The sequence below is a fragment of the Lepisma saccharinum genome, chromosome 8 (genome assembly GCF_977018435.1).
Source record: "Lepisma saccharinum chromosome 8, izLepSacc3.1, whole genome shotgun sequence".
Taxonomy (NCBI): Eukaryota; Metazoa; Arthropoda; class Insecta; order Zygentoma; family Lepismatidae; genus Lepisma; species Lepisma saccharinum.
The window spans coordinates 17,569,106-17,707,536 of NC_139236.1; the positions used below are offsets into that span (position 1 = coordinate 17,569,106).

At 37.8% G+C, this 138,431-nt stretch overlaps 5 protein-coding genes across 6 annotated transcripts; 1 reads left to right on the top strand and 4 right to left on the bottom strand.

Moving 5' to 3' along the window:
* The first annotated feature begins 67,152 nt into the window (after positions 1-67,152).
* LOC145991382 (uncharacterized) lies at positions 67,153-80,514 on the top strand. Its single transcript, XM_083127374.1, has 2 exons — positions 67,153-67,454; positions 80,003-80,514. Exons 1-2 carry the CDS (start codon positions 67,197-67,199, stop codon positions 80,336-80,338), a joined length of 594 nt encoding a protein of 197 aa, XP_082983500.1. The 5' UTR covers positions 67,153-67,196; the 3' UTR covers positions 80,339-80,514.
* A 10,947-nt stretch (positions 80,515-91,461) lies between these two features.
* Positions 91,462-92,127, bottom strand: LOC145991683 (uncharacterized). Its single transcript, XM_083127745.1, has one exon. The coding sequence runs from the start codon at positions 92,125-92,127 to the stop codon at positions 91,462-91,464; it is 666 nt and encodes a 221-aa protein (XP_082983871.1).
* Positions 92,128-92,135: 8 nt separating this feature from the next.
* On the bottom strand, positions 92,136-93,137 carry LOC145991685 (uncharacterized). The gene has a single exon (XM_083127746.1). It carries the CDS (start codon positions 93,135-93,137, stop codon positions 92,136-92,138), a length of 1,002 nt encoding a protein of 333 aa, XP_082983872.1.
* Positions 93,138-93,314: 177 nt separating this feature from the next.
* On the bottom strand, positions 93,315-96,511 carry LOC145991686 (uncharacterized). Its single transcript, XM_083127747.1, has 3 exons — positions 96,407-96,511; positions 95,993-96,251; positions 93,315-95,266 (listed from the first exon to the last, which is right to left on the bottom strand). Exons 1-3 carry the CDS (start codon positions 96,509-96,511, stop codon positions 93,315-93,317), a joined length of 2,316 nt encoding a protein of 771 aa, XP_082983873.1.
* Positions 96,512-107,045: 10,534 nt separating this feature from the next.
* On the bottom strand, positions 107,046-119,863 carry LOC145990867 (uncharacterized). Of its 2 annotated transcripts, none has more exons than XM_083126314.1 (2): positions 119,608-119,863; positions 107,046-108,816 (listed from the first exon to the last, which is right to left on the bottom strand). In XM_083126314.1, exons 1-2 carry the CDS (start codon positions 119,752-119,754, stop codon positions 107,566-107,568), a joined length of 1,398 nt encoding a protein of 465 aa, XP_082982440.1. In that variant the 5' UTR covers positions 119,755-119,863; the 3' UTR covers positions 107,046-107,565. The 2 variants fall into 2 exon arrangements, with proteins under 2 accessions (XP_082982440.1, XP_082982439.1); XM_083126313.1 differs by having other exon boundaries at positions 107,046-108,819.
* Positions 119,864-138,431: the final 18,568 nt, after the last annotated feature.

The window sequence follows — 138,431 nt, forward strand, 5'->3', positions numbered from 1 at the left end:
ATAACATTCCATTCCATGTTTGTACTCACAGGCTTGTCTACTATCTTGTTTTAATAATTCGTGTTTCCTGCAATGTTAGTACTCCATGCAGTAATAGCAGGCAGTCTACTATGACTTAAGTCTTATATATACTTCTGGCTGTGTTCTGTTATTCTGAAAATTGAAAAGTCCTTGTTTGACTTAAATGTCCATTGTATATAGATTATAGAATATAGCATTGTATAATTAAAATGTGTGGACTTTTGGAAGAGGGGATGAGCAACCAGGTTAGTGTGGAGTAATGTGCCTCAGTCCCTGGAAGACAACTCAAGATTTAGTATTTAAAACTGAACTGATATTTGTTCAGATTGGGACACATAGAATGGTGTGGTTTGGTTTCCAAAGCTTGGGTGAAATTGAGAGATAAGAACAGGGAGTGGATCACACATTGAAATTTTGAATCTTGAAGGTGGGTATCATTTTCTATGGAGATATTTGGTGATGAATTGTCTCAGTTTCATAAAGCAATTTCTATCTGGTTATTGTAAAATTTTGGAGCATTAGAATGGTTTAGGTATGACCTCTTTGGTGTGATGCAATGGTAGCTGTTAAAGTATAGATACTGAACATGATTGGCAGGCTTAATGTGAATGAATGTCTTTGAGGACACCATTCTCCTTTATGTTAATGTTTGATGAAGGTGAACTCTCCTGAAAATGCTTTCAAGTTAAATTGACTATGCAAAACCTGTTAAGTTCATTAAGGTGGAAACAGTGACAGCGATGGGGGGGGGGGCTGTTGCCTCCCATTTTATGCTACTTTTGATTCCGCACTATGCTAAACCTTATCTACAAAGATAAATATACTGTCTTTGCCCCCCAGTTTTGGCACCTTACCCCCCCCCCCCCCAGTTTTGGCACCCAATCGCTGCCACTGGGTGGAAATGTTCTCTCCATGTGACCAGGGGAAATGTTATGTTATTTATAAGGCAGAGATAGATATAATGGTTGAGTGGAAGAGTTGCTGTTCTGTCTCCCATTACTATATAACAATAAATAAAACTACTGACTGCCGGCCTCACTCCTACCTGCAAAGGTCCCGGGTTCGCATCCTGCTCGGGGTTGGTTGTTTGTGAATGTCAATTCATCAATTTCATCATTTCATCACTCATCTACATCTTCGCAAATTAGCCAAGAGGCACAAAATACAAAGTAAAATAAACTCAATCAATCAATCAATCAATTCCACCTGACCCTACTTACCCGAGATTGGAGATCATCCAATTAGTTACAGGGTGATGTGATAACCCTCAGTAGTTGTTGCGTGTTTCCAGGACCTGGCCTGGCCCATTACTATCTTGTGGATGGTATGGAAGTGTTATTCTGGAAACCTCAAATTGTTAGATGTGAAAACTATGTAACTCAGATGGATGTTGAAAGAAGTTATTGGTTTTTGGGGTTAGGGGTGTTGATCCAGAAAATAGTTCTAAAGCTATATCTGCTCTCAATGAAAATTAATAGCCAATGCATGTTAAAGAGAAATGACAAGCTGAAAGCGATTACTCAAAATGTATGCATTTCACCAATTAGAAAACAACCACAGATTTGTTATTTGTCATCATACGGATAAGGAAACTTACTATGAACATGAACTGGCCATTCATATTTATTAACTATAAACAGGCATTTGAAATTCAAGACAGGAAAGAGTTAAATATAACTATTCAAAATACAGACAACAAGCAGGAACTAGTGAGATTATTAATGATGACAAGAAATGCCAAAAAAGCAAAAGGGAACTTGATAATGATGGGACATAAGAATTTGTATTCAACAGAGAAGTGGAACAAGATGGTGGATTATCACTTGTAATATCTTAGCTTCATACATTGTACTAAAGGTTCTCCATCAATGCTTCAAGGAAGCAGAATTTTCAATGAAACATGTCACATAAGTGTATGTACTGATAACAAGATACATGAAAAGAGCAAAAGAAATACTTGAGCAAATTGTAGGATTAACTGTAAATGAACAGAAATCTAAACATATGTCAAAGTCAGTACCAGAAACCAGCCACAGGATTTCAAGAAGATGTGAAAACCTTTAAAGGGTAAACAGTTTTAAAATATGCGATATTTGAATAGATATATGTGTGTGTGTGTTTTGTGTGTGTGTGTTTTTGTGTGTGTGTGTGGAAAGAGGGGTTCAATACTAAAATAAAATTCAATTAAATATTTTTTCCTTTCAATTTTCCAATTTTACACATTTATTCATATCATGGAAAAATTATTTCATTATCTGCCAGCACCATAATTAACTACATATCTGCAATAGAATATATCTCCACACATTTATCCTATTATCTGCTTTTCTAAAAAAATGTCCTCACTATAATTCCTAATGCATCGTCTGACCTAGGAACAGAATTCAATAGGTCAATGGTATTACTACGTATGTGTGAAAATCATATAACACATGGGTATTAAAAGAGCAAGATTATATTTATGGAACATTAAATTGATTAAATTAATTTGCTATCGATAGAGTTCTAACAATGGTAACAATGAATGAAACAATGAGTCACAATTTTGTAACTATGAAACATGACGCTTGCACTAAGAAAACTGCTAAAGGCAAGTAGAAAAGAACAAAACAAATATTGATAAAAAATGCCAATGGCTGTGAGAAAACATTTCCATGCACATCGATGATGGAGAAAATTCATCTATGCCAAGGTATGTAATAAGTTTTAGGCAAATACAAATCATGTAAAATTTAGTTTTAATCTGGGAAAATACCAAAATTACATACTTTGTAGTTCTGAAAGCAAAAAAGTCTGTCTCTGTAACCTTCCCAAACATATTTACACACCTTATGCTGTTTCCCTCAGATTTTCTGGTGTTATTGTTAAAATGAAAACTTTACAACACCATAACTATGAAGTAAAGTTGAAATGTATGTATGGACTAGCAATAATCATTGTCTACATCAATGAAAGATTCTGCCTACTTGCACAGTCATACATGCACACCCAAATAAAGCTATGAACCAATTAACTTTTAATGTTCTTATTCATTGAGAGCCATCTCCTTCAAAATATCAAATATTACCATGCCACTTCACATTCCATTCGCTTCCTTACTTCACAGTGTCTGCTGTTGGTCTCTTGCAGAGACTGAGACTCAACTCCCTTCAGTGTGTTTTCCAAGGGCTCTCTCAGCACACAAAATTTGTGAGCAACTACCCCCAATCATGCACTGACACCCGTCTCTTCATCATAGTGTTGCAACTTACATATAGATATTTCCTCCAGTGGCGATGCTAGATAAAGGGCAACTAGGGCACTGCCCCACAACAATTTTAACATAAAAAGTTCATCTGAAGAGACGATCGGTATATAACTATTTTTTTCCCTCCACTCCTACGTTGCTGCAACCAGACGTACAGGGTGTACACCCTGTGTGAGGCTAATATATTTCTGCGTCCTGTTGGAGAGAGTCAGATCTCAGCTCTGCCCTGAGACGTGACGTTACTGACTGATCCAAAGCTTTACAGCATAGGCAAGGGACGGTACCCCCTCACAATGGAAAAGCACAAAATTCGTAGCCGTCTCTGGGCAGTGAACAAGGTGCCCTGCCCATTCATGTTTGCCTCGTTCAGCGTTCAGTGTTTCCAACTCATGGCAGGCACTTCATTCATTCTTCCAGCCTTCGTACTTTCACCTTCCTCAGTAAGATGCAGCAATAAGCTAGAAAAAAATTCCTCGAATGCTTTTCTTCGCGCTTGTTCCGGCGAACCTGAAAAGTTGACAACACTTTTTATTGCACAAACTAGTCCCTCGGTGTTTTCAAAAAGATCCTCCTTCCTTTCCATTGTATACGGATTTATTTGGATTTGAGTTAGTGTGTGAGTTTGCATTGCGTTCCATCTGTGTGCGTGTTGATCGCTTATGAAATAATTAGTTTTTTTTTCGCGAGTGAAAGAGTTTATAGTTACTGTACGTGTGTATTTATTTGTGTGGTTGTGTCTGTGTTCCAGACAACTTGACATGCAGATTATCTTCGTAAGTATAAACTAACTTTTTTGGGGGTACATGGACAATGAAAAGTGTTCTAACTGAACTTAACGGTGCATTATCTTCCTAGTTAGTTATTGATATTAGATCAGAATTTGTTACATTTCATTCCAAATAGTGACCCATTGTTCGAACAATTTACTTACTCTATATCAAGGAACTCTTCTGAAATACCTTAAAGAAAAATTTAGAGATTATCTGCCTCCCCCCCCCAAATAAAAATGTGCCCTGCCTACCTGGAAAGGCACGCGCCGCCCCTGATTTCCTCCTCTCAGAAAAGGGAAATTAGATGGTACAAATCTCTATAACAAAGAGGAAAAACTGTTAGTGTTTTGTTTGAATGTAAAATATAAAGACATTGCCAGTAGAGAGCAACTGACAGTCAAACCAGGGTTCAAAATTTACTATCTGCCTTGGTAAAAGTCAAGGGAGGGAAGAAACAAACTGTACATGATGAAAAAGTTCCATAAAATGAGAAATACGATGGCCATTGTGAAAACTTTGTCAGATGTGAAACCTTCATTTCATGTACCTATAAATCTGAAAAAAACAAGGGAAAATTTGATTTTTAAATTTCAGACAGAATAAAGTTCAATGAGTTAAGATGAACAAACAATATGATATATTATGGAATTATAAATTTGTTTCTGTACCATGCTTTATTGAACAAAAATTTACTTGTGTAGTGAACTTACAGCATTGAACCTCTTATGAATAACCATAAATATTTCAAAACTCATTTTTATTTTTAATACTAGATCAGCCAAAGAAGAGAATTGTGTAGTTTACCTGCATGGAATTTTAATAACAGGCACCCATGCTAAATCAATAATTCATATGATATGATATGATATGATTTATTTCATTCCTTTGACCATTGTACAGTGGTTGTTTTCCACACATGGTATGGAACATGTCAGCACATTACAGTTAATAATTATTTTCAAATAGGTACAAGTATGAAGATATTATACATAACATTTAAAAAACATTGATTACATTATAATTGATTCTCCTTCTTCGTGCTGTTAGTTGCAAGGTTTACATTAATTTACATACATATAATAGATAAAATCAATACATACATATACATGTCCTAGGAGTTCATTTAGGATGTGACAATTTGCAATTTATTGTCAGGTACTCTTTAACAGAATAAAAACAATGATCTAATAGGTATTTTTTTTACATGCTTTTTATATGAGGTAGCTGATTGTATTATTTTTATGTCACTTGGAAGGTTATTGAAACAGTGAACAGCCATGTATTTAGGTCCATGTTGTGTGATGGTATTGTGAGGTTGCTGCCATTCCTTGTATAATATTTATGTGAGGAGTTGTTACATTTGAAGGAATCTAAGTCAGTTTTTACATACATCAGCAGATGAAGTATATACAAGCATGGTGAGGGTAATATACCTAAATTTTTAAACAGTCTTCTGCAGGGTGTATTTCTCTTAGCTCCTGCTATTATTCTGACAATTTTCTTTTTATTAGTGGAATTTCCCCAGAAGATTATACCGTATGTTAATAAAGATTGAAACATGGTGTAATATAGTATTTTCAATGTTTCTAAGTTTGATATTGTTTTCAGTGTATTAATGGTAAATATAATTTTACCTAGTTTTGCGGAAAGGTGATCTATGTGTGGGTCCCATTTTAAGCTTTCATGAATCCATACTCCCAGGAATTTGACTGTTTTAACGTGATTTACTGTCATATTACCTAATGTAACATTTGGTTCATTTATCATTTTATTCCTTGTGTGATGGAAATTGACAGCCACAGTTTTGCTGCTGTTTAATACTAAATTATTGTCAGAAAACCATTTGCTGAGTTTGATTGTTACATGTTTGATATTAGAGTTAGGGGTTTGTTGCTTACCACCGGTGATGGCTACACTTGTATCATCTGCATAAAGAGTCGTTTTTGCTGAATTTAAATTTATTGGCAAATCATTAATATATATTAGGAAGAGTAATGGTCCAATAATAGAACCTTGTGGAACTCCACTTGATATTGTGCAGGGTTTTGAGACAAAGCTAGATTGCACACCGTCATCCTTTCTGTGGATAATCTCGACTATTTGCATACGACTGCTAAGATAGGATGTGAGCCAATCATGTGCGATGCCTCTTATGCCATAATGTTTTATTTTTTGTAATAGTTTTTCATGGGGTACTAGGTCGAAGGCTTTGGTTAAATCTAGAAAGAGTCCCGTGCATTGTCCCGTTTTGTCTAATGTTTCTCTTATATATTCCAAATATTGAAACACAGCAGATTCAGTTGATTTCCCTTTGCGGAAGCCATGCTGAGTATTTGAAATAAGTTGTTGTTTTTCTAAAAGTGATACAATTCGATTGTTCATGGTAGCTTCTAAAATTTTCGAGAAGGGGGAGAGGAGAGATATTGGTCTGTAGTTGGTTAAGTTGTTTCTATCTCCTTTCTTGTATATTGGAATTACTTTTGCTTCCTTCAGCTTTTGTGGAAAAACTCCTGCGGTGAAGGACAAATTGATTATGTGGCACAGAGGGATTGCAATATATTCTTTGCATTGTTTGACAACATAAGTGGGGATTTCATCTACACTACACGACCAAGTAGGTCTGAGTTTCTGTACGATTTTTTCAACCTCCATAGTAGTTGCTGGATGCAAGTACATTGTTTTGGTGCACGTTCCTAATTTCTTTAAGTTGTTTGTGTTGTGACTGGTACTAGTGTTGGGGGTGGAGTACATTTTCGCAACATTTGCATAGTATTCATTTAATAATGTTGCAACTTCGAGAGGTTCCTTTACAGTCTCAGAATTATGTTGTAGTGCAATATTTTTTCTTTTGCTGCCTCCATGTAGCTCTGTGTTTACAATTTGCCACATTGTTTTAGATTTATTTTCGGAATTTATGATGGTATTCTCATTGTGCATTTGCTTAGCCTTTTTTATTATTTTCCTATAGATTGACTTGTACTTGTGGAAATATGTTTCAAACTCAGCTGTGGCATCTTCATCTTTTCTGATTCTGCTTAGATATCTCATTCTTTCACTAGATTTAATAATTCCAGGTGTTATCCAGTGGTTCTTTTGGGTTGCTGAAGTTCTAACTTGTTTCTTGGGAAAAGCTATTTTGAAATAATAAGTGAACGTTTTTAGAAATGATTTATATGCTTCATCTGTATCATTGGACTCATGAATATCACTCCACGTTTCGTTGCTTAATAAATAATGAAAATAATTAATATTTTGTTTGCTGAATGACCTTTTGCTTACAACTTGTGTTTCATTTTTGGTACTGTGTTTTGGATTAGTCACTGTGGTTGGTGATAAAGAAAACATTTGAGCTTGATGGTCAGAGAAACCTGTGTCAAATACAGATGTCTCACAGTTACATAGGTGTTGGTTTATGAGTATTTGGTCAAGTGCACTTTCTGTGTATTTGGTGATTCTTGTGGGTTGCTTGACCATGTGTTGTAAATTATACATGTTAAGGAGCGTGTTTAAATTATTGTTTAGATTTCCTTTTAGAAAGTCTATATTTAGATCGCCAATAACTGCTGCAAGTTTGTTACTCTGTTGGTAGTAATTTAAGATGATATCCAAGTGTTTTATGAATATTTTTAAGTCGCTGTCTGGGGTTCTATATACACATACAATAACCAGTTTATGTTTTGGTAATTCCATTACGCATGCTTCAAAATGTTTTTCTAAATTTAGATGCAAAAAGTTTGTGTACTCATTTGCCTCTATGTCATTCTTTACATATATAAATGACCCTCCCCTACTTATGGTTGGCCTAGCATAACTACATATGAGATTATAACATGGGATATTTATATATTTGAGTTGTTCTTGCTTTAGCCAATGTTCTGTGAGGCATAGTGCATCTATTTTTTCTGAGAAATTTGATAGGTGGATTTCTAACATCATTTTCTTATCCGTATTTAAGCCTTGAACATTTTGATGAAATATGTTCAAGGTTTCTGACTTTTTAGAGCTTACCATACCATCCAGTGTTCCAGTTACTTTACCCATAAAAAAGTATTATCATGTGTTATTGGTACTTTTTTCTCCCTCGTAGATTTTCGAACGGTACCTTTATTGTTTTCAATTGTTTCTTCATTTTCACCATTACCTTTTATTGTGGTTACATTGCCCTTATGCACAGTTTTGCTAATATCACTCACACCATAATTAGTATCACTGAAAACACATTCCTCTGTTGCACTAGTCCTATTTACAGACAACTTCACTTCACTATGGGGAGAGAAGGTTTCATTAATGGTGTTTATGTCACTCGCAGGTACAGTGTCTTCCTTTTTCCAACACAGAGCAATGGCTTTCTGTTCATTTTTTTTCTTCATATGGATGATGTTTACAATCTTCTTTGATATAAAATCTTTACCGGTTTTGTTCAGATGCAAGCCATGCTTGGTGTGTAGCTTTCTCTCTAATGTGTCTAACTGCAAAACACTGACATTGTCGAAGCGATTGCACACAGATTCTACTTTTTCATTCACTTTTTTCATTTCCTTATTTACACAGCTAGCATTTATGAGATCATGGCGATGGGGGAGTTTTCCTATGATTACGTTGGTGTGAGTGAGGTTAGGTAGGTTGTGTTTAAGTGTACGGGTTACGTTGCACCCTTGGTTTTTCGCAACATCATTTGTTCCACTGATGATTATAACATAATCATCTGAGCCCAGAGTTTTGGAATCTTTCAGTAATGTTTCTGTGCCTTGTTGCGAGGTCGCACCTGGTTTTACTACAGCACTGCAGAGTCTTTTTTGAGATTCGTCATGGATACGTTTTGCAAGTTCTCGTCCGTGACTGTCTGCGAAAATGAGAATTTTGGTAGTGTCGTTTTGTACAGTTTTTACACTGGCTGTAGGTACAGTTTTTTCTTTCACACGGCACAGGATTGGAGGCCTGCGCTTATTTGCACTGATCGAGTTATACCCTACCTGAGCATTGTGTATTCTGTTTCTGCTGCAGTTTATTTCCTTTACAATGCATTCTTCATCTTCTATTTTTTCCAAGGCTGAATATCTGTTAGAGCTTGCGATTGGCACTGGATTGAAGCGAATTCTTGGTATTGCATTTGCTTCACTAGTTGAACATACACTTCGTTTACTTTTGTGATTCTGCCTAACTACATCACTCCAAGTATTACCTGGTTCATTTGTATTTTTCTTCTTTTCCATTGTTTCATGTAGATCACTCTCTAAAAGTTTTATAATTTGGTCCTTGGATGAAATTTCAAGTCGTAATTTCTCATTTTCGACTTTCAATTGTTTACACTTAAAGCAGGTTGACATTTTGCTATTTCTTACCTATATATTGTTGCTAGTGTTGTGATATCTGCTAGATTTGTGATTTGTATACTTTACGATAAGTATTACAATTGTAACTCAATAACACTTAACAAATTACAAACATCACTGTCACAATCATAGCCAGATTCATGAATCGTAATACTACGGTGGATGCCACTAGAAATTTTGACCTTAAAGGTTATATCAAGGTCATATTGTCACCCAAAAACATCAAATCTCAAGGTCATCCAAATGTAATCATGGAATATATCAAATTAAAGATATTTTTAAGTCAGAATATTCATCTCAGAAGTAGCAGATCTAGCTCAAAGTTAATTAGGGTAAATTTATAGGTATACACTCTAGTCCTAAGTAGTAGACCAGTCGTGAAGCAAAAAGGCATTTAAAAAAATGAACTGCATGGAATGTTAATAATGGGCACCATGCTAAATGAATCAATCATAGGTCTGACAGAAATGTTAGGAAGGGTGCCTCTAAAAATTTGACCTTGAACGTCATTTCATAGTCATATAGTGGCCCAAAAATATCAAATCTCAAGGTCATCCAAATATAGTAGTGGAATATATCAAACGGAAGGTATGGATGAGACACACTGTTTGGTGCTATTTTTAAGTCAGAATATTGATCTCAAAAGTGGCTCATATAGGGCAAAGCTTGCCCTGTCAGACCTATTACACATTGACTAATATTCCATTCACGTATTTTTTTTACAGTCTAGTCAGAGAAAAATACCTCTATTTTAATGTAGTGTTTGTTTATAATCCCAAGAATTAATAATCAATTAATCAAGCTCACCATCATGACAAATCCTTCTACCAGGTGTTTTTTTTGGTTTAAATTTTCCAGCAGTTTTTTTTTTTTTTTTTTAATATCCTGAATGAATAGGTTGCCAGAAACCATCCACACTTCTCTTGCTTTGGGGGACGTGAAGTGTAAAAGACTCAACATAACATTAGTGTCTCTGCACATCACAAGAATTTGTTGAATGCCCATATATAATGCTTCAGAGACATGAAGAATCAACACTGTGTCAGCTTCTTCATGATTCCCATTACGTTTGAGGTCATCTTTGTCTCTCCTGATTGATTTTGCCCCACTGTGATCCATGAATCTGCCTCTGTCACTACTTCGAATTCTTCTGGAAGATCTTTGGTTTTCTCAATGATCATTTCAGAGGAAATGTGCTAGATCTGCCTTGTTTTTAACCATAACAACAAATTGGCTCCAAATCTGAGGCAGTGAAATGTGTGGTCCATCTATCAGCTTTCGAATAGGCTTCTTCTTGTTCACTACTTTTGATCTGACACCAATTTGATTGAGTTTAGTCAGATAGAGATTAAATACAATGTCAACTCATGTAGTTTTATCTCCAAAGTAATATGTCATTGAACAAATAAAAGCAGCAGCATTATCTCCAAATGTCTTACATCCAAGAGGCTTGCCCATGGCTTGGATGACTGCAGGACCATCAATGAGAAAACAAGTCTTCATGTCAGAAAGATTATGTAGGTACTGAAATAGTTTGAAATTTGTTAATCAAAACAGCATCAGTACTGCTTTGATGAATTTATCTCTCCTCCAGAGTTTGCCAAGGAGAGTGTGATTGGTGATATTTCATGTTTATCACTTACACTGTTCTAATCCCCCCCATCACTGTATTCAAATACATTGAGAAAAATTTCCATCTGCTTAATTACGTTTCTCGCTATGTAGATATTTGCAAAAGCTTTGGAACAAATTTTGGGAAGTGTGTTATGAAATTCTACTTTTTTATCCACTAATCATTCTGTCACTATATACAAATTTAACCTGATTAATTTTGAGGTAGATGAGCTACTTCTGAGATCAATATTCTGACTTAAAAATAGCACCAAACAGTTTGCTTCGTTCATACCTTCCGTTTGATATATTACGTGACTATATTTGGATGACCTTGAGATTTGATCTTGTTAGGCTACTATATGACCTTGAAATAACCTTCAAAGTCAACAGTTTTAGTGGCACCCATTCTAATATTTCTGTCAGACCTATGATTAATTGATTTAGCATGGATGCCTATTAACATTGCATGCAGTTATTATTCTTTAAATGCCTTTTTGCTTCATGACTGGTATACTATATAAATTTTACCTGATTAAATTTCAGATAGATCTGCTACCTCTGAGATCAATATTCAGACTGAAATAAAGCACCAAACAGTTTGTCTCATCCACATCTTTCAATTGATGTACTACACGACTATATTTGGATGACATTGAGATTTGATCTCTTTGGGTCCCAATATGTCCTTGAAATAACCTTTAAGGTCAAAATTTTTAGTGGCATCCATCCTTGTATTTCTTTCAGACCTATGATTTATTGATTTAGCATGGATGCCTATTATTAACATTCCATGCAGGCAGGGACGTAGCTAGGTTGATCAGTTCGGGGGGCCAAATCTAAAATTTGTTCCTATGCAAATATTACCAGACAGTAAAGTTAAACAACTTTGTGTGATGCGCACGCGCGCACACACACACACACACACACACACACACACCCACACACACACACACATACACATGTTTTATATGTACATTATATTACATTATAATATTGCTACATATATAGTGCATTGGTATATAAAACTACTACGAAGTGTATATAATATATATGTGAATACTGGAGGTCAAATAAACATTAGAGTTCAAGAATTTTCAGGAAGCAAATCAATTTATGAAAGTACTACTATTAAACTATTACTTTACAGTTTTCTTAATGTATTTTACTTTCTGCCTGTCTCAATGACAACTTCTTTTTTTATCGAAACTACTGTGGAAGTGCTAATCTGATTTCTTGACATCTGATAAATTATTCTGTGCAGGATTTTTCCTATTTAGCTATTCTGGAGAATCCTCCTGTGGATTGCATTATTGTCTGTCAAGATATTTGATATTTAGTTTCCGGAAAGACAAAACTACTACATTTATTTTCAACACAGCTACAAATGCAACCATCATGAGGATTCTTCCAAACCTACAGGTGAAAGGGCCTCGCCGATGGTGTAGTGGTAAGGTCGTCGCCTTGTAATCAAGGGGTCCCGGGTAGTGTTGCCCACGGGACGAGACGGGACAGGCTCTTAAAAATTCGAGACGAGATTGATTATGTGTCCCTTTGACAAACGAATATTTTCGAGACGAGACAGCATTTCGCAGCATTTCCACGAGACGAGACAGGACAAAGTCTCGTCTCGTGGGCAACACTAGTCCCGGGTTCGATATCCGGTGGAGATAATGGCACAGTGGTTCGGATCCCACTTTAAACTGTAGGTCCAGTCCTGATTAGCCTTTCTGTGCATAAAGTGAAGACAACAAATCAAACAAACAAACCTACAGATGAAATCTTACACATATTCATTTTTCACAATTTACGAAATCTGCTTAGCACTTTCAGAGGAGAGATGTTTTTGAAAATTCCTCTCTGCTGAGACATGCAAAAATCAGTACAACGAAGCTTGTAAACACAGTTTTAAACTATATACAGGAGTCGCAGCTGTGGACTGTTGACACATTTGTGTTCGTGCTTACTTACGTAGCAATTGCTAATCTTGAGACCGAGGCCATTACCGGAAGTTACATTCTTGGAACTATCAAAGAATGACGTCGTTTCGTTTGTAATGCAAACGAGTCTATGACACGATCAACATTTAATGACGTTGAAATTTCTTGTTCTATGTTTATGGTTGCCAAAGCAGATGTTCTCTCTTGGTTTGATTTGTTTCTGAGGTAAAATTTTAATCTCTTGTGCACGCTAAAAGATCGTTCACACGCACAAGATGATACTGGTAACGTTAATGCTACTTGTAACAGCTCTGCTGTAATTGGAAAAATTGTTTCCGGCAAAGCTGAATGCAGGTCAGAAATGCTGTTTAGTGTGGTTGTTTGTTTTATATTACGAACATAGTTTTGTAGTACCTCAATCTCATGTTGGTTATATTTGATATCAAACTTCTGTGCGAAGGCTTGCGGTTTTCAGTGAATTCACACAAAGCTGCGCTGAATAGCATACTGTTTTTACTATAAAATCACTGAAAAACTGTTATACCTGTTCTTTAATTGTAATACAATTCCACAACGAAATATTTTCATAATTACCATTATTAATTACAACTGAGAATAATTTCTATGTATCAATAAGCACAACACATTTTCAGATTTTAACTATTTAGTATTTTCAGAGCACTCCCGCATATAGTTTTAGTCATTATTTGGTGCCCAGAGAACTCAATCGTTAGGGCGTCTGACTACCATGAGAAAGACCCGGGTTCGATCCCCAGCGGAGGTGAACCGGGATTTTTTCCCATCTGTTCAAGCTGCACGGGCGCCCACCCAGCGTCGTATAAAGTGGGTACATGGAGGGAACTCTGGCGGGTAAAGGCGGCCACCTTCGGCCGTGATCAAGGAAGTATGGAGCCCAAACTCCACACTCTCTATACGCCTACATGACGTGGTGAAAAGCACAGGGGAGCACTTTACTTTTTACATTATTTGGTATCCAGTATGTCGTCATTAACAAAACATATTACATACACGCACACACACATACACATTTTTTTGGGATAACAATTATAATTTGTTACTTATTAGAAACGCTTATATTGAGAGCGAAGCAAACTAGAAAAATATTACTAATTTCATATCTTTCATTCTTTCAAGCAAGCAATAACAATTTTACTTTCACGAGTCATCATGTAAGTAAACTGCTACATTTTCTTCGTCCTCTTGCATCTGCCCCGCCTCCCTCCCCCAAAGCCCTCCTGCCTCCTCACTCAAGTTATTCCTTGCTCGAGGGCACCGAGGACATTGGACCGTTCTGGTACTTGGCACCCTGGATAGAAGCAAAATCTAGCAGAATGAACAAAATGAATCGGAAACAAAGATTTACTGGGGAAGGGAAAATTTAACCATATTTGCGTATTGCCTTTCAGAAACTGTGCTCTCAAACAGCAGGGGTACAACCCAGGGATAAGTCTTCTCTACCATTTGATTGTCATTTCCTTCACTTTATCTTCTCCATCTTTCCCTTGTTCCCTTAAAGCAAGAAAGACCGCTCCTTGCAATTTGTCAGGTTCGACAGGTGACGACTGTCCTCTCGTAGGAATATTTTATGACAGGCAGTTCAGAGAGTATTTGGGACGCATTGCCGCCTTTGGTTGTCCGCAACCTTCGCGCCAACATTTGTTGAACAAGCTTGTTGTATTGTCTCCATTCAAGCTTTGTGCTCGTCTTAGGACCGCCTTGTGCCTTGTCAAGACGTTGCTTTCCTGAAGATAGAAGATCGCGTTTTATTCGTATTTCTGGGCCTCCTCGATGGCGCAGTGGTAGCGTCGTTGCCTTGTAATTAAGGGGTCCCGGGTTCGATACCCGGTGGAGGCACATAGTGGTTCGGACCCCACTTTAAACTGTAGGTCCAGTCCCCATTAGCCTTACTGTGCATAAAGTGGACTTAAAACAATAACTCAATCAATCAATCGTATTTCTGGCTGCGAATTTAGGCAGGGACGTAATGATAACAATAATAGGACGTTACAAAATCATATTAATAATAGTAATAATGATGACGCCTTTAACATTGAAATTATTTTCAAATTTAAATTCTAGCAGTATTCCATCGCAAGCAGCACTTTACATTACCCGAGTGATTTGTAACTCTCCTCCAGACACAAACGTACGCAGGATTTTCTTTCGGAGGGGAGGTGGAGAGAGACAATATAAAATATTTGGTAATTACCACTTTTGGGATTCCTTTTTAAAGTTGTTCAAAGAGAGAAATGGTATCTAGGGTCATTTTAGGGGGTGTGGGGGTTGCACTTACCAATTTGTTTTTTTTTTTGTTTTTTTTTTTCACGAGTTCTTTACAGATTTCATTTCAAAATTTTGTTTTTCTCAAAGTTTCGGGAGAGTTGTAGCCTCATCAGCTCCCCCATGTGTACACCAATGCATCGAGATGTAATAGGAAAAATAGGACGCGTGCCACTTTTCTTTCGAAAATTGTGCACCTCTAAACTTGCACCCTGCATTATCGCAAAACGACGTTGGTGGTTTGTACAAGTGTCATGAAGACACTGACTTAGGTATTTTCACACTTTGTTTATTTGTCTCAGTTCGTGTTATCAGTAGGGAGCGCGTTTTTAATAGCCACAAACCATGCTAAATAGACAGGTAAATTGGCGCCAAAAATGACAACTTCAAAAAGCCCAAAAGTAGGTAGTAAATATCAACTTGTTATTACCTTTCTTTTCAGTTCATTTGTAAGTTTTCCTTCATTAATTGCCATTTACTTTTATTCTATGTATATTTTATTTTTCAAATTTTGTACCGCTTTTTTGTTACTTTTAGTTAATCGCAATGTTGACGATTATGAATGGCAATTAATGAAGAAAAACTCGCAAACGGCCATCACAATTATATGTAATATGCAGAATATTATTAGCGACTCAAATATTCTGGTTTTTCTTGTTGTTTTTTAACATTCTCAAGAATAAATTTACATTTTTGCTTTATATTGCATATTTCTTATAACGACACGTTCACCACGGCGGGCCTCCCAGGTGTGGTTTACCACGTTCCCTTATAACCAAAGAGTGCCAGGTTCAAGTCCCGGTGGAGGCACATTACACAATGGGTCGGAGTCCAATTGACATTATAAATCCAGTTCCAATTAATATATTTGAGCATAAAATGGACTTTAAACTATTTTTGATTACGATGACAAGTTATTGTAATAATGAAAGAAAATAATATCTCCTTCAGGATTCAAACCTAGGACTCAGTTTTACAGAAATTGTAATCTCTAGACCAGTGGTTCCCAAAGTGTGCGCCGCGGTGTACTGGTAGGCTTACGGTGCGTGATGTTCCAATATTTTCAATGAAATTCAGTCATCGATATGATTGTTCCAAATACATGTTCTTATTTTGTACTTGTTACATAAAAAATGTTTCTGAATTTTAAATATGTTTATTTTTTAACTTAAGGCAAGCAACGTAAGCACACTAACAGAGCGTTACAAGTGTTAGATAGGGCCTCCCCGGTGGCGTAGTGTTAGAGTTCGCCACCTTGTAATTAAGGGGTCCCGGGTATCGTTACCCGGTGGAGTCACATAGTGGTTCGGATCCCACTTTAAACTGTAGGTCCAGTCCCAATTAGCCTTACTATGCATGGACTTAAAACATCAATTCAGTCAATCAAAGCAAGTACTAGATAGGCCTACATTCATGACGTAAGCGCTGTGGAAAAATCTTGAAACACGAAGGGCGCCGTGAAACGAAAATGTTTGGGAACCCCTGCTCTAGACAGTGGAGATTAGCTTTGTTCCTTCGTTCGTCAGTGCTGTATATATTTTTTAAAACAATGCAAATATAGGTAAAAATTATTTCGCCGTTCTGCGAGGTATCGGTAGACCGTTAACATCTGCTAGCAATGCCAACAATGCATTAGTGTACATGTTATTATCTCGGCTTCCACTCTCTCCGACATTCATTCTAAACCATGGCATTACTTATTTAATTTATTCCAGTGTTCGTGGCGGAGTGGTAAGCGTAAAGGGCTACGGAATCAGAGATCCCATGTTCAAACCTCCACCAGCCATTGGTGACTCATTCTGTTTGTCTATGCTCCCATCACCTTTCCATCCGTCAATCATTCATCCATCCACATCGACTTGTCGTAAAAATTAACCTACGAGGTAGGAAAAAAGGTAAAATAGCCAAAATGGAAACCTATTGAATTTTAGCCGCCTCAGTGGCTGATCACGTTAGCACCCGAATTACGATTTTGTCCCCAAATGTTCTATGTCCTCTTCATGCACAAATAGGAGGCCAATCGGGACTGGACGTACAGTTTAAAGTTTGATCAGAACCACTATGTGCGTCCACTAGATATCGAACCAAGGATATATATGGAATTACCACTACGCGATGTCCTCCCCTGGACAGGCAGGCGTGTCTTTTGTTACTGTCCATTCATTAATTTCTTGTATCACCGTTGCATATCTTTGACGAAAATCAAAGTACATCCAGTGTTCGAATTAAAATGGGGGGGGGGGGGAGTTTTTAATTTAACTCCTGACCATGTAAAGAATTTACCCTCATAAGTATATTCTAGATCATATTTTGCCATTGCTCAGAATTTGACGCAATCATTTCTTTCAATTTCAAGTAAATGTTACATTAATATCAACATATATATTGTCAGTTTCTGAACTAAATTTTACATTAAAATTAATACTGTTGTTGGTTTGCAAATTACAATATATATTTAATGAGAAAATATTTCCTGATTAATTTGCCTTCCTCTAAGAAAAATAATTCTGATATTAAATAAAAGTCCACTGAGATGAGATCAGTGATTACTGAAACCTTGTACACTAATTGGAAACTTTGTGTTATTTACTTTGAACCCAAGAAATTTATATAAATCAGTCCGTATGTTTTAGATACGGGATTCTTGAAACCCCTCCCCTAGAGAAATTTCTGCCCAACGCAGTTGGCTTTCTGTCAGGTACAATTCTCAAAATTAGAATAGGGAAGCTGTGAAATTTTTCCCTCAGCATTTTTTCAATTTGAACACTGGATACAGACATACACATATTTCATTTTTTAAATTTAATCTACGAACATACACACACACACACACACACACACACACACACATATAATTGTTTTACAAAAGTAATTGGTACTCACTTTGTAATTCGCCCACAGTTCCATGCATTTTAGATAGTATGACGTTCCTTTGTGTTCCTTGATTTTTTCACATGCTTTCTTCCAGTTGCGCATCCCTATTTTCCTGAAATTTGGTTCTGCATATCCTGAATCTGTGCCAAATTTACGGCATGGAAAACAAAAGCATGCGTCAAGTGCCACACTATATTCTAGCCACGGCGCAGATGCAAACCAGTGTTTTTGAAATGACCGCTTTCGCTTTCCGAACGTAGTATTTGGATAGTTTTGCAAAAGTGGTTGCCTAGGATTATCTACCCAAGATCAGTAATTGTTTTCACATTAGTACATTCACTTGTTTTGTCTAACTTTGGAACGTCAGAACTTGGACCAACACCCTCTTCATTGCCGTCATCTTCCACATGTTTTGAGATAGTTTTAAAATATCCGGTTTTGATAAATTTATCCATTCAAGATGGAAATGCACAACAACGCTAGAACTCTTCCCACACACGAACAAATACACAGTGACCGTAGGAAACCAATAGCAGACCTTCCTCGCAAGCAAGAACACAAAGCTAATCTGTGGCTCTGAAGCTGAAGCATAGAGCAATTTTAAATCTCAGAACAATGTCAGTACTGGAGAACTCTCTCCATAGCCTATGTCGCTCGACCACCTACTGTTGACCGCTCGGCCACGGCGGAGTCTTTGATTCCATCTGTATTGGAAGGGTCATTTGCAAAAAAAGGGTCGGATCTCTGGTTTCCAGGAACTTAGCGCAAGGGTAATAACCTCTAAGCAGGCAGATTTTATGACCTTGGTTATAATCTGGTAAGCAACGAAAGGGTGGAATTTTGCTGTCCTACATTTGCTTCCGAAGATTTTCTTCGGAACAGTGTTTCCAACTCTGCTACAAATTTACCAGAAAATAATATGTAGTATTAATTTAGGATAATTTTTAATCGATCAAAATTTTGTTTGCGGGGGCCAGAGTTACAACTGCCGGGGCCAAAGCCCCCCCAGGCCCCCCCCTAACGACGTCCCTGCATGCAGGTGAAAGTTTGTTTAAAGATTTTTTGCTTCTTGGCTGGTCTACTATAAAGCATTTTTGGAGATTAGATTTTATGTAAAATAGATAGATTTATTTCATCCATGAATCATTCTTTGCTCTTACATACTCTGTGATGTCAGACATGTTAATTTGTGTTTTCAATACCTTGACATTACAATTCAATAATACAATGCATGTTACAGTGGATATTAATTAAATATCATGAAATTAAACATACATAATGTAATGAAACACTGCAATGAGAAATGTCACCTTATACTAGTTATAGCACCATAGTTGGAGAAACTGCTTCCACTGGAAGCTTTTACCATATGGTTCAGCCTTCAATGGGAACCCATATGCAAACCAGCAGCAGCAAGTGCAAAATGTTCTGCCCTAGATTTACCCTGCAATGGTGAACCGATAGAAAGTCCTCATGCAGTGTGACAATGTCCCATGCTAAAGGGCATGCTTGGTCTGAAAGAAAATTCAGGACTTCGATAGCCTGGAAATACTACCACACCCAGCCCATAGCCTTGACCTTGTGCCATACTATTATCACTGTTTTGTTCCATTGCATGTTTCTTAAGGGGCATCCCTGATCACATTGTGGTACTGTCATTATCTTGTAATCAAGGGGTCATAGGTTCGATACACAGTGAAGATACACAGTGATTTATATCCCATTTTAAATTATTGGTCCAGTCATAATTAGCATATCTGTGCATAAAAATGGACTTAAAAAAACTCAATCGATCAATTGAGGGGCAGATATTTAAATTCCTTAGATGATGTGAAGAGAGGCATCAACCACCGAGTTCATTTTGCATTGATACCTGCTGCATGGTATTCTCAAAAAAATCATTGGAGGCTGAACATTGGAGAAGTATTGCAGGCTCGAGTGCACTGTATTTTCCAGAAGAGTCAACTGTATTCTTTATGTGGTGCATGAATGAACATGATTTATAATTCGCCCTAGAAATTCTGCCAAGCCAGAACTTATCATCCATTTTGGTAGATGGTGTGGTGACAGTGCATTAACAAATGTTTTTAGCTTTATGAGAAGAACAGGCCTTTTCCAATGTCTCTGAGGAAGTATCTAGTGTGTTCTTTCTTTTTTAATTTGTTTGTATGTTCTCTGGAGGTCCCTTTACAACCAAGGCAACCTTCCTGAAGGTGCTTTTTACACCCCTATTTTAACTCTCATGTAAATATTTTGGATAAGGAGATTTTCCCCCTTATTCATTGAAGGGTGCAAAATAGCCATATACGTGGGTCGTTCAATATATAAGTTTCCGTATGCTGTAAAAAAAATTATTTTCAAGATACATTAGAAAACTATACATACATGTGTAGGAGGATCCTTCCTCACTTCTCCACATAATCCCCATACAGATTCAGGCATTTGTCCCACCGATGCACCAATTTGTCCATACCCTTTGCAAGAAAATCAGGGCTCTGGCTATTGAGCACTATTCTCACATTCCGCTTCACTTCTTCATCTGTTTCGAAACGGTAACCTTGCAATTCAGACTTTAACACTGGAAAAAGATGTAAATCACTCGGTGCTAAATCGAGGCTGTATGGAGGGTGGGGCAGCCATTCCCAGCCCAATTCTTCAATTTTGTGTTGTGTTTGCACTGCTGAGTGGGGGCGAGCGTTATCGTCAAGAAGAATGACACCAGCTGACAGAGACCTGGTCGCTTATGTCGAATTGCATTTTTCAGTTTATCCAACGTTTGACAATAACGGTCAGCATTAATTGTTCTTCCTCGTTCCAAAAAGTCCATAAGCAGAACGCCCTTAGCATCCATGCTTCTGAACTCCTTATGACGCGAGCCCACGTTTTCCGAACAAGCATTTACTTTTCGCCCTTGAGCGCATGTTCCTTCACGTCTGATAACGAATCTATTGTTGTTCCTTGTAGATGGAGGATGGCGCTTGTCAACCATGTGCTTCTTTCTAATGTCATTGCTCTATACAATATTTTATAGCACAGGGAAACTTATATATATCCCTAGTATGCCGATACATCCAAAAAAATGTCTTCTTCATTCATTCCTTTTCTGAGGAACTTGTCTATCTTAAATTAACCCTTAACTGGTGACGACCCATTTTGTGTCGTAGACAGTGATGTGGAGTCTCACAGACTCCTGTATAATAGTTTGACACCTGTCAAGCCTGGTTCTTTTCTGATATAAACAGTAATTCCTAAGGTTCTTTTTACTTATTCATGAATACGTTCTGTGCTAACTTGATAAAAAATAGTAACAGATGCGTTTGTGACATAGCATATTGTAAGGAGAGGTCATTGAAAAAGAAACAAAATTTAGGTTTTTTTTTATATATATATATCAAATAATCAAGAAGGATAAGAAAAGTAAACATTGAGATCCTGTTAGACTAATCAAACAACAACTTATTTTCAGAAAAAAAAAACAACTATAATGTCAAGCATGACAAAAACCACAATACATAAAAATTAACAAGAAAAGTTAGTCATTTTTTCTTTTTTGCATCACAATCTTTGCTTTGATTGACTGACTGATTTGGTGTTTTAAGCCCACTTTATGCACAGTAAGGCTAATTCGGACTGCACCTACAGTTTAAAGTGGGATCCGAACCACTTGTGCCTCCACCGGGTACAAATCCGGGATGCATTGATTACAAGGTGACGACGCAACCATTCCGCCATTGGGGAGGCCACACTCTTTGCAAATTTTATAACTGCAAGTCATACAAATTGGATTTTTGCACTCACAATTAAGAAGGATAAGAAAAGTAAACATTGAGATCCTATTAGACTAATCAAAGAACAACTTATTTTTAGAAAAAAGAAAACTATAATGTCAAGCATGACAAAAACTTTCTATTTCACAACCTGCATCGGAATCACAACCTGCATCGGAATCACAACCTGCATCTCTGTCTTCAGATTCTAGGCTGTTATACCAAGCCAGAGTTACTTCCTCAAAGCCAGGATCCGTTACATGAACACTACATGACATACTTGCTCTAGAAGCCATTCTAAATTTACCAAAACAAAATGCAACCGATTCGCAACGTTAACGGTGACGTAGAGTCTCATAGACTCCGACATGCTGTTTTCGTCAAAACGGCTGAACGAACACTGCGCTAATAACATGTAGACCCACTATCCCCACTCCTAGGAAGGTACTAGGTCACGTGTTGCCGCCAGTGAAACCGTTTAAGAGTTATTGAAACAATTTCTTCTTGAGGAGTCTCCCAGACTCCACATCACCGGTTACGGGTTAAGGTGCAGTAGTGAGTACATTCTCATATCTTGAAAATATGGGCTTCACACAGATATTACATGGAAGATTCTGTTCATTTTAAATTCTGTTCATTTTAAATTCTGTTCATTTCCAACTGTATTGCAGTGCACAAAATAACATTCCAAACATACCACATACAGAACAAATATTTTCACATTTTGAGAAAGAGAAATTTAGAAATGGACACAATATCAATTAATCTTTAATGGAAAATAAACATATATTACAAGCCTATGCCTTCAAAGCAGCTTGTGTGAAGAAGATCAACATGTAGGAGCATATTCTAACCCTTTTGATGTACTTTAATGTGACTCATTGATCAATTAGGTGATTTTCACTGAGATTTCCCTGTGAATTTTACTTTTTTCAAATTCCCTAAGATTTCCAGGTTTTCCAGGTTTTTCTAGGCATGTGGGAACCCTGATTTATTATTTAAACATGTGTGTTCTAAATGAAATGAGTGGTTATTTAATACAGCTGATTAATAAAACTTGTTCTTTAACTAGAATATATTTAAGCTGTGTAAGTGTTTCCACACTTAACATCTCTATGAGTTCTGTCTTCATGAATTAAGTTTTTACTTTATGAAAATAGAACCAATTTCAGTTATTATTATTGGATGAGTTAATTGTTACTTAAATAATGAGTTTGATTGTTACAGATAATGGTACTATAGATACAACAGACAAACACAAATACTGTCCCTAAGGTTGAAAAATGATTTCAACAAAATTATCCGTTTCCTTGGCTTTCAGTGTACAATGAGGATAAGAAGGATGGTTCTAATGAAGAGAATCGATAATGTAATTTTTTGTAATTTAAACATATCTACTTCAGAAGCACTCTTCCTATGTTCAGGAGAATACATACAAGGGCTGTTCAAAAAGAAACCGTGTGTGTATAAATTCGTTGAAGAAAACAGACAGTGTCCTTAGTTATTAATTTCTGTCCAGTTTCAAAGCCATTCCTAAAGTGGAGTACTGCAGTAGATAGCTTTGAGTGCAGATGTATTTAGTGCTCACCTCGATTTTCAGTTACCCTACTATGAAGTAACTGGAAGGGAAGAGCAGCAAGTATGTGTGAAATTGCAGAAAACTTTCAAAGAGACGTACGGACGGGATGTTACATGAAGCCTATGGCGAGGAATATTTCAGTTTAAACACAGTGTTATGAATGGTACAGACTTTTCTGATCAGGTTGAATCTTCATCAAGAACGACGAATGAGAAGATCCCATGTTAAAGTGATGTTGATCATATTCTTCGACTGGTAGGGGATCAGAGTTTGTGCTGGATGGTTTCACATTCTTCTTTAACGTCATGCAATGATTTCAAGAAAAGGTGCAGCATAGATGCGGTAGATCAAGTCCTGAATAGTCACGATAATGCATGTGCTCATTCCTCACTCATTGTCCGGGAGTTTTTGGCAAGGTATCAGACACCAGTTGTCCCTCAATTGGCCTACTTTACTGATTTGGCACCAGCCTATTCCCAAAGTTGAAATCAACCCTCTAAAGTCACAGATTCCAGACAATGGAAGAGATCAAGGGGAATTCACTATAGGGCCAACAGGCCATTCCAAAACTTGAGTTCCAGCAGGCATTCCACGATTGGAAGAAATGCTGGGAGCAGTGTGTGCACAGTGGAGAGGAGTACTTTGAAGGAGACTGATCAAAATGCTTGTGAATATTACCATTTTCTCAATTTTGTCAAAGTTCGGTTTCTTCTTGAACAGCCCTTGTATAAGAACAGATAAAAGTAAAGACAAAAGAAATTAAAAACAAGACAGTAAACACTTAATGACTGATTTGATTGATTGATTGAATATTTGTTTTAAGTCCACTTTATGCACAGAAAGGCTAATTGGGACTTGGCCTACAGTTTAAAGTGGGATTCGAACCACTATGTGCTTCCACTGGGTATCGAACACTTAGTGACTGAGTATGTTGTTGTGGTCAGTCCGGGATATTGCTACCTGTCAGTAGAAACAATGCTAACAGGTTCCAGGTTTGAGTCTCAGTCGGGGCATGCATGCTCCTTTGCGAGTGTCTATCCATGTGCTTTATCTAATCACCATTCATTCTCATTATCATTATTACATTTAAGAGCTACAAAAAATAGTAAAGAAATTCAGAACAAATGTCACAACAGAAATATACACTCACAATCACATATAGAAACATTTCTAACATATTGAGATGTAAGAGGGGATATAAAAAGTAATTGAGTAATTTTCTTACAGCCAAACGGAAATGTATTCACAAAAACTGAAATATACATTTTGAAGGTTGAACTTTTCCACATAACATCCATTCACATTTATACATTTGTCCCACTGTGACACCAATTTTCCAATGCCCAATCAGTAGAAATCGTTCAGCTGGATGCGTAACCAACGAAGCACACCTGTCACAACTTCCGTGTCGCAGCTGAAGTGTTTACTGGTAAGGTGTTCCTTCAGTGGGCCGAACAGGTGAAAGTCTGATGGGGCCAGGTCTGGATGCTTGAGAATTTCCCACTGCTAGGAATTAACTTTTTGCGTCACTGATGCAGCCAGCATTGTCATGGAGAATGATGACTTTCTCCAGAGATTTTGTTGGATGTTTACGGTGCAGAGCAGCTCATAGACGATCCAGTGTTGCACAATATGCAGCAGCATTTACAGTTGCTCCTTTTACCCCAAAATCAGCAAGAATGACAGAAAATAGTAAGCAAAACCTTTCCTGCAGATGGGTTGTCCTGAATTTTTTGGGTTAGGGCGAGTTTGTGTGTTTCCATACCAAAAGCTTTCACTTTCGTTCAGGCGTGTAATGAAAAACCCACGATTTGTCCCCGGTAACAATGTGGTGGAAGAATGCATTTCCAGCCCTATGGTACCGGAGCAAATGCTCAAGGCTGTATCCCATATGGTTCTCCATATGCTGTGGTGTGAGCTGTCTGGGGACCCATCTCAATGATACTTTGCGATACCCAAGTTCATAATGAATGATGGAGTATGCACTGCCATATGAAATGCCCACTGCCTGCATCTGCTGTTGTTTGGGTTGTTGACCGCCGGTCCTTTTGAATCAATGCCTCCACAGCATCAACGTTGCTCTGTGTATGGGATGTGCAACGCCATCCAGAATGGGGTTTATCGAAGACATTTACATGCTCTGCGTTGAACTTTACACACCAGTTACAGACATTTGTCAATGTCATGCATGTGTCACCATATACTGCACACAACTCACGATAGATATCAGGTGGCATCTGTCCCTGTCACCACAGAAACCAAGTCACACTCTGCAGCTCAACTGTGTCGAATGTCTCAAACGTATCTGCCATTTTGAAATAACTGCCTCACGGCATGTGCGAGGTACACACACCTTCCATCTCGTGGAGAGGTGGCAAAATACATGTACTTCCAAATGTATATTTCAGGTTTTGTGAATACATTTCCGTTTGCTTGTAAAAAATTTACTCAATTACATTTTGATATCCCCTCATAATTTGGAATATGACTTACATTTCTGTGCACTTTTCAATAACTAATTATAGTACATTTAAAGTATTTCCAATTGTGAAGATTCTACTTATATGTAATCCATTTACAGCTGAAGTTTTCTACAAGGACAACAATTTATAATTGTGAATGATATTATAAGGAAAAACTCAAAGTTAAAATCAAAGTAATGCAATTCCCATGATGACTGTACTGATAATGAACATATGCTTTTATCAATTCTTGTTGATAATGGTACCCAAACATTTCCACAACTTAGAGTGTGGTAAATATTGGAACATAATATCATTACATTTTGGTGAATTGTCCTGTGGTATAAATAAATATAAAATGCAGGCTTCGTGAAACTCAAACTTAAGTAAATAGCATGATCTGCTAGAAACAGATTTAAAATATTGCATTCTGTACTTGGCATCTCAAACGAGTTGTTAGTTGTTATCAATAGATAAATTTTGATTATTACCTAACACTTGGTTTTGGCCTTAAGCATATGTAGCAAATAAGTAACATACGAGGTTTGGCTAGAAAAAAACCGGATTGATGTTGCTATTGGCAAACAATGAATGCGCGAAGATTGAGCAATGCATGATTCTATACTACCATACCCTGCCTACAGAATGACTAATTGCCCTGGGTGCAGGCTTCTCAGTTTCGCTGTGGCACTTGGACAAAGCAGAACGTGCGTCTGTGCTCCGTCGGAAAAATGCTGAGTATTAAAATGGAACAGCGTGTCAATATGAAGTTCCTTTACAAACTGGGGAAATCCGCAACAGAATTGTACGACATGTTAAAATCTGTGTACGGGGATGAGTGTTTATCACTCACACAAGTGTTTGAGTGGTTTAAACGGTTTAAAGAAGGACAGGAAATGATCCAAGACAACCCACGTTCAGGACGACCATGCACGTCGAAAACGGAAACAAACATTCAAAAAGTGAGTGATGTGATTTGAAAAGATTGTCGATTGACCATTAGAGCAGTTGCTGAAATCACAGGAATAGACAAAGAAAGTGTTCCACAAATTTTACACGAGAATTTGAACATGAGTAAAGTGTGTTCAAAACTCGTGCCAAGGAACCTGACATTGGAACAGAAGGAAGCTTGAGTAAACATTTGTACGAACACTTTGAAGAACATTGAAACAGACCCTACATTCTTAGAGAGAGTGATAACCTGTGATGAATCGTGGTTTTTCACGTACGACCCTGCCACAAAGCGCCAATCAATGCATTGGAAGACCCCGAGTTCGCCACGTCACAAGAAAGCTCGCATGAGCAAGTCCAAATTCAAAGCCATGATGATTGTCTTTTTCGACATTCGAGGCATTGTGTACGTTCATTGGGTACCTGAGGGTCAAACTGTAAACCAACATCATTACATTAATGTGCTGAAAACCTTTTGTGAGCGAGTAAGAAGACGACGACCTGATTTGTGGCAACGGAAGTCATGGATTCTGCACCAAGACAATGCTCCTGTCCATACGGCCCTGTCAGTGAAGACATTTTTGGCTAAATATGGCATCCCAGTGTTAGAACATCTGCCATATTCGCCGGACCTTGCTCCCTGTGACTTCTTTTTATTCCCCAGAGTGAAGTTGGCCCTAAAAGGAACCAGATTTGAGACAGTAGAAGCTGTGCAAAGAAAAGCGATGGATGTAATGAACATGATCTCCGAAAATGACTGGCAACACTGCTTCCAGCAATGGAAAATTCGTATGGAGCGGTGTACAGATCGTGCAGGAGAGTACTTTGAAGGAGATAAAGTTCCTGTTGTACAAAATGCCGAATAAAAGATTTCATAGCATCAGTCCAGTTTTTTTCTAGCCAAACCTCGTATCAATTATCAATATCTTATCAACGTTGATGATTTTCTTGTGTTCTGACAATTTTTTTTAAATATTAATTTATTTTTTTGACAAGATATTTAAACATACTCTCAGTATTTGACATTAATCACAATTTCGAGGAGACAACGCATGGGAGTTTTTGACTTTATCAAAATAGTTGTAAAGTGTGCACACTTTCTTCCCTTATCTAACCCACATATATTGAAGGGCACTGTGGAAACAGTAATCTAGATGCCATAAAATGTATTCTAAAAGCAAAATGTCTTCTGGTTTCACAACTTATTATTTACACACTTCTCATGTTTCTCTCTTCCATTCTTTTCCTTTGGAAAACTACATATTAGGTTCTACAACTAAAATATTGGGTTGTCTTTGCTCCTCTCTTGGATCCAAAATGTGGGTAAAAAGGAGAAAAATGGACAATAAAACTAGTCACTTCCTCCATCATAAGGTAGCATTTAGCATTTAGGCACACTCTCACTGGTTGCTTCTGATGGCTATTAAAAACCAGTGGCACATAGTGCTGTGACAGGAACAGCTCAGCTGTGAAAACTAGAGTGTATTTTGTTGTTTCTAGAGGCCTGCAACTAAACCATAAACAAAACTTGATATTCTAGCAAACTTTCCTAAAGTATAAAATAAAGTAATTAGTTGCACCAAGAAAAGTGGTTATTTGATCATAATAACTGCAAATTAAGAGAATTCAAGCAATACTTGCATACAACAGGATAAGAAAGTACTTAATACGATGATTTACAAAGATTTTACACTAGTTGTGTTTCTCTGGTTGTGATTTTCAATATCAAGAAATAAATTATTCAATTGTACTTTCTGATAATGCTCAACATAAATAAATTTTAATGAACAATTTTCCCTCAAACTGAATCTTTCTTACACTTACTTTATGAGATAAATGGTTGAAATGAGTTGATGGACACATACCAATCACATACAGATTGTAATTTTTTATCTAACACTATGTTTAATGTGTCCTTAATGGCATGATAAAATACACATGGGAAAACTTTCCACTTTTATGTTTACCAAGACAATACATTAACTGTAACCACTTACATTTAAAAAAAATGTAAATTACTTGATTGGTGATTGCATTGTATTTTATGTTTCCTGTTATATTTCTGTATTAATTCAAATTTTACAGGGGTAGTCCTTTCAGTAAGGCATCCAAAAGCCAACCTCACTTTAATGTATTACATCCCAGGCCAACAAGCATCTGGCACCTAGACCCATGATGAAGATGATCCTTTGTGCAGTTATGTTGTCCTGTGTTTGTTTCCTTGTATGCTGAGTGCATCTTTATAATCTCAGCTTTAAAATTAGGTTAGGAGATTATGGTCCTCTGAAATAGTGTAGTTTAGTTCTTGTTAAGTAATAAATAGATATTGAGATATTGATTATATTTTTAGGTAATGAGGTATTGAGTATATATTTAGACATTGAGTAAGAAATTTCTGACCAAACATATTTCTTTTCTTTTTAGAGGCCTATCCTCAATTATGTTTTAGTTAAGGAGCTTATCCCAATATTCCATAATGGGTAAAAACAGCCTACATGCTGATCTACCCATAATATAAAATCCACTGGCCTCCCAAAGAGAAGGAGGAGAAATTTCTGTGCATCAGATCCGGGAGTGAGCAAAAAGTTATTTGCCACAACACAGACAATCAGTGAGCTTAGAGAAACACAATAGCCTCAACAGATGCTCTACTTCAACTGCACCAAGAGTGGAAAAACAAACTGTTATGGTAAGTGATTCTATTCATTTTCTCCTTTCTATTTTCTTCTTTCCTTCTCCTAAGTACATTCACTTTGCTGTCTCTTCTCCTTGCTGCACTCTGTTCTCTCTATCTCCCTCTTCCCCTTGATGGATTATCATCCTTTAAAATTCCGCACTTCTCTTTGAAGATAGTCCATTCTTTCTATCTCCCTTCTCCTCCTTGGTAAGTAATTTCCTTCTGTGTTCCTTCTGCTTAGAGAACTTGCTTCTTTTTGTCTCCTTCTATCGGCTTGGAATTAGTTAATCTCTTTCTCTTATCTTATGACAACATGCTTCTTATTACTTTCACTTCTGTAATAAGCCTGTTCAGAAGGCGAGTGTATTTAGTAGTCGACTTTCTATGTTGTCACCAAAGTTCCAAGCGAGTGTACTTTCATTTATTTTATCAAATTACTACTCATCGTCTTCATTGCGATTCACCAAAACTAGCAGCGAATGTTCCTCTCTATCTATCTCACAATTTCTTTTATCTCTCTCCTTCTCCTTAGTGGATTTACAGTTCATTGTGTTCATCTCCTCTTCTTGGAAGACACATTATTTTATATCAGCTTTCATTCTCCAGCAAATATATGTTTCTTCCTATTTTCCTTTGATTCCTTTTACTTCCATCCATTCTCCTTCTTGAACTTTACATCTGCTGTCGCTTCTTATCTTTTTGAAGGAATTGTCACTTACTATATCCCTCTCTTCTCCTATGATCTCTCCTTGTCCTTTGAGGACTTACCTCCTCGTATCTCCCTCCCTTTACCTTGGCCAACTTGCCTCCTTCTATATCCCTCCCTTCTACTCGTAGGTAATATTCCTTGTTTTACCCTCGCATTCTACTTCGAAGACTTGCCTGGGTTCACTTGTTCCTATGTTCCTCCGATATCATTCGAGGGCTTGCTTGTTGCTATTTGCCTCTGTATTTTTGTCTCCTCTTATCTTCACCCCTTGTGGTTGTGATATTTTTTCCTCCTCTCTCTTTCTCTCTCTTATTTCTCAGTAGGGTTGTCACCTACTATTTTCTCCACCCTCAATGAATAACTGGTTTGATTTTAATTTTCTGTCTTCCCCACCCAGCGTCGAATAACATGGGTACCTGGGGGAAACCCTGGGGGGTAAAGGCGGTCTGGGGCGTGATGCTGATCACATCACCCCCACTCACGACCGGATCAAGAAAGTGTGGGGCATTACCCCCACACCCCCTATACGCCTTCATGGCGTGGTGCTATGCACAGGGGAGCACTTTACTTTTCTTTTTTCTTCTTGGATGATTGCCTCCTCTTTATATCTTTCTTTGTCATTGGGGAATCTGCATCCTTTCTTTCCCTTCTAATACTTTTATATTTCTCCTAATTTGCTTCTTTTTCTTGAGAACTTGCATCGTCTTCGAATTTCCCTTCCTTCTCCTTCAAGAATATGTTTCTCCTTACTCCCTTCTTCACCTCCTAGTTGTAGAATATCATCTCTCCCTATCCGTTTCTTCCTTCGTAGAAAAAACTACTACTTATCGCCAACCCTTATTCTTGGGACACTCATCTCCTGCTATCTCCTTCCCTTCTCTTTCAGGAAGGAAATTCACCAAGTTGAAGAGTCGATGTAGGAAGAAATGATTCCTCTATGGAGAAAGGAAGGTGAGTGATGGAAAGGAATTCACAAATGAAAGATGGAACATTGGGAATACTGAGTCCTTCCTCCTCTATTCAACAATGGAAAGTAGGAGTAAAGTAATCCATTACGTGGATGAAATGGGACAGGAAACACTGAATCCTCAAAGGAGAAATGAAGGTGGTAGAAGGAAGATTTTAAGAGGGGAGATAAGAAAATCCGATTCTGCCATGAATAATGGCAGGTGAGAGAAGGAATACAATCCACTATATGGAAAATGGAAGATAGGAAGAACTTAGTCTTCTTTATCATCATCCTCCATTTGTAATCCATTCCTTCATCTCACCTCTCTTCCTTCTCCTTGGAGAACTCAGCATTCCCTGTCCCCTCTTTTTCCCCTTGGTGGATCCCTATTCTCCTATCTTCTTCCATTTTCCATGGGTTATTCGTTTCTTCCTATTTCCTTTCCTTGTTGAAAGTGGATTAAACTCCTTCTATCAACCCTCTCCTTGGTCATTTAAGTTCTTGATATAACCCTTCCTTCATGTGCTGGTTTTCCTTCCTTTCATCACTTTTCATTCTCCATGGATAACTCAGTTCTCCTCTACACATCCATTGTCACGGTTTTTTCCTATCTCATTCACACTCCTGATATAACACAGGTCCTTATCTATTCTTCCACTATGATTGGTGGATTTACTTCAGTTCATCTCTCCCTTTCTTTTTGCAAGACTAGATTTTCCCTATCTCGCCCTCCCTCTCTATAAAGGAATCTCTTCCTCTTATCCTCTTCCTTTCTTCTCCTTGGAGGACTAAGATTTACCTATCTCCTCTCTTGAACCTCATGTATTTCCTCCATTTCTTCCTATCACTCAACTAGCTCGTCCTCTCACTCCACTCACTCCTCCTCTCACTCCATTCACTCTTCCTGTCGCTCTGCATGGAGGACACAATTCTTCCTGTCTCCCCTCTTCCACTTGGAGATTTTCTTTCTTCTATCACCAATCACTGTCATTCTTCAATTTGACAGATTCCTTTTCTTCCTTTTTCTTTCCATTCTCAATGAAGGATTGATCTTCTTCATATCTCCCCTCTTGCATCTGGTGTATTCTCTTCATTTTGTATCTCCCATTCACAGTGGATGACGACACAATTTTTCAGCAAGTACTTAAGTACTTTCTTCCACTTAGGAGAAATCCACCAAGAGATAATTTGGAGATAGCAAAAAATGAATTTTCAAACTACACCATGAGAGAGATAGAAAGAACTTAACCCATCAAGGATAACAAGGACAATGGAAGAGGGGAAGAGAAGAATATAGTAAGCGGAGAATGAAAGATGGGAAAAATCGAATCCTTCATGGAGAGTGAAAGCTGTAAGGTTTAACGGAAACTGCCAAGTTGTAGAGGCCAGATTGAAATAACTGTGTCATCCACGGAGAATGAAAGACGAATTGATTAAAGTACCAAGTAGAAGAGATGAGATAGAAGGAACTAATTTTTCCATAGATAATGGAAGGTAAGAGGAGAGGAATTTAGCAAGTTGAGGAGGAGAGACAGCAAGAACTAATCCTCGAAATAGAAAGAAAAGTGATATAAGAAAAGAAAGGCATCAAGTGGAAGAGGGTATATAGAAAGAACTCAGTCCTAAATGAAGAATTGAAGGTGAGATGAGGAAGGGAAATCACCAAGCAGAAGAAAGAAATAGAAAAAACTAAGGCCTCCATGCAGAATTGAAAATGAGAGGAGGAAAGGAATTCTTTATAGGGAGAGGTGAGATAGAAAAAACTGAGTCCTTTGTGGAAAGTTGAAGCTGGGAGGTAAATCGGAATCCACCAAGTGGAAGAATTGGCTTGAGTTAGGTCATGTTAGCATAGATACAAAGGACGGAGTCTTTCATGGAGAATATAAAGTAAGAGGAGGAGCAAAGGAAACCAGCGAGTAATGGATGGAATATAAGAAGAACTGCGTCATACATGGATAACAGAAAGTGAGAGGAGGAATGGAGTTCTTCAGGTTGAAGTGGAGAGATAGGAAGGACTATGTTCTTGAAGCATAATGGAAGTGAATGGAAATGAAGTCAGACTGAGCCTTCTATCTTCTATCATTATGCTTCAGAGACAAAATCACTTATGGGGATATAGGAAGACCCAAGTCCCCCATAGAGATTGGAAGGTTAAGAAATGAAACAAATTCACTAAGTGGAAGAGATGACAGTAAGAATTTACAATATAGAGATATTGCGTAATTAGTTTACTCGTTGTCATACTCACTAAATATGCAGTCGTACTTACGTATATGCACATAATATTTGGGGGTAACATATTTAAATTGCACATTGAGTTGTAGAACTTGTAAAATAACATTGTTAATTATCGCGATGATTCCCCATAAGCAACCATGTTTGATGATGTGAAGAAATGACAATCAACGTCCGTTCCGCTGTCTAGAGCGTTGCTATGCTGTTCAGAGCGATTCTCTTTGGTTCACAGCATTGGTCGTGGAAGGTCGTGGATGAATGGCAGAGAGAAATGAAAATATAGTTAATGTGCTACAGTTATATAAGTGGAGTGTAGAAGAGGATAGTCGTGGTTTGGTTAACAAATTGATGGAATTTGGTGTTCTGCCGAAGGAGGGTATTTACATGTGTCCACGTGGGCATGCTTTGAAATTGTACGGAAACCGTGCATGTATTGATAAGAGCATGTGGAATGCAGATTTTAATTAGAGGTAAGTTTGAAAACGGTGATTCAGTTCCTTTGATTTAAAATGTCTCTTCACCAGTTACATGCTACAAAAGTGTAGAACCATGGACGTATAGGTCACGCACCATTAGCGAATAGCCCCATGCACCATTCACAGGAAGGTTAGGTTAGTTGCAGTTGGGTTAAGCAATCATAGTTACAACTTGGGGTCATAGAACCATGCATGCATAGGTCACACACCATTGGCGAATAGCCCCATGTCACAGTAAGGTTGGGTTAGTTGCAGTTGGGTTAGGCAAACATAGTTAACATTTGTGGTTGTAGTATATCAGGATTATGTATATTTCGTTGTGAAACGATAGATCTTGTGATAAATAATGAGCAATTCTACATTGTTGGTTTAGATCATGGACCCCCATATTTTCCGATTTCTAGACGTGAACCCCAAATTTTAATTTTAGATTCGTGGTTGTTAGGCCTAAATTAGTGAGTATGCAAAATATTAACAAAATTGGAGAATATCTCTATATTGTAAATTCGCTCCGAGATGACATAGGAGAAGATGAGTATTGCTTGGAGAAAGCAATACGATATGAACAAATGAATTGACCAAGTAAAGTAAAAGGGAGGGGGAATTGAGTCCCTCCTGGAAAATTAACCTTAGAGAATGAATGAGATACACCTAGTTGGAGAATGGAGTTAGGAATAACTGACAAAGGAGGTTATCTAAGTGTCCCCCTCCGATTTCCATGAAACGTGGCAGGTGTATAGAGGGGTCCAAAGGAAGAAATACGTGTCTTTTTGTTTCAGCTAAAAAACTGTTTTAGGGGGAAAACCCCTCCTCAAATGTCAAGATGAGGACAAATTGAAGTGGAGATCTAACCCCTTTGTCCCCCTTGTATCCTTGGCTATGGATATCACCTATATGATATCAATAGGCTTATGGTTCCTGTGTACGGCTATTTTGGCGCTCTGTTACCCTGCTCTGGTCCGTCTATTGTTATGCCCATGCCTATCCGGGAACAAGGGTGTCTATGAATTCGGCATCTCTCCACAATTGCACTGCGTTTGGTACCGACAATCCTACAGTTCTGTGATGTGGGTGTTCCAATTATATGTGCGTGTTCTTCCAATGCCAGATTTACGTGGTTTTGGGGTCAGATCCCCACTTCAATTTGTCCTCATCTTGACATTTGAGGAAGATAGAAAAAAACTGAATCCTTCATGGAGAATGAAAGACTATAGAATAAAGTAAATCTAGGAAATGGAAGTAGAAATAGAAAGAAAAGGTCCTCCAAACAGAAGAGAAAAAGATAGGAAAAGATGGAGAAGGGAACATTGTAAGAACTTAATGCTTCAATTAAAAGAGGAATAGAACACAGGAGGAAATTATTTCACCAAGGAAGGAAATTGTAACAAAGGTAGAGTGAAGTGCTGCAAGAACAGTGGAGCAATGAAACGAAAAATCCACCAAGGATAGTGGAAGGAGAGACAGGGAGAATGAGGAAAACTGAGTCCTCGCAGAAGTAAGGGGATAGGAAGTTGCACGAGGGACTAGAGAAGGATATAGGAAGAACTGAGTCAACCAAGGATAACAGAAGAAAAGATGAGGAAGGAATCTTACTAACAAGAAGTGTAGATAGGATGATTGATACTCTCCAAGGAGACATGAGATGAAGTAAATCAACCATGAAAGTGGAAGGAGAGATGAAAACCGAGTGCTCCAGGAAGAAGAAAGTTGGTAGGAGGAATTAAATTCATGAAGGATGAAGAACACAATATAGGCAATAGGGAATTCTGCACGGAATTGAGTAGGAGATATGAGGAGGCTATTACACTTAAGGGGAGAGGGAAAGTTAGGAAGAACTTAGTCCTCCGAGAAGAATGAAAGGGATGGAAGGAAGCAAATCTATCAAATAAAATAGAAGGAGAGAAGAAATACTATTTCCTCTCAAGAGAAGATAGATATTATTTATCTATTTCAGTTGTTGTATTGAGTCCTCCAACGGGGAAGGAAGGAGATTGGAGGAAGAGTATTCACCAATGGCAGAGGAAGATACGATGAACTACTGTACGGACGCGATAAGAAGTGGCGTGCAATCAGAACGCAGAACGGCAGAACGTGACCAAATTCTGTCTTCTCGTTGGCTGCCATGTGGCTGGGGGGTTTCTACGTTGCCACGTTCGCACAAACACACGGACAGGCTAGTCAGCTGTTGGCAAGCTCGGTAAAAAAGCGTCACACGAAATTAAGAACGTGCGTATCAGTATGCTAATATATGTTATTTCAATCGTAAAGTGATAATTTAACGAATCTAGAAGTTTGAATCTGAAGTTTCTTGTAGGTTGACGTTATCTTCCAGTGTGAATTTTACATTCTGGCAAGCATGAAACATTTTATCTTCCTGCTCTGCACAGCAACCGAAAATCTTTAATGAAAGAACCTTTGTCGTGTTTTTATTATGGTACATTGCAAGCATCAGCTACCGGCATCTTTTTACTTACTGTTGTATCGTATCACAATTACCAACAAAAGAAAATGCGTCTTGTGTTATGAACAACTGTGGCAAATCGTTCTCCTTTGATTTCATTCCGCCTTTCTTTGCCTTCTTTGTCACGCCGCGATTGTTGAACCTTCAGAACTTACAAATGAAATGTATTTCTTGAAAATTAGGGCAAATTACATATAAACAAATAGGATCTACTTATTAATCATAAAAATAAAAGTAAAAATAAATAATTTTCTTAACCCACTGCTATACAAATTACGTACAACTTTGTTTCGTTAACACGTTTTTAAATTATATTTTGAGGAACCTACAAAAATTCACCTCCAAAACAGAATTTTACAGAACTGAGTTACTGTATTACGGAGAAGAATTTATCAAGAACAAATCAATTGTGTGTGAATTGATTGATTGAGTTGGTGTTTTAAAGTCCACTTTATGCACACTACGGCTAATCTGGAATGGACCTACAGTTGGAAGTGGGATCCGATCCACTATGTGATACGACAGGGTATCAAACCCAGGACTACTTGATTACAAGGCGACAACACTTACCCTACCACTGTGCCATCAAGGAGGCACATGTGGGTGTGTGAAGTGAGATAATTTGGGAAGCTATATGAGAATACAGGCTCTGGAAATACAGAGTTCAATAAATTACAACGAAACGCTTGGCAATTGCTCGATTTCCCTAACATTAATGATACATTTGGTACATGTGTTATTAATGCTTTGAGCTACCTGTATGTAAAAACATAAAAAATGAATGAAAGAACAGAAGCAGTAGTTAAAGAATCAGTTGTTTTTGCTTACCTGCTACCATTGCAGTGGCACTATCCCACGATCATCTTCATTGTTGGTTGGTAAAGGAACATCTTCGTCTGAGCTACTACTGTCACTGCTGTCTTCCCGTCCAAGTGAAATTACAAAATCCTCCATTTGCTGCTTTTCAACTCCCAATCTTCGGAAATAATCTTCCTTGTGTGTTCTATAGCCGAACGCCACCTATCTGGTGTCACATCCCCGATAGCCTGTTCTGTCAATTGCAAAATTTTAGACGGTGTAAAAGGTGGCAAAGTGTTCCTCTGTGCTACCAGCCCTTTGACCTGTGCCCAAATAAGTTCGATTGCATTGTACATACAATGATAAGGCGGGAGACGGACCACCGTATGTCCCGCTTCTTCTGCAAGCTTGTCTCTTCGATATATGGGGAACTGGGGTTTGTGTGACATAGGAGCTGCAGTAGTTCAGCCTTCCTCATGCTCATATCACATGCTACGTTCTGGCGTTCCAGCCAGGTTATGATATCAGCTTTGCGGGATGACATCGTGGGGGCTTGTCGACTTGTGTTGAATGGTATGGCGCATTGTCAATGATTATTGTCTGACCAGGAGGAATATTTGGCAGCAGTTTGTCTACAAACCAAGAAATGTAACCCTCAGCGTCCATTTCTTCGTGGTACTCACCGCTTTTCCTGGATTGAAACACCCACAAAGCTCCTTCCACAAACCCGTGAACCGAGCCAGCATGACACACAATAATACGGCCCCCTTTACCGAGAGGTTGTTTCACGGAAGACGAAGCACTGCCATCAGTCCATATTCGTGGATTGCCATGATTTGTGTTCACCCAGTTTTCGTCTGTGAATATGACATTGTTAAAGTCGACATTAATCATTTTACGAAGAAACCGGCAGCGCCAAATAACAATGTCTTGTCGCTCCATCAGTATTTTCCTCCCATTGAATTTTTTATACTTAAAATTAAGTGCGCGAAGAACAATTGAAAGCGATGTCTTCTCTCCACTGAACAATCCTGCTTCTTTTAACGAATTCGTGTCATTCTTAGGGATTGTTACGAATTCACTAACTTTTTCCTATTTGGGATTTCACCGGGAGCGTAATACTGGTAAATGTGTGCACGAATTGCGTCAAAGTGAAACGTGTCTAGATTTGTCAGTGGTTTCGGCCTTTCTCAGTGTTTTCCTGGAGTTTGAAGTTCATTTTCCTCCTTGCCAGACTTCCCAAACTTCTCTGATGTTATCCTAGAAACAGTGCACTTATTAACCCCGGTAGCATTTGCTGTTCTTTTAACAACCTGTGCAACAGGTAATAGAGGTCCATTGTTTTCACGTTCCCTTTCAAAATACTCCCGTACATTCAAAATCATTTCTCTTCCCTGTGTACCAATTACTTTCTTTCTTCTTTCCGACATTGCAGTACAATTTATCCAAACAACTCTTACTTACAAACACACACACGAACGCCCGCTCACGCACAGAAGTTAACGTTGTTCCTTCAAATACGAACAGAGTCGGAATGAGAACAATGGAAGTGTCCCGTTGTTTACTGTTTAACTAGATGTTTAATCCTACACGTGTTTCTGTGGGCTCGCGAAAATCCTGAAGTAGGTCAATCCGGCAACAGCGCGTCGCTACCAGAGTGGGTGGTTCCACGCCGCTTGCTAGCGCGTCCCGACTATAAGTCGAGAAACTGAGGAATAGGAGAAAATAAATCCACAAGGGGAAGGGAGGAAAAGAGGAGGAAGCAAATCCACTAAAGAAGAGGGAAGGGGAAAATAACAAAAAGAGAGGGTATAGGAAATGTCTTACCTCAACATGTTCTTCTCCCATCTTGACTCAGTGATGGAGGGTAACTGTTTAGTTACTCCAAGATCTGATACACTGTGTTTCTTTCACTTCTTCTTGCCGTGTAAATGGATTCTCTAGAACAAAATAAGAAATGATGTAAGAGCATAACAGGAAGCATAAATCAAATCATATTGGTGATGATCAAGCAGAATGCATTGTTATTAATATGCATTATTTTCAGTTTTAATTTATTGGCCTCTGAATTTTTCAGAACCTTCTTGGGTGATTAATGGATTCTCAGTGAGGGGAATTCTGTTTGATTTCTATTCCTCTTTAAACTTTATGTATATTTCAAAATCCTATCTATGCATAAAATTTACTTGAAACAGTCTTTTCTCAACTACATATTTCTAATTTCTAACTTCATGTAAAAACAGAGAATTTCTGTCACCATAACAGCAGGTTTCTAAAGTGGCAGGGTCATGGAGGACTTTTTCTCCCAAAAACACTAGGTTTGATGGGAATTTGAATTGTTTTAATGGACAGTAAATTTTGTCATATTGAGCACCAGGTTACATCAAACCTCTCTTCTCTCACTTAGAGTACTGACAGCATTTTAAAGAGTATTTTATCTTTATGAGTTTCCATGCAGATAATTGGCCAGCACTCTCACCTCTCATGTGAGTTGTTCTATGATTCCAGTCCCCATTGAAAGCTACCGTATATTGGTGTACAGAAGTACTGCACAGTGTATACTGTATTTCAGAAGACAATGGGGAAACTACTGGAAAGGAAGAAGTAGTAGATATCAGTCTAGAAAACCAAAATAATAATAGTTATGGAACTTGGGGTGCTGATAACTTATCACTAGAACCCAGATATGTATGTAATTATATATTCTATTCCTTTCTAAATACATACATTGAACGGAAGAATGTCAAAGAATAATATAACTGACATGATTTTGCATAAGTTTTATGTTCCATATTTTTACATATTTGCTAATTTGGTTTACATAAAACAACATATTCCAATATATTTTCCTATCTTTATTCATTTTCCAATATTTTTGATCTCTGAAACATGACGAAAAAAATTTGTAGCTCATGTGATATCATGTTTTTTTTTATCAATGAGATGCATAGTGCTCAGTCACCTAAAATTGACTGCCAAGTCGAAAGACAGCCTGAAGACCAAAAAAAAATTCAGGATGAAATATACAAATTATGTTTATTCATAAACATTTAAACCCTAATCCAATTAAAAACAATAATTATACCAAGATTGATTCATTTTGTTATTTACGTGGAATAGGACCACTTTTCATGGAAAGTGCATTAATAACACGTGTTATCCTAGTACTGCAAAGGTGTTACAGAAAATTATTTGTTGTGTTAAGTAATGTTGCAGCCAAAATGTTGGTTCTGTTCTGATTGAAAGGTGTAACTTGGAAGTGGCAAGCAGGGGCACTTGGCCTTGCAAAATTATATGTTTATTAAAATTTAGAACTTAAAAGATAAGAGTGTTAACTTCTTGGGATCTGAGGAGCGAAGTGATAAATAGTAATATTTGTGATTTCACAAATGTAACAGTTATTTAGTAAATACTTCTGTATGCTACTTTTATGAGATAGAAAACTTTCTATTCTCTTCCCAAAATTAAGCCTTAAGTTAAAATCAGCTCCTCAAAATGAAGTCCCAAGTTACGACCATGTTCTGATTCATTTATCCATTAACATTGGTTTATTTTTGTTTAATATTTTTGCAGGAGTGTTTTGTCCATTAGTTTATATATAATGTGAAAGTAGTCATATTAATACAAATTGATTTTGGAAAAAAAAAAATGAAAGCATATTCCTTCACAAATCCCAAGTATATTTTCTTGTTCCTTTTTATCTTTTAACTTTGAAAGAAAGATATCTGGTGTGATATAAATTTTCTGTTTGTATTTTTGGTTTTTCAAAGCATTTACACCAAAGATCATTCATCCTTCCATGTAAAACCATGCAACTTCATTGTAATGGCAAGCATCCAATGCAATATATATGTTCTGCTATTTATAGCAGACATGATATAATATAAATATGTACTCAAGGGGTCCTGGGTGCAGTACCCAGTGGAGGTGCATGGCATGGTGCCCACTTTAAACTGTAGGTCCTGTCCCGATAAACATTTCTGTGCATAAAGCAGGCTTAAAACAACAAATCAATCAATCAATATAATATAAATATAACATTAAACATTAAAATGTTCTGGAGTCAATTCAATTCTCGTACAAATTATACTACTAGGACTGTATTATGTACTTTTACTTTAAAACATGCATCTCCAGAGTATTCAATACAAATGTTGTACAAACCTTTAAAATACCAAGTGTTATCTGCATTCCACTGCTGATTGCATTTTAGGGTCCCTTCGTTGAGATTAATTATCTTCATTCTGACTTGTAAGCGATAGAAAACTGATAATTTCATGTCATTGATCTTGTGAATAATCTCTTGGAATTGTGTAACCATAGTATCCTTACCAACCACAACAATGAAACTTGCTACATAAGTAGTGTAACAATTAGCTTCTCTGACATCACAAAGTTCTTTTCACTTTCAAAATATTTACTTAATATAATTGAATCTTTTATTCACTTTCATTTCTCATGCAAGAGCGATCGCATTAATATACAAGAAAGAAAAGAAAAGGAACCTGCTTTAGCAATACACCTCCATTTGTATATTTTCTAAAGAAGAAGAAAAACAAAATTTCAAACGCAAGCTTACTGTGAAAAGAAAATGTCTGCCATAATACAGTTCAATCACTTGTTTGTGGCACAACATTAAACAATTATCTGTTGTAAAACGTATTATTCGAGAGAGCACAGGCACCATTGTGATTCTTTCTGATGATGTTTTAAGGGTACTAAAATTGCAGCACTCTTGGATTATATCAATTAGCTAAATTGAAAGATGACAAGAAGAGGGTAGACCATGGCAGGAAACCTAGTCTTTGTTAGCATATTCCCTTTTGTTTATTTGATTTATTTAGTGTTTGTTATTTAGTGTCACTTTTCTGCCACTTTTGACTAATCACAATGATGAGGATGACTGATGACATGATGATATTGACACTCATAGCGACCCCAGGGCAAAATACTCAAGTAACCCCTCCTCCCAGTTACTGCCATTATGGTGACTGGATCTACGAATATAAAAATAATGCAATTTCAGCATATGGGGTCGTAAACAAATATAATTATCTTCATTATGATTAAAGATATGTTTATTTATTTTCTTTTTTTTTTATGAATGGTAGAGACTAATAACAAAGAGTACTCACAGCAGGAACTCTATGCCAGTGTCTCTCCACCACCAGATCACCGAACCATGCGAGGTTCTCTTGAAGTTAGTAAATAACAGCCCAAGCTGGCAACTACCTGGAAAGATAACCTTTCATTCGGCATTCACCATCGATAGGAGGATATCCTTCCTGGCCAGTACTGTTGAGAAAACAAAGCTGCTGAAAGGGGACTGTCATCTATGCAGCCTGCAAAATTGAATTTTAATTTTGAGTCTTTTTGGAATTTTAATCTCTCTATTAAATCTTTATGTACCTATGTCTCAGTGTCTGTACATCATGAAAAATAGAATGTTGTGTTACTTCCTAGATGACTACAACTGCTTCCATCCCCTTGAAACAATTTAATTTTAATGGTTGTGTATTTCTTGAGTTAGAGCCAGGATGGTGGATCGACTTGTAGCTCAAGATAGCATCCATGAATGATGACGTTTCGTTTGGCATTGAGTTCGACTGTGATAACAGAAAATGTTTTTTCGACAGTGGTGGTGAGTGATGAAATGATCTAATCCGGGACACGCGTGGCTTCCTGCCTCCAAATTTGGAAGTTGATAATCGGGCACCATGGTCAATTTAGTCTCTGCAGTAATTTTTATTAACAATCATATTGAAATAGGAATATTCTGATTAATTGGAATTTTTCAGTGTCTGCAATTGGAACATGCCAATGAAAATCAGCATTTACCATATTAGCTTAATAATATTGGCCAGAGGAAACTAAAAGATTCCATTTGATCCAGTCATTGTCATCCAATAAAGTTTCAAAAAATCAGAAAGTTATTTACGCGTAAAATTGATGTGATCAGACCATCTGAATTTAAAAAAAGGGAATTTACTGGACCATAGGCTCATAAAAGTTTAGATTCTCTGCTCTATGCTAATAATAAGAGTGTGTGCAAAATGACTAATAAAATATATAGCTACTGTGAAATACAGTGCATTCTTTACTCATAAACAAATTAAGATTAATAATGGCAATCGACACTCGTACTGTATAGATTGGTTTTTATATTTTCAATTTGAAATCAATCTCTCTGCTAATGTGAGAGTGGCTATAAGGTACATAAGAAAAGCTTTGAACGCATAAGGATGACTGAAACTGAATGTGTCACAATGAGATCAGCAAGCTCTTTCACATAATTCATGTCCTTTGAAAGAACATCTAACTGATAATATTTGTGATTGAAATAAAGGCCTGCGAATGTTCTAGCATTTTTTAAGGTTCTCAACAAAGCTCAGTGTCTGTTCATCATGAAAACAAGAATGTTGTATTACTTTCTAGATGTGTACAACAGCTTCCATTCCATTGAAACGATTGTCCAGTTGTAAGCAAATTTTGTCTATCATTGGGTAAAATATTGATAGGGCAAACCAGTTCTCTTGATTGGTAAGCCTTTGATCCTGCCAGACATTGTCAAAATGCTTCTTTAATTTCTTGATTTTTTGTCAGAAAATTCACTTGAAATTCCCCACTTGGCACAAATTTTCATCACTTCAACAAGTGAATCAAATCGAAGCTCAGATATTTCTAAGAAGGGACCGTTCCCTAAGAGATTACATGCAGCCATAATATCAAGAGATTCTGCTTGTGTGCCTTAGAAATGACATTTAACTCTTCTGAAACTTTATATTGAACTGTAGGTAATAAAATCATCATATAAATCCATAAGAAAAATCTCTATTGAGATGTAGTGAAATGTAATCCAAAGAAACACATGACGAAACCATGAATTTACTCATTCCAAAGGTGAATAAAACTATCTATCTATCTCTTGCTTACAATGGAAAATTATCTCCACTTGGTCATCTGTCGTCAGTGCCATAGATCATCTGTAATCAGAAAATAATAACACCACTGGTTACATACAAGGGGCATACTATAATGATTTACACTTTATTTTTTCTCAGTTCCCAAGGTCCACCATTCGAGAAGTGAGGACTGGCATATGAAGCTACAAGCCTAGTCTATCGATTGCAGGCAGCAGAGCCCAAAAAGGATTCCTGGTGTTCACACAGAAGCACGTTCTGTACATCATTGTCAGCGAACTATTAGACAACATGGAAAGCGACTATAATGGTCAGCGTTGGACAAGTTGGTTTCTATTGAGAGAGGGTGTGACCACAGCAGAGATTTGAAGACTAGAGTATGCAGGGTGTGGCAGGACCTCGAACCCCATTTCAGCAATGGCCGTGGTTGATTCCCGACTAGAGTGGGAGTGTGCTTTGTCATGTTGCAGGAGCACTCCTTTTGCCCAATTTCCTGGTGTTTTCTTCTGAACCCATCTCGCGAACACTTTCACCATATTAAGGTGATCATGCACGATTCGCTGCATGGTGTTTCTGGACAGGCCCCTGGTTACCTCCATTTCAGAAAACGTGATGCACCTGTTTTCAAGAATGACTTTGTCAACCCGTGTAATGTTTTTTGGTGTTGTCACAGTCACTTTCCTTACAGAACTTGTCTCTTTTTCTGTTGACGTGCTTCCAGTTTTCCAGCCTTGCACCCAATTGTAAACGTTTTTCCATGAAGGCCCATGTTCACCACACACTGCTGCCAATCATCTGTAAATCTCTGCTGTGGTCACACCCTCTCTCCATAGAAACCAACTTTTCCAATGCTGACCATTAGAGTTGCTTTCAATGTTGTTGTCCAATAGTCTGCTAACAATGATGTACAGAACGTGCTGCTGTGTGAACACCGGGAATCCTTTTTGGCCACTGCTGTCTGCAATCTGTAGACTAGACTCGTAGCTTCTCGAATGGTGGACCATAAGACCTGAGAAAAAAATAAAGTGTAAATCATTATAGTACGCCCCTCATACTTTATGGCCACACTGTATTAGAAACTCTACAACCCATTAAGACAGTATTGCATTATTAGCTTTTCTTGAAAAAAAATGCTCCCAATAAAGATTTTTGAGTTCCTAATTCTTTGGTCATGATGATCCATACCTTCTAATGCCACCCAAAATTCCTTTCAACATCTTCCTAAAATTCCTCAATGATAATCAACATTTGGTAAATTTATAAAAAATATTTGCCTCAAGCTCACTCCTTTTGAAAATGCTAGACAAAATGCAATACATCATGACTTAATTTATTGATTTTATTTAATTAGCATTACATTTTTTGCCAATTTCGGTTTATCATGACAATGAGGATAAATGGTAGTAAGATAAATGGATATAGGGACAATGACAAAAACACACTAGCAGAACCCAACACAAGCCCACAGAGGATTTTATTGTTTGTAAGTCCAGATGGCAGAACCTTCCTAGTCTGTAAAATGTCATCCATGGTGTACTATGTGGAAGAGAGGTTGACGTTGGATGTCTACAGAAACAGCCACCCCTTAGTCTTGCTTGTCATGGATATGAATCTGACATGGCTGGTCTGGGACTGAAAAGAGGGCGGTGGCAATTTGCCTAAAGAGAGCGCTTCAAGAATCCGCTGATTGCTTTATCATTACAGTAAAGGCTGAATTCACTCATACATTTATTTATATAGGGTCTATTAAAATTAGACATATGAAATTCAAGAGATTGTTTGTTTCCAACATAGAACAGGATCGATCATAGCACCATGTGTTGATGTGTTATGGAATAATTTCAGTAAATTTTCAATTCATGAAAAAAAAATGCTTTTCCATGACTGAGTGGGATTTGTATGGGTGATTTCTTACTCTCATTACTGCACACTCCTCGTAGATTGTAAATCTTTGCCCTTTGGGGCAGAGATGCTACCATGAATTTTTGTCTGATGGGGAAGGGGGAGTACCAGGATAAACGTACCAATAAAGATAATAATAATAGTGACATTATTATTATTATCATCATTAGTATAGTAGTAGAATCAAATACGTTATTATCCTCGTAAATTATGCAAAGAGGAGATAGAAGTCGGTGCTAAAGCATTTGCGTCGGAACAAACTATTTGAAATATTTCTTTAAAACGTTCAATTTCACATTAACTCATAATGGAAAACAAGCACAAAAACTTATCTTTGAATGGCAGAAAATGCATGATACATGCATTTTGAATATAATTATGACTTTGTAACATTCATGTACAACATATGTTTTACACATATGCAACATAGAGCAAGGTAAGATAGAAAAATGCAACCTGTTAACACTAAATTCAGTACATATGCAAAGTTTATTTAATACATACGTATACAACTAACTAACTAACTAACTAACTCTCTAGCCTTCTTAAACCCGAAGGTTCATGGCTGCAGCAACACAGGCCTTCCATCTGTCCCTATCTTGAGCAAGATCTATATACTCTTTTCCATCCCTACCGATTTCCTTTAGGTCCATCTCAACGTTGTCCCTCCATCTTCGTCTTGGCCTTCCTACAGGTCTCTTACCATCAGGTTTCCCAACAAGAACCTTGTAAACTCCTCTTTCCTCTCCCATTCGTGCCACATGGCCTGCCCACCTAAGTCGTCTTGATTTAATTATTCTAATAATATCTGGACATGAATACAAATTATGTAGTTCTAAGTTATGTAACCTTCTCCACTCACCTGTCTCCTCATCCCTTTTAGGTCCAAAGATTTTCCTAAGGATCTTATTTTCAAATACTCTCAATTTATGTTCCTCTTTTAATGTAAGGGACCAAGTTTCACACCCATATAATACTACAGGCAAAATTACTGTTTTGTATATTTTAACTTTTAGTTTCTTAGATATTAAACGAGAAGACAAAAGTTTATGAACAGAGAAGTAACATGCATTTCCTGAATTAAGCCTACTTTTTATTTCCTCTTTAATATCATTTTCATTTGTTAATATTACTCCTAAGTATTTGAATTTGGAAACTGGTTCAAACGAGTTGTTATCAATAATTAGATTTTGATTATTACCTAACACTTGGTTTCGGCCTGTAAGCATATATTTAGTTTTCTCTTTGTTAACTTCCAAACCTATCTCTTTAGCAGTTTTGAAAAATATTTTAGCATTATTCTTAATCGTATTTATATCATCCCCCAGTAAGTCTACATCATCTGCATATGCTAACAACTGAGTCACACCATTTAATTTTAGTCCTTCTTTAGTTTCTTTTACCTTCCTTACAGCATATTCTAAGGCAAAATTAAAGAGCAATGGAGATAATGCATCTCCTTGTTTTAACCCATCATGAATTATAAATTTGTCAGACATATTATTACCCACACGAATTTTACTTTCTGTTTCACTGGTGCATATTTTTATCATACTAACAAGCTTCTTAGGTATTCCAAACTCTACTAATATATTATATAATTTATCTCTTTTGACCGAATCATATGCTTTTTTGAAATCAATGAATAGCTGATGGACATTTTGATTATACGTATACAACATATATTATTTAAACAATTCCATAATCAATTCATACACCTCTTAATAAACCAAAAGCAAAAATGAAACAAATTGTGCAGGCTCCTTTTCCTCCAAACAATTGTTCATGCATTTAAGACAAAATCAATGAAGAGAAGTCCTACTTCTCTCTCTGGTAGTTTGCAATGAATTACATAAAACAACCATGTTGCGAGAGAAGAGAGCAAAAAACTTTGAGATCCTTTTTTTTTTTTTTTTGCACAAGGAAAACAATAATGATTTAGAATAGGATGCAAATAATTTCACGGGGCACCATGACGATCTTTCTTTTACAACTTTTCAAATTTATATCATTTGGCACCCAGGGCCGACACCCAACTAACCCTAGCTATGGCTCTAACCTTAATGAGAGTAAGTAGACATTGCGAGTGAATCGAGCAAGAAAATTTTATGAAATGCATTTTTATTTGCAAAAAAAATGAAATCACCAGGGTAGGGGGCAATTGGCCCTCTGTGCCTCTCTGCACTTGCCTTAACAGTCAATTAAAACCAATCTAACCTCATAGGAAATAGTTTGAGCAACTGCTCGAAGACCAATGTACAACGTGTTCTTTTTTTTTTTTTTTTTTTTTTTTTTTGTAGAAGGCTGATGCCCTCCTGTGGTTGCACCACACCTACTGGAATTTTTTTTTTAAAAAAAATACCACACTGCTTACTGGAAGTTCTTGTGTCGTTGCTAATATTAAAACAAGTAGTAAAATATAGTAAAATAAAAAACAATCCACATGAACAATAATTCCACATATAAAGCGCATTTTATGTTACCACTATACCAGGGGCGGCGCCAGAAATTTCCGGCCGGGTGGGCAGAAGCTCCATATTGATAGATTAGGGTGGGCAGTATAATTTTAAGAACATGTGCATGTAAGGCCTCTCTTACACTCCCGATTTTCTTCTTGCTTCTTTTCTCTTTCCTTTTCTTGTTTTCCTCTTTATTTTTTTGTAATCTATTCTCGCAACTTGTTCCATTTCCTTTCGCGTTGTCTCTGATTGACACAATTATTTCAACGAAGAGTTTATCCATGCGCAGCCATACATTCAAAGTCACATTCTTTCATGCATGTTAATGTAATGAAATAAATGTTAATTAGGTTTAAGCTTGTGTTGCATCACATTTTGCCCTTCGAGAACAAAAATAAAATACAAGGCACATACTTGATTTTATGTATTCGGCAACAGTGATAAAAAGTGCGATGGTAGACAATCGTGATGTTTCTCGTAATTTAAATGCATGTTCCTGAGCATAGTATTTTCATCGTATGAGTTTTTAACTGAAAGAGTTCTGTTACTCCTTGGGGGTCGCCTTTGTTAGCTTACAAGGTTTGTACAACTGGCAAATCTATCTGAATGTTTGCAGTAAGGGCGATTGGGTGCCAACATTTGAGGGGCAAGGGCAAAATACGTTATTTTGCTAGAAAAGGCTTAGCATAAAGAGGTCATAGTACGTGGGCAAAAAGTGGCAAAATGTGCCCGGGGGGAACTGCATCCCCCACCTCCCGCTCCCCCTAATCGCCGCCACTGAATGTTTGAATTGAAATGAACGTCTCATTAGGAATAATTTAAAACACACACGGGAGACCAATTCATTGTTCATTGTCCATGAAGTATTCCTAGGCTATTTTTCATAGATGACTTGGGTTGTATGGCATGGCCATTTCGAACACACTAGAATGTCAACCTCTGTCCTGTACAGCATACCCTGCAAACTTTATTCTTTCAGGGCAACGAGTCTATGGCGCCTGGAACCACTGTCAAAGTAATAATTTATAAGGGTTTGTATTTTGAGTGTCAGCGTGTGTTTGTTTTCGCCCCTTCGTTACTTTCATCTAATCACCATTGAACCTTACCGTCGTCATTATCAAAATTAGCAGAAAAATGACTTAAAATAAAACAAATCAACCACAACTTACTCTTCCAAAAATTGAAGTTTCATTAGTACACTCGCCTCATCAAGTACTACGTTACCCTCCCCCTCCCGAACCGAGCCTCGGCTAAAGGAAAAAACACGGTTCTTAGACAGCCAACACTGATTGGAGCAACAGACACAGGTTCTTATCACACTACTGTAAGGTACACGTCCTTGAGGCGAGGACTCCTGGATATCGAGAGCAAATTAGCTTTTCTTCTCTTTTTCATTGCATTGGATGACGTCCTGTAAAAAGTTGCAAGTCAATACGCAATACGCTTGCTTTACTTGAGAGCGTGAACAATACCAATGCCCGCCCCATGAGAGCTATGAAATTATCAGGTGTGTGAATGTGTCAGCGTGGTGTGTTGTGTGCACGCGAGGGGGGGGGGGGGTGAGGTAGGGAGCAGAGAGACATGCACCGTTCATCGAAATTTCAGACTCACATGTCAAACTCTTAACTCACACTGCTGACATACGTGGAGGACACGGGTTCGATTCTCGGTCACCTGGGAATGGGTGTTCTTTAAGAGTGTCCCTTTATCAATTTCACCATATTGTTACTCATCTTCATTTTCGTGGTTAGCCAATAGTGGCAGAAAAGCGACTAAAACAAACAAAAGCAATCAATCAATCAGTCTTAATCCCCACCGACCCTTTTTTCATACGTAGCACCAAAAAAGTGTCGACATTAACCCCCCCCCCCCACTAATTCTTAAACCTAACTCAGGTCTTTTAATGGCTGTTAATATCTTTTTAAAAAGAGAAGAAGAAAGCACTAATGATTTCCCAATTACATTTGTCTCATGAAAAATTTGTAAAACGTTTATCAAGCAACTAACATGCAGGCCTCTCCGATGTTGCAGTTGTAATATCGTCCCTCGCAAACAAGGAGTTCTGTTTCGATATGTGGAGGCACATAGTGATTCGGTTCCCACTTTAACCTGTAGGTCTGGTTAAAATTAACATGTGGTTAAAATTTCAATTTAGAACATTTTAGAATTTCATAACTTATAAATGAAGTATCGCTAATAATGGAATATAATGCAACTCAACATAAAAAAGTAATTTTGATTTGATTTCGTTATTTAGAGTAAAATAAACTAAATCAAGATCAACCAGTCAATGCCTTCTTATATTTCTGAAAAAAAAAGAGTCTAAAATTTCCAACAGTCCTCCATGACCGTGTTATCTAAGGCGCTGCGTGACGGCATGGGTTCGAGTCTGCCTAGGTTCAGTCTCTGGGTTCTCGGCCGGTGTATAGGACCGGTGGCAACCCACCATCGTGAAGAAATTGGGGAGCTACGAGTGCATAGTGTAACATAAAAATCTCACCTAACGGCTGAGGGTTCGACGTGCCGACTCCACGTCACCCCATTACCGGTTGAATATCTCCACACTTCTAGATAGGATTGTGGGAAGGAGACTGGCAGTCAGAAGATAGACCATAGCCCTTCCAGAGCTGTAGAGCCATGGAATATGTTAAAATTTAAAACATTTTGTTTTGAATTCGTTTTACGTTTGATTTGTTACCTAGATATATATTTAAAGTTTACAATGACACACACTACTACTATTTACCCTTGACCAGGCTTTGAGATGCCTTCTATCTCTCCCTAGAAACTGACATTTTTCTTATTTAACGTCGCTTCTCTCTGCCACTCTTGCCCAGTCGCAAAAATAAAAATGAAAGATTGTTGGGTGAGATTTGTGAAAGGACATGCCCATGTCCAAGCTGAGACACGAACCCGGAACCTTCGACGACAAGATCGTGAAGGGAAAACTAAGGCAGCAAAGGTTTTTTGTTATTTTATCGTCGCTTTTCTATCTCTCATGTTAATCTCGACGATGAGAAAGGATGAATTGATGAAATGACGATGATGCACAAAAACCTTCATGACTGACCAGGGTTCGAAACTAGGACCTCTGGCTTCGCAACGCATTACGTTGTCCATTTGTTTTCAGATGTCTTTATTTGGTTCTAATTCCCCTACATTAGTTGTAATAAACATATTTTTTGTAACAAGATCAACATGTCAAGAGCTGGTTTTGAACTGACACAATTCATCTAAGAGATTACGTGTGTGAGCGAACGCACACGCACACAAAAACACGAGAGAGACACATTTGTCACTATCATATATAAATCCTAACTCCCACAGATACACGTAGATTCATTCTAGTGTTGCATTTGTAAAGCCGCACTTCCTTTCCTAGTATGGTGACATTACAGTGAAATGATCCTGTAATTAACTGTAGATAAGTCGCAATTAGTAGATCGAATGAAGTTGTTTTTAGGTGAAAAAAAAACAAACAAATAGTGTTATACTTGATGTATGTATTGTTGCCGGCACACATGAATAAAATCAGAACACATTTACGGGTGGGCGAACTGATATTTATATATGTGAATATATCTGCAACTGCATCACTAATGTATTTGTGTTTTTGATTATACTTTTCTACCACTTCTGGCTAAAGCGACGATCAGGATGGATAATAATTAAATGAAATTGACGAAGGGAACTTCACAAAAAACATCCATGTGCAGACCGTGAATCGAACCAAGGAACTTCTGTGACAAGATCGAAAATCAACTACGTAATGCCTTCGGCTGTAGAGGGGAAATCCACGCTTCTCAGTGAATATCAGCAAATCTAAACACCCCCTCCCCCTTCTTCCTGTAGGTTGTGTCTATCGAGTTCGTTCAAGGTCTTGTTTGAATCGTGTTCAAGCGATAAGCAGGTGGGCAGTGTGGATGGAAATGAGGCCTCGGACTGTTTTCTTACTAGCCAGGACTGCCTTGCGTAGCACGGCATTATCAGATTAGATGCAGGACTTCTTTCTGAGTTGGCTGTACATAAGTACCACTTTGAACGTTGAGGTGGTAGTTCCTACTAATGAAACATATTGCAAAGTGTTCATTAGTAGATCAAGGCAACTAATTCCGTGAACAATGAAGTTCTTTCCCAAAAGTCTCAAATATTTGTCTCAAGCAATACACCCTCTTAAAATGGACGCATCTTCTGTGGTGGTAAAATGACACGTTTGTTGCTAGTTCTTTCTGTATATCTTTTCTACGATGGCATAACGCTGTTGCATTATAATGAAGAGGTCCTGTGTTCGACTCCCCCCTCTGGTGGAAGCACAATGCACACTGGTTCGGACTACACGTTAAACTGTAGGGTTAGTCCCGATTAGCCTATCTGAGCATAAAAGTGGGTTTAAAAACAAACTCACAAAGACGTCTTGTGGATACTTCGTGACATAATTCTTTTCGTCACTTCAACTGCATCTACAGATTCTGTCGACGTTTTCGGCTGATTCATGTGGCAACAATTATGTGTCGAACGAGGATTTCTAAATATGATAAGCCACTCATTAGCAATTGAATAATTCTGTAGCTTTTTCCATACATAACTGGTTTATCAATTTTATTTTCCAGTTCGGTATTGTAGTGATTATTGTGATTCCTTCTTATTAGTAGAACGAATATAACGTTAATATTTCACATATCATATTGGTATTTGAAGATGACAGCTATATAAATATTGTAATGAAATAAAGAAAGGGACACTTCTGGAATTGCAATGCAGAGCTAACTAAACCTATACTACACTCTCTAGCATATTTAAACCCGAAGGTTTATGGCTGCAGCAACACAAGCCTTCCATATGTCCCTATCCGGGGCAAGATCAATCAAATCTTTCCCATCCCTACCGATTTCCTTTAGGTCCATCTCAACGTTATCCCTCCATCTTCGTCTTGGCCTTCCTACTATTCTCTTACCATCAGGTTTCCCAACAAGAATCCTGTAAAATATTATTTCCTCTGCCATTCGTATCGCATGGCCTTCCAATCTGTCTTCTTGATTAAATTATTCTAATAATAATTAAAATGTCGAAATAATTTATTGTGTTGCTGGAGGAAGTAACGCTAAGATGATGTTTTTATTTGTTTATTTGGAGATTAGTTTAACCATACCAGGGCCGCGATTTATATACGTATGTGGAGGCTCGGAGCTTACAGCACCAAGACCTCACTCCAGTCCCCTCTACACAGTTTCAGTTATAACTTCTCGCCAAGTTACATGGTGTGGTTTGTTATTATTTTTTTACCACATCCAAAGTACCTATTTTTTTAAATTACGTGGTAATTTTCAAAGCAGTCTTTCCCATGAAGACCTGGAGCTGCAGTCCTGATGTTCACCCTAAATTCTGATCTAATCTTGATCATACCCTGCATAATTTTGAACCTTCTAAGCCTATTAGCTGCTTTTAATCATAGAGGTATTAATTTGATCACAGTTGTTTTTGTTTCAATAGCTCTAGTAATTACTTTCACTTTCTAATGACAAAATTTGCTTTTTATGGGTTGATAATATATGAACATTTCTAGCATAGATAATATTCACAAGTAAAATAGACATGTTATGAACACCAGAATACACTTATTTATTGAGTCATTCACATATCCACAAGCATACGTACTTATTGAATTTGACTTGGTGGGCAATTGGGTGGACAGAGGAATTTTTGGGTGGGCACTTGCCCACCCCTGTCGCCGTCCCTGATGTTTATCAATTTCAAAAAAGGATCTACCTCACTTTCAATAACTATAGCACATTGTTTCAAACCCAGCAGTATTTTCACAATATTCATGGCTTTAGTCTTTAAACCCAGTCCATATGCTCTATGCCTCCATTTAGTGCATTTGTCCTTACCAACAAAAAAACTGTCCACTGAAAAACATTCATATTAAGTATCAGAAAGTTCTTGTTCCGATTCACTGTCATATTGATTGACTTCTATATATTCGTCACTTAAGTCACTATCACTGTCCAATTCATGTGATCCCTCTTCATCAGAAGAAACTTGAAGGATACGCTGAATTTCGCTAACGTCTACGTTTTGTAGACTCATTTTCAACAATGACCTGACGAAAAAATTACAGAACAGGAGCAGGCGCGAGCGCAAACTATACGACACGGTGTTCTGATCTGATATAAACAACAATTGACAGAGTATAACATATGGATTAGTAACAATGACTGCTAATATGCAACACAAAACACCTCTTTGAGGAATACATAAAAAGCATAGGTCGACGAATTCAAAGGAAACACAAGAAAATTAAAGAAAATTACTTTTGTCGTAAATTTTGCGCAGGCGCGACCGCTCGAAGGTTAAATCAAAGAGTGTGCATGGTTGCTACTGAATGTTCGGAAAAACAATTACAATCCTAGCTCAGAAATTACTTCCCAATTTTCTATATCCGGAAAAGTCTGGATATATGTATAAAAATTCTTACTTTGTTAAGTTTTATCGATACTATAAGTGTCGGTAATTTGTTCGAAGTAACAAGTTTCGTTCCAGAAATTACATAAACAGTCCTTATTGGAGAAATAAGGCACACAATTCTGGTTTTTCCCAGTGTATAGTAGATTTTTACATTTCAATTAACAAGAACTTCCAGACTTTGTTTACGAAATTGTGAGCTTTTTTCCTTCCCGAATTCATGGATTGTTTTCCCTTCCTGGCTCCGTCTCGACTAAAAACGTTCTGTCTTGCATACACAAGTTGAAATCACATACGGCCGTGTTATTAATTAGCAGTTGAGGAATTTTGAACTCAACCGTTCACTTCAACATTAATTTTTGAGATGAAGATGTGTCATATTCTCGTTATATGCTAAGATGTCCTAGTAACCTATTTTATTTACTGCAAATGAGTTCGTGTCCAACATTTTGAGACAATTTGTCCTACTTTCGGTTGAAGAGTAATCTGATAGCCCTGTGTGTGATGAAAACTGCTTTTACTCAATTTCTAATATAATTTATTCCAGAATTTCGTTCAACTTCTATTACCTTGTTATTACCTCCAATGTTTACACGACTTTTCCTTCGTGCTCGACCTTTTGGTTCAGAAATGTTTACAACACCCCCATCTCCCGCGTGTAAATAGCAAGCAACAACACTCTGTAAGACCATAATGTATACAACCTGTTTACTACATATTTTACGAAAATATTAGAGTGTTAGCTAAATATAACTGTGGATTGAAACGAACGAAATAAAATACCTGTTTTATACGCACACTGGAACGAGCGCAGGACTGCTGTGAGTCACTCCGGCAGTGAAGGTCACTGATCGAAGCAGTTGGTGTTTGCTTGCTACAAGCAGGCGCCTTATCTTTGCTCAAGGAAACACGGAAATCTTTGTTACTTTCTTTTTCGCCAGACTAATGGTGAAAATTTACAGGTACAGTCACGGACACTTCTGGGATGTAACGACGCTATTGAAGAAGCACTGAAGCAAGCCATCCAAGTCTGACCACCAAGCACCTTGTGACTAGACAACCCAACCAGCATTGCAATTCTGCGGCTTGTATACCAGCCACAGGTATACATCTGTAAATTGAGTAGTGATGCCAAAGAAAAATACGAGATGAAGATTGTCGATCGTAATGTCTCGTGTTCTCGACATGGAATAATACTCGGTCCACGTTACGTTCCATTATTTAATGTTGTTTGGGAACGAACCTGATGGACTGGGTTTATATTTTCACTCCTTGCATTACAGTAAATTCCATATTTTACAATTATATTAATGCTTTGAACGAAAATAATACCCAGAAAAACATCGAACACACGTGCACACCACTCTTCTCACACACATGCACGTGAAAACAAACACACAAAGCTAAGTTTTAACTTCCAAGTGAATGTCCAAATAACAGTAAACGGAGAAGCACGATGTGCGAAACATGGGGATTTTTCACAGAAATAATGCGTCTATTTTTGACATACGTGGTTTCTATTAATAGACAATGAAACAATTATGAGAGAAATTAACATGCATTTTCGTCTTCAGGTGTTGAGGAAGGAAACAGACTGACTGGAAAAAAGAAGACATAAATGATGAGGTTGCTAAACACATCTTGGTGCTTAGCGATGAGCGATAGTATTAATGCTCTTTTAGTTGGGGCTCCAAATTCCGGCAAATCTACGCTCTTTAATTTCCTTACAGGAAAAAAATCAGAATACAGGGAATTGGTCTGGTGTAACTGTACAGGAGCATCGTGGACATTTCATGATAGATAATGATGTAGTTAGTATCGTTGATTTGCCTGGTGTTTCATCCATCTCTTTGGTTTCTCGTCAAGTTAGTCAAGATGAAAGAGTTGCAATTGATGCGTTATTAGTTAACATTGAGCATTCAAATTTTTATAAAATCGAACAGGATACAGAAAAAAGATAGAGTGTTGGTTAGCGTACAGAGCTTTCATCAGGGAGATCTAGGTTCGATCCCTACCAAGGACAATTTCTTTTATTCTTTTCTATTAGTGAAGAAGTATGTGATATTGTTTTCTAGGCATTTGGACGAAAGGATACACATCAAATTTGTTCTTTTAATCTGTATTTTTATTCTTCTAATATGTTCTCTATAACAAGGGGATATAGAGATTTTCTATCAAGGCGATGGATATTTTTTCAATGGTTCCGTAGCTACGATTCTCCAGTCCCTTCCACCCACTTGTCTTATTTATTTACTTTATTCATATCAACTCACGAAATACCATGAATCTAACGAAAACACACAGATATAGTTAGAACATGAAACACACCTCGCGTCGAAGGTTCCAGACTCGAGTTCTGGCTTTTTTGCGAGGGTGATTATTCCTGTGTGTCTCTTTATCATCTTTGTCTAAAAAATATTTCTCATTATTGCCGTGATTAACCTAGGGAGAGACCAAAGCGACTGAAATAACAAAAGTACAGAAAATGCAAGACACATCTGCCTAGGCATGTTATACCTTGGGAATTAGCAATCTGAAAATTAACTTGCGTTTCTGTCGACTACTTGCGAAAGAGTTTCGTGTTGTCTCGTTTGGAGTGTTGGTTATCGTGTCAGACTACCATGCGGGCAACCCGAGTTCGAGCCCAGAGGAAGGAAAGTTTTTTGTTGTTTTTTTTTTGTCTAATTTCATCCAACGTTATTTATAAAACTGAGGTTTCTGCACTCACTCGGAGCTCCCCAATTTCCTCACGATGGTGGGTTGCCACCGGCCCTATACGTAGGCCGAATAAATTCCGACCAGAGCCGGATTCGAACCTACGCCGTCCCGCAGCGAACGATCTCAAGACGAGTGAACGCCTTAACCTGCTTTGTTTTTTTTAAAAAAAACTTTTATTTTATCAGCATATATACAAAATAGATCTGCTTTCTTACATAAATTCTGTTAAAAGTATTGTATAGAATTTTTAACATAGTAATTAATATAGTAAGAGTCCCATTTTCGCTCTCTGATACAAGATTTTTGGCGTAAACATGCAGTTGTACCTGTAATACAAATATACGCTTCTTCATACATTAAATACCTGTTTACACTTTCACACCACAAATATACAATTATTGTTGTCTAAACAACACTGAGGTAGTTTCCAAAGTACTCATACATTTTTGGATATTGTAGCATTTTCCATCTGGTTCTTTGTAAATACTGTGTGAACAAAATGCTATTGCTCTCATACTTTTTACAAAATACATAATATATTGTATTAGCAATTAACCAAATTACTGCATTGTTTTTCTTTTCTGGAAAATATTTGAAATCTGGTCTTGTACACATCGACGGTTGAAAGTACTGGGGTGCTGTTCGACATATTTGTCCTAGATATGTCGTCAGGCATTTCCAAATTCCTTGTACTCCATTACATGTTACTATTCTATGTTCAGTGGTGTCTATCTCTCCACATATGTGGCATTTATTAGTTGTTAGTCTATTGATATCATGTAGGCGTTCATTAGTTGGTATAATATCATGTATTACATTGTACCAAACACTATACACTGATGTATCCAGAAATTTCTTATTTAAATTTTTCCAAATATTTTGCCATCTGTTACTGGGAAAATGTTTTTCAATGCAGTGAGTCGGTATCTGCAACTGTTTGTGAAACAGTGTATACAAGTATTGAGAGAGTTTTACATCTTCACCTTTTGGCGGAAGCACCACATAACTGAATTCTTGCATCAAACTTCGGAGATATAACGGTCCTTTTTTCAATCTCCGTAGATCTGGCGGATTTTGGGGTGGAAATTCCTCCGTCCATAACTGTATCCATAATGATGTAATGGAATCTTCAATGCCATAGAGCGTATAGTATCTTGCCAGGAATAGGGATTTGCATTTGATCTCAATATTTGTGAGCTCCAATCCTCCTTTTAGTTTCATTTGCCATAGATTGGATAGTGGTATTCGAAAAAAATGTCCATACCACATAAACCAACCAATTGCTGAATTCATTATTCTGAGGTATTTTTGATTGATTGGGATCACTTGGGCCGTATAGTTTAATTTACTAAACATATATGTTTGCAAAAACCACACTCGTTGCATCATGTTCAACTGTCTGCTTCGCATTTTATAACATTGTATGTGAATGTCTCTCGCTATCTTTTGCCAATTGGATTCTAACATTTGTTCCTCGTCCCTGTGAAAAATTATTCCTAATATTTTAATTTCCTGTACATATGGGATCCCTATATCTGGATATTTGATCCCATGTGCCAAAGGGTAGCGCCTTTGATTTTTCCATATTTATTTTGGCCCCACTAGCACGGCAGTATATATGTATCGCTGCCATCATTTTTTGCATTTGCTTGTTTGTGGTGATACAAGCGGATAGATGATCTGCAAAAGCAAACACTTGGTTTTCCTTAAATGCGTGTATCTCGTCTGGAGTAGTTTTCCTGGTATATTGCAGCAAAGGATCCAGGGTTAAAGCAAACAAGAGCATACTTAGTGGACATCCTTGCCGAATTGATCTTGTTATATTTATTGGGGACGACAGGAATCCATTGACCATTATCCGAGATGTTGCCTGTTGATAGAAACCTTCCAAAATATTAATAAATTTATCACTGAATCTATATGCCTTTAGCACCTCAAACAGGTAGTCATGCGACACTAAATCAAACGCTTTTTTGAAATCAAAAGCAAGCACACATGCGTCAAGTTTCTGCACCAGATAATAGGATATCAGATCGCGAATCCCTCCAACTGCACTGAATATGTTATGCTTTTTGCCAATGCATGTTTGTTTCTCGCTGAGTATCCGTGGTAAAATTAACTTTAACCTATTTGCTAAGATCTTTGCCATTATTTTATAGTCACAATTTAGTAATGTTATTGGTCTGTAGTCGTCTACTTGTTTTGCGTGTGGTTTTTTCGGTATCAATATGATGATGCCTTCATTTTATAAAACTTTTCCATTTTTAAAGGCATCTTGTATGATTTTGATTAGTTCATAATTTATAATCTCAAAAAACTGCAAATAAAACTTGTAACTAATACCATCTTTTCCTGGTGCTCCTTTCAGGTTGCATGTTTGTAACGCTTCATATATATACTTCTTCTATTGTTACTTCAGTATCTAAAAGTTGTCTATCCTCTTCTTGCAAACCATTAGTTAGAGAATTCAGTATTCTCTCTCTTGCTTCTGATTCCCCCTCCCCGGTTTGATAAAGCTCCCCATAATAGTCATAAAATGTTTGCATGATTCCTGGCTGACTCACATCCAATTCTCCACCTGAACCCACAAGATTCTTTATCATGTGTGTTTTTTGTTGTTTTTGCATCTGTACATAGTGATACATCGAAGTTCTTTCATCTTGAATTAAATTCTTGGAATTAGTTCTTATTGTTATGCCTTCCATTTGATGCCTCTGGAGTGTTAAGATTTTGGCTTTATACTGCTGTATGGCTTGGTAATTTTTGGGGACATCTCTCCCTTGACATGCCTCGTGTAAACACTGGTAATAAAAGTTGATCAATCCGTTTCTGTCTTTTGCAGTTTTTAATTTTGGTTTTACATATCGAACACACCAGTCATTATGATTACTGTAATGCTTTTGTTGTTTACACCATTCGAAACATTTTTGTGCAAATATTTCATTGATATGTGGAAGCTCTAATAACTGTATATTTAGCTTCCAATATGAAGGACCCCTGACTAGTTTTGTTTCTTCCAGGTTTATTGCCATTTTTACTGCCATATGATCAGTAAAGGGCGCTGGCAATGCTTCTATGGATGTTATATTTTTTATTTGATCTGTATTTGTATATAACCTATCGATTATCGATCCAGATTTATTATTAAAATATGTAGATCCAGATTTATTATTAAAATATGTAAATATTATATCCTGTCTCTTCTGTAACCAAACATCTTTCAAATGCAATTCTTCAATTAATGTTGCAAGGGCTGGACTCTTTTGATAAGCTCCTAAACAATCGCTGGAATTTAATACCTGATTAAAATCACCCCCAAGTATTATTTTAGATTCATTTAACGGTAGCAAATATAAAATGTCCTGATTGTAAAATTGTTCACGTGACTGTCTATTTTGATTGCCTGATGGGGCATAAATATTCACAAAAGTATAGTTGGTACTTTGAAAGCTAATGCCTCTCCCATCTACTAACTTTTTTACATTATTAATGGTTAGGCCGTTTCTAACAAGTGTTGCTGTCCCACGGCCAGTATTAACTATGGCTTCGTACCCATATATTGATGGAAAGTCACACATACAAACTTCCTGCAAAAACAATACGTCTATGGAGTGTACCCGTACAAATTCTTCTAACATTTTACATTTTACAGGCGAAAAGATTCCATTAATATTAATAGTACATATTCTAGTAGTATATACCATTAAAAAAGGAATAATGTAGCACACAATTAATAGTACTTTCCGATCGTCCCTCATAACGTTGAAAAAAATATACAAATAACAAATGAATTATCAAATTAAATTTCCCTTTTTAGGGTTTACTTCTTCTGTTCATTACTCTATTCATACCTCCTACCTCTCTCACTGATCTCCTCTTCGCTACTGTGTTCTCGCTACCTTTCGAAGTATTCTTCGTCCGTTTTTTTGCACCCATCTGCTGAGATTTTTTCCACTTTGACACTGAAGTGGCACTTTCGTCACTTTCTTCTTCTGTATTCAATTCACTTTCCAGCTCACAGTCTTTCGATGGTCCCTTATCCTCCTCTTTTGGGACGTTGTCCTTTGCAGCTCGGATGGGAGGAAGATCAACTGAGTTTCCTTCGTCCTGCATCTGGTCATCCTGAATTTCTTCACTTCCTTTTTCCTCTTGTTTGTCTAGATGGGAAGTTCCCGGTTGTTTTGTGTCCATCGGTAAGATTTTCTGGTTGTGTTCTTCCTTTGTGGTCTCCGTATATACCGGTGGGAACATTTCCACCGAGCGGGCGTCACTTTGCACATTCTTTATCCCCTTTTCTTGCTTTTGTTTTTTTATCACCCTTTGTAGACTTTCCGACTTGTTTTGATTATTATCTGGTTGGAACTGATTTTTCACGTTCGAGGAACTCCCCTTTTCCACTATTATATCACTATAATTTCTCTCTCGGTTTTTATTCACACGAAGCGTTGTTATCTGTCGACTATCACATTGCCAGCTATCGTGTCCTTCTTTTCCACACGCCCTGCACGTTCTCGGCTGACCGTCGTATATCACATGGCACTGATGAGATTTTACTGTAATGAACGACGGAATCGTTTTTTTTAGTTCCATTTTTCACTATTCTCACCCCGTTGTAAACTTGATATTTAAAGTTTTCTGACCACGTTTCTTTGTCTATACATTCCACCTTCCCAAATTCCGTCATTTTTTCTTTCACACAGTCATCATCTAATTCTAGTGGTAAGTTAAACACTCTTACCGCTTTTCTTTCCCTCCCCGCATCACTCAAATGCACTTTTACAGTTTCACCATTATCGTAACAAACGTTTGTTTCCGGACCACATTTCTCTAATATTCGCGTCATTATTGCTTCTCTGATACATTTTACGAAAACACATCGAAAATGCATAGGTATTTGTATTCCCAAGATCTCATCTACGTGGAGTTAAAATTGTCCATGTATAAAGTCATGAATTTCTCGCGCCGACGGCCTCGGTGCCCCGAACGGAAAACGTATCTGGATGGTATTTTGTCTAATAATATTCATCTTTTTACTATATAAAGTACTTTTCCAATTCTACTTACTCGCCAGCCAACTGCACCAAACGCCACAAGCAACACGCACACGGCACTCCCGGTCGTTGTTTCCTGAAGGCAACTTTTCACTGACCTTCACGGAGCAACTAGTTTCCGCGTCCGCTCTCTCTGAAGGCTTCCACGGAACTCCCTACCCGCTCGGCTACGGAGGAGGACAACTTATTATTGTGATTAGACATTATTAATAGAAAATATCTAGAGGCTTGAACATTGCAGGACGATATTCTTTTCCTGTGATACTGCTTCAGACGAAATGCTTGTTTACTGACGCAAGTCTCGTGTTCAAAACAGTCTTATGAAATGTATTTGCTGTTCCTTAAGTTAACACGAAATAATTACATCGTTTGCGAACTACCAAATCTGCGCAACATTAGACGTAAACAGGCGGAAAATTTTATTCATAAAATCACTTCACATTTGACAGTATTAGTCAAGAGAGTCTCGTGGGACACTGTGTTAAAGTGCTGTAGTAAATCCTTCTTATTTTTCTTCCTCGAAGAACAACAATTTTTAAAGTAGAGCAACAGTCATACAGTCGTAGACCAGGCCCGTACGCAGGATTTATTTGAGGGAGGGGCCAGACCCAAATATATATATATGAGAGAGAGAGAGAAAAATTATTACTACTATTATTATTATTACAAAATTGTTCAAATAGTGCGAGCGCCATTGAAAAGGCATGATAATTCTATGTTTAGAAAATAATATATTTATAAATTAAATATTGCGTACTAGGAATTATTATTACAATAAAGAACATGTCTAATTGTGAGTTAAGAAAAAAACAATAATAAAGAGACATTCTCCCATCACGATTGCAGTTCGAAAAAGTCGGGACAGGGATTGAAAGTAACGCACTGTCCTGACTAAAACGGTGAATCTGACGTCTGCTAGCCTTGCATTATAAAACTAAAACCATCCAATATTGCAGCCTGAAGATTTTTGAGCAAGAAACAGATTCATTTATGTAAAAACAAAATTGAAATTTTTACACATTTCTAAAATCAACATTTAAATAATTCAGGGTTCGAGGGGGGCATGGCCCCCATGCCCCCCCTGGGTACTGGTCTGACGTAGACAGTGGGAGAGAAATTTTGGAGAATCTTTCTATTAAATTATTATTTACATCCACCTTATGCTCAGTTAGGTTTATTGACATCGTGAACTTTTCGTTTAATAGATAATATTTGGTTTTAAACGACTGGAGAACATTGGTCTAATTTGCTTTCTTCCTCTTTTGAAAGACACTGTACAAATGGTCTCTAATCAAAAACCGTCGGACCCTGTGGCCGAGCGGTTAGCACTTCGCGCTGAGACGCCAAGGGTCCCAGGTTGGAATCCCGCTCCGGCTTGGTTGTTTGTGAATGTCCATTCATCAATTTCATCATTTCATCACTCATCCCCATCTTCGCAAATTAGCCAAGAGGCACAAAACGCGAAGTAAAATAAATTAAATCAATCTAATCAAAAACCCTATTACATCACAGGAAGTGATTTTTAAGACGATTCTACCACGTATGCAACATAAGCAATATTCAGATTGATTCCAAGCATCTGTTTGGCTTATTTTGTGTCGCATTTTTACCTCTTCCGATAATCGTGACGATGAACAGGTTTCGAACATGGATCCTCTGGCTTTGTAGAGATTTACTTTGATTTTTTTTTTTCATTTGGTATTTTAAGTCCACTTTATGCACAGTAAAGCTAATTGAGACTGCATCTACAGTTTAAAGTGGGATCCGAACCCCTATGTGTCTCCACCGGATACCGAACCGGGGACAACTTGATTACAAGGCGACTCCGCTACTACTGCGCCATCGGGAAGGCTAAGAGAGAGAGAGAGAGAGAGAAAGAAGAGAGAGATAGTTACGGTGATTACGCTAATGAAGAACTGAAAGTAGGAGAACGACTAAGCTATTCTTTAGTCAATATTGGGATTTTTAATGAATATTATGAATGTCAGTTCAAATTGTGAAAAAAACTACGAAATTTCCAGAGTGCCGTTACAAATCGTTAGTTTTTCTCTTTCCCCACATTACTTTGCTACTAGATATTTGCATGCTAACGTAGAAAGTGCTACATTTTCAGTGTGTGGAATTGAGATTTATTTTTGAGAATGGAGTAGTGGGAAAAGGATCACCTCACATGTTTGGATTATACCCACACACACACACACACACACACGCACGCACACAAAGGATATCGGATGTTGTTCTTATAAGGAAATATAACATGTATGAATTGTGCAAGAAAAATTGGAGCCTATTCACATCCCTACGGAACTTGAAAGAAAGCCCACGTGGAGATTGAGAAGTTCTGTTCCGACAAAATCGGGATGTATATAGTAAATTAAAAGCAAAGTGCTACATTGTGCTTTGCACCAAGCCATGAAGGCATATAGGTGGTGTGGAGTTGGGACCCCAAGCTTTCTTCATCAGGCCGAATGTGGGGATGATGTGATCAGCACCACGCCCCTGGCCGCCTTACCCCCCCCCCCCTTCCCCAGAGTTTTCTGCAGGTACCCACTTTATATGACGCTGGGTGGGCACCAAAGCAGCTTGAACAGGTGGACAATATCCCGATTCTCGCCCGTCGGTGATCGAACCCCGATCTCTCGCATGGTAATAAAACGTCCTAACGACTGAGCTACTGCGGCACATATAGTATAGTAGCCTGTGTAATTAAGGCAAGAATTGTTTTAGCGTTTCGTTCAACGTTTTTACGCGAATCATTTTCGGAGATTTAACGTGTAGCTCTTGTCGGTTCTGCGACCTACCTGGCTTGAGAAAAGGCGATTCTCTGAGGAACAACATTCCACCTGACAAGTCACGTGACTTTCCAACATTTCCTGTGCCTGTTGGCTTTTGCATGACAGACAAGTTGCTCTTGAGACACACAGAATCACCCGATCACCTAACGGTGCAATGTGTGTTGCCTACCCTTCCGGCATTATTTACTGCCATTACAGTCTTATGAGGAAGAACTTTTTCCACCACTGTACATACTATACACCATAGTGTGAATTGCAAGGAATTAACAATGTATTATATGAAAATAACATTTAACACAACTTTCAATAACAAGCAAGCAATTGAAACAAACTAAAGTACAGGGGACATAAAGTAACTGAACTTTAAAAATAATTATGGTATTACTGTAAGCAATTACAATTTGTTTTCGAGTCGAGTTTATTTCCAAATAATGAGCCAACTTGAAAACTGTTGATATTAGCTAAAATATGATTGCAGATTTTGAAGGATCATATCAAATTGTGCATTTTATCTGCAACATAACTAAAGTCTTACAGTTTCTTTCCTCCCCTGGAGAACATCTGAAACTGTGAACAGTACATCTTCTACTTCTCCCAGCAGATTGGCAGGGGAATATAGCTTGTGGCATAGGCATGTGCACAGGGGGGGGGGGGGCAAGAGGGGGACAATACTCTCACTTAGAAATTTAGTGCAGAGGATTTTTTATGATTATTATTAAACAATAGTGTGCTTTATTCTTTCCTTGTTATCAAGGGTCCGGTTTCAATAGTCAGTGGAGGCACATAGTGGATTGGATTCCACTTTAAACTGTAGGCTCAGTTCCGATTAGCCTGTCTGTCCATAAGCGGACTTAAGCAAAACGGAAAAGACACACATACATAAACAAAACTATGTTTACATGTAACTTAGTCTCTGAACCAGAGGGGTATCACGGAAGTTAGAATTATTCTAATACAGTAATTTTTGGAGTCTGGACACAATCTATGAACATGCCTCTTCGGTCGTTTTACATGTCACCCCCTTTCCACCGCCAACCCTAGGGGTGGTAGGGTTGTCTTGGAGTTGAACGACATTGGGAATATCACTATTCATATTAGAGATACCGAAAACTATGGATTCCACACTAATATCTGTCGATTATTTTTACATGTCACCCCTTCGCACCTCCACCCTAGGGGTGCCAGGGGTGTCTTACCCCCCACAGTATTTATTTCCAGATTGTAAGTGATATGTTTTTGTTGTTGAGTTAGTGTTTTAAGTCCACTTTATGCACAGTAAGGCTAATCGAGACTGGACCTACAGTTTAAAGTTGGATCCGAACCACTTGTGCCTCCACCGGGCATCGAACCCGGGACCCCTTGACTACAAGGCGACGCCGCTACCACTGCGCCATAGGGGAGACACTAAGTGATATGTGTACCAAGTTTGGTTGAAATCGCTCCAGGCGTTCGAGAGTTATGCCGGAACAAACATACATACACACGCACACACACACACACACATACATTTTTATATATATAGATTAAAAACCGTCATTTTTAGTTGCCGGACCCTCTATTAAGACATGGATCACAATCACAAACATGACAACATGCAAGGAAGAAGGTTCGATATTGTTGCAGGAGGATGGAAATCGTTTGTTGAGCTGTAGTTTCCATGGATTCAGATCCGTAGGATCCAAAACGAAGCACTCGTATAAAGAAAGAGAGTGTTGAAAAGTTTCCAAGATGCCAGGGGACTACGCAGCCATGAAGTTCTGGGAAGGGGCGTGCAGGAAGGAGGAGCTGCAGAGGATGGGATGGTTCAGCAAGAACGTGGACAAGCTGAGGGCGTCCATCACTAAGCCCCGCGACCCGGAGGTTATGCAGAGGCTGAGGGAAGAGGTCACGGCCAAGAGGAAGCAGAGGTTCAGGGAGGAGGAGAAGTACGGCGTGTGTTCGGAGAAAAACACCGCCAAGGGATTGTCCCACCTCCTTCCATCTCAGGTGAGGCTAAAGAAACGCTTCGTATTTGTCTGTACCGATTACACAAAGTGTATGGCCTGAAGCTAATTTACATAATTATTTATTTTGGGTTACGAGTACCTTTTTTAATATTGTTTCAAGTCCACTTTATGACAGAAAGGCTAATTGGGACTAAACCTACAGTTTAAAGTGGGATCCGAACTACTGTGCCATGTGCTTCCACCGGGGATCGAACTCGGGACCCCTTGATTACAAGGCGACTACGTTACCATTACGCCATCGGTGAGGCTTATGAGCAAGGAACGGATTTATATGTAGAAAAATGTGCAAAATATGTAAAAATATTTAGTTATTTTCACCAAAATATGGAGTTAAATATGGACTTAATATTGTAAAAATTTACCTTTCTAATAATATGATACAGTACACAAGCTACATAAAATACAATACGCTTACATTGACATTAATTGTAAAACAACACAAAATTAATTTTCATTTTCTGTTTCCAAAACTATGAATAAGAAGTTTTGTTGTAAGTGTTGGAAAGCTGGCGCAGTGGTTAGCACAGCATGCTACGACGCAAGGGGTCCAAGGCTCGAATCCAGGCCTGGGCATGGGTGATCTTAGTGAGTGTCCCTTCATCGATTTCATTACATCACCACTCATCCTCATCTTTGCGATTAGCCAAAAGTTGTAGAAAAGCGAAGTAGAATAAAAAGAAGTTAAAGTTAATATCGCAAGAAGTAATGGGTCAGTTGTCAGTTTTTCGCAAGAAATTCACCCAACGTTTTTGGTCACACGGGTACATGTAGTTATTGTGCGAATATGGAGTAGTGTTGAGAAATGTTCTGAAATATGGAAATAATGTGTAAAAATAACTAAAATATGTAAAGTATGAGCCAAAACCTAATGTACAAATATGAAAAACAGAATTCTTGGAGTCTACATGCCATGATGCGCAAAGATAATACAAAATGTAACTGATTTCAGCTTCATACATAAATATGTATTTACATATAAATCCGTTGTCTGCTTATGAGTATTCGTATTTGCGTTTCGAGTTACATATAATGACAGATGTTGTCATTTATTTTATTTTTAGCATTTTCGCGTATATTAATAAAAGTACAGAACTATATTACCCAATGTCATTACAGTTTCCAACAGTTCTATAGAATGATCAAATCGAAGCATTGAATGAGTCAAATCCTACGAAGTCCTAGGAGGAGCTATCTGCTCCAAGGAGAATTTATATACTTAGCTATTTCAGTGTAAGCAGTTTTTATCTTATTGCCAGGAAATGCACGTAATATTACAGCTTCATTTATTTAAATGAATGATCGGGCAAACAAAAAACTCCTAATCGAAAACTAATTGTCTTTCATTGCATGGGCAGGGGGCAGGGGGCATTGCTCACTAACCTTGGACGAAAATGAAGTCTAGGAGGGTGGACATTAAAGTAAAAGAAAAACCAGGCTAGCAGAATTTAAGAGTAGCAGGGCTAAAGGATACTCAAGATGGAATTAGTTTTCATATTTTTCTTGTATTTCCCTTCCAGACGGCCAAGGGCACTTGCAGAGTGGGAACGGAGGGGCAATTGCAACCCCTTGATTTCAAATTTTATGAAAGCAGAAATATATTATAATATATTATGCAGTCTCATCAAGTTCAATGCCGTAGCTAGGGGGTAGCAGGAGTCGGGCGCCGAACGATCTAAATGAAGAAAAGTTGTAAAACAGAGAATGCCATGGCGGCCCAATGCCAACATTGCTATCAATGTCGGTTTGTTATGAGATTGATGAATTGATTATGAAATGTATTTAAATATGCATTAAAGAAACTTTGAATACGTACACAATTTATTGTTAACATGTGGCAGATGTATTTTCTAATTATACGTCGCTCCATGTTGCATATGTGAATAGAAAATATTGTACGTACATGAAAATTTTGCATGCCATATATACATTCGGAATACATTTATCATACACTTTCTTTCTTTCAAAAACAGTTTGTGTGCTTGTTTTCCATTATTAGCTAAAGTGGAATAATCGTGTTGAAAAAATATTTCAAATCCTTTGTTTCAACACAAATGCGTTAGAACCGTCTTCTACCCACCCCCTTTTTGCATGATTTATGAGAATAATAATGCCTTTGATGTTATTTTATTACTATTATTGTTATTGTTGTTGTTGTTGGCACGTTTATCCAGGTACTTGCCCCTCCAAACGGAAATTCGTGGTTGCGCTTCTGCAGGCCCGTAGCCAGAATTGCTTGTCGGGGTGGGGGGCGGGGCATGGGTTATCAGGGAGGCCTTCATAAAAAAGTCAATTTTCAATGGTTTAATATTATTATATGAAAGTAAATTGTGTGTGTGTGTGTGTGTGTGTGTAATCATTAAGTTAATATAGAACACAGAAAATCTAGACATATCGTTCAATTACTTACAGTATATTTTCAATATCTTCCCACTCATAGCTGAAGCCGAAAGAAAATATTCTAATTAAGTACTTCCTGCTACTTTGACTTCGGCTCGTAAATCAGATGAAATAATTTTACGTCTATCTGTTCTTTGTATTCTGTGAATTTAACTATCAAGTTTTGAGCAAAATAATATCTACAGTGTACATTTTCACTCGTTACTGCAAACAAATTTTATAAAGTGGTTTACCAAACTTCAGAAAGGGGGGAGGAGGGTAACGGCAATGCCCCTGGCCCCTGGCCCCTGCCTGGCTACGGATCTGGTGTTCGCAGTAGAACAGTGTGTTGCTCTACTCGCGACCTCGGCGTCGAACGTGACATGTTCCAGTAGTGCCCTGGATTATTGGTTGTTTACGACATATTCTTATGGAGCCTATACCACCACAGAAAACCTATTTCAATGTGTGTGGGGGGAAATGTAGCAACATTCTTAAATCTCATTTCATTGGCGATGTGGCTTACGAATCTTTGAGTTCCCTTTCTAAGTAGTGCGAATATATTGCAGTTGGAAACACTGCAGACAGGTGTGCGACCGGTGCAGTTTCTACTCGAAGCAACTACGTCATGCAGAGGGAGGGTCGTGCAGTTGATTGAAAGAACGCGCTGAGACCTATTAGGTAGGGGTGTGCTGGACCCCGAAAAATCGGGACCGGGATCAGAAAAAAAAATTCCGTCCCGATCCCGACTGCGGGAAATACCGAATGATCATTTTAAAAAGTTGTTAATTCTCGACGTTTTCTGCATTGCAAGTGTCTTGAACTTATTGTTTGTTTTTATTCCGGACATGCAAGAACAATCACTTAAGTTGAAAATTACGTGTAGATTTCGAGATTTTTAGAGCTTCAGGAAATTTCGAACATTTCCCGTCCCGAAAATTTCCCGTCTTCGTCGGGAAATGGCGAATTTTTCCCGTCCCGAATGTCGGGATTAAAAAAAAATTCCCGTACCGATCTCGTCCCGACCAAATAAATTCTGTCCCGCACACCCCTACTATTAGGTATCGTAAGACTGCGGGTACCCGGCGGGTCTACAATACCTACCAGCAGTGGCGTGGCGTGACTTTTTCAAAAGTGTTACCGGCCATCAGACATTATCATCTCCACCCTACCCCCCAAAAGCAAGCCTTTCATCTGGATTTTTGTTCATTTCATTCGTTCTTTTTTATTATTATTATTATTATTATTCAATCCGCTCAATGATTTAGCCACAATCACTCCTAGAAAGAACTACCACTCATGAGAGAGTTACCGCGGAAACGCAGTGAACAATGGTCGAGTCTTCTCTGTCAACCATCTCTGTTTCTTTGCAAAGAGGTGGAAAGGGGAAGAAGAATCACACATTTCTCTGGTCAGTTTGACGTTTCTGCAGGGATCAGACGACAGAATTCCCCTCCTCCAGGGGTGGAAGGGAAGTCCAGATGTATGTACTACTGTTGCCTACTTAGCTTTATGGAGCATGGTTTGTCCAAATCACGAATCGCATCAAGTACTTATCTTTTCGTCTATTACGTAAATGGCCTCAGTTCAGGGTGGCTACAAACAAGCAAAAATAAAATTCCCTGACTTTTCCAGGTTTTCCAGGACAAAATTTAAATTTTTCCCTGACAATTACAAACTAAACTAAATCGATGTTTTTGTAAATTGAAATAATAAACTCATACAGATCCAGGCATGGATTTGTTAAGTACCAATATTATCTTCTATGAAATTGACTTAATTCCTCTATTCTCTATGATTTGAATTCAAACTGCAAAATAGTGAATTTGGAAAATTATTACAATTCACAAGCTAGGGAAGGATTGATTACAGAATTTTTTCATACGCAGTAAGTTTAAAATAAAATACTTGATTATTTTTAAAGTTACGACTAAATGAGATAAGAATGAATGATTAAGAAATACAATTTGTAATTTATTAGTCTCCTTATCCATTCTCGGTATTATATGTTGATATTTCCACTGAAGTTTGGAACCCTCTGCTTGCAAGAACCATGAGTGCGGACTCATTTTTCAATGCATAAAGCTACTTCTCTCTTCTCTGTAAAGCAAACAACTTAACTCTTTCATATAAGTGAAATAATTGAATCAAACAAAATAAAGAGTCATATTTCCTTACTTTATCAATGGGATTTCTGCTTCAGTACAGTATATCCAAGTGAAGTACTGTGAAATTGACAACATGCAGTTATAACTTTAATGCTGACGAAAAGGGTATGTAGGTATTAGAAATTTAACGCAAGGAATTTATAGAATTACATTGTATAGGTAGCTAACCACACATTAAAACAGGAACACACTAATGATAAAAGCTTCTGAAAGTTCATATACGAGGGGCATCCTGAAAAAAGCTCCAATGGTGCCTATACGCAGCACTAGTTTTCGGAGAGCGACACACACACATGCAGGCAGGAAGAAGTGGCATGTAGCTGTAATCTGATACAGTTGCAATGCAGCCGTTTTAGGACAGTTCTAGGTTAAAGATTGCAGCTATCATACAGTCTCCCACAGACTGCGATGTAGCCTACATTGCATGCTCAGAATTTGGCACAGAGCCACCAGCAATTGTGTGAGGTGTGCAGACCGGACGTCGTGAACGATAGTATGGTCAGACGATGTTGCAGACAATTCACGGAAGGCCAATCGAATGTGCACAACCCCATACAGCACAACACAGGCCCTTTGCATCACTTCAGGTGAGAGATCTTGGAAAACTCCCTGTACAGCCCTGCCCTTTAATGTACCGACTTTCATCTCCTGGTTTAACTGAATAGGTTTCTGGCAGGGCAAGGATTTGACAGCTACACTGCGGTAGAGATAGTTCCAGTCTTTGTTTGTCAGACACATATACCATGGGCATACAAAATTTAGTGCCATGCTACGACAAATGCGAGAACAACGGTGGTGATTATGCCGAAAATTAAGTTAGGACTCACTGTTACTAATGCAATAAATTACTACTGATATTATTGTTTTATTTATGCCTAATCGGTAGGGACCTTAATATTTTGTTATTTTTTTAAATTGGTGTATTTTCTTATTTTTTATTTTTTACTATAAGGTGTTCTTTTTCCCAAAATTCACATTTTCATTTTAGCGCATTTTCTGGCAAATAGCTGAAATTATACCTTCATGGTGTTTTTAAACTACTGTTTCAAATTGTAAGTCACATGGCTTACGCCTCTTCGTGAGAGTTTGATATCTTGAAAGTTATTTTAGGAAAGTTATTTTTCCATACCCCTTTTTTGAAATTTTAAGGTAAGGATTTTAGATAATGGAATTTTCCCCGTATATACTGAAGGCTGCATAATGACCATAAGTGGCGACGCACCAAAAAATTAAAATCAATCAATCTCACGTGACAGATACCGATATATTATAGCACCAAAAATTGGCATTATCTTTTTTGACTTGTTAGTGTTACGTTTCCCAAAATTCGAGTTTTTGTTTTATAACATTTATCTGCCAAATATATCGAAACATAATACTTCATTGTGCTTTTAAACTATTATTTTAAATTGTAGGTCACATGGTCTACGTATTTTCGTGACAGTTTGATATGTTGGAACAGATTTTTGAGGAAGTAAAAGTAAAGTGCTCCCCTGCACTTTTCCATGAAGGTTTATAGGGGTGTGGAGTTAGGGTCCCACACTTTCTTGATCACGGCTGAAGGTGGGGGTGATGTGATCAGCACCACGCTCCTGGCTATCTTTATCCCTCAAAGTTTCCTCAAGGTACCAGCTTCATATGATGCTGGGCGGTCGCCGGAGCAGTTTGAATAGGTGGAAAACATCCCGGTTCTCCCCTGCAGGGGATCGACCCCGGGTCTCTCGCATAGTAGTCAAACGCCATAACGACTGAGCTCCATTATTACTCGCTCGACAAATGCCGATGGTGCGCACTTAGCTTGGTAATTCAAAACATATATCGTGCGACAAATACGAAGATGTGGCTCCCGTGTGACGGTAGATACGCATTCTATCTCCTGTTAGAACCCTGCCACTTTGCTCTGTGATGCAAATGGTTTTGATAGAAGTTGAAAAAATCGTGGGAAATACATGATTTAATGTGTCTGTCGGAATTATTCCATGTTCGTATAACTTTACAATTTACTCTTGAGTAAAATGTTGGAAAACTTGCATGTTCTACGTACACAAACATGGCCTAGAAAAGACAAGAATGTTGGATTTCATGGAATTTTTCGTTTTTTTAGGACATTTTTTTAAAAAAATCGTTAAAAACGCCAACAATTCGCATTTTATGCCAAATTCGCATTATTTCGATATTTCGAATGGGCGAAAAATGTGTCCAGACATCACTGCACATTCCTAAACATAACTTCGCAGCAATTACCATTTTTCACAGTTTTCGCGTTTGCGAAAAATCAATGTCCCTACTAATTGGAAATTACTTTCTGGCCACCCCTCGTATAAATCAGTAGATGGAAAGTAAAAATTTAGCAGGGCTGGCAGAGAAAAGTCAATCCTTGAAGAAAGTGATTTGCTTTTATGATTGAATGAATCTAGTAAATATGATATTAAAATATTTACGTATTTATTATTAGCATTTTGTTTCATAATATTGGACATTAATGACCATCTCTCACGAGTTTAAACAGACAGGACAAAGTGTGGCGTTAATTTCAATGCAATACTAGTGTTACAGTAAATTTAAGGTTGGGAGCATGCTCTTGCCAATTTTTATAACGTTCACCATTGCAGATTTATGTTTAACTTTTTCGTGATAGTATTCAATATATATCCCATTTGGTTGGATTCTTCTTGATATCTAAGAATAGTGCAATGTCATTGTAAATGTATGTTAACTTGTGCGAAACCAGTAATACGTCAGGATGATGAAAGAAAACCTTCGTAAGCACTGCTACATTAAATAAGGTGAAGTGAGCCAGAAGAGTAATAAAATTCCAGCAGCATATTTGCAGTCTAAAGCTCTTCTTGTTTATGCATGCGATTTTTGTTGGATGTTGCAGTCCATGCAATTTCTGTCGCATGTTGTAGTGAGATACCTTGTCAGGTGGCGATATTCAACAAAAATCGTATGTATCAATGGGACCTATTTGTTTCCATGTTCCTTCAGTTTGCCCAACAAAATGCCTTACAAGAAAAAAATATAATTCAATGCATTTTCCACGTAATATTTAGAGGCTTAACCTTTACTACCCCAATAATACCATATGGTATCATCAGAGTAAGGTCGAACTGGCCTGATGATACCATATGGTATAATTGTGCTGATTACGAAATGAATGTGCTTTTTGGACTTTCATACTCTTATGTTTCGGTGGAAACTCTTGACACAGGTCTGGAGCAAGCTTGGGGAATTCATATTGATGACCAACCTCCCCCTTCTCCCCCCCTCCGCAACATATCCATGCCACATTTCCGAACAGAGTTTCACATTTTGGCTCATTATTCAATTTGTATGACACCCAGGAACATGAAATGTGTTTCAATCTCTTTGGAAATGTCCATTTTTGAAGAGAATACTAAGATTTGCGCCCCCTCCCTAAAATAGCGGGAGAAGAGGGGGCAAACTTCAGATATTTGTTTTTTCCATTGAAATTCGGTGGTCGCGCCCTCAAACCCCCTCTTCCTCCGTTAGGCGATCTCAATTGTACATGGTTGCATGCTCTAATGTTTTATCTGTAAAACAAAACTTATCCGAAGTAGATTGCTACCATAGTGCTAGAGTTATAACAATTTTCCTCCAAAAATGCAAATTACCTATTTTTCGTAAAAAAAAAAAAAATCACATTTTGGCTTATTATTCAACTTGTATAGCTCCCAAAAACATGAAACATGTTTCATTCTCTTGAGAAATGTCCATTCTTTAAAAAGAATACTAAACGTCGCGTCTTCGTCCCAAATAGCGGGAGAAGAGGGGGCGAACTCCAGATTTTTATAGTTTTTCATTAAAATTCGGGGGTCGCACCCCCACCCCCCTTCCTCAGTTCGGTGTTCTGAATTGTACACGGTTGCATGCTCTGATGTTTTAGCTGCAAAACAAAACTTATCCGAAGTTGATTGCTCCCATTGTGCCCGTGTTATAACAAGTTTCTGAGCAATATGCAAATTACCTATTTTTAGTAAAAAACAGAGTTTCACATTTTGGCTTATGGCACCGAAGAACATGAAACATATTTGATTCTCTTTGGAAACGTCAATTCTTTAAAGAGAATACTAAGGTTTGCGCCTTATCCCAAAAATAGCGGGAGAAGAGGGGGCAAACTTCAGATTTTTATGTTTTTTTCATTGAAATTCGGTGGTCGCGCCATCAACCCCCCCCCCCCTTCCTCCGTTAGGCGATCTCAATTGTACATGGTTGTATGCTGTGATGTTCTATCTGAAAAACAAAACTTATCTAAAGTAGATTGCTCCCATAGTGCCCGAGTTATAACAATTTTCCTCCAAAAATGCAAGTTACATATTTTTCGCAAAAAAAAATTTAAAAAAATCACATTTTGGCTTATTATTCTACTTGTATGGCACCCAAGAACATGAAACATGTTTCATTCCCTTGAGAAATGTTCATTCCTTGAAAAGAATACTAAAGTTCGCGCCTTCTTCCCAAAATAGTAGGAGAAGAGGGGGCAAACTTCAGATTTTTGTTTTCTCTATTGAAATTTTGGGGTCGCGCCCGCCAAACCCCCTTCCTCGATCTGGCGTTCTGAATTGTACACGGTTGCATGCTATGATCTTTAAGCTGCAACACAAAACTTATCCGAAGTTGATTGCTCCTATAGTGCCCGAGTTATAACAATTTACCTCCAAAAATGCAAATTACATATTTTTCGTAAAAAAAAATAATAAATCACATTTTGACTCATTATTCTACTTGTATGGCACCCAAGAACATGAAACATGTTTCATTTTCTTGAGAAATGTCCAATCTTTGAAACTAATACTAAAGTTTGCGCCTTCTCCAAAAAATAGTGGGAGAAAAGGGGGCAAACATCAGATTTTTGTTTTTCCTATTGAAATTCGGGGGTCGAGCCCCCCAAACCCCCTTCCTTGGTCAGGCGTTCTGAATTGTACTTGGTTGCATGCGCTTATGTTTTAGCTGCAAAACAAAACTTATCCGAAGTAGATTGCTCCCATAGTGCCAGAGTTATAACAATTTTCTGTTCCCGTGCAGAGTTCCATAACGATATCTTTAAATAAAAAAAATTAAAAAGTCAATGAAGACGAAATTCCCTGACATTTCCCTGACGTTTTTTGACACCTCAAATTCCCTGACTTTTCCCGGTTTTCCAGGTCTGTCGCCACCCTGCAGTTGTAGTTAAATTCAGCTCTGCTAGCTCTTCTTGCTTCAGAGAAATAGTATCGCCGTTTTAGGCGGGATTTAGCTCTTTTCTGGAAATCCAATGTGACAACATTTGCTGATCAGGAAGGCCGCAGCGGTAACTGGGCCCCTAAACAGGCATATGAATAACCCCTAGCACACTTGCCTCGTCTGTCCCCGCTGTTCCCTTGCATTAGCGCCCTTTCCTATTGTTACCTCTTGAGGATAGAGGAACGGCCTACCTCTTCGCTTTTGTCGGCTGCAGAAAAAATGTTCTCTGCAATATACCCTCACTCACTCAACTGCAACGCTGTCGGTTAACGTATTTAACAATGTTGTTATTTTATTGAGGAAAACTTTCGAATTTCTTTACATTTTGCTGTTACCTGCGGTAACACCGGTTACATGCCTGCCAAGAACGATCTGGGCAGGTGGGCAGACAAGCTGTTCAAGCGAGGGTGTTACGCAGGTTCCATGACATTTTAGGAGCTCCAGGTCTTGTGCAGGTCTCTGGTCCCAAGTTACGCCCATGATTACAAGAAAGGTAATGATCATGAGACACTGGATTTGCAACTGCATATATTACAATTCTACCAGTAGCTACATAAAATATAGCCAATATCGAAATTGTTATAACTGATCCTAGTTCTCAGAGATTTATTCTATCTCATTTCTAGAGACTGGCATTATTTTGGATATTATAAATTCTTCAATCGTTTGTAAACTCCGTACCAGCTAACTGTAGACCAGGCGAACGAGAACAAGTCTCTGCGCAAGTAGTGACGCGAGACGGCTCCACCAATGAACAGTGAGAGAAACGGGATTGTGTAATGGGCGACGGGAGTTGCCCGCGTTTCCTCCCAAGCGTTGCAAACTTTTGAAAAGGATAATATGGAACGCACGTGGCAAACGGGCCGTATTTTTGTCTCCAGGTCCGTACGATTGGTTTAAGAATTTCTTAGGGAAATATTAGGGATAAAACTGCAAGAGCAAATTTTGACAAGCCGTGCATTTAGCGTACGGACTAAGATCTGGACCGTACGTCCGTACATGTACGGTGAGGACCGTAGGGTTGGCAACGCTGCACTTTCACCACTCGATTTTTCTCCTCCTCCTCTGCCGATATGCGCGGTCCTGCTATACAGTTAGCTGGGACAGGGTATAGAACCAATGGTCCATTCGGAAGGGCATCTGATCGCCAGTGAGGGGACCTAGGTTTCATTCCTGGAATGGGTAGTCTAAAATGGGAAACATTTGTCAATCTCACTACACTAAGCAGCTCTGAGGTTCACTCGGTCTCTAATCATTTGTTACCTGATGGGGAGGTAAAAGTGGCTGAAGCATGGTGCTGACCACATCATCTCTAACATGGTGGAGTCGACCTCCATGGCGGAGAGGTTATCACAGCACCTTATGGCACCAGGGGTCCCGCCTTCGAATACCGACCTAGGCATGGGTGTTCTTTGAGAGTGTCCCTGCAACATCATCACGATTAGCCAAACATGTCAGAAACATGACGTAAAACAACCTAATTTAATCAGCCAATCAATCAAAAGTGTTGGAGATCGAAAATGCGTGGGGACCTTCCTCCACCACTTTCAATGTGCATTCATGGCAGGTGCAATGTACAAACGAGAGCTTGGTTGTGAAGAAAAAGGGGGACTAAAGCAAGGGATGATAATTAAAAATATGCATAGATTTTTCTTGCTTCTGAATATTCCTTTTGAGATAAAAATTCATTGTAGGGACCGGCAAGATCTAACCTTTTCATATATCTCACATAGTAACACAATACAGCTAATGTTAAGCAAGACAGTGGTAATTGATAGATAACATAATGACATTTGTAAGACAATAACACAACACTGTTCACTTTGTCTGATTTTCTGAAAATCACATCAGGTAGATGTGTACACTCACGCAGCCGATGAACAAAATTATCCATTATTGCGGGTGGAATTGGCTGGACTTCTTCCCTTATTCTTCTCTTCAGAGTCTCTAAGTTAGGACACGTGTTCAGAAACTCGGCTCTTGAAGTGCCTTCAGAGAAAGAAATCGCAGGCAGTCAGTGTGTGCTGTGCAGCTACCATATAATGCACCATACATTACTTTTAAAATACGCCTCTACCAGAAATGCAGGGTCTCCAGGGGTCCAACGCTCCATTGCTACAAAAATTGCATCCATGGTACTCTTACTTAGCATGCTTGGTTTTATGCGAGGCCGAAGGGAACCTTTGAAGGTGGTAGATATACAGGGTTAGTCTAACAGACACTTTCAAAGTTTTACAGAAAGAAGAGTTTTAATAATAGGGTCGAAATACTTACATGGTTTGAAGAGTACGTCCTGAAGTTTACATTGGTAAGCAGTGGCGGCGATTAGGGGAGCGAGTTGGCAGTTGCCCCCCCTTTTTGTCACTCTTGCCCCCGCACTATGCTAAACCTTATCTGCAAAGGGAAATATACTGTCTTTACACCCCAGTTGTGGCACCTTGCCCCCGGGTTTTGGAACCCAATCGCCGCCATTGTCGGTAAGTTACAAGTATTCTATGTGTGACCTTTGTGTAACACGACAGATATCAATGCGATAGTCCAGTTCTCCTCTCCCAGGACTTTTCCCCTTGCACAGACAACCAGTTTCCTTAAATTTCTTGCTTCAATCGTAGATTGACTGCCTGGTGGATAGTAACTGCACGATAGTAACAGAATGTTATTGCAAATTCAATCACGCAAAAAGTGGGACCCTGTATTAAACAAGAAATAAAAGAGTAAAACCTTTTTTTCCTTTTTCCAGTCCGATTGGCCTTATGCCGACACTCCGATGATCCTCCCACCCCCGGAGACGAGGGCGCTTCTGTACGAAGGGTGCAGCAAGGACGGGAGGGGGAAGAAGTGGTACATGGAGCAGAGGACCAAGCTGCCGCCTCACAAGAGATACGAGCAGCCGCAGTCCAGCAACAGCGTCTTCGGGTGGGCGGTGGAGGACCTCATCAAGCATCCCAAGAATCCCAAGTTCGCGATGAAGAACGCCCTCTCCAGCGCCATGTACAGCAACGTCAACCTGGCGACCTCCATGCAGCACGACGAGGGAAAAATCAACGCTCAGAGAGTTGACATGGCGTCGCTGTAGATGTCAGAGCCCTTTCAAGGCTATTGGGTTTACCTTACACGGAATTCCAGTGTTCGTCAAAGCTTAGCGAGGAATCAAAAATTTACTATAAAAATTTCTATTTGTAACTCTTCTTGATATTTCTGTAATTTAAGCATGTCTATATAAGTTGGTCTCTATTATGTATTAAATCATAACTCCACCATCGGATTTGTTAAACAAGATAGATAATCTAAACAATGATCTACATACCCTTAACAAGTGGCTCACTGCAAATGGGCTCGCAATTAACCAGAATAAATGCGTATACACAATTTTAGGCTCTAACTATTATCTTGAAAAAGTAAATTATGATACATTAACATCAAAATTAAAAACCAAAACATAATTTATCCACCAACCGTTAAAAATCTAGGCCTTACTTTTGATCCCAAATTTTCCTGGGCAGGACATATCTCAGCGCAATGCACAAAAGCACTAACAATAATGAGATCACTCTACAGGAGGAGAGACTTTTTCACTAGAGAAACTAAATTATATCTCATCGAAACTCTAATATATCCTATTTTCGATTACTGTGATGTGGTGTACGGCACGAATTTACAACGTAAAATATCGAACAGAATACAAAAAATACAGAATTCTTGCATTCGTTACGTTCTCTCGATCAGGAGAAATCAGCACATCCTACCCTTGCTCAATACATACAAAATCCTTAACATGTCTAGGCGACGCCTCCTGCATCAGTGTTCTACAATATATAAGGTATTAAAATTGCAAACACCTATCTATCTCCACGAGAAACTGACATTTAGAAATTCCATACATCCATACAATACTAGAGGTCGGCGAAAAATCGACATTCCCCGCCACTCTGCTGTCAGTTTCGAAGGCTCATTCTCCCTCTGGTCTGCAAAGGTTTGGAATGCTCTTCCCGATTATGTTTCTTTTGCTTCAACACCCAAAAACTTCAAAGAACAAGTCGTATTATTTTTATTGCAAAGACAACAATTGAGCATTAGCTCGTACGGCTAAGCAACAGGAATCAACTAAAGTAAAACCATGTATTTTGCAAACACTTATCTGACACAACGAATATTTCAACCTGTGTGCATGCTATTTTAGTATCGATCTGGAAATTGCGTATGTACACGTGTGTATGTGTGTGTTAATGTATCTGTCATTGTATTCTCTTATAATTTTATTATTTTTCATTTATGTCGTATTCATTCATGTTATGTTATTTGATTTCAGTATTATTCAGTATTATAAATGTATGTATTGTAACTTTTATTCACCAGAGTTAGGTGGTAGAGCAGCTCAAGGCTGAATCTCGCTCTGTAGTAAATAAATAGACTTTTCAATTCAATTCAATTCAATTCAAAATAAGGGTAAATCCATTACTTCTGAAGAAACTGTGTATTGTCGAACTAAACACCACGGCCTGCGCCGCCTGCAAATCGGCTGTGGGCGCCGTTGGTTGTCCCTACGCTTTTGATGGGCAATTGTTCTCCCATGTAATTACATGGGAAATTTGATGATGAACGTGCTGCTATTACATTACATTGCAAGCTTAATTTCATCTTAACCTCAGAAATTCTGTCTGAACATGATAGTTGAATAATCAGTGCTGTAAAAGTAAGATTTTTGAAAAGACGATAGTCAACAACAGAAAAGACATCGAAACTCAAAAAAGCATTAAAATTTGCACAACACTTCATTACGTCATTTGCAATTTTCACAATTTAATGTAACAAAATCATAATTTTGGAACAGGCTTTTTCATAAATAATAGAATTATCTCGGCTCTTAAAACAGTAGAATTTATTAATGATAGGATATCATATGCAGTTTTACAGGGTAGGTGGTGTAAAATTATTTTAATAAACATACATGCACCAACGGAAGATAAAGATGATAATACTAAAGATGATTTTTATACAGAGTTAGAACAGGTTTTTGATAAATTTTCTCAGTATGATATGAAAATTCTGTTAGGTGACTGTAATGCACAGATTGGCAGAGAAGAGACATTTAAACCCACGATTGGTAAAGAAAGTCTTCATGAATTAAGTAATGATAATGGTATAAGATTGATTACTTTTGCAACCTCAAAGAATTTAATTGTGAAAAGTACCACTTTTAAACATAAAGATATCCATAAATACCTGGTCTTCTCCAGATGGTAAAACTCATAATCAGATAGATCATATTCTCATCGATAAGAGAAGGCATACTAGTATAATTGACGTTCGTACACATAGAGTTGCTGACTGTGCCAGTAACCATTATTTAGTAATTGCTAAATTAAGAGAAAGACTCGCAGTGATAAATCATAAGCAACAAAATCTAAAAGTTCTAAAATTTAATACAGGAAAATTTGTTGATGAAAGAATTAAGAAAGATTACCAAATTAAACTGTCAAATAGATTTGATGTTTTGCAGGATTTAATGGCACCCCAAATCATCACACTTGGCGTTTGTCCGCTATGCCGCTCAACAATGCAGGTTGCCAGATTGCGTTCACCACGGTAGTGTCTAACACCTATGCGGCCATCACTGTAGGACAAGTTTAAGCGGGACTCGTCCGAAAACACTACATTTTGCTACTTAGCATGCCAGCGACGGCATTCACGTGCCCATTGCAGTCTGAGGCGTTTGTGGTTTCTGAACAATGGAAGCCAACGCAATGGCATGCGTGTCACCAGCCCAACCCGCAGCAGACATCGTTGTCATGGCCGTATTTAGAGGGGGGGTTTCTAGAGTTCAAACCCCCCCCCCCCCGAAACTTCTGACATGTTGGATTAATGGATGTTCAGAAACCAAAATCTGTAACAAATTTTCAATTTTTTTTCGAAGCATCACAAGAATTCAAGGAGACAATGTTGAAACGATCGAGCTAGAATTTTCATACATTTGGAATTCTGAAAGTTGAGTGAAACAGGATTTATTCTCGGAATCGCAGCCCACCGGCAACCCCTCCATTATCACTTCTGCTGTCATCTTTCCAGTGTTGTTCCTGCGTCACAAGGAATATAGACTGAAGATTCCCTTATGATTGTCCCAAAATTCCCTTTCCAGCTTTTAAATTCCCGTCCGATAAAGTCGAAAATAAATCCCTCTTGATAGGAGTTCAAACCTAGTACCTCCAGTTTCGTAGCGCATTACGTTCGCGATTGAGGTTACAATCCATGCACAAGGCTAATCTTTTAAAGAGAATAACTGGTTCCACACTTTTCAAAATTCCAAAAATTTAATTTTAAAGTCAAACAACAAAAGCTTTATGACTAAAATTTCCATCTAACTTTTAAAGCTTTTCTCTTGAAGGTATCTAAAGTTTAATGATGAAGTATAATAATTGTGCATTTCAGTACACACTGTATGAAACGTAAAAAAAAAAAAAAAAGAAAGAAACTTGTGCTGGATATTCACTCATCTGCTGGATTGAGTAAGCCCCCTCAAGGATATAACAATAATATAATTATAATTATTATTAGGATTATTATTATGGAATAAAATTGTTTTATTATTATGAAATTTTAATTATTATTGTACAATTATTATTTCTATTATTCAAATTTCTGGCGACGGCCTGGGAACAATTATGAATGAACCCACCCACCCCCGAAATTTTTTCCTGCCTACGGCCATGATCGTTGTACCGTCCACGTTGCACTGTTCCAGCGTCGAGCCAATACTGTGGACGAAGCTGTACCGTGAGTTACAGCCATGCGGGCAAGATGGCGGTCATCCCGTGCTGTGGTCACATTGCGTGGTCCAGTATCTGCTCGTCGCTGTGTACGACCCTCTTCTATCCACTGGCTCCACACACGCATCACTGTCGTAGCAGCATGCCCTGTACGAGTCGAAATGTCACGGTATGACAAACCCGCTTCCCAGAGACCGCTCATTCTGCCCCATTCGAACACACTCACATGCTGATATTGCACCCTTTGACGTCGACGAGGTATACCAGCACCTGCTTTCCCGTTTCCACTTCGTTTGACGGCTCTTCACTGACTGAGCTTGGCGTAACACTGACCCTTCCGGTTACACAAGACAGGGCGCTGCTGGACCTACATGCACGCCATCTCTCTGCAATCCTAATCACTTATTGCTGGTACACTGTTCTACACATCCTCCGAGTTTGGATTAATTTGGGCCATTATTTCTGGGTGTTGCAATTTTCACAAACAGCAGTGTATATACCATTCAATAAAAAAACAAATTAGTATCAAATAATACGTCTTCCACTTCTTACATAGCAACGAGTGCTTCTCCGATGGCGTAGTGGTAAAGCCATCGCCTTGTAATCAAAGAGTCCCTGGTTCAATACCCGGTGGAGGCACAAGTAGTTCAGATCTCACTTTAAACTGTAGGTCTACTCACGATTAGCCTATACGTGCATAAAGTGAACTTAAAAAAACCAAAACCCACAGTAATATAATTTAGACTTGTTTCCATATTAAAAACACTAAGTTGCTGACCAAGGCAGTTTATTAACATATAAAAACAAAAGTAACGTTTCAACCCTGTATCAGGTCTTCCTCTGACGAGGAACTAAACTAAAAAAATGTTCAAGGTTGAAACGTTACTTGTTAAGTGTTTTTATATCTTAATAAACTGCCTTGGTCAGCAACTTAGTGTTTTCAAAACCCACACTCAATATTACATTTGAAAATTATTAGACAGGAAAATTCAGTAGTTGCATTTTTATTGCTTATCTAAACGGATAAGTAAGTAAATGACATTTCAGTGAAAATATTTGAACATTTAGGGGCACTTCTGTAAGCCAGCCACGGCGCCCCAGGGAACCATTGCCTTAAGGGCTTAGGGGGAAATTTGCACATGAGGGAAGTAGAGGACGAAGTTGCTGAATTCGCTACGGTATATCTCTAGCTAGAGATCTGCAAATATTCATCCTTCTTCCTCACGCTGCTCCCAGTCCGTCGCCAATACAGGCTAAGTAAGTGACAGGATCTTCAACTAGGTTATTCTTCTGTTTTATTCTATTCCTTTTAATTTACAATCAAGTCTAAAATGATCAAATCGATTTCAAGTAAACTTTAACCAATAAAGTGGAAAAAAACATTGGAAAGTTTGTTTCAACAAGTTGATCACGCGACCTTCTTCCTCATAGCCCCATGTGCGAACAGGTGTGTGTGTGTGTGTGTGTGTGTGCTTTTGTGTGTTTAAAGCCAAAACTCATATTGACCCGTAAATATGGCATCACATGAAATAGAATATGTTGCCCTTCAGAACATAACCTTGATATTAACCTTCCCTTCTTTGTAAAATGTTATGCGGTCGGGCGCCCATGATTTACTTCATTATTATAATTAACTATATCCACAGGTTATGAAACGTTAACATTATAAGGCAAAAAGTCAAAGCCATGAATAATCATTATCCTTAGTATCACACTATAAAAACAATAAATTTGCATTAGTGTAGAGAATGTGCGTTATATTATATTAAATATGCAACAAAACAATATTACGTGACTTCTTTGCTTATCTGGTTACATACCGAAAAATACACAATTTGTATTGACGATAGTCTCTAAAACACAAATAATTAAAATATAAATGAAATTTGTTGTATCTACAGTAGTGCCAAATATAACTATAAGGTATGCTTGCTTGAGGGATTGGTAGATATATTCATTCTATTGTATATTCTGGAGAGGTAGTCGATTTCTTCACATAAAAGACATGTGGATATGAAAAGTAGAAGTTTCCTCGTCTGCAAGTTTTGAAGATGGTAGAGAATAGAGCAGGATATTCTATAAATTGACATTTCCTCAATATGAATAAACTAGATGTGAGCAAGTGAAAAGGCATGAATGCAAGAACAGGCCATGAGACCAAAACACAATCTGCTCAAAGCATTTCCATTCTGATTCTATACTACAGAATGACGAAAATCGAAAACCAAGTGTCCTCGTCGAAACAACACAACCAGGTACGTATCCAGGCTTAGGGGGCTCGAGCCCCCCCCCCCCCCCCCGAAAGTTTTCGGTTTACACTAGATAAAATGAGATTTTTTGTTTCTTGTGGTGTCAAATAAAATAATGTGACCTTAATTTAAGGAGAGAAATAATTATCGAGGCAAGATTGAGAATGTTCTATAACCCTATTATTATTAATATTTGGTATCCAAGGTGGGCATCAGGGACTCAAGGGCCCCCCCCCCCCATTTTTCAGGATATTTTTCTGTTTACAATATATAAAAGGTTTTTGGCTTCTTGAATAATGTGATGATAATTTCAGATCGAGACAAGACTCCATGTTCTATAGCCCTGTTATTGTTAATAGCGCGTATCCAAGGTGAGGATCAGGTAGCTCGAGGACACCCACCAGAATTGTTTTCAGTTTACACTACATAAAATTAGGTTTTTGTCTTCTTGAATAATGTGACGATAATTTAAGGGGAGAAATACTTATCAAGGCAAGACGGAGAATGTTCTATAATCCTGTTGTTGATAATATTGCACGTAAACTTTTCTTGCTCTTTCGGTGTTGTTGCAGCGAACTTGAGCAATGTGTAGATACTTGTCAGCATTTGAAAGCTGCACAACAAAGGTAGCGCCACACGTAGGGCGATTCGTTGTAATTTTTGATCTGTGTAAGGCGCGAGAGGGAACGTTCATGAATAAGAGAAGGAGTCGAACTACTGGCAATATTTACGAATCGTTCTAGAATATAATGAGGATATAATAAGCGACTTCAATTTCCCGGGTTGATCTGTACAACAGAATCGGTTAATGAGACTTCAGAGGTAAGTGTGACAACTCATATAGTTGATTAGTGATCGGTCAGTGTCGATTGGTTGCTTTGTAAGATCTAGTGATTCGAAAAATGAAAGGGACTAAATATCATAAAGTAACAAAGTCTACTACTAGTAGGGTCCAAAGCTGAAGACATTTACGACAGCAGAACTTCCGGAGCATCAGTGTAGTGCTACGAGTAGTTCGGGTCGAGGGCCGAAGATATCGAAGGTCTCTCTCTAAAGTGAATATTTCAGTAGTAGCGGGTATTAGAGCGGTTTGTTAGAAAAGAAATAAGCTGCACAGGTGATGATTTAGTTGTGCCAGGACCAAATTTCGTGTATGCAGTTCGAGAATTTCATGGCATAAAAAAAATACTTTTGTTTAAGCCTACTGGGTTCGACACACACTCAACAGACAATTTCGAACAACTGCGAGTGATTAGGCCTGAATATGAACCATTTGGTGGGTTTCGAATTTTATAAGAGCTGCAAACATGGGAGGACAAGCCACATTAGTGGTGTTCAGGCTCGAATCAGAGTGAAATATTCGAGAACTGTTAGCGTCCAGTTCGCAGCCCACAGTTTGAATTTCGTGTTGTCGAGTTAATTCTGCATCCCGTGCATGTGTATCAGCTTCGTAAAAACACTTCTGGTACTACATAGATGTTTTGATGCCTGATGAGAAAAATGGAAAAACACACATACTGAGATGGTTCCGTTACAGCATGGAAACAGAGGAGTTGAGTGGTAGAAAGTGTTCCGATTTCACGTTCTGATGAAAATGACACCCTTAAACAGTGGCGACTATTTAGGGAATAGTTGCTCCCCATTTTTTGCCTGCACACTATCACACTATCACACTATGGCCTCTTAATGCTAAGCCTCGTCTACCGAGAGAAAGTAAACTTTCCTTGAACCCCCCCTTCCCCGTTTTGGCACCCAATTGTCACCACTGGCCTTAAACATACAATTGTGAGGTTCTATCTATACCCCTTTAAAAAACGGTGTTCAGCCCCCCCCCCCCCCCCGAAAGGAATTCCTGGATACGTGCCTGAACACAATAAAATATTTATAATATTCCAGTACATTGTCGCAACAATACATATTTTTATATACTTTACAATGTTCTTTTTTTACGTAGGTCCTTAACAGTGTTTCTTTTAACACAGATACATTGATTATTCAACAAGAAATGTGAAACATTATTACGGTATGTACCAAAATTGATTCCATATTTCTGCAAGCATTTGTCTTCTAGAAATATCTTTAATAGTCTTTATGTGAATGATTATTTGGTACTATAAAGTGCAGTTAGAAAGTCAACATTTAAAAGAAATTGCAATTGTAAGGAACTTTAAAGCAATAAATGTGGTATTCCATTTAAGAACTAAGAATTAGCACTTCTAATTCTTTTTACTTGTCTAGCATATCTTATTATTGCATTCAACAATGGTATTTCTTTCATTGCAGATAATACAAGATCAAGGTGTAGTGTGGTGTTCAAAGTAAATAATCGAGACGTTACAGATGAAATGTGTTAATTTTGTATATCTTCTAAGTGTAATACAAGCAGTATTTGTTTTCAAGTTTTAGTTATTTGCTTTAAGTTGAGGCATATCATAAAGTATTATTTATCTTTTGAATTCATTTTCTTTTCCCGGAAATGTCCATAAAGTATGTAAATTTGATAAGTGCTTTTCCTATGAAGGATATTGTCATACGTTAAATGAAGACCACCACATGATTGAACGATGTTACAGATATACGTAGAGAAATTACCAAAATTCATCACGTCAGTAATCTTCCAGTTATGTACATCAACGTTAGAGATTAAATCACCAAAATTATTATATAATTCGATCACCCTCCCCATTCTTGTACGAACGTAAATAGAAAATGTAGATAAACTATAAAAAATATTTTAAATCACATTATTTATTATAGTATCGAGGTTCAATAATTTGTCCCCCTATAAATAATTCTTATAACCCAGCAGCAAGGGTCATTATATAACCCACCGGGCAATCCTGTGACGACTACTCACATATCTCAATACAATGAAACTTTAGCACTGTTAAATATTCAAGCTACTTTCTTTTTCACTTTGCATCATTGGACAGAATCCGTTCTATACAAACTCTAGCTTGTTACAAAGGTGTGGTTTCCGACGTTTTCTGACTTCTCCGAGTATGCCTAATCTTGTATTTTGTTTCTCGCAATGGCTTATCAAAACAATACTATGGTATTTATGGCATACAGATTTCCGTGAACCTAAGCGAAAGTTGTATGTCCAAGAGGACCAGCGATCGTTTGTTGTCTTTGTACTATTATTTGGTCCTTAAACGAAGTAAGACTGAGTCTGGCAGTCTTGAGTGTAGTTTTAAACCATTTATAGGTTATGAGAGATTTTTCTATTACCTAATTATCGAGCAAGATTGAGAGTTTCAGATAAGTAAGTCTCGGTCTCGTCTCGATTTTAAGGAGGTATTACTGGCCTTTCTTGACAAGTTTCGAAGGATCCAACCTAGTTCTCGTCTCAAGTTTCACTGGGCTGTCTCAGTCTTGTTCTAGTCTCGACATTCGTGCCGTCTTGATATCACTGACATTATTATGTGTAACATACATAATCTGAGTAAAATTCAAGCACTCTTAATATTTGCTCGGAGGGGAAAAAATATGGATTTGGGAGGATCCGGACTACTTAACCCTCCCTATGGATACGCCATTACTTCGAGTGATTTTGTATTCGGTGTCTTCCTCGAAACAGAATGGCATAGGCACCAAGAAATTGACAGAGGAAAAAGTATTTAAAAAGACTAAACAAGAAGTCACAATGTGGAATAAAACTTTGTTTAAACCAAAATACCTGAAAAACGGAAAGCACATCATTACTTTAGCCATGCTTTTACGCATGTTGTACAGTGACTCAAAAAAGTATTCAACCCACCAAAGGCCTCTCATGGAAACATGTACAACAAGCAGAAAAGGAACGAAGATGGAAGTGCATGTGCACAGAAGTTTAGTGCATACTATTGAGATACAAACTACACACTAGTTGATGACAGAAACAGTACCGAAAAACAAAAGACAAGATGTGTAATTGGAGCTCGAAAAAAGTATTCAACTGTAATACTTACGGTATACAATATTAGGTGTGCGTGACATCCATAATACCTGCTTGGGCCCCCTTTCCTCTTGATGATTTCTTGCAGCCGTTGTGGGACTGATTTCACCAAGGTATCTGTTGTATGTAGGCTAATCTGCCCCCATACGTCCAACAAAACGTGCTTGAGGTCGTTTTGTTGAATATGTGGTGTTCTTGGATTCTTTCTTCGAAAATATGCCATACATTCTCGATAGGATTAATGTCTTGCGATTGTGGAGCTGTTTGCATCCAGCGTGGGGGTGTTGTACGATAACCAGAGCTTGGTGTTGAGGGCAGAATGTTTCGGGTCATTGTCCTGGCTGAACATGTAGCCACCAGTAAGCCCCATAATGATCACCGAGTTGGATAGGTGGACCTTCAAAATGTTGATGTAACGTGTGTGGTCCATTGTACCATCAATGAAACACAAATCCCCAACATCATTGGCACTCTTACAGCCCCACACCATTACCCACCCCCCACCGTATGTTGTTGTAGCTGTGAAATTGTTCTCATCTAGTTCACTGATCTTAGATCCGGTATTTTTGGACCTGGATCCGGATCCGTAATTTTCAGATCCGGATCCAGATCTGGAACTTTCGGATCTGGATCTGGATTCCAAACGGATCCGGATCCGTTTGGCCATTCCTAGTTTGTATCTCAATAGTATGCACTAAACTTCTGTGCACATGAACTTCCATCTTCGTTCCTTTTCTGCTTGTTGTACATGTTTCCATGTGTTCGCGCCCGTCATCCAACAAGAAACACTTTTCTTGTTTCGGCCGCTGTTTGTAGCATTTCCAGGAAGGTAATGGTGCTGTAGGTAGACTAATACACATAAACGAAACACTCAATTACATCGACATGATGTATTTGTCGCAAAATATACATTATTTGCAGCCAACCTGCCATACATCTCTCACATCGTCGCTTCTCTCCTCACAGACTCTTCACTCTCTCACTTTCAGGAGGCACTAGTGTCCAGAGAATAATGTGACGGCCATCTTGGCTCCAAAAATACAAGGTACGGAACATACCGCCCACCTTGAAATGATTAATTTCAACACTTTACGAAGTACATACATAGAACACAGTTTTGATGAACAAATGTAAATTGAATACAATTTTCCCAAAATTTGCTACTGAAAATGACAACACAAAATTAAAAAGAAATTGAACAAACTAATGATTGCCTTTTATGCATAAATTTGAAAGTTTAAGTTCTTTCTCATCGGTGTTCAACTTCACTCACTGGTAAAAGTGACAGCTTCACTGCTGGCCTCTTGTAGGTTCCTTCACTGGTTCTCACTGTTGCTGCTCTAACCAATCCATCTTCACCTGGATGAACGTTGATTACTCTGCCAAGTTTCCACTTTTGAGGTGCAAGTTGATCATCTCTGACCACAACCAAGTCATCGGCCTGTAGATTCCGTTGCTCCCTTCTCCACTTAGGACGTTGTTGTAACTGAGAAAGATAATCCCTACACCATCTGCGCAAGAAATGCTGTGTCAGCCTTTGCACGAGCTGCCACTTCGACAGTCTGTTTACTTTTATTGTAGCAAAGTCCCTATCTGGAGTAGCTATCAATGCATCTCCTATTAAGAAATAGCCTGGCATAAGTGACTGCATGTCATTGGGATCACTGGATAGAGCAGTTAACGGTCTGGAATTCAAACATGCTTCTATTTGTGTTAATACTGTATACAATTCCTCAAAGGTAAGTAGGGCATTCCCCACAACTCTTTTGAGGTGGTATTTAACTGATTTGACACCACTCTCCCACAAACCTCCTGCATGAGGATTACGAGGAACATTAAAATGCCACTGGATGCCTAAGCTGCTTAGAGCACTTGAAATAGCTTCATTGTGCTTTGGTTGTCTTGCCAATCTCATGAATTCCTTTAACTCTCTATTAGCGCCAACAAACGTTGTCCCACAATCACTGTAAATATTACTGGGTTTTCACGACGAGATACAAATCTCCGAAGTGCAGCCAAAAACGTCTCTGTAGCACCACTCCTCACAAATAAGGCAATATAACCCTTATACTGCTTACGAGAGCATCCAACCATTTCCTTCAACAGTATGGGCCCTGCATAATCCACACCACAGTTTATAAATGGACGAGAAGGATTGATCCTAGATTCTGGTAAGCTACCCATTAATTGTTCCCCTGCTTGTGTACAAAAGCGATGACAAGTTACACATTTCTTCACAATGTTACGCACTGTATCTCGCCCTCTCAGTATCCAGAATGTTCGTTGCAATGAGGACAACACTAACTGAGGACCAGCATGCAGATTAAGTAAATGTTCATTTTTAATTAATAAGTGAGTCAATTTGTGCTTTGCAGGTAGCAACATTGGATGTTTATGGTCCACTGTTATTCTTGCTTTGTGTAGCCTCCCTCCAACACGAATGACACCTGCCTCATCAACAAAGGGAGCCAAACACAATAACCTGCTTTTTGTTGGCAGAGGAATTTTAGCTTGTAAACAATGTAATTCTGCTGAGAATTCACTTTTCTGAGCTTGTTTTACAAGAGAGGTCGTTGCTGTCATAAGCTCTTTAGTTGTCAATACTCCTTGCCTTCTCTGATTCATTGACTGACGAGCTTTGAACACAAATCGTTGGATCCATGCCATTATTCTCTGCATTTTAGAAAAGCTTGAATATCTACTGATCAGATCTTCTTCTACTGTAACGTACATAACTGTAATGGCAATCTTCTTATCTTCTTTTGTAACTTCTTCCAAAATTTCGTTGCTTGTCTCATGATGATCAAATGTTGCCAATGAAGTTGCTCGTAAGAACTCTGGTCCCACCCACCATAACTCACACTGAGCTAAGGCTGAAGCACTGATACCTCTTGTAGCAAGATCTGCAGGATTTGATTTTCCCATGATGTGAGACCATTGTTCACGACGAAGACTCTCCTGCACTTCTGCCACTCGATTTGCTACAAATGTTTTCCACCTGCTTGGTGTTGAGGATAACCAAGCAAGCACAATGGTTGAATCAGTCCACACACATGCATCTTCCAATTTGTAGGATAGTGCATTGGAGATTACTACGAGCAATCATGTCAATAAAACTGCCGCTAATAGTTCTAGCCTTGGTAGAGACATTTGCTTGATTGGGGCCACCTTAGTCTTTGCTCCAACCAACCTCACTTCAACATGACCATCGACATAAACTGAGCGAAGGTACACTACTGCACAGTATGCTTGTTGTGAGGCATCACAGAAACCCACTAATTGACAAGCTATAGCATTTGCAGATACAATAGCACGTTTGATTTGTAATTGTTGCAGTACAGGAAGTTCACTACAAAAATGTAGCCACAGTTCGCATGTTTCCACGGATAATGCCTCATCCCAGCCCAACTTTTCTTTCCACAATTCTTGAATAAGTATTTTTGCTTGTATGACTGTTGGGGCTAAGAAACCAAGAGGATCAAACAATTTTGTAATGTCAGATAACAATAGTATTTTCGTCAATGTATGACGTTTTGGTGGTAAAGTCACAAGAAAAGTGAAGTGGTCAGCACCAGGATGCCACCTTAGACCTAACGTTTTCACAAGTTCACTGCAATGGATATCTAAAGGCACATTAGTTTCTCTGAACTCTACAGGTACTGCTGTCAACACTTGTGGCTCACTAGAGGACCATTTACGTAACTCAAAACCACCCTTTGCTAGTAACTGTATCAATTGTGACTGCAATTCGATAGCTTCTTCCACATTGCTGGCACCAGATACCAAATCGTCAACATAAAAATCATTTAATAACACTGGCGCTGCTAATGGAAATGCATTCATTTCATCAATAGCTAATTGTTGAAGACACTTTGTTGCAAGATAAGGTGCACTGGATGTCCCATACGTCACCGTGAGTAGCCTATAGTCCCTTATCAATTCTTTAGGATTGTCTCGCCACACTATTCGCTGAAAGTCTGTATCTGATGGATGAATCAATATTTGTCTATACATTTTGGAAATGTCTGCACACAAAGGAATTTGATGTTTCCTAAACCTGAGTAACAATGGAAAGATATCACCTTGCAATTTTGGCCCAACTTGAAGCTTATCGTTGAGACTAATCCCTGTTGAAGTCACTGAACTGGCATCAAAAACTACACGAAGAGGTGTACTGGTGGAACTTGGATTGATTACAGCATGATGCGGTAAATAGAAACTATCACATGGTTTCTTTTTCACTTCACTTGCAGGAACAGGCTCCATATGTCCCAAGTCTAAATATTCATGCATGAATTCTGAGTAATTCTGATGAAAAACAGGAGACCTTGTAAACTTCCGTTCCATTTGCTGTAATCTCGCCACAGCTGTTTCACGAGAGTATCCTAAGGGAGGGCTGTCTTCCTTGAATGGAAAGCTCACACTGAACTTATTGTTTTCTCGAACATGAGTCACCGAAAAGTGCTCTTCACATTGTATCTCCTCTAATGTCAGATGCATTTGTCTTGGGACCTCCTCTACCTCCCAGAACTGGCGAAGTGCACTATCAAGACTACAAGATGCATGAACAGATGCTACTGCCCTTACGTTGGGAAAGTCCACACTGCCACAAAGAATCCAACCAAGAACAGTACGTAGTGCAATAGGTGTTCCCTTTGGCCCAACACGTTTGCCACTTTGCATAAGAAAGGGAAACAAATCTGCTCCAAGTAAAATGTCCACCGGTTCCATCACATAAAACCTTGGATCTGCCAACTTCAGTCCTTGAATATGTGTCCACTTCCTGAAGTCTGGTAAAGGTTCCCTGGGAATATTTCCTGTTATTTTAGGAAGTACGATTGCCCTTGTGGTGAATGTTTTCCTTCTGCTACTGGGTTGGAATTGTAGCTTCACTACTGCACTGCCTACACCTACACCCGTTGCTGTAATCCCATTCACAGTGATGTCTGCCTTATGCTGATGTAAACCTAACGTTTGCAGCGTGAGGTCACAAAGGAAGTCTCTGAGGCACAGTCTAGGAGCGCACGAATTGGTTGATAAACACCATCTCTTCCCTGCACATAAACAACTGCAGTGGATAGCAACACTGGCTTTAGTTCCTTGTCTCCTTCTTCAGCAACATGAGAAGAAACTTCTTGGGGGGAAGTTGTTGTTTCACTAGATTCATTCTGCTTATAATAGTGTAACAACGTATGATGCTTTTATTGCAAACGCGGCACGGCCCCGAGTCGCATACCGATGCCCTATGATGACTTTGAATGCAATTATAACACAAACCCTTTTCTCTAACAAATCTCATTCTGTCCATTACCGAAAGGCTTTTGAAGTCTTTACTTGTGTAGCGCATGATGCAGTTTACATTTTTCACAGGTATCATCCGACACTGCATGATACACACCCTTGAACTGGGAGCTATTGTGAGTCGACTGCTTCAATCTCTGAGCACTGAGATTTGAAGCTGATAATGCACGAGAACGCTGATCAAGAAAGTCACTCAACTCCTGAAACGTAGGCAACTCGGTTGTCTTTAATGAAAGTTCCCATTGTTGTCTAGTATCACTGTCCATTCTTTCTGTCACATGAAATACTAGGATGGGATCCCAATGTTCTATGGGAATGTCCATCACTTTCAACACGCGAAGACACTCGGTAGTTGTGCCTAGCAGGCTACGTAAGGCTGCTGCAGATTCACGTTGCACTTTGGGTTGCGTGACTAAACGCTTGATTGTGTCCATAACAATTTCCCCGTTTGTTTTGATAACTCAAATTTAGAATGTTACACGCCTCTGCATAGTTATCATCAGTCACCGACATGGACTGGATAAGCAATGCAGGTTGCCCCTTTAACGAAGCTTTCAAATACTGTAGCTTTTGCACACTGGATAACTGTTTGTTTTTGTCCACCGACGCGATAAACAAATCACGGAAAGAAAGCCACTCTTGTAATTGTCCCGTGAACACAGGCAGCGTGAGCTTTGGGAGTCGCACTTCACTTGTTCGTGCTTCTGTCGATGACGTCACCGTAGCTTGAGTCTGTTGCTGCAACGAACAAAGCCTGCACATGGTTGCATCCAAACGATCTTGAATACAACCGATTTCACAGTCATAACTCTCAAAAGTTGCATCATCACACGCACTAGCCAGTCTAATAATAACTGTTTACAATTGTTCGTTAATTGTTTGGCTTTGTTTACCGATAACGCGATTGTCACATTGTCCAGTAAACCTGCGTTCACTTTATTCTCAAGGCGAGTAACTTCTCGCTTGAGCACAGTCTTTGCTGCCGATATGGCTTCCATGTTTATTGAGTCGCGCACGGATTGTTGTTGTCCAAACTACAATGCACGCACGAAACACTTCCTGGCACTACAAAAGGTGCACTGAAATAGGTTACCCGTAGCAAACCGTATGTCAATGTATTTATTCACAGTTCACAAATGCACGCTAGCACAAAAGTTCAACACAACACAACGAATGCTGATCGCAGGCAACATCCGGCACAAGGAGGACCATGTTCGCAAACGTCATCCAACAAGAAACACTTTTCTTGTTTCGGCCGCTGTTTGTAGCATTTCCAGGAAGGTAATGGTGCTGTAGGTAGACTAATACACATAAACGAAACACTCAATTACATCGACATGATGTATTTGTCGCAAAATATACATTATTTGCAGCCAACCTGCCGTACATCTCTCACATCATTGCTTCTCTCCTCACACTCTTCACTCTCTCACTTTCAGGAGGCACTAGTGTCCAGAGAATAACGTGGTGGCCATCTTGGCTCCAAAAATACAAGGTACGGAACACCATGGGAGGCCTGTGGTGAGTTGAATACTTTTTTGAGTCACTGTAGCTAAAACACAATCGAAAAAGCACTTCCGAACTCCTCATGAAATTGGCAGCGGCAGCTCGAACAGGTGCGGCACCTGTATTGGTCTATCAAGGTAAGGTGTGGGGTCTGCAGAAGCAGGACTCATGCACTAATACGAAGACCAACATGTAGACCAGCGAAGCCAAGCAGAAACTCACAGCATTACGTGTTGCTTTGTTGGTGTTTAGGCGAATGGAGGGAGGTGGGAGGGTGGGGGAGAAGTCGAGGTTGAGTAACCTAATGCAGTTTTTGTAACTCACTTTCGTTGCACTTTACTTTGATTTCTATTACATTTTACTGAAAATTTATTGCAAAATTGTATGCAGATCCACACGCGGTACTAATTTGTTTATTCGTTAGAGCTATATAAGATTTCAATAACAAATGAAAATTAAATATATCATATATTATACATATCTCCTATTTCTTATCTAGCAAACAAATTAACGAAGCTCCATTTGTTAATAACTAGGGCTTGGAAGTTAAGGAAAAATCCTTTTTTTTTCCCCTAGTGTCCGAAAACGAGCCCCAACATAATATATGTTCATTTTGGGTTATTGTAGGCAGGTTTTATTTGTCCTTTTTTGCCTTTTTCGGCATTTTCGTTAATCCAGCTTAACAATAGTGTTGACTGTGTTTGACAATGGAAGCATACACACAAATTATTCGATACCAATTATATGAAAACTATAATACACTTACTTATGCATGATATGAGAAAATATATTGCATTTTGCTTGTAATGAGAAAATACAAACAGTTATGGTTCATATAATTTTTGTGTGTTTAGATAAACATCGACCAATCCTTCATATGTCCTTCTGGAAATTGAAATATGGTTATTAAAAAAGAAAGGAAATATTGACTCTGAGGCCGGTAGCTCAAAGTGTATGTTGTCATGAAACAGAAATCAAAATATGAAATTGAAAATGAACGGAAAAGTGTCTCAGAATGGCAACTGGAAAGGGGAAGGGGGAGGTTTAACGCCCAATATTTGAGATAAATTTACAACTTTCTGGAAAACACATGTTCGTAACAATTGGGTCAATCTTAGTCTGCACCGTTGTATAAAATCACAACTTGGGTATCTGAATCTAAATAAATGACCAATATTAGTTACAAGTACAGCGCCTTGAATAATGTAGTGTGGAAAACGACCCAAGAAACTGGTTCCCCAGACGGGTGAGAACATAGATGGCAGTGCGATCAGTGTCGGTGCTAATTTTCTTATGAAAGTATTGCGGCTTTGTTAGTTTTTAGAATATATTATGTAGATTTGTTTGTCTTGAAAGGTGGCACGTGAATTGATGGAAACAATTGATGGATGCAGCCTTTCGAACCATAGGGACACAAGCTCTGACTGCACAGTTTCCTCAAGGAGATTTTAGAACAAATCGACACGCGACAAACGATACGAGGATATCACACCAAAGCGACACGGGTCCTTCGGTCCAAAGAAACTTTCATACTGAAGCGAGATGCGACAGATGTTGCTTGGAAACGAGCCAATCAAGAGCAACATTTCACATTGTAAAGGCATGACGGGCAGCACAGACCAGCGTTCGGTTGGTGAAATCCTCAAGCGATAAGTGTCACGTGCCGCTTTGATGCGCAATATCCCTAAAGCACGACATTCATTGCATCGTGCATGAGCGAACAACAAATCACGGCAACACGTTGTAAGCTATTGAGGAAATGGTCCAGTTTGAGCGACACACAAGCGACACGTGTGGCTTATCGTGTCGTCTAGATCTGTTGTTCGCACAATTAGCAGCAAACGTTTGCTAATAGACTGAAGTCCCGCTTCAAGGCTGTCGCTTGTCACTTAGTTGGGAACTCCCCCTGTAGCGGGTCGCTTTGGTCTGAGCACCCTTCCTTTAAGGAGATTTCCGACCGAAAAAAAAAAAACCAAAAAAAAACAAGTTGCATGAGAATACGACACATGAACATGTAGTTTGCTGTTTCGACCCTAATGCGCAATGAATGCTATTTTACAGTCTGGAAGTGTCTGTGTCCCTAGTCACATCAGTGTAAACATCCTGTGTCGCTTGTCCCATTGGTCTGAAAGTTTCCTTACACTCATATCGATGGCACTCCCCTTGTCGTTTCATGTAATCATCATTATCATCATTGCCGCGATTAGTGTAAAGCGGAAGAAAATAAACAGTAAATACGAGGGTCACTATTTACATTTTGGGCCTTGGCAATACTGATTGAAGTTGGGCACGATTTGACGTTTGCACGGAATCGTCTGGCATTATTGACCATAACGTACTTCAAATGTTTTGTCAATAGTTTCATTTGTGTTGTTTATGTTGCCTTGGAGATTGCACGACAACAATAAAATGGAATTAACTCTTGAACATTTTCGTACGATGATTTTTTACGATTTTCGACGTGGATTATCAAGACAAGAGTGCATCGATCAACTTACTTCCACATTTGGCGATGAAGCCCCATCCTTTGCCACTATGAAACGCTGGTATAACGAATTTAACCGTGGCCGCCATTCGCTCAACGACGAGATTCGCAAAGGTCGTCCAAAATCAGTTGTTGTTCAAGAAAACATTGATGCTGTGCAAAACCTAATACTGCAAGATCGTCATGTGACATACTGTGAGATTGAGGCAACCATAGGCATTAGTTCCACCAGCATATATAAAATATTACCTGATCATTTAGCTGTGAAAAAGGTATGTTCTCGTTGGATCCCACACAATTTGACAAAAACTCAAAAAGACGCTCGCGTCAATTGGTGCAAACAAATGCTCAATAAATACAATCGTGGTGCTTCAAAAGACGTATATAAGATTGTAACAGGTGACGAATCATGGATATATGCATACGAGCCGGAACGTAAAGAGCAGTCGACTGTATGGGTGTTTCAAGATGAACCCAACAAAAGTTGTTCGCGCTCGAAGCACATCGAAACAAATGGTCGCCTGTTTTTTCGGGAAAACTGGTCATGTGGCAACTGTGCCTTTAGAGGAACGTAGAACGATCAACTCTGAATGGTACACAACAATTTGTTTGCCAGAGGTCTTCGGTCAAATACGGAAAACAAACAAACGCCATCGGATCATTCTTCATCAAGACAATGCCAGCTGTCACACATCTCTTCTAACAACCGACTTTATTAACAGTCAAAAAATCGAATTGATGGGTCATCCGCCTTACAGTCCTGATTTGGCACCCAATGACTTCTTCTTGTTTCCGAATGTCAAGAATAAATTGCGTGGACAACGATTTTCGTTGGTGGAATACACCGTTGATAGGTTCAAAAACCATATTATGGAGGTGTCTCAAGAAGATTGGAAAAACTGCTTTGACAAATGGTTCGAACGAATGCAAAAGTGTATTGACCATAAAGGAGAATACTTCGAAAAACAATAAAGCAGTTTTCAATGCCAAATTCCTGTTTTTTCATTGTTAGGCTCAAAATATAAATAGTGACCCTCGTATAAAAAATATAAATGCTTCAGTGTGTATATCTTTAAAAGAAATGATGATAATAATTATGAACCTAATTCATACATAAAAATTTAGTTACAAAGAGCAGTCGATGCATATTTTTTCTCCCGCATTATTAACGAAAGTATAACGATAACAGGACGTGGTCGACTGTCTAGAATGTTCGTTAATATCTTCGCGACCACTGTACCAAATATCATAACAATTATCTCATTCATAGAAACGCTTCATGTAAAAGACTCAGACGTTGCAGGAAAACTCCATTTACTATCATTATAAGCAGACGAATACCATGCACAGAGACCAACACCAGCGCCTCTAGCGGTATCATTTTCGAGTGGAACCAGCCAGAGGGGCCAGAACTGTGCCGTTTTCCACACTACGTTATTCAAGGCGTTCTAGTTACAAGGTAGCATAAAGTGGCCACTTTATTATGAAATCAGCTTTTCCCTAACTCTGTGGTAATTTAATTTTCTCCTGACATTAGTATCGCGGAAAAATATTCTAAATTTTAGAATAATTAATATCAAGAGGTTTCTCTATGGCACAAATTTGCAATTAAAAGTATTAGAAAAACGTAGAAAACCTGGTGTCAATATGTTTCAGATAGATTTTACGAATATCGTTATTTATTTGGAGGTTAAAATTTAGCTGGGGTCGTTAATGATACCGAGATACTTTAAACGATTGCTCAAAGGTACACTGGCGTTATTAAGGGTAATTTCTATCCTGTTATCCGGGATTCCCTTACCGGTGTGAACATAGGCATGCGCAAACCCTCTGATTAGGGAAGCAAAAACCTTGATGAAAGTTCAGTCAGGAAAGAAATACACAATTTTATCTCACTGTTTCAGATTCATTGCATTTATGAGATTGCGTGTGTGTGTGTGTGTGTACATATATATAATAAATAAATTGTCTCTGAAATATTCCACGCTCAATTTCACCCAAACAACTGTGTTCATCCATTTAAGATAAAACTGTTTAGCAGGAAGAGTCTAAAGTGCTTAGCAGTTATAACATCTCTCTCCGGTAATTTACAATGCATTACAGAAAACAATAAAATTGTGAGCGAAGGGAGCAAGAAAATCTTTAGATCTAAAATTTTGCAAACTGAAAATAATATTGATTTAATACGGCACAAAAAATTTCATGGGGCGCCATGGCATTCTCTTTTACATTTTTTTTTAATTTTATTGCTGTCAGTTTGCCATTGTCAGTTGTGTTGTGTTCCTGTGATAAAATAACTTCATTGTTTCAACGTGATTTTATTTATCTCAATTCCTCATAATCTATAAATGGGAGTAAAATGTTTTCAGTTAGAAATCGCTTATTTACGAGTTACGATTATTCAGAATTTCTGGAAATTCAAGAACATAATATATTTTGGGAAGTACAATTCATTTAAGATTTAAATGCGAACCTAATTTACTGAAATAGCGGACGTAATACACCTTGGGTTTACACATTTACTTTGGATGCAATAATAATAATTAACTTATAATACGGTGGAGGCACATAGTGGTTCGGATTACAATTTAAACTGTAGATCCAGTCCCGATTAGCCTTACTGTGCATAAAGTGGACTTAAAACACCAAATCAACTAATCAATAATAATAATATACCATTATCATCTTCATATGCATTTATTATTGTTGTTGATATTAGTAGTAGCAGTAATCGTCCCTATTCATTTGTGTTTGCTGTTCCGGCTATTGCCTGAAATCACTTTACACACTCCCAATATTACTACAACTACTATTAAAATATGTCAATGGCCTGAGTACCCCTACAAGAATTTCTTTCGACATCTATGACTATGTACTACACATATGTATTCTTCCGATCGAGATAATGCATTGTAATTTTTGAATACCCATTTGTGCAAAGGCACGAAATATGCCTAATGTGCACAATGATCGTAATCATACGCATAGCAATAAGACATATCTGACCACAGACAAAAAAAACAATGCGACTTACGTTCATTTACCCGTCAACAAGCCTGTGTAGCGGAAACTGAAGAAATCGTAAGTTGCCGGTAACTTTTATGGAAAGTGCCTGCTTTTGTTCTTCCATTCTTCTTTAACTTGTCACCTGAAAGCAACCTGTATTTTATGTACGTTTTCATCTGAATTTAATCTTTACAATGGTGTAAGATACATATTACCATTTTCGTTAAAAACCCCTGTCATTAAGAACAAAAGGTATCCCTTGCGGTCCGTTTCCAATACTAACTGCATGGGGAAAGTGCGGACAGCGCGTTGTATATTGCCAGGTATACCGTTACTATGGCAACAGTGCCGGAAGTGACGTTCACTAGACCAGCGTATAGCTTTTGTGGACTATTCTCTCACTCCGAGGCTATGGAACAGTTAACATGGATTCAAAGTTTCCTAACAGTTGGTGACTTATTTACCTGATTGGTGCGTGTGTTGAGTGTAAATATGGTTGATTTTTCTTTCTCTGCAGAACCTGTATATAGATCTTTTTTTTGAATGATTTTGATATTGTAAGAAATGGTGTGCAAGTCTTAGGGTTTTGATTTGAATAAAATCATGATTATTACCAAGCAGCATTAAATAAAAAAAATTTAAAAAAAAATACAAACGGATGGGACTGCCTTTCATAAGAACTTGTTGAAGTGGGATTACATGTTTCTGTAGAGGGATATTTATTTTTATTGGTTAAGTTTTTATATGGTAATTTATGTAAAAATTATATATATTGGGATTTGAACAATTTACTGTTACTAGTCAGAAGGGTGTAATGTACTTGGTCATTAATGTGAAGATCAAAGAAAAGATGAACAGACATTGTTCTTATGAATTGGTGTTAATTAACTTCTGTTATTTATTCATGGCATTTAGTTTTCATTATACATAATAAAACCTTGTTAAGATTAGATCCTTTTTTGAATCGATTAAGAAATTATTCCTAGTAGAAAAAATAATGAAGCAAGTGAACATTGAGTAATTAAGATTATCTGTGTTCCTGTGGGCGTACACAAGATGTCGGAAAGGAGAACTAGACGATTCCCCAATTTTCTGACAAGTTGTGTTAACCCAGATTCCAGACATTCGATAATAGGGTTCTGTTCTCCTACCGCAGAACTTTATTTTCATTGGAACCTCAGTAAAGGTAAATAACGGGCATGCAGCATTGTAAGCATGGAAGTCTCTTTATTGACATTAATCGCTTCCCCTACTCTTGATAGTGACATCCGATAAATTAGGTTAGCATACTTTTAAACATGTAGTTGTCACAAATAGGAGTAGCTTTTGCAAATAAAACTATGTACTCATTACAATAAGTAATGGTAGCATAACATAGAAATAAGGAACTGTTATAAAGATGGCCACATAGCAATAAGAAGTACATGTTCACTACACACTGCAAAAGTGAATTGACCTTTTGTGTGGGAAAGATTAATAAAAATGGCAATAATTAAAATTGTTGTGTCTCGTCTTGGATTGTGCAAAGGCAACATGAAGAAAATATCCCAATTTCTTCTATGCTTACTAATTTTATATTGAGACATTTTTTGTTTTGTAAAATTCAAGACAAGATACATTTTAATTTTTTGATGAAAAAATTCTCTCGGGCTATCGACCAGGTCAATTTGATTTGCTACAGCCACAATAACTTTCATGATCCATAAGTGTGGAAAAAGCTATTTAAAATAAATCTGGATACAGAAACATAATTAAACATCTTGAAACAGTTAAGAGCTAGACCTTGTTAGGATGTGCTACTAACGTAAAAACTGCCTTGAAGTCTGCCATCTTGGAGACAATTTTATTTTCTTAACAGAAATATGGTTATATCATGGTAATATTTCCAGGTTATGTTTATTGAAATATGTACGTGGGTTGTAAATAAAGTAGTGGCAACACTGTCAGGAAAAGGTAATGACAACGTGCATGTGCTATCAGGTGGTGAGCAATGTCAGTTTGGGACCATGTCAATGTGTCGAGTGACAAAAGTGGTCGGTACAGCGAGTGCTGTGGTGTATGTACAACACTGAAATGAACACCATTTTCTGTACTGCTCTAAAACATGTTTTCAAAGGTAGAACAGCAATTGTGGATCAAAATCCAGGTTTGATCATGGCAAAAATGCACAAGAATGTGATCAAAACTTGCATGAAGCCTGAATCAACAATAACTTGTTTTACCTGATGGTTGCACAATGGTGACAATATCGGGAATCCAGCAATCTGCAATTTTCTCATGTTGAGGTTGTTCTCACGGACGCATCGCAACCTACTAAAGAAATGCACTTACGCATTATGCAACCATCAGATACGGCTAGGTATTGTTGCTACAGGCTTCATGCAAGTCTTGCTGACATTGCCGTGCATTTTTTCCACAGGCAACCTGGAGTTTGATCCACAATCACGGTTCTACCTTTGTAAACATGTTTTAGAGCAGTGCAGAAAATGGTGTTGGAATAGAAAAATATGTCAACAGGAAGAGGGCAGTTTGAAGATGCATTTCACCAGCGGAAAAGTCGAAACTTCCATTCGATTAGCCGTAACTTGATGTTGAATTTGATTCCCCATATGGAATACATGGGATTCAGAAAATTCTTATTCATTATATTTTTCAAACATCGTGTCCAGCTTAATAATCAACATAAAATGCTTCCACTTGCAACATAGAGAGAAATTCATCACTTGCAACATAGAGAGAAATTCATACTCTTGGATACACCCAGGTTTTTTTTTTTTAGTAGCAGTGCCCATTCGAGCGATATTGAAATAAATGCACCATTGGTGCGTAACTGTATCTCCTCCCCTTAACATTACATCAAAAATATATTACCACCTACATCCTCGTGCCACTAGACAATTTGGTGATCGTGCAGACAAGATCCTGTCATCACTTGGTGTTGATAGTGATCTGCGTGGCATTTCTGCACTTTTCATTGACATGTCCTTTAACTGTCCTCCCAAAGGCAGAAACACCAATGGTCGAAAACCAGCAGAGGTTTTTACAGTTTTGCATCCAGTACCCCAATTTTAACGTGTTTTATACTGGAACGGCTGAATTCCCGGCATCTGGTAGTGCAGCGCATCTTTCAATGACTATAGTCCTTATCTGACAGTGCTGATGCATGCTTCTGCTGGGAACCTACTCACGGGGGCCCAAAGAAGAACAAAGAAGCCGATGGTGCCACCAAGTCTGCTGATGCAGATGGTAACATTCTCATCCACCTTCTGCCAGTTTGGGACTTGCAAAATGTATTTCCTTGTTGCCTTTTTGACACTTGGCAAGAAGACAGGGATACGATAACAAGGAACAAGCTTCATGCTCTTAAGCCCACCATAGGTGCATGGTGATCCTGGTATATGTCCCTCTATTCGAGAAGACTGGACTGTGGAGCAGTCTAATCCATGGTCACTTGCTGCAAAGGCTGGACCCTCTGATGTTTGTGATGCAGTTTTAAGTATTTAGCATATTCTTGTTGAATGTGCCGATTTTGCTCTCCTCCGGCAGTTTATTCCTACTTTCTAATGTGTGTGTCTTGTGCAAGTCCCTTTACAACCTTGCACTTTTAACTTTTCCCATGGAGCTTTCACAACTCCTTGTTATAACATTTTAAGCAAGAATCTTAGATAAGAGGATATTTCTCAGTATACATTGAAGAATGCAAAATGGCCTAATGTGCCAAAGCACCCAACAATTTTAATTCAATCAATCAATCAATCAAATTCTATCCCATTTTGATGCAGCATCACCACCTTTCCACATAAAAAAAAATGAAGATGGTAGGTATGTAAAAGTATTGCACTGTGTAATTGGTATTCACTTTGGTTTAATGTGAAGGCTGCAGGGGTCTCCGAAAAGGGATTTCTTGAGTAAATTACCCCTCTTGTTGTTGTTCTTGTTCTTCTAATTGCCCCTGCATCAACATGGAATATGATGCTGCAAATATATTCCAAAAAGATTTTCCCCTTTCCTCTATCATGCATCAGGACGTTTTATTTGTTTCCCCATTCACATTTGTTTCAAATGGGTGTTTCAAAACTTTGGAACCACACTATATTTCAAAATACGCAAGTTTCATCAGCAAGAAACTGTCAGTTTTTTACACTTCTGGATTCAGAAAAGTTTTCATTTGGAATTCTAAATATATATGTGGCATGTTAGCTATAAGTACATATCATTGAAATTTTCACACACAATTTTAATACCTGGTTAACAATAAAAACAGTATTAAAAAAATCAATAAACAACAAAAAATTTCATTTTCTGAAGTAACTCTCTAGTACTTAAAGAATGCTGTTTTTACAAAAGAATCTTGTCTAGGGGTGAATGTCATAGAGCACTGCGTAAAATATTTCCCACCTCTTTATGTCCAGTTATTAGCAAGTTTGTACATGTTCTATTACTGCATGTTTGCTTGAAAAGAGTTGAAAATAAACTCATATTAATGACACTTGGTGATACATGAAATCAAAATAGCAGCAAAATTTAACAAGAAAGAACTTTAAAAAATACTTTTACCAACATTGTTTCTATGCAATAGATGAATATCTAAACATGTAAACAAAAAAATACAAAACCTTTTACAATGAAGTTCATTTTCTGATTTCAATATATGAGCAATTCCAGAAAAATATCAACCTTGATGGTCAAAATTATGTTATCAGTGAAGAGCAATGAACTGTGCATAGTTTTAAAGGAGAACATCTTTAGATTGTGAATATACAATACACATGTTTCTAAACTCTAAAATTTCTCTGTAAAATTTACTGTATAAATCAAGTACTATCCCACTAACTTTGATACAGAAAATCCAGATTCAGAGATTACCAATTGTGTCAGTTTGTTATCTTCACGTTTATTTTTATATAATGCTGGCAGAATGCATTTGAAGAAAGTTTACTACTTGTAAATTTCCTGGGTTACATATCTTCTTTTTTTGTTTTATGAATCATCATACACAAAGAAACAACTTCTAAACCTCTGGAATTGCTCATATAATAAATAAGAAACAAAAGTTTAGAAAGGGTTAACATAAAGAGATTTCAAACGAGGGCATCCTTCATGAATATCCTGTAGGCCATAAGGTGTTATGTCTGAGCAATCTTCCAAATAAAGCCATTCCAGTAGGGGGCAGTTTGTAGATATAGCTTCAAGAACCTCATCATTTACATTTGCGCACCATGACAAGTCTAGGAATGTCAAGTTGCACATATTTCCTGATGTGAAGATTGATGCAATTGCATCAGGTGTTAAGTTAATACCGTTACACATGCGCAAAGATGTTAATTTCAACATCCTAATGCTTTCTACGCTTCTGTCAGTCATTTGCTCGCAATTAAAGAGGCCAAGCTTCTCAAGCTTCTGCAGCTGGCCAAGTTGACTGAAAGATGTATCGGTCAACATTTCCCCATTCAAAGTCAGATTAATTAAGTTTATCTTCTTCTTCCTTATTAAGTACAACACATCTTCATCATAAACAAGAGCAGCACTTTCAGTGTCCAATTCCTCGAGATTCTTACACTGATCCAACAACTTTCGCAGTAAGGAACCATCAAGGAAATCTGACCCGGGAATGATCAAGCGTCTTAAATTCCGAAAACTCCTTACCAACTCCTCACATTCTATATCCAGGTGCATTTTGCATTCTACCTCCAGAGATGAGAGTTGTGAAAATTTCTTCAGGAAATCTCTTACGACACTGGCATTTATCTGTTTCATATCTCTAACTTCAAGTGCGTGAATATCTTTACATGTCCTGTATGCTGCTTTAAGAATTTCATCTCTTTTCCTGTGATATTTTACAAATAATTTTTTCAACAAAGGAGCATTGGAAACAAACTTAACAGGATCAACGGAAAGCTCATCACGAATACTGCATTCAAATTTTGAATCATTCCACAATGCAGGATCATTTACAACATTTTGCCAGCGAGGACACACATGGCATATATTCAAACTGAGGTCAACCAATGGGATGTATGAAAATATTTTCAGCAGAATTTCATCTGGTAACTCATTAACTGAAGTAGCACTAACTTCATTACCATCACAAGATTCTTCCAGAGCTTCAGATGACTTAAGCTCTTGCTTCATCATTTTTCCTTGGGATGCTGATGACTTGTAACTTCCTTTTATCTTCCTCTTCTCCTGAGATTCAGATGATTTGCATCTTCTTTTCAGCTTTTCTCTTTGCTGAGATTCAGGTGGCTTCTGAGTGGTTTTCTTCTTCTTTCTTACATTCAAGGAATTTGTTTCAGAAACCAGAGTCTTCTGTAAGAAAAAAAGAGTGTGGAATAAAAAACAAGTACCTGAATTACACTTGAAACTCATCACATGAATAAAAGTTATCTATTGAGTAGTAATGGTCAGTAGGGTTGCAAAAAAAATGGCTTTTTTAAATGGCTTTTTTTTTTCGATAAAAGGCCTGCTTTTTTTGGGGAGACACCGATAATTTTGGTTTTTACAGACATTTGCAGTGTCACTTAAAGGAGTTTACAGAGGTTCGTAATGTCATATTTTAGAACTAGCTAATTAATTTTACATGGTGTAGCAGCCAAGTGTCACATATCGACCATTTCTTAGTTACAATTTGTTCTTGCCATACAGAGTTTACGTATATTCCTACACAATGACAAAAGAGGTAACACTGTTGTCATATAATCAAGAGGTACCACTTTGATCTTCAGTGGAGAATATTGCATAGTTATTCGGATTCCATTTTAAAACTATAGTAGATACGGTGTTGATTGTTTTACCTGAGTATGAAATGAATTTAAAACTAAGTTTCATGTGATGAAGAGGTTTTCTCAGGCAATCAGTCAGGTGATTTCCAAATAGGCTTCCAAGCTTTCGAGAGCTAATATTACTCTCATCTTGAGGGAAGTGCAGAGATATGTTAGGTCAAGGTTATATACAGAGGCTGATTCATTTATATTGAGCTGAATTCAATGTGCCACTGTACCGTGAATGTGCAACGCATCGCCGTGGGATTACCCCGAGGCAAGCAACAGTATCTCGTTAGTCACGCAGTAGAGCAATGTGGTCGAGCGTAGTCCGATGCCGCCGAAACTGAACAGATACTGGGAGGGGTACATTGTTGCCCTTTCCGACGGTAAGTTCACGGCGTCGTGCTTCGTAGAAATGTGTAAAGTGCATAATTTTCATGTAGGTCGTGCCACTGTGATTCATATTATATGGAAATATGCGAGTCCTGGGCCCACCACACCTACGCGAGCAACTAGAAACCGGCCTCCCGTGAAGAGGACCCTGCCGCTATTGCATGTTATTCGGCGTATGGTGACCTCCACACAGCGTGCAATGGCCAGCAAATGCCGCACATCGCAGGCGACAATCAACCATGCCATTCACAGGTATTTACGCCTCAAGATCATTCACAAGACCAGTGTGCATGCCCTGAAACCGTCTCATGTGGCTGAGCGAAAAAGGAACTGCAAGAGGCTGTATGAACGTCATCTAGCGGGTGATCGGTGGAAGTGGAACAGGAAACTAGAATTTCTGCAATTCCCTTCTCTGACATCCCTGTCAAGAGTCCATATGCCAATCCAATGGACTATTGTGCTTTCGGACTCCTCAAGCAGCGCCTGTCCCATCCTCGAGTCCACACCATCTCCAGCCTGTGGAAAGCCTGTGACGAGGAGTGGGATGCAATACCCATGGTCCAGCTGCAACGCAGTCTCCTGCAATGGAAACTCCGATGCCGGGCAATAGTCAATAGTGGTGGCCTGCAGACTGAACACAACCGGTGGTGGAAACACTGCATTTCCTAGTTAGGTGGCACATTCGAATTCGGCTCAATATAAATGAATCAACCTCTGTATATACCTAGTTGTGCCATAAGTTCTGTCCCTAGGTGCACGAGCTCCACACGGCCCATTCGACTGAAGTCCGCAACCAGCTGTGTTAACAATAGGTCGTGCGCATCCTGTAGCATAAACCAGTCCCTAGTTTGTGGCATTCACTTGTCCAGTTAACATGGAGTGGGACAGCAAGGAGAATCGGATCGCTGTGATTGTGTTGCATAAGTGCAACAAGTCACCAGTGGAGATTTTCAATCTTCTAAAGCCATTACAAATTACGCAAAAAATTGTGTATCGGTGCATCAACCGGTTCAACGACATCTCCTCTATCAATGACAGAGCTAGAAGTGGCCGTCTGTGCACTTCACGGACGCCAGCAGCTGTGAAAGCCGTAGCTGCTCGAATTCGTCAAAATCCTCTTTGAAAACAGAAACTTATGGCACGGGAGATGGATATACCGAAGAGGACGATGTCCTGCATCATTAAAGAGGACCTTAAACTTGGGGCTTACAGAAGAACCACAGGACAACTGATGACACCTGCTCTGAAGAAGATACGAACCACAAGAGCCAAGAGGTTACTCCAGCGGTACGCGGACGGGAAACACAGGCGAATTTTTTTCACCGATGAAAAAATTTTCATCATACAAGAAAAATTCAACCGGCAAAATGACAGGATTTATGCCCACAGTTCTTGGGAAGCTGCCGACAAACTTCCTTGGGTCCAACAAGGCCACCACCCTGCTTCAGTCATGGTTTGGTGGGGCATGTCGTACGACGGTGTCACCCAGCTGCACTTTTGCGAACAGGGAGTCAAGACCAAGGCTGCAAATTACCAGAACGATGTTTTGGAGAAGGTAGTTAACCATTGAATCACACTCTCTTTTCTGGTGAAGATTGGACATTCCAGCAAGACTCCGCGCCAGCACACAGGGAGATGAACTAGCAGTGATTGGCCAACAATGTTCCCAACTTCATAGCCGCAGAGGATTGGCCCTCTGGAAGCCTGGATCTCAACCCACTGGACTACTTAGAGGAGAAGGCCTGCAAGAAATCTCACCGCAATATTGAGTCGCTTAAGGCCGATTTAGTGAAAGCAGCAGCTTCCATGCCCCAAGATGTGGTGCGTGCCGTGATTGACGCGTGGCCTCAACGATTGAAGATGTGTGTGCAGGCCAAAGGAGGCCACTTTGAATAGACTATGTTTTGTTTCGTTCCTGTGTCCCTAATGTACACTTGGCAACAAAGGATTTAGTGTACTACAACATTTTATGTTATTTACACTTATTGGAATGGGGGACAGAACTTATGGCACGACTGGGTATATGTTGTGGGAGGGGTTGAGTGTAGGTGGCAGGCCAATCAGGTAGCATTTCTAAAACATCCACGCTCCGTCGACTATCGCTAACCAGGCTGGGTCCAATTCTAGTCCTGCGTCCCTGTTGAGGTTTTCCTTTGCCCGAGAAAACCTCTTCATTATTCGCTGCAGGCAAGGTTCAAGAATTATTTCATGTGTTTGTGACATTGATGTCGTAAAAAATTAAGTAAATGGTAATATCAAACTATTATATTTTTCAGAACAATTAAAAACTTTACTGTTCATAGTATGTATGCAGAACTTCATGCCTACATACCCAATTTAATACTTTAGGTCAGTATGCTTATACAAGGGAGATTTAGAGCTCAAAGTTACTTATTGCAAGCACTGTTGTTGGAAAATCACTGGATTTTTCATTGAATGTTATATATATATACACACACACACACACACACACACACACACACACACACTTCTCTGATAAAAAATAATAATAATAATAAAACCCAAATTTTGATTTTTCTTCAAAATTGAATTCCAGTTTTGGTCCTAAATTTCAGCCATTTGCATTACAGTTGATGAAAAAAGTTACAGAACATCAAATGTAGCTGGAAATGTACTGAAAACAATGTTTCTTACTACAGCATTCTATCATTTTTCTTAAACGAATTATCACAATATCATAACTGTCTGCAAAGGCCAAAAATGCCAGAAACCACTTTTTAAACATGGTCAAGCAATCAATTATTATTTTTTGGGACCATCTGGAATGGGATGACCCTGTATTTTATATGATCTCACAAAGCAGAAAACATATAAGCAGCATGGCAGTGCAATATCAGTTACTTTCAGAATTGTGTTGCATTAACACTGTAACGATGGACGGGTCTTTTAGGCCCGGTTTCAATTTTTATACTTGTCTAATTTTTTAATGCTGCAAATGAATGTGTTCTCCTTTTGTGACTTTTCGTCAATTTCGAAGGCCTTTGAAATTATTTATTGTAATCTTTGGTCATTTTTTAAGTTTGGTCAGAAAATGTATTACTCGCGTTGCGGCCAGGCAGGTCCTTTAGGCCAGATTATAATTTTTAAATATATAGGCCTATTTTTTCTACTGCAGAAATATCCCTCTTCGCCTCTGCGACTTTTCAAGGATAGTCACAACCTTGAAAAGCATATTCCTGGACCCCGTGGCTGAGTGGTTAGCACATCGCACTGTGACATCAATGGTCGCGGTTCGAATCCCACTTGGCAAGGTTCTTTGTAAATGTCCATTCATCAATTTCATCACTGATCCCTATCTTCTAAGTTGCAGACGGATACTGCAGAAAAGGATTTTTTTGTTTGTCGACAATAGTTTGCATAACTATTGTTCGTTATTTCAGTTTGTTGGTTTCAAAGCACAGGTGCTGCAATTTTCCGGAACTTTCTGAACGAATCTGCATGCACACTTTGTTTGGTGCAGAGCATCTGTGTAGTTTGGACGACGAATTTGTTCGTTCTCACGAGTTCTTGTGTATAATCGAAGAAATACAAATACAAATACCAAATACACGAAAGATTAGGTCTCATGTCTCGTCTTCAGGTAAGCTCGAAACTATAAGACTGTTTACCTCCGAGAAGCGTACATTCCTGATTGCATCATGACAACTGGTCAATTGGTCAATTTTAGAGGGCGATGCCCTTTTAGACAGTGCATGCCGTCGAAATCTGGTCAATACGGAATCAAGCTGTGGCTGATTTGTGATTCTCAAACAGCTTCTGTTTTGAAGGCTCAAATCTACAAAGGAAAGGAAGCTCGAGTTAATAGGGAGAAAAATCAAGTAGAGAGAGTAGTCAAGGACTTAGTGAAGGAAAATGAAGGTAGTGGAAGAAACATCACGTCCCATAATTTCTTCACGAGTGTATATCTTGCAAGGGATCTACTTGCCAAGAAACTTACTCTGGTCGGCACGATGCAAAAGAACAAAGGAGAGCTGCCACCAGAGTTTACTGTCACAAAACAGCGAGTGTGTTGCTCCACTTTGTTTGGATTTCAAGATGATCTAATGATAGCATCATATTGCCCCAAAAAGAACAAGGTGGTGAATTTACTTTCTACGTTCCATGATTAGCCAAAAATGGATGCTTTCACAGCACAGCTAATAACACAAAATGGTACAAAACAACAGTGTGAAACGAAAAGCTCGGAGATGGCCATGGTTATATTTCATGACATGATTGACTTCAGTGCACTAAATGCATTTGTTTTGTACCAAACAGTACATCCGTAAGAATTGGGAGCCAAATCGGGTAGACGTAGAAGGTTCTTACCTGGGAAAGGAGCTCAGTGGCAAACTAGTAATGGATGAGCAAACCAACGGATGTTCACATGAAGAGCAAGGTGTACAAAAGCAATCCAGAAGGAGGTGTTATATTTGTCCATCAAAAATCGATCAGAAAACAAGAACAGTGTGCTCGAAATGTATGCAAATGTTTGTACTCAGCATTCACGTGTTCTATGTAACACATGTTAATCAATGTTGTTCAAGTTATTCTTGAAAAAAAGTAGATAATAAAAATATGTAAATTCTTACAAATAATTAATGATAACTGGACGTATGATAAAAATGTTCCAAAGGTAAGAAAACTATTATAATCAAAACTCAAGGGTTTCTTTATAACATATGTTATCCAATGTTTAAATTTCTTTTGTAAAACATGTTACATATTAGAAACATGTAAATGGTTAAATGTCATTCATAAATAATCTGAAACATTATTTTCAGTCATTTATATAAATTAGAAAATTTGAATGCCTGAAAAAAAAAGTATAATATTTCCCCGGGTCGAATAGACCCGATCCGACAATAATGTATAGTCATTGTAGCCATTGTTATAGTGTTAATAACTTGTACTTCCATGCATTAAATAAATAATATTTATTGTCAGTTCTCATTTACCACGTAGACCTTGAATATACTAGTACTTAGGGTTCATTGCCTAGTACTTGGTTTTTTTCAGGTACAGATTCAGAGATAGGAAATCTAGATGAGAATAGAAGTGATTGTCCTGAGATACTTTAGATTGATTGATTGATTGAATTGGTGTTTTAAGTCCTCTTTATGCACAGTAAGGCTAATCGGGACTGGACCTACAGTTTAAAGTGGGATCTGAACCACTATGTGCCTCCACCAGGTATCAAACCTGAGACCCCTTGATTACAAGATGACAACACTACCACTGCGCCCTCGTGGAGGCCCTGAGATACTTTAGAATTTAAGGTTTTAACCATTATGTGAACACCACTTCTTGACCCTATGGTAGAGGAAAACTCTTTAAGATCTGGTTGGGGACTGAAGAGGAAAGGCAACGTTCATTGGTTGCCGTTGGAGCCTTTAGAGGCTGTTGGCTGTCGATCTTCCTGTAGAACTATACAAAGATTGAGGGCATGCAACAGTGAACTCCTAAAACTTAACCGAATCTTGGAACTACTGGATAATCAGACCCCCGGGAGGAGGAATATCATGCCCCAACGGATTGAGTACATAGACGAGGATTAATAAATTCATCACCAAGGTTATGCAGGGAGGGGGGGGGGAGAGAGAGAGGGGGAGAGGGGAGAGAGAGAGAGGGAGAGAGGTGGTAAGAAACGTCATGTCACATTTATTGAGAACAAGAGTTATTTTAAAAAACATCTGTTTCATGTCTCATAACCTCTATCATATTCTTATTCTCACAGAAATTTTAATTTAAAGGCACTTTAGACTAATACAAGGGAAAACATATAAGGAAAGTACACACTATCATTCAATTATCAAAGTGTGTACAATAAAAAATATCATGCTTATACAGTACTTAATACATTTTTACATACAATAGAAATCAGTTTGTCTGATTCCAACAGTTGCAATTGATTACACATACTTGTAAACCAGAAAAGAACGAACACAGTGCATTATCAAAATTTTTGTATTTTTCAGACTATAGCAGATAATTATTTCTCTTGTACGGTTATTACAAGGATAAAAACACAGTTTTTTGTATTGACGTTTCAGAACACACACTCCCTTCATCACAGATTTATTTTTGAAGTTTGATTAAAGATACAGTTATAACAATGGTTAAATTTTTTTAACAAAAAAGAATCAGATATACATGGATGTTACCAAAGTTACATTGTTGTAATATAGCAACTTAAATGTGAAACAAGCTGTCTGTTTTATTATTATTTCTGATAAAAAAATTTGATCCCATTTTTTAAAAATTATAAATCCTAAATGTTGTCAGGCAATTCAAAATCATCATTGCTTACACAGAGATTCTTGATGTTTTCCATTACATTAAACTTTAAAGATGTTATTTGGGATTCATAAATAACTATATTTAATCAAACTAAAAATAAATGTTTGATGAAGGGAGTGTGTGTTCTCCTGAAACATCACAACGAAAAACTGTGTTTTTGTGCTTGTAATAAACGTAGACTACAAGAGAAATAATTCTGCAATGCATACATACAAGAAAAATTATAGCAAATAAGAATTAACCAAATTACAGTAAATTTAATGCTCTTGTGCACAAACCTTTCCCATTTGAGTTACTTGCTAGGGCACTTTAATCCATTATTAAAGGCACTTTAGACTAATACAAAGGAAAATATCTAATACAAAGAAAGTATACATTATTATTTTTACTTACCCTCATTAGAATGTTATTTTCAGAAACTTATGACTCACTACATTATGTAAAAGGTGTGCAAAATACATTTCTTTTTATTGATTCAGGCCAGAAACTGTTCACTCTGTTGCAAAAAGCATTTGAATACCACACATCATTGTGCTCCAATGTAAAGCTTAGCAAACCCAATGATCAAAATTATCTTTCAACACAACTCTTCGAATAAATGTTCTTGTGTTATCAGCCAGGTTAATTCGATGATAGCATCCTGTAACCGGAGAACATCTATTCAAATCACGTCACATGACATCTGACAAAGTTCCTATTTCCAGTGGTTGGAAGTAGCATGCTACTTGTAGTGGTGCTACTGTAGATAGGTACAAAATTTGTAGCAAAGCTACAAAATTCCTGTAGTTGTAGTGAAAATTCTGCTACAGCTACAATTTCTTCTCAGCATTTTGAGATAAATTTTGAATGTGGCAACTGCTTTAAAAAAAATCGACAATAACGCTTACTTTTGCAGGAGGTTTATGAAGACAGTCTATTAGATGGAAATATGGATAATCTAGATTATAAATACCTTGATATCGTAGATTATAGATATTCACATAATTTATTTCATTAGTATCTGAATAATTCTAATATCCAGATAACTAACTGACATATGTGAATATATTCCTGTTAACAGCTACGTTTCTTTGAGCTGCATCTCTATTTTGGGGATAAACATGTCTTGTTTGCAGCACTCCTGAGGAAAATATACCTCGTTTGCACCACTCCCATAACAAATCGTGTGAATTCCCCTGGTGCAAGAGACAGCAAAATGTCATTAATTACTGTGTACAACACAACTTGCAGTTCAAAAATGAGCGATCCATTTTCCACTAGAATGACAAAGCAATAGTGCCAGCAATAAATGGCTCAGTACGTTAACAGCATTGATCATTGTGAGGATACAGGATCGCACCCACAAGAAATTATTATTACTAGAACGATAGACATACACTTTCTGGAATTACAATTATTTTCGTCATAATCAGTGGCGGTCCCGCCATGGAACAGAGGGAACAGGCTGCTCCCTTCTACTTATCGTGCTTTTGAGCTATTTAAATTATATATATTAACATAATAAGAACACTACTTTCTCCCGAAAACAACATTTCCAAAAGTGACGCTGAAGAAAATCTTTCACCGTGGCTGGACATTTGTTTACGTCACCTATCCCCAATGCATCATGGTTCTCACCCACACCTGTCTGACGTCGAGTATTTCCAACTACGCGCAAATGTAAACGATCCTCACGGCACCACGGAAGCTGAACACTAACTGTTCCCTCAGAGAAATATTGCAGATTGGCTTTTCTTCCAGTTTTTGCTATGGGCTGAAGTTTAATCGTGTCACAAGTGATACTTTTGAGAGTAGATAGTCTATAACTTCCTAATCTCATTGAAAACTTGCGTCTGACATTCATAATGAACTGGAAAAATCTCCTAGAGTCTAATCGTCTGCTAAATGCCTTGGCTAAATGCTGGGAAATAGCTTCCAAGGGAACAGCTCACATCCACCAACCCCAAAGTTTCAAGGCACGCAGTGGCAGGACAAGAAAGCGAATGTTGCGAGTGTTGTATGATCGACCGGCTGAGGACGAAAGCCTTTAGTTCATTGAACTTTGCAGAAAATACAACAAACCAACACACATCCTAACTGAATTAAAAACTAAAACGAAATCATACACAAGGCATTTTCAAACGAGTTCCTACAACTCTGTAAAATTATTAACTGGATATTCTTCCAGTGACAAATTATATTGTTGTATTTGTTTGTTCCTGTTTGGAACAGTTCGGGTTTTGTCACATTAACAACTTCTACTAATCTAGCGAACGTCATGAAAAAAGCTCAGCCATCTGTGTGCCATTATTGTATTGAGGACGTTTGAATTACAAGAATACTCAACTCTATGAAAAAACGTCAACTTAATCTACGAATAAAGAGATGAAACAGGTTCCAACAAAACATTATTTTTTTTCTCTGATCACTCATAAATTTATATTACCAAATTTTTCTTTGTTGCGCATCAACAATTTTATTTTTAATGTTTTCATTTCTTTATATTATATCACATTTGCTTTAAAATTATTATTGTCATATAATTTTAACGTGCCTCATGTTTCTCACTTCTGACAATTTGTAATACAGTATATGTATCGTATATTTATTTGGTTTATTTCAATAAGGGTTGAATTTTACTGATCTACTGTATTATATTAAGACACCCATGTGGGGGGGGAGGGGGCAAGTGCAGGTGACCTTTTCCCCTGCCTGATTTATCACCGCACGCCACTGGTCATTATGTATTTTTGCAAATTCTAAAATTACAATATGTTTAGAACACTTGTATTTACACATCAGTTTCCTCAATATATTTTATACTGTAAAAAGTACGTACAAGTTACTGACTTTCCTGCAGAAATGACATTTTTTTTATAAAGATAATATAGTTTCCAAATTTATATATTTTTCCTACTTTTACGTCGCTTTACTGTTACTTTCGCTAATCATGATAATGAGGATGAATGTTTTATTTAGTAATTCTCTTATCTAGAGTCGTTTTCGGCCACTTTGGGCTAATTGTGAGAATGAGGAAGAATGATGAATGATGAGCAGTGTGGGGAATGGAGGAGCAGGAGGATCCCATGTTCCCAACTAGGCATCTTTCCTAGTTTTTGTTTTGAGTCCACCTTATGCATAGATTGCTAAGCGAGACTGGTTTTACGAACCACTGTGTGACTCAACTCAATATTTATTCTCAAGGAAAATATGTTGATATATAAACGTAAATAATCCCTTAAATTTAATTTGTGTATAATTGTAATCATTAATTTGGGTAACACCCTAATTGCTATACCCATATATCAAATTTGAATTGATGTGCCACTTAAATAGGTACATTATTCTCAAACACTGCAGTAAAAATACTTGTTAACAAAATTATCAAATGGGAATCACGATAACAAATAACAGATTCCATTTTCCACTAAGTACAACTACCACACTAAGAACTTCTTTGAATATTCATATGTTTTAAGTTTTTTATGCAGAAGTAGTGCAAAAGTAGCGCAAAAGTAGCAAACAGGAGTAGCGTAGCGAACTACTTTTTGGTAAATGTAGCTGTAGCAAAGCTACTTTTAAAATGCAGTGTTCTGATCATTGCCTATTTCCTTACATAACAAAATGTTGCAGTTGAAGGAATATGGATAAACATACTCACTTTCTTTTGTACTTTGTGGGGCTCCGAAATAGATGTTCGAGGGCTATCACGTAATAAAGCCCTTTCCTTCCTTTTATTACATGAAGTGGATGGTATGGATGCTTTTGTTGAGCTTCTTGTTACCCTCTTAGGCATTGAACCTTCCATCCCTATTTCCTATTGACTCTCTTCCTCCTCTCAGGAATTACAGTGTTTACTAAGAACAGAAGATGGTAAATTTAGTTCCTTCATTAAATATACTGTTACAGATTTTAAAAGCTTTATTTTTCCCGAAAATCTGATATACAATTCAGTCGTCAAAAAAACGTTATGATAATGTTTCAATGTTTATGTTTATATTGTGTAGTAGTTGTGGTGTGTTTGTATTTATATTGTGTTATAGTTGTGATGTGATTGTGTGTGTCTTGTGTAGTAGTTGTGCCGTCTAATGTGTTTGTGTTCGTCTTGTGTAGTAATTGTGCTGTCTAATGTGTTCGTGTTTGTCTTGTGTAGTAGTTCCTCCATACCTCCATTCATATTGGGGGTTAGGCGTAGAGCTGACAACTCTGCACTGTAAAAAAAAAATGTCAAGAAAGAGCAATATAAGGCCATGGATGTTCCCAAGGTAAAATATTCCGGAGGTAAAATAGTCCCTGTTCGGATCTCCGGGTAGGGACTACTTTGGGAGGTCCCTGGACTAAAGATAAGATCTACGTTAGGAATAAGGATATTAAATTAGGCACCTGGAATGTTCTGAGCCTTTACCGGCATGGGGCATTTCAGTGTGCAGTTAATGAGATAGTTAAGTATAAGTATAAATTAGATGTAGCAGCTGTCCAGGAAGTTAGGTGGCCAGGAGAAGGGAATTGTAGAACTAAAAATTATACTTTTTTCTATGGTGGTACTGAAAATCATAATTTTGGAAAAGGCTTTTTCATAAATAATAGAATTATCTCGGCTCTTAAAACAGTAGAATTTGTTAATGATAGGATATCATATGCAGTTTTACAGGGTAGGTGGTGTAAAATTATTTTAATAAACATACATGCACCAACGGAAGATAAAGATAATACTAAAGATGATTTTTATACAGAGTTAGAACAGGTCTTTGATAAATTTTCTCAGTATGATATGAAAATTCTGTTAGGTGACTGTAATGCACAGATTGGCAAAGAAGATACATTTAAACCCACGATTGGTAAAGAAAGTCTTCATGAATTAAGTAATGATAATGGTATAAGATTGATTACTTTTGCAACCTCAAAGAATTTAATTGTGAAAAGTACCACTTTTAAACATAAAGATATCCATAAATATACCTGGTCTTCTCCAGATGGTAAAACTCATAATAAGATAGATCATATTCTCATTGATAAGAGAAGGCACACTAGTATAATTGACGTTCGTACACATAGAGGTGCTGACTGTGCCAGTCACCATTATTTAGTAATTGCTAAATTAAGAGAAAGACTCTCAGTGATAAATCATAAGCAACAAAATCTAAAAGTTATAAAATTTGATACAGGAAAGTTTACTGATGAAAGAATTAAGAAAGATTACCAAATTAAACTGTCAAATAGATTTGATGTTTTGCAGGATTTAAATGATGAAAATATAAATGAAACAGACGTAAATAAGAATTGGGAGCACATACGTAATGCAATAGAATCAGCAGCTGAAGAAAGTATAGGATACCATAAACCGAGAAAAAGTAAGCCATGGTTTGATCATGAATGTCATAATCTAATAGAAATAAGAAATCAGGCTAGACTTAGGTAGTTAAATAACTCTGATGGTACAAATCTAAACAATTATAATAGAATAAAGCGAGAAGTTAACCGCACGTTTAGAAGTAAAAAAAGAGATTACTTGAAAAGCAAAATTAACGAAATTGAAACAAACAGCAAAAATAAAAATATCAGAGATTTATATAAAGGTGTAAATGAGTTTAGAAAGGGGTGGCAACCTAAAGTAAACTTGATAAAAGATAAAGACGGTGATTTTCTAGCTGACCCAAGCGATATTCTAAATAGATGGAAGAACTACTTTAATGACCTTTTAAATGTCCATGTAGGAGATAAATCAGAAGTAAATGAAGTACACACAGCAGAACCTTTAGTTCCAGAACCTAACTTGACTGAAGTTAAAGATGCTATTAAAAGGCTAAAGAATAACAAAGCACCTGGCATTCATTTAATACCAGCTGAGTTAACTAAATATGGTGGAAATTCATTAATATGTCAAATTCATAAATTAATTTGTTTAATATGGAATAAAGAAGAAATCCCTCAACAGTGGAAAGAATCCATAATTGTTCCTGTGTTTAAAAAAGGTGATAAAATGAACTGCAATAATTACCGTGGAATTTCTCTACTCTCAACAACATATAAAATATTATCTAACATTCTTTTAACAAGACTAACCCCATATGCTAATGAAATTATAGGTGATTATCAATGTGGATTTAAACGTAACAGATCAACTACAGATCAAATTTTTCACATCAGACAGACACTTGAAAAAAAGTGGGAATATAATCAAAATGTCCATCAGCTATTCATTGATTTCAAAAAAGCATATGATTCGGTCAAAAGAGATAAATTATATAATATATTAGTAGAGTTTGGAATACCTAAGAAGCTTGTTAGTATGATAAAAATATGCACCAGTGAAACAGAAAGTAAAATTCGTTTGGGTATTAATATGTCTGACAAATTTACAATTCATGATGGGTTAAAACAAGGAGATGCATTATCTCCATTGCTCTTTAATTTTGCCTTAGAATATGCTGTTAGGAAGGTAAAGGAAACTAAAGAAGGGCTAAAATTAAATGGTGTGACTCAGTTGTTAGCATATGCAGATGATGTAGACTTACTGGGGGATGATGTGAATACAATTAAGAATAATGCTAAAATATTTTTCAAAACTGCTAAAGAGATAGGTTTGGAAGTTAACAAAGAGAAAACTAAATATATGCTTACAGGCCGAAGTGTTAGGTAATAATCAAAATCTAATTATTGATAACAACTCCTTTGAACCAGTTTCCAAATTCAAATACTTAGGAGTAATATTAACAAATGAAAATTATATTAAAGAGGAAATAAAAAGTAGGCTTAATTCAGGAAATGCATGTTACTTCTCTCTTCATAAACTTTTGTCTTCTTGTTTAATATCTAAGAAACTAAAAGTTAAAATTTACAAAACCGTAATTTTGCCTGTAGTATTATATGGATGTGAAACTTGGTCCCTTACATTGAAAGAGGAACATAAATTGAGAGTATTTGAAAATAAGATCCTTAGGAAAATCTTTGGACCTAAACGGGATGAGGAGACAGGTGAGTGGAGAAGGTTACATAATTTAGAACTACATAATTTGTATTCATGTCCAGATATTATTAGAATAATTAAATCAAGAAGACTGAGATGGGCAGGCCATGTGGCACGAATGGGAGAGGAAAGAGGAGTTTACAGGATTCTTGTTGGGAAACCTGATGGTAAGAGACCTGTAGAAAGGCCAAGGCGAAGATGGGAGGGACAACGTTGAGATGGACCTAAGGGAAATCGGTAGGGATGGAAAAGAGTATATAGAACTTGCTCAAGATAGGGAAAGATGGAAGGCCTGTGTTGCTGCAGCCATGAACCTTCGGGTTTAAGAAGGCTAGGGAGTTAGTTAGTTAGTTCAAACATCAGGCCAGTCATTAGAAAACACAGGCCCTTATATTTTACAAAGTTACGTATACACCTTTCATTCCTCCCAAAATTCTTCACTCCAACCTCAACCCCCTCCTCCACTCCCAACATACATGGTAGGCTATTCCCCCTGAACCACCGACTAAGTTTGGCACCATCAACGCAAACAACATTTTGGTAGTCAGACCTTGTTTTGGCACTACCAGCCCTCGAAAAACATCATTTTTTTACCTTGTGCAGTTTTCTACGTGAAAATTCCTAGCTTCAGAGATGCTTGGTTGAGTTTGGAGATGGGAGGGGGTGATTGTTTGGACCAACATGGAGACAATCCAATGGGAGTGATACTTATACAAATTATCCTAACTGAAGGGTTGCTTTGTAAAAAAATTCCTAACTGAGAGGGTTAGTATTCTCTTGCAAATTACCCTCCCCACTCCGAGCACTGATCTTGTGTGTATGTAGGTGACTTTTTCTCTCTTAGATAACATACTTGTACTAAAGACATCAATATTCTATAAAAACAGATAGATTCAAACCCCTGACATTATCTCTTTCGCCTAATTCATGCATTGTTGCTTATTGTATTAGATATATCTGGGAAGCAAGGGGTAATCATCCTCCAAAATTTCCAGGTTTATTAAAATACATGTTAGGGGTATTTATTTTAATCTTCTGAAACTTAAGGTTCATGTTCTGCCAACCCCCCCCCCCCCCCCCCAGGAAAAAATTGGTCCAAATTCACGTTGCTGCTTATTGATGCAGAGATATTTATATCCTGAGGATAAAAAATACAATATTTGAGGGCTGAAGTCGAAAGAGATGTCACCAAACAAATCGTTACCAAGGAAAGTTGGAAAGTTGTTGCCACCACATCACTTTCTAATGATAATGTGGTGAGAGTATTTTTAAAAAGACATGTTGGTTCTGAAATACTTGTTGATTGATTTTAAACGAAAAAAAGGCCTTTTGCCACTCACTACTGTTATCGGTGGTGTTAGCAGACTTCTTTGATGGAAACTGCAAGCCACACGTACAACTGCGTCAAACAATGACAACTTAAAACTTGTTGACCCGCTGACAGTGGCAAAATCTGAGAAAAACTATACATGACCCTTCTCCAGGAGTAGTTTAGAGGAATACAAAAAGTATCTTCAGAATTTTATTTCGATTTCAGCTGAGGATGTATTTCATTCAAAAGGGAATATCGACAGAGGACAAGTTTCCATGCCACAGCCTAAGTTTCCATGCCACAGCCAATCATCTTCTTTTTGTCTTTTTCTCAATTTATATTCATCGTAAAAAGTCAAGTGCAAAAGGCCAAACACGTACACTCTCAAATAATCACCTTATGGTGACCATACTCTTTCAGACAATAGTTTATGGCAGCAGATAAGTCAAAGGTAGTGGTCAGAAACAAGAAATTCAACTACATTCCTTCAGACACAGCAGGCTTGCACCTTGTAGTTCTTGTTTGAAAATTCTGTTTTGTTTTTCCATGGTACGTAAGCTTGGTATCAAGTTCAATTGCTAATATAGGTTTTCTTTCTATCTTCTATTGTAACTTGACCAAGTTTGCCCAAGAAATGAATGCAAATAAAAGATTCAATCATATTTTTTTAAATATTTCAGAAGTGTGAGGCTCCATGTGGTGGCACACGTCACACATGCCTAATGGCAGCCCTGTCAAAAATACATGATTTTACTTATCAAAAGAGACAATTAAAATAATCAATCTTGCAACATTTTACCATCTGCAGTCCAAAGAAAAGAAAAAGCACATACTGGCATCAAAACTGTATTTATGAATTTAAGACATTTGGCCCACTGATAAAAGCAACTGTATCAACTGTGCTAGATAAATTACACATTTATGTTGCTCGTATTCAATAATAAATGCATTCATTCCGTGAGGTACTAGAAAATACAAAGTGTGTTTTTGGGGCAATAAAAGGCAAACTTACATATAAAATATGCCGACACTATAATTATGCCAAAGTATGTGCATCCTCAGGAAATATGAAAACTAAAGTTATCCCCTGGCTACCCTTTCTTTCAACCATGATCTGCACCTTGCTGCTATTGAACTTTAATGATCATGCTTCACATTTCACATGTGATTTAACTGCCTTCTTTTTACACTCGTTTCTAAAAAGTTTGGTGAATGCTATCGGAAACAAACAAAACAAAAGATACAAATAAAGTACCTTCATTGAAAATAACTTCTATCTGCTACAACACACTTTTGGCAAGATTCATAAAGCTTCTGGAAACTGTCAGCAAAGGCCTCTTTAGGAATCAATTGCAGAACCGTTGTCATAGGTGTAACTTGGTGGGGGAAGGGGGAGTGCTTTCCCCTCCAAAATTTTCAAGTTTGTTCAAATTTACAAGTTACGGATACTTTTGTTAACATCCTAAGACCTGAGGAGCTAAGAAATAAATAATAATATTTATGATTTCGCAAATGTAACAGTTATTTAGCAAATCATCCTGAACTCCATTTTTATATTTGGTCTAGGAATTAATTCGTGCGGTTGTTACACACACATTGAAGCTGTAGTTCAAACACAAAATACATAAATACCTTAAGAAAAATATTGTCCATCATGAGCCACCACTTTCGCCCACCTGTCAGGCAAGTTACGGATTCTGTGGCGAAAGAAGTCCTTATCCTTTGAAGCGATCCAGTCAGAGACCCATTTTTCGATATCTTCTGAAGAAGTGAACCGCTGTCCAATCAAATCGTTATTCATGCAATCAAACAAGTAGTAGCCCGAAGGAGCAATGTCCGGTGAATACGGCAGGTGGGGTAAAACTTCCCATCCGACATTTTCTAAATAGGTTTTGACAGGTTTTGCGACATGTGGGCGAGTGTTATCATGTTGAAAAATAAGTTTATCATGTCTGTTCTCCCATTCTGGTCGTTTCCTGGCCAGAGCTTGCTTGAAACGCATTAATTGTCGTCGATAACGTTCTCCATTAATAGTTTTACCCGGTTGCAGCATCTCATAGTACACCACACCTTTCATATCCCACCATATGCACAGCATAACCTTTGCACAGTGAATATCTCGTTTTGGTTGTGATGGACCTGGTTCACCTGGCTTCACCCAGGCCTTTTTTCATTTCGGGTTCTCGTAATGGATCCACTTCTCATCGCCAGTAACAATGCGATGCAAAAACTCCTTTCTTTTCTGTCTTTGAAGCAGCAATTCGCAAATGGTTTTTCGTCTTTCAACGTCTCTGTCTTTCAATTCATGTGGAACCCAATGTGACATCTTTTGAATCATTCCCATGGCTTTGAGGCGTTTGGAAACTGTTGTTTGATCAACGCCTAATGCTTCTACAAGTTCTTCCTGCATTTGACACGAATCCTGATCGAGCAATGCTCCCAATTCTTCGTCTTCAAATTTTTTTGGCTGTCCAGGTCGCTCTTGGTCTTCCAGGCCGAAATCACCACTTCTAAACCGTGCAAACCACTTCTGACAAGTTCGCTCAGCTAGCGCATGGTCACCATACACTTCCACCGAAATACGATGACTTTCGGTAGCACTTTTCTGCATGTTAAAGTAATGAAGCAGAACACCCCGCAAAAACACTTTATCTGGCATGAACTGCGCCATGTTCAGTTGACTACAAAATGCTGTTGTTGACGCGTCAATCAACTGCCCTATACTACGAACGATGCACGCTGACAGGAGTTTTCAACGCATGTGTGGCTACACGGAACTGTGGGACGATACGCTCGTTACACCATCTCTTGTCCAGGCGCACAAATTAACCAAATAGGATGAAAAACGTTTCGACTCTGCCCCTCAAAAGTTAAGCCTCAATATCGTACCTGCCCACGAAAGTTAAGTACCAAGTTACGTCCATGACCTCTGCCACACGTTCTTGAATTGGGCAATGGTGCACACAGTTTCCTTCCTAATGCCCAATTCCTCCACCATCATAGTAGAGAAAGTTGCCATTCTCATGCCAGCATCTGTCACACTTGCTCAATATTTTCTTGGGTTCTGCTTGTCAACAGTCAACCTGAACATGGCTCATCCTCAGTAGTTTCCTTCCCATCGCGAAAGCATCTGAACCAGTCCTAAACACATTTTCTGCTCACAGCTTCCGTCCCGTACACATGCACCAACATTTCATGCGTTTCCATTTTCCCCAATTTGTAGCAGAACTTGATATTCATTTGCTGCTTCATTGCACTGTGATACTACCTCTCACACCGACTACTTTTGACTGCTCACAGTGGATTTATCCTGAGGGCCATGTGAACTTCATGCTAGGTGGCACTTCTCGACATGTCTCTGGGTAACCATGTGCATGCACCTGGGTCATGTTGTCGTTGATATTTCGGACCATTCACCAAACATTTTAGACACAGGTTGTATGCTATGTCGGGAAAATTTATAAGTAGTAAGTTGTAACTCAATCTTTGACTGGGATATGCCTCTACTTCTAAATAATATAAATAATAAATTTGCAGTAATATTGTCTTAACATATTTTGCACACACCCACTTCTAAATTTGACAACAAAAGCTCCAGAAAGCAGCTTCCATTATGCTCAAGTCATGAAATTGTCATCAAGGGTTATACATACATTTGACACTAACACCATTGCTTCACAGTCACGAGCTACAGAAATGTTGGTGTTAACAGAAAAGACATATATTCAACATTCGTAATAATATAAATAGTTAACTGTATCAGTAAATGTGGGAGTTGCTTGACATCCATAAGGTAAAATAATTCTTAAGGATTTTCTGGTGGCAAATGGTGGCCTATGACTACGGTGACCATAATATTTTGTCCCAAAAAAGTCAGTTTAACCCCCCCCCCCCCTCTTCTGGAAGTAACTATAAGGGTAATTAGAAAATTATTGTTATTGAAGTATGGATCACATAAATGATACATCATAAACAATGAATTAAATATGACGTCCCGTTGTCCCAAGGTGGTATTATAATTTCGGTGTGATTTACAGTGTTTCTGGTCTCTTCCGATCAACTCTGATGTTAGCCCGACACTGGTGAGTTAAGGAGTGCAAGAAATAATCATCAGAAGAATTGATCTTCTTCTTGAGAACAATTTTATTTATCACCAACGAATCATACAATTCGCCATATATCTGACACAATGAGAGATCTGAATTTTTAGTTTGTTTCAAGATGCAGGAATTTAAATTCTTTCTGTAGGTTTGTATTGAAACTACGCCATGCCTATTCTTTGCTCTACAAATATTAAAAAAAAAACACAAAGCAGTACAACTGTCTGCTTGAACATTCTTGACGACAATGGAACATTTTAACTGTTATGAAGTGCTTGAAACAGTAGAGCTGTTTTGCCATGGTGTAGCCATGATGCTATTTAATAACTCCCATCGACATTTCTTTACATGAAATGTCTCTCAACTTTGGATTTTATTTTCAAACTTACTCCTAGACTTTTATAAAATGGGACAAATTGTGTTTTTTAATATCGACGAGATGACCGGGACACACCTCTGAAACGGGATGTATGGTCACCCTACCTATGAACAAGCTTTTGAAAGCTAATGTCATTCTCATGGTACTGAAGTGCAGAGATGTTTTTAATTTTTTGTTGTTTTTATGTTTGTTTGTTTGAATTAGTAACCCATTTATGCCACTGGTTTGTTTTTGCACCATTGTCGATGTGCAATTGTAAAAGTATATTACGAACAATGAGAGTGATTGCTGTTGCAATTTTCTTCATAAACTAATAATTTGGATTTCAATTAATAGTCTGAGGCATTATTGACTGCCCTGTGTTGTATTGTAGAAATGTTAAAGTGGCCCAATTGAAGGTAGGCATAGGCAATCAGAATGGCAGAATGTACAGCATCTGGGGAAAAAAGGTAATCATAATTGTTGTTGTTTGCACTAAAATTCTTGATGTAGTGTGTAAAAGTAATAATGAAGGGATGTTATACATATTTATTTAATCTAATTCAAAACAAGGGTGATTCGTTTTCACACCATTTCTGGATTTCTCTCTCGTAATTTGTGAGCAGCTGAAATTATAAACATCTTAGTAGAAAATGAAGATATTGATTCCAGTTTTGCCAGCCTCCATGGCAGAGTGGTTATCACAGCTCGCTACAATTCCAGGGGTTCCGGGTTCGAATCCCTGGCTGGGTGTGGGTGTTGCTTCATCGATTTAATCATATCATCATTCATCATCATCTCATGCAATTAGCCAAAAGTGGCAGAAAAGTGAAGTAAAATAAACAAAATACATCAATCAATCACAAGTCCCAGTTTTGTTTGTACACCCCCTCCCTCCCTGATATTTGCCAAGTCTCTTACATTGGCTGAGAAGATGCAAGCAGCACATATGATAATTTATCAGGGAAGCATATATAGAACATCGAGCATCTCCTAGACAAATGATCGCATGAGAGGGAAAGTGGAGTGGGCAATGCTACCAGTTGTTTACAACAGTGTACTTTAGTTTCCTCCAACCATTCACTTTCTCCCCTTTTTTACTGTTATGCACAGCATTGCTCTACAGAATTCTGGGGTGAAGTACAGACTATCCTAGTTTCATTTGCTGGGTGACTCTTTTATACATTGTACAATTTCAAAGGGACGTATTGCCAAGTTGCTGAAGCTTCAGTGGTGAACAAGATTCATCTTGTGTTCTTGATGAAGTCTGTCATGATAACATTAGTCACTTTATATATGCTATGAGCAGGAATAACCACTCAGCCAGACAGGTCACGTGAAAATATACCTGTAAACTTGTCATATGTATTAACAAAACTTGCAGAGATTATCTTAGGTTTGTGGCAGAAAGCATGTTCATACCATCTCATGGAACTGAGAAAAATGGTTTTGAAAAGAGTACATTAATTTTTGGACACCCTGCATAATCCGAGTGCATAAAACAATATAAGCAGCAATCCATACTTATATATTAAATGTAATCCAACATGTGATTAAGTTAGAATGCTAGCAGCTAAAAAAAATACGAGTGAAATAATAAAATTGCATAAGTGTCATTCTACATGAAATCACCCATTGAAAGACAAAAAGTTGCTTCATAATCCTGGATTTGTTTCATTTTTTTTTACTGGTAGATACTTGGTTCAATATGACAAATATGCAATACTAGACTTGTCCTACAAATATGTTGAAAGTTACAATTTTTTTTAAAATTTGAAGATTTTCAGAAATTGGGTGGACGAACAAACGCACCATGTGACACAAAACATGTCATATCTCAGAAACTATGTGGAGTATTGGGATGTATGATTTAGGTATTGTTGGAGAGGGGAAGAACAGTCCTAACAGAAAATAACTGTGTTACCACTTTTACCTGCTCATAAAGTAGAAAAATCTTTAAAGAAAGTAATATAAAATTTCTATTAGGTTCCCTACCAGAGATATAGGGGTTGGAGTTGGAGTTGACCGGCATTGGGAGTGTCCCTATTCATCTTATCAACCTCGAAAACTATGGATTCCACACTAATATCAGTCATTTTCGATTATTTTTACATGTCACCTGGAGTTGAACAGCATTGGGAGTGTCATTATTCATCTTATCGACACCGAAAACTATGGATTCCACACTAATATCGGTAGTTTTCGATTATTTTTACATGTCACCCCCTCCCACCCTCACCCCTAGGGGTGCCAGGGGTTTCCTACCCCCACAGTATTTCTTTCGAGATTGCAAGTGATACGTGTTCCAAGTTTGGTTGAAATCGCTCCAGGCATTCGAGAGTTATGCCGGAACAAACATACATATATACACACACACATCCATTTTTATATAGAGAGAGATTTCTAACAGTATTATGTGAACTCATGTTAGTGGTAATTTGTGAGTGTTTTAGTTACGGCCATTTGTCAAAAATATAGCTGTATGCCAGTGGAAACATTGGCTCATACATTCAATACTGAAACCTGTGATATTTTCACTATGAAAAATATTACTTTTCTGATTTTTTAATAGTATGTTTGATATGTATTGATTATGCTGTGTAACAATTTTCATTGTGGTAAAATCTGGGATTGCTATTCAAATAATTACCGAAGTTGAGTGTCCATTTCATCACAAAAAATTACTTTCTTTAAAGATTTTTCTACTTTATGAGCAGGTAAAAGTAACAACACAGTTATTTTCTGTTAAGGCTGTTTTTCTCCTCTCCAACAATACCTAAATGATTCATCACAATACTCCACATAGATTCCGAGATATGGCATGTTTTGTGTCACATGGTGCAATCATTCACCCACCCAATTTCTGAAAATCTTCAAATTTTAACAAAATGTATTATTACAATTATACATTTCGTTACATATAAAAAAAGAAGTGAAGCCTCTCTCATATAAGTTGTTAAGTGGTCGTAGTTCTAGTTTTCACCACTAGAGGGCAGGTTTTGTTTGACTTCCCTTGATATATGCTGCCTCCTAGCAGCAAATTTTGGCACTATAATTGCAAGCTTGTTTGACGTTGATAAATCACTTCCACTTTGTATTTGAATCAGTTGGAAGGAACATGGCTTTCTTGACTGTGCGGGCTGAAGTGGGTTATGTGACCCAGCCACGATATGCATGAGGTATTCCTTCTACTACATCTGTAACACAGCACCATTTGAAATTTATGGCAAACCATCTCCTTGTTTGAGGAACTTCGTACACAAACTTTTGATATTAGTGACACATATCCTAGGTGTGTTACTAGTGTCATGACGAAATACTTCAGGTAGGTATGTAAAATTGTGTTCTAATGAACTTATCATCAGTGATTGCCAAAGGTGCTTAAATAAGTGGATCACTCACGAACATTGTAATTTTCAAGAAGGCTGCCTTGAAATCGTTGATAAGAACTGTGCTATGTTCGTCAACAGTAAAAATGCGATAAACTTCTAATATTCCTCCAATTTCTAACTTTTAAAGAACCAAGTTGAAATTAATGTTTCTAATTGCTCATCTCATCGACCTTGACATTTCGTGCATGCTTATGCATCTTTGCCTAAAGCTACAGTTTATAAGTGACTTCATAATTATCATTATCAAATAATAGATGATTGATTATTCCTTATGAAGAACATGCAAGCAAAAGCCGTAAAAATTAAAGAAAGCAAAATAAGTCATTAACCACACGTAGTGACTAACTTATCCATTCATTCTTCTCTTAGATAATTTAGCTACACATTCCTTCTCCTAGTAGCATTAAAAATTGTAATAAAATTGTTAACCTAGAATTAAGGTTGCAAAATTAGAAAATTCTAGAAAAGCCATGTCCCTTTTGGGTTACGTCAGCTTTAAAAGTCTAGTCAAATTAGAAACAAAGAAATATTAATAACACTAGTAAAAATTTGAATGCTTTTTTAAATATTTTTGGTGCACATACTAAGCGCATGTATCTATATATGGGATAATTGTATATAAATTGATGTCCATGCATTGAAAAGTGATTCTTGTAGATATACTTGTCAAGCAACTGCTTGAAAAAGGTTGATTTCAATGTTTGTCTTTGTTGAATTTGCTTACTCTCACGTGAGAACGGGCTATGTAAGTTCCAGAATATTAATTAAATAAAATGTCTTGTTTGAAATGTTCATCAATGTTGACTTTTTTAAAAAATCCTTTTTCTTTTGGCATGAGCTCTAACATAATGATTAATTGCATGTCTATTGCACTAATCCTAAACAATAAAATAAAAATGAACTTTAAGTAAAAAAGGAACGCACATGCTTGTATGCTTGATTTATTTGTGTTGCATGTGTACAGCATTTGCATTACCTTGTTCATGTGAAAAGCATGTGTAGAATGTAAGAGTGTTAATTATTCCATATTGTGAATCTCTTTAGTGATCAATATTGCCAGATTAGTATTGCCTAGTGAGATATACATAAAAATAAGGCTTTGTTTTGGTTGCATACTTGAATTGTACCCTTGCAAAGTGGGGGTTGAATTCATGTTGATCCCCCCCTTTTTTTGCTGGTCTTTTTGCATGTTTTATCATGACCTATGAAACTAAACGTGCTATACAGACTGAATCTCATAGTTTGTGATTGCTGGTGGGTTTTCGAATATATTAACATCTTTAGTCTAGCATGCTACTTCCTATTACCATCCTCTGGACTTAGATTTGAGAATCTTACTGGATGTCACAAAATTTACAAAATTTGTAACTATCAACATATTTTTTTGGACAAGTCTAATATTACATATTTGTCACGTTGGACCAAGTATCGACCAGTACAAAAAAATTGGAAGTAAATCCATGACTATGAAGCAAACTGCTCTGGGCGATTTTGCATGGAATGACCAAGTGCTTCTTTAGATATGTATCTAAAAATGGCCTCACCAATGGCCACTGGTTCGTTTTCGCACCATGCCATATTTGGGCAAACAATATTGTGTGGTTATGAGAATTTCTTTCTAACAAACAGTTCGTATACATCATGTACTTGAATAAATTTCCAAAATTTAACACCTGTAAAAATTCAGGAATAAATGGGTTAAATGTGTGGGGAGTGTCTGGAGTAGTTAGTGAGCCAAGTAGCTCATTTCAAATAGCTAGGGCGAAGCTCATAAAAAAGAAGTGTAATATGTAAACTGTAAACACATTTATATTTCTCTGCATTTAAAATTCAATAATTGTTATCGACATAAATAGCAAAACAATTTTGCAGAATAATATACAAAATAATGTTAAACCGTAAAAAGTGTTATTACTCATAAGTTGTAAATAAAAATGGCAGTTGATGTTTTGCAAAGACATTAAAATATATTTTAAGTTAGAATTGCATAGTACATCCAGAATGTTTTAATTTCACTAAGAAAAATTACTGAAATTATTACAGATTAATTACCACACTCAACAAACATTTGCATAGTGGGTTCATATGGGGCCTTCGAGATACGTATACTACGTATAGCTACAGGCTGCAACCTGTGATGTTAAAGGGTCATTCCATGTCAAGGAAACAAATTTTGGTCAATTTTGAACGTGACCATCTCTCATTTTATTCATGCTTAGTTGTTATGAATTACCACCTAAGGTCAGAAAAACTGCAAAATTGCAGATTTGTATCTGTTGTAGGTCTCCAGTTAGAACCCTCTGAAATATTACTAGAATTAACTACCACGAACTGAATGCTCTTGATTGTTTCTAGCAGATCGTTAAAATTAGGACTAATACTCTCTTTGTAAGCTGACAATTCATATGGATTATAACTAGGATCACAAGATTTACAAAAGTAATCCTCTACCGTAGTAGAATAAATAGACCAATGAACAACTGACAACTTAAGACAAAAAGAGTGAAACCATGAAAGACATTTATAGCACTGAACAAATCTGATATCAGCTTTCGTATCACCACAACATTCCACCTGCGAGTACTGGTATCAGTCTTGTCATCAGAATTAACTTCTTGACCTTGAACGCTTGTAAACGTTGCTAGATGTGTGCCCTCGTATTACATAGCAGTCTTCTTTCTGCTACGAGATTTAGATGAATCTCTGGAAGACATTTTTCATTAATGAAAGAAAAAAAACTTACACACACTTAAATACTTGAAAATCAATCAAATGCAGTTAGAATTCGCTTCAATCCCAGACCTACTGAGATTATATTTCACATCATTTATCCGAAGAACTACTTAACTTCAGAGTCCTGTCACACGGTCGCCACATTCTGCTAGTGTCGTAGAGGCTTGAGCATTTTACATTATACTCAGTAAATCACTGTTCTACTTCACAGCAAATTATGAAATAACAATAATGTATATAGTTCAAAATCACAACACTGGGTAACGGATTCCTTCAAATTTACAGGAGAAAGTACTTACGGAAATCATTTTCTTTAGCATTGTGGAAGTTCCTGAATGTAGATTTGATCCATTTTAATGTGAATGTGTGTTGTTTTCTGCGAAAATCTCTGTCCGACATGCTGTTTCTGCTCCCGCCATTTGCTTTCTGCACGAGAGTGCAATGTTCCGTGTGTTAAGATGATGCAACCCCGTAGCCAGTGTTTCAGCCTCGCCGTGTTTTCACTAGAACATGACGTGTCGTGTATTTTTTTTTTTTTTTTTAACTATGCTTGCCTAACCTAGCCTTACGGAAAATGGTTTTTGGGGGCTAACGTGAATGGTTTCTGGGGCTAACGTCAATGGTTTGTGGGGCTAACGTCAATGGTTTGTGAGGCTAACGTCAATGGTTTGCGATGTATTAGCATAATTTCAAAACCGGGCACGAAAGTAGATATTTTCTGGTGAACGAGGTTGCAACACTGAATAAATCGACAAAACACTCTCAGAACGTCCCCTAAACCAGTACGCTATCACGGCCATAATGTGTTACAGATTCGAAACAACAAGTAACAGTAAGTACTCGTAAATCTAAGAAATAGACATTGATATGCATTATTTCACTTTAGGAAATGTTCCACATTCGAAAATAACACGTTAGCAATGTAAAGAAGTCCGAAATATATGATTCATAGGTGTTTCCCTCATACGATAATAGTACCCAACACTGTTCTCTGATGAGTATACTTATTATTTGCACTGAATAAATACATAAATTATGCACCAATTACTATGATTCGAACTATATGCAAAACGTTCTTGTTATCTCCTTTTACTTGTTTCTTACAACTGGTTGCTACGCAACAAAACAGTATGCTATAACGTTTCTTTCTTTTTCTTTTACACAAGAAGTGATTATACATTTTACAATTTGAAAACAGTCACACTTTGTAAAGGGACTATGTTGTTTACCAAATTGGCCAAATGGGGAAATAATGGGTATGTTGGGGTATCACTTTTTTGGGGGGAAGGCAAGTTTTCAACAAATATTTGTTAAAAAAATATTTTAAAACAATTAAAAAATTAAAACAACAAAATTTAAGCAAAATTTGAGCAAAATCGAAAACATTGCGATGTTGTAAGAAGGATTCACAGTATTTATAAACTGACCAAAACAAATAATGGGCAGACTGAAATTCAAGATTACTCATTCTAAAATATATCCATAATTGATTGATTGATTTGGTTTATTATAATTCGCTTTTCTGCCACCTTTGGCTAATCGCGAAGATGAGGATGATATGATGAAATAACAAATGACATCAATGTCTAGACCAGGATTTAAACCCGAGACACCTGGCGCCGTAGTGAGCTGTGCTAACCACATCACCACGGAGTGTTTCGTATATCATGCAATATCAATAATTGCAAGGGACACGTGATATAGGGGAAATCCACGAACGAACAAATGTAAGCATGATGTGTTTGCTGCCTCGTTTTGAACATGCAGACTGTAATGTTATTACAATTTATTTATTAGAAATAAAGTGAACTAGCGCTATTGCAAATCGAGTTAGTTATAAAAAGCAGGCTGAAAAGAAACAAAAATCTCCGGCAGATGAATATTCTTGAGCCATTTCGGTGACTGAGTACGTTTAGTGATCAACACATGATCCCTCTCTACCGAATGTTCCGGACACGAGTTTCGACCTGGACAAAAATGTCACTGAATCTTATGTCCTCGTATTTAGTATTTGCCCGAAAGTGTAGGAAAATTACGTACAATGAGAATAATATAAATTCACACGAATTATTCTGGAAATTCATCTAGATGTCAGAATCTCGCTCGTTTGCTACAAAACATTGTTTCCAGGGTGAACTAAAAGTTGACATTTTGGTGCCTTCCGAAAATATTACTCTTACATTTCAATGTTGATATCAAGTTTCTACAATGAATGATAAATATGTACAATTTATGACGTGTACTCAATGGTTTCCTTTTGATTATTTTTTTTCACGTTCCATGATAAGAATGCTAAGCAAAGACACAAAATGAGAAAACTAATTCGCACACATGAAAAGAGTGTAAATTACGAGGATTTCTCTTGATGTACCAATATCAAACGATATCGTGAAGTGCAGAACAAACTAGTACAGGCAGTAAGTATGCACCGAACTCAATGTAATTCCTTCCAGTGAAATATTAATTTCTTCCTACAACTTCTTTAATACAGCATTCAAGATTAACCAGTATGAGTGGAGAGAAAGAGAGAGAGAGAGAGAAAGAGAGAGAGAGAGGGGGGAGAGAAAGTTTTTAATTTGCATGTTCCTAGTATTGCAAATAATCGTTGGAATTTTCTTGATACCAATTTTTGAAACACATAATTTTTCTTACTGCATATCAGTTGTTGGTAAAATTTATAGGTTGCCACTGTTTTCTAAAATAAGCTAGTGGTCTTGGGTTCGAATCCCGGCTTGGGCATGTATGTTTGTGAGTGTCCATTCATCAATTTAATCATATCATCACTCATCACCATCTTCGTAAATTAGCCAAAAGTGGCACAAACAGCTAAGTAAAATAAAGCAAATCAAGCAAGCAATGAATCAATCAAATCATTAAATTAAAAGAGCATCGCAATTATTTCCTTATGAGACAAATACGATTTGCAATAACGCTATTACAGATAGGAATAATTTTCAAATAAATTGTAATAACACGGGTTTGAGTCCTGGTCGAGCTTGCATTTTTCGCTGAAAATTTCTACATTACAGTCTGCGTGTTCGAAACGAGGCAGCAAACACATCATGCTTACATTTGTTCGTTCGTGGATTTCCCCTATATCACGTGTCCCTTGCAATTATTGATATTGCATGATATACGAAACACTCCATGGTGATGTGGTTAGCACAGCTCGCTATGGCGCCAGGTGTCTCGGGTTTAAATCCTGGTCTAGACATTGGTGTCATTTGTTATTTCATCATATCATCCTCATCTTCGCGATTAGCCAAAGGCGGCAGAAAAGCGAATTAAAATAAACCAAATCAATCAATCAATTATGGATATATTTTAGAATGAGTAATCTTGAATTTCAGTCTGCCCATTATTTGTTTTGGTCAGTTTATAAATACTGTGAATCCTTCTTACAACATCGCAATGTTTTCGATTTTGCTCAGGAAAGACTCCCAAGTTGTTGTTTTTAAGTCGTCTCTCGTAACGAGGAACGCTAGTGGCAACCCTGCCACGCTCCCCTGCTAGTTATGTCAGAGCAAGCATTTGCTGTGTTGGGTTGCATACGTACAGGATAGACTTTAAGCGCTTATAGCACAGAAACTAAGCGCTTTCGAGGTAAACTTTATAGGGAAAAG

What these genes read in the sequence shown, in the direction of transcription:
- LOC145990867 (XM_083126313.1), bottom strand. Translation starts at nt 119,754, where the DNA reads ATGGAAGGTTCAATGCCTAAGAGGGTAACAAGAAGCTCAACAAAAGCA. An exon ending in CCCACAAAGTACAAAAGAAA is followed by an intron (nt 108,820 to 119,607) that starts GTGAGTATGTTT and finishes TTTTTCTTACAG; the next exon opens with AAGACTCTGGTTTCTGAAAC.
- LOC145991382 (XM_083127374.1), top strand. Translation starts at nt 67,197, where the DNA reads ATGCCAGGGGACTACGCAGCCATGAAGTTCTGGGAAGGGGCGTGCAGG. An exon ending in CCCACCTCCTTCCATCTCAG is followed by an intron (nt 67,455 to 80,002) that starts GTGAGGCTAAAG and finishes TCCTTTTTCCAG; the next exon opens with TCCGATTGGCCTTATGCCGA.
- LOC145991686 (XM_083127747.1), bottom strand. Translation starts at nt 96,511, where the DNA reads ATGGAAGCCATATCGGCAGCAAAGACTGTGCTCAAGCGAGAAGTTACT. An exon ending in ATGTGACAATCGCGTTATCG is followed by an intron (nt 96,252 to 96,406) that starts GTAAACAAAGCC and finishes TGTTCGTTGCAG; the next exon opens with CAACAGACTCAAGCTACGGT. An exon ending in TGATAACTATGCAGAGGCGT is followed by an intron (nt 95,267 to 95,992) that starts GTAACATTCTAA and finishes GTTTATGTGCAG; the next exon opens with GGAAGAGATGGTGTTTATCA.
- LOC145991683 (XM_083127745.1), bottom strand. Translation starts at nt 92,127, where the DNA reads ATGAGATTGGCAAGACAACCAAAGCACAATGAAGCTATTTCAAGTGCT.
- LOC145991685 (XM_083127746.1), bottom strand. Translation starts at nt 93,137, where the DNA reads ATGGGAAAATCAAATCCTGCAGATCTTGCTACAAGAGGTATCAGTGCT.